This window comes from Salminus brasiliensis, chromosome 20 (assembly GCF_030463535.1).
Source record: "Salminus brasiliensis chromosome 20, fSalBra1.hap2, whole genome shotgun sequence".
NCBI lineage: Eukaryota > Metazoa > Chordata > Actinopteri > Characiformes > Bryconidae > Salminus > Salminus brasiliensis.
In genome coordinates, this window is record NC_132897.1 from 31,752,715 (window position 1) to 31,866,746 (window position 114,032).

Sequence of the window (114,032 nt, forward strand, 5' to 3'; positions counted from 1 at the left end):
AGATGCTTGTCGTCCGTGACTGACCGAACCACTTGCTTGACCTTCGGCAAGCCCTCTTTCTCCTCTCCTTGCAGGGTTATGAGGCCTTAGTGTAAAGCAGTGTTGTCTTAAGCCTGTTCCTGGAGTTCCTCCCTACCCTGAATATTTTAGCCTTTAAGCTACTATAAAAATAACTTAATTCAATGTATTCTGATCAAAGGATAATCAAATTAACATGGAGTTTAATGAGTAAGCTGATAGCTAACTATTAGCATCCTAAATCATACTATAGCGTATGAGTACGTTTATAGCTAACTATTAGCATCCTAAATCATACTATAGCGAATGAGTAAGTTTATAGCTAACTATTAGCATCCTAAATCATACTATAGCGAATGAGTACGTTTATAGCTAACTATTAGCATCCTAAATCATACTATAGCATATGAGTACGTTTATAGCTAACTATTACCATCCTAAATCATACTATAGCGAATGAGTAAGTTTATAGCTAACTATTAGCATCCTAAATCATACTATAGCATATGAGTACGTTTATAGCTAACTATTAGCATCCTAAATCATACTATAGCGAATGAGTAAGTTTATAGCTAACTATTAGCATCCTAAATCATACTATAGCGTATGAGTACGTTTATAGCTAACTATTAGCATCCTAAATCATACTATAGCGAATGAGTAAGTTTATAGCTAACTATTAGCATCCTAAATCATACTATAGCGAATGAGTACGTTTATAGCTAACTATTAGCATCCAAAATCATACTATAGCATATGAGTACGTTTATAGCTAACTATTAGCATCCTAAATCATACTATAGCGAATGAGTAAGTTTATAGCTAACTATTAGCATCCTAAATCATACTATAGCGAATGAGTAAGTTTATAGCTAACTATTAGCATCCTAAATCATACTATAGCGAATGAGTAAGTTTATAGCTAACTATTAGCATCCTAAATCATACTACAGCGTATGAGTACGTTTATAGCTAACTATTAGCATCCAAAATCATACTATAGCGTATGAGTAAGTTTATAGCTAACTATTAGCATCCTAAATCATACTATAGCGTATGAGTACGTTTATAGCTAACTATTAGCATCCTAAATCATACTATAGCGTATGAGTAAGTTTATAGCTAACTATTAGCATCCTAAATCATACTATAGCGTATGAGTAAGTTTATAGCTAACTATTAGCATCCTAAATCATACTATAGCGTATGAGTACGTTTATAGCTAACTATTAGCATCCTAAATCATACTATAGCGTATGAGTACGTTTATAGCTAACTATTAGCATCCTAAATCATACTATAGCGAATGAGTACGTTTATAGCTAACTATTAGCATCCTAAATCATACTATAGCGAATGAGTACGTTTATAGCTAACTATTAGCATCCTAAATCATACTATAGCATATGAGTACGTTTATAGCTAACTATTAGCATCCTAAATCATACTATAGCGAATGAGTACGTTTATAGCTAACTATTAGCATCCTAAATCATACTATAGCGAATGAGTAAGTTTATAGCTAACTATTAGCATCCTAAATCATACTATAGCGAATGACTAAGTTTATAGCTAACTATTAGCATCCTAAATCATACTATAGCGAATGAGTACGTTTATAGCTAACTATTAGCATCCTAAATCATACTATAGCGAATGAGTACGTTTATAGCTAACTATTAGCATCCTAAATCACACTATAGCGAATGAGTACGTTTATAGCTAACTATTAGCATCCTAAATCATACTATAGCGAATGAGTACGTTTATAGCTAACTATTAGCATCCTAAATCATACTATAGCGTATGAGTACGTTTATAGCTAACTATTAGCATCCTAAATCATACTATAGCGTATGAGTACGTTTATAGCTAACTATTAGCATCCTAAATCATACTATAGCGAATGAGTAAGTTTATAGCTAACTATTAGCATCCTAAATCATACTATAGCGAATGAGTAAGTTTATAGCTAACTATTAGCATCCTAAATCATACTACAGCGTATGAGTACGTTTATAGCTAACTATTAGCATCCTAAATCATACTACAGCGTATGAGTACGTTTATAGCTAACTATTAGCATCCTAAATCATACTATAGCGAATGAGTAAGTTTATAGCTAACTATTAGCATCCTAAATCATACTATAGCATATGAGTACGTTTATAGCTAACTATTAGCATCCTAAATCATACTATAGCGAATGAGTAAGTTTATAGCTAACTATTAGCATCCTAAATCATACTATAGCGAATGAGTAAGTTTATAGCTAACTATTAGCATCCTAAATCATACTATAGCATATGAGTACGTTTATAGCTAACTATTACCATCCTAAATCATACTATAGCGAATGAGTAAGTTTATAGCTAACTATTAGCATCCTAAATCATACTATAGCGAATGAGTAAGTTTATAGCTAACTATTAGCATCCTAAATCATACTATAGCGAATGAGTAAGTTTATAGCTAACTATTAGCATCCTAAATCATACTATAGCGAATGAGTAAGTTTATAGCTAACTATTAGCATCCTAAATCATACTATAGCGAATGAGTAAGTTTATAGCTAACTATTAGCATCCTAAATCATACTACAGCGTATGAGTACGTTTATAGCTAACTATTAGCATCCTAAATCATACTACAGCGTATGAGTACGTTTATAGCTAACTATTAGCATCCTAAATCATACTATAGCGTATGAGTACGTTTATAGCTAACTATTAGCATCCTAAATCATACTATAGCATATGAGTACGTTTATAGCTAACTATTAGCATCCTAAATCATACTATAGCGAATGAGTAAGTTTATAGCTAACTATTAGCATCCTAAATCATACTATAGCGAATGAGTAAGTTTATAGCTAACTATTAGCATCCTAAATCATACTATAGCATATGAGTACGTTTATAGCTAACTATTACCATCCTAAATCATACTATAGCGAATGAGTAAGTTTATAGCTAACTATTAGCATCCTAAATCATACTATAGCGAATGAGTAAGTTTATAGCTAACTATTAGCATCCTAAATCATACTATAGCGAATGAGTAAGTTTATAGCTAACTATTAGCATCCTAAATCATACTATAGCGAATGAGTAAGTTTATAGCTAACTATTAGCATCCTAAATCATACTATAGCGAATGAGTAAGTTTATAGCTAACTATTAGCATCCTAAATCATACTACAGCGTATGAGTACGTTTATAGCTAACTATTAGCATCCTAAATCATACTACAGCGTATGAGTACGTTTATAGCTAACTATTAGCATCCTAAATCATACTATAGCGTATGAGTACGTTTATAGCTAACTATTAGCATCCTAAATCATACTATAGCATATGAGTACGTTTATAGCTAACTATTAGCATCCTAAATCATACTATAGCATATGAGTACGTTTATAGCTAACTATTAGCATCCTAAATCATACTATAGCGAATGAGTAAGTTTATAGCTAACTATTAGCATCCTAAATCATACTACAGCGTATGAGTACGTTTATAGCTAACTATTAGCATCCTAAATCATACTATAGCGAATGAGTAAGTTTATAGCTAACTATTAGCATCCTAAATCATACTATAGCGAATGAGTAAGTTTATAGCTAACTATTAGCATCCTAAATCATACTATAGCATATGAGTACGTTTATAGCTAACTATTAGCATCCTAAATCATACTATAGCATATGAGTACGTTTATAGCTAACTATTAGCATCCTAAATCATACTATAGCGAATGAGTAAGTTTATAGCTAACTATTAGCATCCTAAATTAGCATACACTTATCCCAATCACCCTTACACTTTTAGAGTAATCTCAATTTTTAAGTTACCAAGTTAAGTAGCCAAATGTTAGCATCCTAAGTCATCACATACTTGCTTCTAACCCCCATAGTAATCTGAATTTTTAAGTTACCTCAGGTAAATTTGCATATGTGGATTTGCTGCAAGGCTACAAGGCAACTATCGCTAATGAGTAAGCTTATAGCTAACTATTAGCATCCAAAATCATAACACGCATGCTTTACAAGTTTAAAGTAATCTTGCTTTTAAGTCATTTTCAGTTATTAGTGGCTTAAAATGTATAGCCAAATGTTAGCATCCTATTTCACCACACCACACACTTTTTTAACGTAATCTCAAACGTTAAGTTACCTCGGGTAAATTCGGCCCGGAGTTTTGACAGTAATATCTGTTCTACGTCATCTCCAGTAGATGTGGTTTCTCACACTCTATGGCTAAAGTGCTAATGCTAATGAGGGGTTTAAGCTTATGGCCAACTGTTAGCATCCTAAATCATCACACACTTGAGTTTGCTTATAGCTAACCATTAACATTCAAAAACGTTTGGAGTTGAAAGGTTGTTGCAAGTTGCTTTCGTACTTTCTGACACGGTTTAACTACAATCAAACAGCTAGCAAGTTTTGGAAATTTGTAGCTAGCTGTTTAGCATCTCAAATCATAGTAAGTACCATCTTGCAACTGATTTTGTTTTGTAGTCTCCAACTGCTTCTGTGGTTTCCGATGCTGGACAACTACTCGGCTAATGTAGCTAATAAGTGCCGGATATTTAGCTAGCTAGCTAGCATCTCATGTGATACCACTACCCTCAGGATTCTCACTCATGGTAGCTGACTAGGTTGATTAAAGGGTCTCTGCTAGGACTGTTTTTAACTCTGCTATAAACTCTTGCCCTTTAGGATACAGTCGGTGCTCTTGTACACCAGATCCAGCTAATCCTTCCTGGGTAGAATTAGGAGGTGTGTTGGAGCAGGGATAACATGGAAATGATGCAGGGCAAGGGTACTCCAGGAGCGCTTGCTGTAAAGGATTTCAGAACACAGAAAAAGAAGCCAAGAAAAGAGGTTCGCTGGGGACATGGCACCCTCCCAGAATTCATAAGCTGATCTCTGAAAGCAAGAATTTGCAGCTAGTACGGATGAAAGGAACAATCTTTTAAGATGCTTGTTTCAGTGATGGTGCTGAAATCAGCCCAAAATGCCTTTTGCAACATTTGAAAGACTCTTCAAATCTTCAGCTAACCAGCTTTTACACATTTACACAACATTTGTGTAACAAATGTGGTGTTAAGCCACTCACCCAACCTTACACCTAGCTGGCCAACGTTCTTCACAGAAAGGGGTGGAAAGCGATTATGGGTTGTCATAATGAGTGAATAATCAGCAGTCACCGCTAGTCACACTGCACATATGGCTAAGCAATTTACAGTGATGGTTGAGGGAGTCGACTCAACAGACCGTGGCCTGTAAAATGAGTGCTTAACAAGCCTTTAAAAAGGCACTTGACTGTCAAGTACATGATGGGACGACGTTCGCCAAGGTTCGGGACGCCCCTATGCCTCGCGAGCGCAGCTTATAGGCCCACTATGTAGACGTACATGTACAGATCATTGACCATCTGTGGTCTTGACAAAGGAGTAGGGCTGTTCAGATACAGAACCTTTAGGAAATCTAAACTGTTATCCAATCCGTCCATCTTTTTTTTAAGCAGTCATCTACCGATACTGCATAATCTGGAATGAATGCTTACTATCAGAGCCCCATTATCAGAAGATCCAGTCACAGCCTAACAGAGCATATCTGGCCTCCCCAATCTGCTAACAGAATTATAAGGCAGTTAGTGTTCTCCTCTAAACATGTTAAGCTCCATTGACGAGGAGCGGAGTTAGCAGCAGTTTCAAAAAGATAAGATTGGCTGTTTTTTTGCGACTCTGGGGAAGCGTATGCAAGCCCACACCCTTCCAGCACTGATAACATTGAGTGATGGAGAGAGTTCTAGGTAGTAGAAGGAACTGGACATGGCTAAAGTTTGGTGGGAAACTAAGCAGTCCTGGGGTGCGTATCAGAAAGCTGGATTTTTCAGCTAGCCAAATAACGTAAACCCAAAGTTGAGGATTGTCCAATGAAGAAAAAAAAAAAAATGTTCCTCAGCTATGTTTGTACTGAACAGGCGTATCAGGCCCATTTTGTTAAGTTCCCCCCTCTGGTTTATTGGGTTTAGTGAAATTATGTTAATGCCACCCCTCCACAGAAAGTACAGCACTTACAGAACTACACGACACCGCACTTTCTTTCTGTACATTTTTTGTTTTATTTACAATACTATTTTGCTTTTAATGCCAGGTAAAAGGATTAAATGCAATACATAAATATGAACATGGTAAGGGTTTTTTTGTACAAATTTGCATATAACTAATGGCTGAAGTTAAAACTCAAACAGGTACATAGACTTTTCACTCCCAGACCCATCACAAGAAAAGGACAGAAAAACCAAACGCACACAGGCACGCGCGAGCACGCCTTCGCGCACAAACATAGGTTTGGTTATGGGTGCTTGCAGAAAAACAAACAAACAAACAAACAAACAAACAAAAAACCTAAGAAGACGCTGATACTACTACTGCAGTGTTTCAAATGTTAAACCATAACTGCTTCACTGTCTACGGAAGGTTAGCTTTTCTCTTCTGGTCCTAACACACGTGCTCACACACACACACACACACACACACACACACACACACACACACTCTTGTTCTCGGTCAGTCTCACGCACATGAATATCAAATAAATGCCTACATTTATTCCACTCAAATGACGAAATAAAAAAAAAAAAAAATTAAAATTAAAAAGCCGCATCCCCCACTGTAATAACGACAAGGCCAGCCAGCTGTGGCCGTGAACAGAAGTGTCTGAAGCTGAACTGCTGATGCTTACTGAGGAGCTTCCAGTGAGAAATAGAGGGGGGGGGAGAAGGTGGCGCGTCACAGTAGCATGTTCACATTAAGGAATAATAGTATAAAGAAAAGAATGAATATATATATATATATATATATATATATATATATATATATATATATATATATATATATATATATAAACTAAACAAAAAAAACAAATTGATCTGCGTGACCCTAACGCTGATGTTTAATAGCACACTTGAGTGGAACACCAAGAAAAAAGAAAAAAAAAAAGAAGATATATATCACCTATATATATATAAAAAAAAAACGCCTAGAACTCCAGATTGGAACAGAACTGATGCAGAATGTCCGGAACAAACAACCGACACAAAAACCAGACCGCCACAAATGACAAGAAGTCCAATTATGCGTTTTTGTGACAACTGCCTGCTCGCACCCACGCAAAACATCCTCAACACTACAATGCATGGCCACGTTTTGGCACAAAGCGTCCGCTGCGGAAAGGCAAGAGAGCAACAAAAAAGGAACGATTTCCTGAAAGGTGTCCTGATCTACGCTTTAGGAAAGGGGGAAACCAAACAAACAAACACAACTGAGGAGCTCAGCGAACACCACCACTCAATAGCAGATAAAGAGAGTGCAAAAGAAAGAAAATTAATACCTACAACGGATGGGAGAAAGAAAAAAAAAGAAGAAATAAAAAAAAGTTCATTCATGCATCATCCTCCTCCTCCTCCTCCTCTTACAGAACAGCTGTCTCCTCCTCCTTTCTCAAGGTTGTAATAGAAAAACGAAAGTCCGTTATTTCACCCTCCGCACTCTTCTCATGTTCTGAGCAGCTCTCATTCTTCATCCCTCCCTCCTATTCGCTCCCCCTCCTCCTTGTTCCTCTCGTTGTAATGATGACGGCCGTGCTTATATTCTCTGGATTTTGTCCGCCACCACCACAGGGTTTTCCTTGCGGATCTTGGCGGCCGCCTCCGCTTTGTAGTCGTACGTGCAGTTGTGTTTGTCCGAGTACCGGTGGATGCCACAGAAGAGGTTGCCGCATCTGCAGTCAAAACCTAAAGTAGATACACAGAAAAACCCCATATTTTAAAATCACAGCCGAACTTACCCCACATGCAGTTGATGCATCTAGCATTAGTTTACAATAAGCGATGCTAGGCCAACACTGTGAACAAATAGTGGGCTTAGACTGTCACCAAAAAACATCGCTTGACCAGTCTGTCTAAACCCAGTTCCAAATCTATGTAGTTTTAGGACACCGCATGACTTAATTTAGTCTACAAACACAATACAAAAACTTCTGGTGTTATTTCAGGTAACCGGAACCACTGAGGCAAAGTTTGAAAAAGCACCTCAAGGCGGGACAGTAGGTGGATGATGATGATTTTAGCTTAAACATCTGTATAAGGTCCACCCATGTAGTTTTACCAAATCATTTTTTTCTTTTTCAAAATGAAAGGCAAATTCTGGACTTTCATTTATTCGATTTTTTTTTTAATCCAGTGTCGGTTAGCGCAGTTAGCCCAGCATCTCCCGTTCTAAACTAAAGAGGCACATGTCAGGTATCAATCTCCCACCCACCATATCAACCGAAAGCTCACCTGTCAGTCCAACCCTCTTGCGGCAGGTGAAACAGCGGTTCTTTTTAGGCTTGGAGGCGTCTGGGCTCTTTCCTTCATCGCCGGCTTGAGCTCCGATCACTGGCGAGTAGGAGGAAGTGGGCTGGGTCACGACTGCGGAGACAGGAAATGCAGCACCAAAATAAATAAATAAATAAATAAATTTACTCCAGAATACAAACAACGTCAGAACCAATGGGCTAAGAGGTTGTCCCTCTGCGCTGTGTCTGTGTGTTTCGGATTGTCTGGGTCTGGGAGCTGTTAAGAGGCTGCTTAGCGTCTCCGGCTGAAGGCGAACCAACAGTATGGCTGCAATTTTGCAGGGCTGAGCCCGAAACCACACGCCACCACAAACTTCTCACACCCACACACTCAGACAGATGACAGAGGAAGGAAAACACAGAGAGAAAGAACACAGACATACGGACTGAAAGACAAGCCGACAAAGAAAAAAAAAGAAAGAAACCTTTTCAACAAGAGATTGTAATAAAAGGATCTTTTAAAACTTTCCAGAATTCGAGTCTACACCTAGGACCGATTCTGGGCTCATTACCGCTGATTTGCTTTCACACAGAAGAATTCCAATCAAGGATCAATTACACAATTTCCAGTGTCATTTTTCTGGGGTCATTTTTGCAAAATAGTAGGATCTAGGTTCATCCGTGTTCCATACCGAACTCTCAGAGCAAGCGGACCAAGCAGAGCAATGCTCTGGCGTGAAAACACCCTCAGTCTTCTCTTCAGCTTTAAGTACCATTTGGAGCTGTCCGCAGACTTGAAAACCAGAGCCGTGAAATGGGTCACAAGTTCAGAAAGTAACTCCCTGTAATGACTTTTGGGGAAGCTCTATGGCTGAACTACAGGGAGAATTACTGTGGAATTACAAATGAGCCCCTCCCCCCCATTCTCATCTATAATCCAAGTCCAAAAACACTGCCCATTATTTGTGCTCTACAGGCTTCATAATGGCACAAAGTGCTTGGACCCATGAAGGCGGACAATCATTTCTCATAGCCGTCACATAGATATCAATGTGTTCGGGCACCAACTTCAGAAGAAAGCTAAATATTACCTTGTTGTCTTGGTTACTAACAGTGTTCCTTTACCCATGTTAAGCTTGTTTTATCAAGTTTTTGAAGCCCTTGAGGAAAATTGAACCAACTTCAATGCTCACAAAACAGGGTTTTCTTTTCATGTTTGGATATGTAGGGTGGAGGATAATGAGTCTGATCTAAACATAGCCAGAAACAGCACACACTCACACAGTATGATGTCATGTCAGCTGTGTGCTTCTTCATGTGGTGTAGTAGTGTAGTACAACACGATTGCCCATTTTCATCAGATTTACTGAGATGAAAGTCCAGTGCTCGTTAGCAGTTTTTAATGAATTAATTTATGTTTACTCTGCTTGGTCTATTCCGAAGGTTCCTGGAAGTGCCGAAGACCCAGTTTAAACTAGGGTAATAACATGGCAATCAGTCCTACCATGACCATGTCTGTTGAGAAGTGAACTGAAGTGTAATTACCTGGTTCCGCAGTGTCCGGTTTGGGAGACGGGCTTTTCTCCTCTCTGGAGATGCTCATCTCTGTCATCTGTTGCGTTACAGGCAAGGATGCCGCCGGCATGCTTCTGCAGAAATGGCAGAAGGTGTTGTGCTGAGTTACGTTTTCGACACACGCAAACATACACACCTACACAGCTGCCAAAGGCTCAACGCCCCTGATTATAACATGGATTTTTACAAATGCTGAAATTTCCTGCGTCAGTGCTCCTACATCACAGCTATCTGAGTGACACTACACTGCAATTTTTTCCCCCAGGACTGTTGACGGAGCGACTCCACATAGTGGCCGGGACGTTTCCTGGGCTGGGATGTCTCTACATAGCAGCAAGGGAGCCCTCAATATGCCAGTATCTGGTGCACACTTCACGGATCTGAGGCCTCTTGGGCATTTTAAGGACTCTATCTGTGCCAGCGAAATGACCTCCATAGCCTGGTCTGGGGAGTGTTCACCTGTGCCTTCTGGGGAACTGTGCACGTGTCTCTGTTTCTGCCGCTATTGTAAAGTGTCCTTGAGTTTGAGAAGTCACTATATGAACTAACTGTTATTTAAGGCAGACACCCACTTATCCACCCACACACTTGGCACTAGCCATTTTAAATACTCCAGAGTCAGCCGCACTAAAAATCTGCCCAATCCCGGCTTGAAATCTGATATATTGTGTCACGTCCGGTTGGCTTGGGGTTTGGAGCAGACACCTAATTCCCATTACAGCACGAAAAGTTCCTGTGTATTTACCATATTTTACAAAATAATCCTGAACAGAGATGGCATATCAGTATCAATTGATACGGATATCTAGCCAATATGAGAAGATAATGCTGGGCGAGACAGAAAGGGGGGAGGGGAGAGGGTGTGTATCCGATCTTGTAACAAATCTAGCCTAAAATAGCACGCACACGCACACACATACTGTGCGATGTGATGTTGTTAGCTGTGTGTTTCTTCCTGTGAGGACAGTGGAGCGTTTGAACATGGGTCCTCTTACAGCTTCTCGTTTTAAGTTAAAAACTTCAAATAGAAAGAGCTCAGTATTTTTAAAGAAGCACAATCAGACCATGAATCAGTTGACACTCCAGGTTTGAGGATCGGCGTCAGATAAGAAAACCTGACACTGTGCCATTGCGTCTCTCCAATTCTGAATCAAACCAAAATAATCATAATGTAACATAACCCAATTGCTGCAAGGTTCAAAGAGATTCAAAGGGAACACAAATAGAAGAGCGAAACTCACTCTCTCATGGACTCTGTGTTGGCTGCAGGTGACGGCTCTGTTTTGCTTAGGCTGGCCTCTAGTCTCTGCATCGCCGAGGCCTCCGACGAGGGACTGCCTGCTGCTCCGGAAAGAGAAACATACAAGCGATCCATTCAAAAACAGCGCCACGGTAAAAGCCGGACAGCATCACAAACAGCTGGACTCGGTTACGCTCACAAACCATAACAGTGAGTCTTCTCCATAACAAATAAAACTGGCTATTACTGTGTAGTTACAAAACAGGGCAGCTTAGGACACAGATGAACTAGCCTGTGCGTAGCTGCAGCCTAGAGGTTACACGTATCCGTGGCTGAAATGAGCAGACTCCTCTAAATTGAGTAGCTCTTATACAAAATAGCTGGCTGGAAAGAAGAAACATCGGATTGGCATCTGATTTTGCTGAAAAAGTGGCACCGGTAAAGAACAAGTGGTATTAATTGCTGCTAGCATGTCAGGGACTTTTTTTGTGCAAAAGTAAGTGCAGCAAGGAAGCTGAATGAGCCAGTGTTTCCTTTTCCAGTACCCAGTCCTATGCCCACTTGTAATGCACTGCAGCTTTGTAATGCTCTTAAGAATTACACAATGTGCTTAGAAACCATAACAATCATCTGAAACCTTTTCAAAGCTAACAAAAAACAAGCACCCGTGCAAAAATAAATAAATAAATAAATAAATTGAAAAATAGAAAAGGGCAGTCCTTTTATGGCAGTCCAAAGCTGAGCTGACCCGGAAGGTTGCACGACTTACCCAGAGGGCTCACTGGACTGCGGTCACTGCTCTGCTGTCTGCTCAGGTGCTCCTTGTAGCAGACGGAGCACATCCCGTTTGTCCTGGGGTTGCCGTAGAAACCGCAGCCCGTGGTGCACAGGATGGGAACTGGACTCTGATTGGTCTCCTGGGCCATCGCTGCTGATATGACATGTCAGGATGGGAAAGGGTTCAGAAAGTTCTGGTTATGGTCAGACGGTTTGAAGGTAACTGACTTGATAAAAATCTGCAAAGCCTCAGTTCAACCGGTTTCTTACTTGGTGTCAGCCTGAGGTGTTTAAGACCTCAGACGAGAGCGTTCAAAGCACTGTTGGCTACCAACGCGTAATTAGGGCACATTTGTTTTACTTCAGGCATACAAAAGAGACAGTCTGGACACTCTACACCGCATCCTTAAGCTTACAGCCAACTATCTAGGTCAACCACCCCACCAAATTAAGGCAAGTTTAACAGGTCGGTTTAGGCCCACCGATTCCAGAGTGTTCCAGACGGCTGCTTTGTTGCTGGTTTTGAGAAGATCTTTGACCCCAATTATAACTTGAGTAGGGTGGTAACTGATTAGAACGGCTATAGAGTATTAATTTTAAAGCTTCAGCAGCTCGCAAAAGCTCCTCACATTGTTAGAACCATTCTATCGCAGGCTGCCCAACAAAGCTATGCACAAAACGTTAGACAGACGTTCTGACAGCTTTATGAATGGCCACTATATGTTTTCAACATACATGTCTTTACTTAAAAAAAAAAAGGGAATGTCCTGTAAACCATTACTAAAACAGCATGGAGATGTCTGGAACATCCCAAGGACATGAAACAACGTCTTTCCTGTGGGAGCCTCGAAAAATACAACCTTATAGCCTTAAAAGTCATACTGAGAAAATCACAAGTATGTCACGTTGTTTACTGGGTTCCTCTGCAGAATAATCTAAGCACAAATAACGATCCCACAGTATGTGTGCTTGTTTTCTTTTTTAGTCTGAACACACTGGGCCACATATCAGCTGATTGATTGCTGTTTAGCTCATTTGCATAGAGCTCGTCCTTCTTGCCTTTTGTCCCATTACAACATGCGAGGACATGTCCTGTTTAAGGTAAACTACCCTCTACAGAGGGTTTACTCCAATTCTACAAGAAAATCGTTGGGTGCAATTTTGGATCCAGTGCTGGGAGATAAGATATGACAATATCTTCCCATATTAATGCTCATACTGATCAAGTTAATGACATCATGCTTCCTGAGGAAGGATACTCAATGCTAAAAGTGCCTGGACCTGGATCCTACTTCTTATTGTCACTGCTAAAATCAAACGTTAACTGGTAAATCCAGGATATTATGGGTTCACATCATCCAGTCATAATCTTAAAAAAACAACAACAACAACAACAACAACAAAAACAAAAAAACAAAAACATGGGACGTTTTTGGACCAAGCGCTGGATGATACCACTAAGGTTCAGCATCACAAGATATCCATGATTTCACATCACCAGAGAATGATTGTTGAAGTCTGCATTAAGGACCAAAAGAGTGCTGGGATTTTGTGACAAGGGGGTCAGCAAAAACTGTCCGAAATGACCAACTGCTTCACGTTCTTATGCAGAAATCATCTGTCAAAGGTCAACATCTAGCAGACCCACAGATTCAAGGTTTTAATTATTTATTATTATTATTAATTATTAAATATTACTGAACTATTATCTACTTGGCTCATTGTTTCCTTTGGGGTTTTTCACAGAGGGTGGTCTTAGGGTCCTCTACCCTCTTGCTTCACAGCTGAGGTAGCTAACATGAGGGGGTGTTTGGAGCACGAGTCTGATATGGGTTAGTTTCGGTGACCTTCTGGTGCGCGCGCGTGTGTGTGTGTGTGTGTGTGTGTGTGTGTGTGTGTGTGTTTCCACCGTGCTTTTAACGGCGAGAGGGGGGACCGTTATACTGTGCTGAACAACGGCACGCGCTGTCTCGCGCACGCCACGTTCACAAAGAAACTTCACGCTCGAGACCAGCGGCGTTTCTAACGGTCCCCTCTGACGAACCGACCGCTTCTGTACCCCGGGGCAGCGCTAGCCCCTGAAATCCCACCCGAGTACCCTGACCCGGCACAAAACAAGCTCACCATTCAGAAAATGAGCTAAACTACACACATTTTTTTTAGAACAACAACAAACACGAACGACATGGTGGCGGGAGGCTGTATTTACAGGACAAACTGGTCGATGGTGGGCAGCGTTAGCCAGCTAGCACTAGCTAGCTAGTTAGTTAGCCAGCCAGCCGCTAGCTGCTTACTCATCCAGCTGACTGATGAAAGCCCTTCCTGCTTGGTTTGGCTTGGCTTGGCCAGAAAGACCCCCTGAGCTAACCAGAAGCTCTCAGGTAAGGTAGCTAGCTAGCTAGAGGACTGAAAAAAACTAGCCAGCTAGCTACACCCCCAAAGTATCTAGCTACTATCTAGGATATCTAGCTAAAGCAAAAATCCTCGCCTGTTACCCAAAACAGGGCTGATCGAAATGACAGAAAGTGATTATAGCTAGCTAGGAAGGATGGCAGGTTGTATGTGTGTTCTCTGTTTTCTTTGTTTAAGCCGTAATGGCTATTAGCTACTTCCTCTTTTACCCCAGACAAACACCAGCTAGCTATCTCTAGCTCCAGCCCCTACACTAGCTATCCTAGCTATACCGCGGACAGGCTAATGCCCGTGTTGTCTTCGAACAAAAAGCTAGCCTGGCCAGCTCGCTCGCTCGCTCTTGTGTGAAACTGTGAAACCTCTCTTCCAACGAAAACCCAACACCACACACACAAACAACCAGCCTGGCTCCATGGCGAACCAGCCAGCCAGCCCGATGAAACCACAGGCAATCGACGATGTGAAGGAGGCGAGGGAGCTATCGCGAGCTAGCTCGCTAACATGTTTATTAGCTAGCTGGCTATCTAGATACCTGGCCAGGGTACAGCACACAGTCCCTAAAACCAACTGGGGACGGGTTTTAACGACGACCAGTTGAACCAACTGGATGTTTTCTGAACTGCCTATCGATAAGAAAGAGGTGATCCAACTGGATTAAATTAACGGCGGAGCTGAGACCAGATAAACGGATGCCGAGCAGCTGCCTGCGCTGCCTGCCCTTTCTAGGGGTCTTCATCCAGCCAAGTCACGTTCTGGGGCTTGTGATTGAGGAGGAGGAGGAGGAGGAGGAGGTGGTGGTGGAGGTGTTGTTAGTGGTGCTGACAAGTTGGAAAGACTTTGTTTACCAAGACCCACCCGTTGTTGAAAAATGGCAAGCGGCTGAACATTGGCCCCAGATCTGCTCAGTCGAGCTAACTACAGCTACATTCGCTGCCTCCTTTGGGTGTATAGTATAACACACGTCAGCAAAGCTCTTGTCTTGAACATTACCAGCCATTCTTGGGTTTAAACCCACATTTCAGGCGTCGACACTCACCTCAGTGGGTTCTTCACTCCTAAACGAGTCGATCAGGGTGTGTTAGAGCCGCTGGGTTTCGTTGGGTGCTGTGCGCTGGTCCTGTTGTGTTTTTTCCGAGGGCTTTGTGTCGCTGATCGCGATAAATTAATTCCCTCTCGCCCTTTCCCGAGCTATCTCCTCTCCTCTCCTCTCTTCTCCTCTCCTCTCTTCTCTTCTTTCACTCTGTTTGTTTCCTTCTTTAGTAAGAGGAGGGGCCTATGATGTCACTCTGCAGAGGAGGTGCCCTATTGGCCACACGACGTCCGGGGGCGTGGCGGGGATGTGAGCAATGCAAACAAAAAAACAGCACACTGTACCACCTATGATGAGTAATGCCACAGTAATACCCCAGTGGCGTTTAACTTTGGGTAAGCAAAGTACATTCATCCTGTCTGCATTGTGAAAGAATATGCACACTAGTTTCATGTCATATACTCGAGATACAGGCCTTTTAAAACGTGAACTAACGGTATGTCCACTGTATTCAGCAGCTTTACAGAGATCCAGGTCCGAGCCTCTTTTGAGTAAGCCATTAAGGAGGAACCAAGACTCAAACGGGGGACCTGTCCTCCTTGGGCGACACCAGGTAGCAAAACAGCAATAGAATTACAGATAGGTCAGATGGCATAAAATAATGTAGAACTATGGTCAATGTGTAAGCAAGTCACAAGTAATAGAGGTATGAGTGTATGCTGGGTGTTTTTGTGTAGTACCTGCACATATATGAGGCCTTCACGTGCCTTATATGTCATGTTGATGCACTTTCATTCGCAGAATTCATACCGGATTCTGTTCAGTCCTCTCACATCCCCGGGATGTCGTCTGTCTTCACACAGCCACCTTTTCACACGTATCGCAATGCCCAAAGGGCTACAGCACTTACTGTGTGCGGGATTCCTCTGAGGTGGCGTAACCTGAGAGGTGCACGCTGGGATCCTCTACACTTTGGCAGGCGGGGAAGTGTGTGTGTGTGTGTGTGTGTGTGTAGGCGTGTGTGAGTAAAAGAGAGAAGGTAGGAAGTAGAGAGAGAGTTAAAAAAAAATGTGGTGGAACTAGTTTCAGACTATTCCTGTGCTGGTGGATTATGTGTTTTGCTTTTAGACACAGATCCTCGTTGGGGTATATTGACTCAACTGCAAGGAGGGCCAGGGCCTACGTAGGCTAGATGTCTCATGAGAGCTCTAGAGCAATTAATCCATGTTGGTAGTTTTGCAATTGAACAGAACTACTCAGAGATACCAATAGCCTTTGAACACATGTACCTGTCTTACTCATAAGGTAGGCTATTTTAGGCACACGGTTAGGCTAACGTACACCGCATAGCCGCTTCCTTGAATACCTTTTTGTTTTTTGTTTTTTTGCCGGCTCTGAAGATCATGGCCACTGTGAGCTTATTTGCATGTCGGGGTCAGGTTCCTCAAATAGCTCCCTCCAAATGTGCAACTTTGAGCTTCCCTTCAGAGCTGCTTTGCATGCTATTTGGATAGCATTTCCATTCTTTCTGTGGGAAACAGGCCGCTGTGATATGCAACGTTATTAACACTGTTGTTTATGTGCATCATGCTACTCACATATAGATACAGCAACAAGTCAGTGAGTGGAAAAGTTCATTTTGTTTTGAATATGATTGACAGTTTCAGCAGCAAGGTCAGCGCTCAGATGATCCATCTAGGTCTTTTTTTGTTTGCAGTGCTGACCAGAATTATTCGGTATTTACCTCATATTTGTTTTCCTCATGGTGTCTGTTGAGCAATTCTTCACACAGCACCACATACACAGACACACAAAAACACCTGGCAAGCCCAGGGAAGGCAACTGTATTTCATTGTTGGTAATTGCTGCTAATTAGGCTGATCATTTAAAAAAAAAAAGACTTGACGTTTTGTTGGATTATTGTCAAAGGAATTCACTGACATGACCCCCTTCAACTCAATGCCAACGTAATAGTGTTGATTCCATATCACATTGCATGTATAAGTGTAAAATTATAAGCAGCTATAAGCAGCTGGTCTCTAAGGGAAGTGGCGTTCTTTGCTTTTTTTTATGTTGACTTAAGTGCCTGGATGTTTTCTTTACATGCAGTGTGTCGCAATTGCACGTGCACTGTTTAACTCCACATGTTCTCACAGGTACTGCAGTCTCTGTACTGACACCTCCACCCAAACACACACACACACACACATATCTCTTTGGTTCCCCCAATTTATTTTGACTACCTCTCCACCCCTCACTATGTCTCTCTGTCTCTTTCTCTCTCTCTCTCTCTCACTCTCACTCTCTCTCTCTTTCTTACTTGTGTCAGCTCCCACCCTCTCTGCACCCTCACTCCACCTCTTTTCCTTTAAAAAACGTGAATCTCTGTGCAACAACAGTCTAGGCGTCTCTGGAGACCGGCAGTCTTGTTTTCAGAGGTTTGAAACAGGAATGACAGTCATTTCTCCCAAACTCTTCTAGTCACTTTGTTTATTTGTCCAGATTGCTGCTACATTTTTGAGCGTACTTGGAGGATTGTTTCAATGCGAAGAATTTCAGGATGAAAACTTTCTTTTCGTGGAGATACTGTTATGTATAGACTGGCCAAGAGCGTCAGAGCTTACTACAAACATGCTCTATGGCCCAGTTCTGAATACGCTTCTGGTTTCTGCCCCTTCCCCCCTTCTCTTTTACTTACTCACTCACTCACTCACTCACACACTCAGACACACTCAAGTTCCCTATAATAACTTGACACTGCCTTCAGGCCCCTGGCAAACATAGCCCCAGCGCACATGCACTCGCACTTCAGCATAGTCAGGCAAAATATGTGTGTGAAGTGTAAGTAGTCATATAAAGTTTATGATGACTGTACTGCTTATGTCTGTCCTGTATGAGTAAAAACTAATAACTGTCCGATTCTGGCTTAGAAGGGTCATTGTACATACGTTTGAGAGTTTGCCTTCCTCCGTCATACCTGATATAACTCATCAGCTAATCACCAAGCCTTTGATTAGTTAAGTGATGATTGTTAGAACAGGAAGAACGCTCAATTGCACAATGCTGTGACTGGCAACAAAAAACACTGGTATACCTCCTCACATATTCAGGACTCATTTTTCCCCGACATAAATGGTAATTTTATGTTATTAAAAGTTATGCTATGTTGTCACCAAGATCATCATGGCCACCGTTTCACCCACTAGAAGCTTGAGATGTCTGAACCTGACAACATCTGACTACACCTGTCAGGTTTGGTTGGGTTTAGATTTCGTGTTTGGGTTTCTCATAGCCTGTTTTCTATCTTCAGTAGAGGTCCCCCTTGGTCCACAAGGCCAGCATTTTACCCAGAGTAAAACACCTTTGTGACATTGGTATTATTGAACGGCACTGATTAATGAATGTATTTAAACAACTGATCATTTATTTGAAGGGGGACAAGTGGGGGAGGAAACAGGGTTCAGCAGAGCACTGGAACACAACCGTCCAGATCTTGTCATCAGCTCACAGCACAGCCGGAGGAGCTTTCTGACACATGTGCACAGATGAGACCTTGTCGAAATGCGAGTCCCAACCTATCGTTTTTATGACAGACGTTTCAGCAGATTACTCCTGTCTGTCAGCCGTCGAGGGTCGTTTCGTGGAATCTGTGTTTAAGCGTGCCAGGCCTTGCCTGTTTTGAAACAACAGTGGTTTCACATCTTTGGAAGTACTGAGTCATTTGTGCTGGTACAGGACGCAGTACCAGAATAGGGCCTGAAGAGTGCTGATTAATACGGTGGGATTGTGACACGGTTTTGTTTAGCTGTTTTCAGCGCTTTTGTTGAACTGACGTTGAATTTTCTCGCCTTCACATGGTGTGGTGGCAGAGCTGAATACAGATCTCGCAGTAGTTGTGTGAATGGAAGAATGGGGGGTGGGGGGAGTGAAGATAAATATTCCAAGGACACTACAAGCATAGTGGACGGAGAGAGGGAGAAAGAGGGGAACATAAGGGAGAGGCTCTTTTGGCCTATAGTTGTAATTTGAAAGTAGGGTCCCTAAACAGTACACCTTAGTTCAGGAAACCAATCTAGCGGCAGGTAGGGCTGAAATGCTTTTCAGACAACAAACACACAAGTAGTACTCAAGGCCTTGTTGCTTTGTGAGGTGCACTGTGGCATAGCGTGACTTGCTGGGACTGTTCAGTAATTACAGAGTATACATGGAATTAGCTGCCACTCTACAGCTCCACGAGACAGACCTTGCCTGGCTGAGAACACAAAGCAGGATTGTTAGTGCTATGTGTGTGTGTGTGTGTGAGAGAGAGAGCGAGAGAGAGCATGGACAAAAGTATTCCAAACAATAAAGGTGTTCTGTGTGATTACATTTGAACCGTCGCCTCAGCCTCAGAGAAGAGAAGCCCAGCGCACAAACCGCAGACAAAAAGATAAAAATAAACATGTGTCTTTTTCCACAGTTTGTGCCAAAAATAGCCCACCCTCCTAAGGTTAGCTCCATGTAAGTAAAGCTGCCGCCCCAGCGTTTACAGTGCCTGGTTTAGAATTACTCAGCACTGCAGTCAGTCAGCCTTTGATAAACAGGACACTAGCTCCACCTATTGGTGGTTCTGTGACTTACTCCAAATAGAAACGGTGGATGTGATGGGAAGCTCAGCTCTGTTGTGAAATGCCTGAAGGTGAACCACCTGCACATGGCAGTCTGGTCCTTTAAAAGGCTGAGAAAAGCATCCCACTGGATGCTTGTCACACACAGCATGAGCAGGTGAAACGGACAGTTATTGGAGGCCACAGGCTCTGTGTGTGTGTGTGTGTGTGTGTGGACATTGACATTGAATAAAGCAAACTTGCATCTATTGTGGATGCATTCGGCAATATTTTATATGTGGGGTCCTGCAAATAAGTAGATATTTAGAAAGCTATTTTGGCCCATTTTATCCTAGACACTTTTTCAGTGCAGTATTTGCTATTAAGTGTTATATTTATGTAATGCAGGCCACTGGTTGTCTAAGAGTTAAAGTGGTTTGTGTATTTTTGTTCATATAGGGTACCAGTCAAAATGTTGGACACCCCTGTCTGAATGTGTGCTGGCCATCATCATCTCGAAATGCTAGGGTGACCATATTAATGTTGGCAAGAAAGAGGACACTGAGGAGACACAGGTATTTACCGTAGTTAGGATGTCGTCGCTGGGTTTCAAGTAGGCCTAAGTTGTAGGTTAAACTGAAAGGAGATGATATAGATCTCATATAGGCTGTTAAGATAATGTATTGGTCTTTATTGGCTAAATGAGTAAGTGCGTATGTATTAATATACATTAACATATTTGAGAGGCATTTCCACACTCACACATACGCACTACTACTGTCCTACAGCTAAGGCCTTCCTAACCCCCCCAGTACAAACTCAACCAAGTGTGTCCAAACCAGACTGGCACTGTGTTTAAATAAGCCCTGAGCTTAAACTTGTTTTGTGTGCTTTTATTCTAGTGGTACAGACTTATGTTTTTGTTTCCTGTTGAGGTGGTCCTGATTTCAGGACATGCAGGCTGTACCTTATAGGAGACCTTGGTGCTGCAGTATATTGGCTGTAGCCTGAATGCCCATCAGTGTGTGGGTCACTTGTTTCTAGATTTTCTATTTAGTTTTTGTTTCAACAGAAGAATGTCTTAGCTATTGTTCTTAGATTAAGGTGTTTCTTACTTTCTTGGTTCTTCTGTATTTATGGACACACTGAACACTGAAGTTCGAGCGAATGGCTCTTCCAAATAATAAAGCAGTGTTTTTCAACAGAAAGAATAAAGATCTGAGAACCCCCAAAAAATAAAATTTGTATTCCTTCTTAGTAGTTATAACAGTTTAGCACAAGTAAAGCTGCATTAATGTAAAATAATGTTTTATTACAACAAAGCTGCGTTAGTCTCATAAAAAGAATTAAAAAACATTTCTGTCTTCACAAAATATGATATTTTATATTTTATTATATTATATATTATAACATACTGAAATGTTAAGTTATTAACAGTAAACCATTATAAAGTTATCTCCTGTACAGCACCATTCCTTGAACTCCCAGGTTAGTATCACTGTGGGCCTGTTTGCAGAGGGTTCTGGATAATTACTATATGTCTGGAAATGGCACCACTTTTCTTCCAGCCACAAACACCTCAACTATGTTCCGGTCATCACCTACAAAAATGCCACATAGACACAGATGTTGGTCAGTGGTACAATCTGAAGCATTGCGTTTATGTAAATGCTAAGAATAATAGCAGCAAAACGGTCAGATATCCGTTTAAAATGTGTAAATATAATAATAATGTGAAATAAACACATTTTATTAAGAATAATAAAATAAACATGCTAAAAAGCACCTATATGTCGTCAATTTGGAGAGTGGTTAGGACTGTTTGTTAGGACTATCAGTTTAGAAATGATAACCTAAATTTGTTCTAATGTTCTTATGGGTTAATCATTTTTACAGCAATAACAATTATGAAGGTCCTGTAATGGGTCATGTGTCTTATGTTGCCACTAGGCGGCAGCAAGGAAACTCAGATCTTCAGACAGGCCCATGGTACTGTACTGACTACACTGCACTACTATCAGAGACGTTATAAATGAGGAGACCAGTCATGGTCCCAGCTTTCAACAAAATAAGCCAATCAGCTTATTTGTGCACCTATTTGTGCTAGACATGAAGAGCAACAGAACGAACACATGATAGCTTACCCAGATTTAGAAATTTCTCCACAATGACCTGAAAACGTAGTAGAAAACAAATTGTAGCGGCAAGCATGTTGAAAAACACTGAAAATGTAAAACTAATAACTTAACACAGCTTAACCTTGCTTATCTCACACCTGTCTCATTGTTGAGACACAAATAATTCAGTGAACTGTAACAAAAGGGTCAAACCTTGGGCCCCTGTCCAGGAAACACATCGACCGGGCCTCCAGGAACACACATGTTCACTCGCAGAGCGTCAAAGTCCTTCCCCACTACAAAGTTTCCTGTCTGATCGTCCAGCGAGAGTGCTGCAAGCCCAAGGGAATCATGAAAAACAGTGATTGGATTTGCACAATGACATTATTTAGAAAAAAATCTGGTTCTCGGAAACGTATGTATTGCAATGTACTGTTGGTTTCTTTGGTTTAAGGCATGCAGTGAAATGGCGAGTTCAATTCATAGAAATGAGTTAGATTCATGTAAAACGCACCCTCGCTGCCCCCAAGCGTGGCTAACCGGAATGCTTCATCAAAGGTGAGAGTTTGCAGCTTAGCATCCTGCATGCTCAGGAACCTGGAGGTGTCCATAGCTCGACGAAGAGCATCCAGAATGGAGGGGGAATAGCCCCCTGCTACATCTACACCAAAGATAAAGCATCATTAGGGAAACAGCATGATTTCTAACATAACTATGATGCTAGATTTGTACAATATGGATAAATTAGGACTCACCTGTGCCCAAGCCCAACTTCACATTATGGTTTAAAACATTACGAACGTTAAGCATGCCACTGGCCAAGCTAGAGAGAGAGTGAGGGAGAGGAGACGATTCAAACTGTGGTTGCAATATCTATTATTATATCTATTAATAACATGCTGCCTATGGCTAGCACTGTTAAGCTGTATCTGTTGAGGAGTTTGCTGCACATACGAGGTGTTGCTGTTGGGACAGTGAGAGATTGCTGCTCCTCTTTCATGGAAAATCTTCAGTTCCTCGTCACTTAGGTAGCAGCCATGAGCCATCACGGTCTGCACATCAATAGAGCCCAAAAATAAAGTTAAAGTATGATTGTAATTTCTATGCTAACATTCATGGTATCCTAATTATGGTATGCAGTTATTAAATAGTTTACATTTAGGCATGCAGTTGTTCACTGTGAAGTTGAATTTTTAAAACGGTCATCTGCATTTCAGTTTCCTGTATTCTGGTCTGCCCCCATTCATAGAGGTAGAAGCCTGATCTCACCTGACTGGAAATCTGACAAAGATAGCCGCTGACATGCCTATAAAGACTAATATAATAAGGTAATATGTAGGAAAGGATCAGTACCTCTAGACATCTAAGAAATAAAAGCCCAATCCGGGGTGAAAGCATCCGTTGAGCCAGATGTACCGCAACAGCGCACATCTCATAAAATACTAACATCCCAGGTGTCCTGGCTGTAAATTTAGTAATTGGTTCAGGACGATCTTCAGATCAGTGATTTACATCTGCAGTGTGCTCCTTCTCGCCACAGGCTGCGTAATTACATGTAATGTTCAGACGTTAGCTAGGACACCAAGGATGTTGCAAGTATGTCGCAACACACCGCCTAAGAACAGGATATGCTCAGACAAGCTCTGAGGACTAAGATGAGTTTCATGTGTGTGACAAATTCGTACAATATGTATTCTTATGCTGGTGTAGCCGGGTCGACGTGCTATTGGGATAAACCCCAGTGGAAATTAAAGTGATGTTTAGACACATGTTTAGTCACCTTGTCTGTAAGCAGGTCGTGCTTGAGGTAGACATCTGTGTATGATCTGCAGTCTGGAAAAAGACGCTTCACCAGCTTCACCTCTTCTTTGTTTTCACTGATGTGGCTCTGGAAATGAAAAGGATCCAATAAGATAGACATAGACAGTAACAGACTACATACACCAGTCAACCATATCATTACAGCCAACCACTGACAGATGAAGTGAATATCTTTGATAATCTGGTTCCAGTGGCATCTGTTAGGGGGTGGGATCTACATATTTGGCAGCAAGTCAACAGTCAGTTCAAGTCAACAGTCAGTTCTTGAGGTTGATGTGTTGGCAGGAGGAAAAATGTTGATGTGTGGGCAAGCAGTGTTGGAGTACTCAAGTCAGGTCTCAGCCATGCTACCAGTCTTGATCTCGTCTCAGGCTCGACCTCATTTGGACTTGTTTCGGTTTCGGCCACTCCTAGTCTCTGTCTTGACTCGCCTACTAAAACTCATGGTCTTGACTCGGACTTGACTGTGTCCTGCCCTTTGTTTTGACTCAGACTCGGCTCTGGCGATCTTGGCTACTACTCTATGGGCAAGCATAGGAATCTGGTATACAGATTTAGGCAAGAGCCTAATTGTGATGGCTAGACGACTGGGTCAGAGCATCTCCAAAGCTTCAGGCAGGTCTTGTGGGGTGCTCCTGGCATGTGGTGGACAGTACCTACCATAGGGCTCCAAGGAAGGACAACCGGTGAACCAGCAACAGGGTCATGGGCACCCAATGCTCATTGATGCGATCCATAGAGGCCCAAACATACAGGACTTAAAGGATCTGCTGCTAACAGCTTCGTACCAGATACATTCAAGTATTTTGGTGACATGAGAGGGATTGCCACAATATTAGGCCCAGCCCAGGTTTAAAGTTTTAATGTTATAGCTGGTAAGGTGTATGTAGACATATAAAGTAGTTTATTGTTTGAGAGCCAGAGGCATAAACAAAGATGCTGCTATTGAGAACGTAGAGCGTAATTCTGTCCCACATCTTTGTTGACGTACAATTAACGTTAGAAAGCAAGTGTAAGGGTGTGGTTATGTTACTTGACTATAAACCTAAGGACAAAGAGGTTTTCGCACGTTTCATAGCATGGCAGTACCTCAGCTGAGCTTTTTTACTGATAAACAGTACAGATTATAGGCTTTTTAAATAACCGCTACTGTGAACAATTTGCCAGTTGTAAAGTAATGGTATGATTCCATGGCAGAATACGTCAGATTTGCTTACAGTCTGTTATTTGTCGCAGCATGTTTAGACAAGCCCACTGGAGCAGTGATTTTTTCTAAGCTGTTGAAGGGTTCAACCCCTTATAATGGCAGCAATGGCATGAGCTCAGGTGTGTCAGAACAAGAACTATTGTAAACGCTTTGCTGAACGAACCTAATGTCCGTTGAGAATAAGCGAGGTGTGTGGCTTACCTGAATGTGAAGGTCGTTGTTTTTGGCAATCTCTCCAAGGCTCTGAAGCAGGGAGGAGGAACAGGAAACGGCGAAGCGTGGGGTCACCACAGGCTTCACACGAGCATACTGTCTCACCCCATAAACACACACACACACACACACACACACAGAAAAAGGAGATATTAAGCATACAGGTGCCCTTATCTTAAACTCCTACCCAGCCAACATGCTAATGTGGGACTCACATGGGTGGAACATGGGCTACGTGGGTTCCAGATAGGCATGGGCTCTGAGTGGGTTTGTACATACCCTATGACCCAGTTGGGCTTCCCACATAGGCCACATCGTTACAGCCCACCTTAATCTCACATGGGTCCCATCTAGGCCCCATGTGCAGCGTACAACTCAGATGGGGCCATGTTTAACCCCTCCTGGTCCCATCACTGACCCTGGTGGGCATACATAATGTTCTGGTTCTCAGTTGGGCTACCCCTACTGGTAATGTGTAACCTAAGTATTGTTCAGTGTTTTTAAAATGTAATGTCATTCCACTGCATTTTTTTTTTCTATCATTATTTTTTATTATTTTGTAAAGAATTGTTGTCTTATCTTATTGTAATCTTATTAGGTATGATAGAATTATTACAGAAATGTTTGAGTTAACCTCAATGTTTGACCTAGAAACTGATTACAATCTCAGAAACTAGTGTATTTGCACTGCTATTGCTATATATGAGATTTGACTGTTCTGAGCTTTGACTGACTTGCTTCACGATACTAGCAGTAATATTCTGTAAGACACTTTATGGCAGCATATAAACCAGAAACTGAAAATAAATCTTTAATAAGGAAATTCTGGATGAGCAAAACAACAGCTGATAGCTGAACTACTCAATGAATACATTTATTAGGGCCCCTGTCAGTCACAGCCCCCCCACATGCAGCAGTAATGTAAGAGTCTAGTGTTTTACCTTTTTCTTGAGGAGCTCTTGTATAAAACTGAGAAATAAAAAAAAACAACAACATTAAAGCACTGTCAGCGAAATCTGATGGAAATATGTGTTTTTACTAAATACGGACTGGTAGTTGTGTGCTATATAAATGATATTCTAAACACAAATTAGTTATTATAGTGCTATCAAATGATAAACACATGCAAATGTGGCATCGCTAAATGCACCAGAGCCCTAAAATCACCTAGTTCAAGAAGACCAGAGATCGTTTCTCTTGGCCACTCAAGGGCTCGCAAACTGCTTTCACATTTGACTAAATGTGACTAAACTCTCAGAGCAAGTGCTCCTGAAAAAAGGGCCTTACTTGTCCAGCCAGTCAGTACACAATAAAACCATCCTGCTGATAAAACTAACCGAATTGTCTCATCTTTGCATTCCATCAGGGACTCTTTGTAGTGCGGCACCATGGTGTTGCAGTCCATGCACACCTTACCCACGAGAGCTCTTTGCCCAAATTCATCTGCAGGATGAGAATATACAAAAATCAACAAGCTCAGATCCTACTAACAAATGTAACAAAATACTAGCAAAATGTTAACATCAGTGGAAAGGTATGGAAGTCCATACTAATTCCAACGTGATTGGTAGTAGCTTTGATTTGCTGCTAGCTCTTTTAGCGCTATGGGTGGAGCTTGTTTAATATGTCAGTACAGCAGTTCTCTCAAGCTAACCTATCAATAAATATCACTCCGTGTTTGATAGTTTTGCTGCCTGGCTTTAGACACCCAGTAGGACCTATAATCGGCATGTAGTTCACTGTACAGTTACTTAGCGGTTTAAGGTTAAAGTTTACATACATCATACAGTATATGGACTTTAGCATGCTATCCTGTTATAACATAGTCCCCTAAATCCCTGCACAGCCTGAAATCAATGGCTGTTATCTCTGGTCTTCACTAAGACAGCAGTATAACCACTGACTCTTCTTACGTAACGAGCTAATCAAACACGAGCGCATGTTACACAATGGGTAGTCTCCAAAGGGTTAAAGGTTAAAGCGTGTTTGTGTGTTTGTCTTGAAGTTACCTGCAATTTGTCCAAGCAGTAGCGAGGCATCTGTGTGTATAGTGGCAAAGTAACACGCTGTCGTGGTACCATTGCGCAGAGTTCTTTTCTGTGACCAAACCAAACACGAGGGATAAGTCAAATAAAAACATCCTGTACCTGTAAATCACGTTCCTACGTACATCTACGCTTGACGTAGCTGTCATTGGTTCACTACACATGTGTATAACTATACATTGGGAGTAGCATCATCCAAACACATACAAACAGCTTTCTTACAGGCAATGGGGTTGAACATTGTCATCCACCCTCTAGCCCCTTATCATTGGTCAGTTTCTGACCACAGGACCACTGTTGAATGAATTTTGGATAGGAATTAGACACAGTGGGTTCGTTGGAGGGTTTACTAGATTGAGAGTGGTCTGCACCCCAAAAAAATATCCAGCCAAGAGCTCTGTGGTCAGAATTGTCCATTGTTGGGGGCTAGAGGATGGCTAAAAGATGGCGTCAAAAAAAGTGGCCGGTGCGTATGTATAAATATCAATATCACATCATATGGACAGAAGTATTGGGACACTTCTGAAATCAATGGTATTAAAAAAAGAGTTTATCCTGCTTTTGTTGGAGTAACTATCTCTACTGTCCATGGAGTAATTGGATCATATTGGATCATTTAAAAGAATACAGTTCCACTGCTCCACAGTTAAATGCTGGAGGCTTTATACCCCCCAGCCCATGTCTGACATTAGACATGGTGCCAATAAGTTGATGTTTATCTGCTCTAGAAAGTCCTATTCCATTGGCAACACTTCCCTACAGGGACCAGACAAGGTGTGTGTGACGTAATGTAGCAGAATGCATTTATTAGAAGGAGTGTCCACAAACATTTGGACATGTATTATGCGTATTATGCTTATTACTTATGACTGTCCTGACTCATTCATTCATTGGCTTTTATGTCACTGCAACCTACCAAAACTTTGGTGTAGACATCCTTGGCGAAGTCCATGTCCTTGTACTTTGACTCTACAGGAAAAGTGTAAGTATTGAGCCAGTCTAGGAGGGGCAGGTCCAGGGCAGTGCCCGAGTACGTGTACTGCGAGGCGTGAATGTGCGTGTCGACCAGTCCTGGCATTAGGAACTCGCTGCAGAGAAGCACATACATGTCATCACCATGTTTTAAAAAAACAGCCTAACCAGATCAGCTGGTTGGGCAGCTCAGCTCTTAATTAGCATATGGTATGTTTTGTTTTAGCGTGATGGTTTATCTGGTCTACCAAGCTAACCAGCATGACCAAGTGGGTCAAGCTCATGCTGGTGGCCCCACTTAGACAAGGCTTGTCCCTTATGATGGCGAGATGCCTTCGTCAGAGCATCTCCAAAACATCAATCAGGTCTTTTGGTGTGTTCCTAGTATGCAGTGGTCAGTACCCACCAAGTGCTCCAAGGCAGGACAGCGACAGGGTCATGGGTGCCCAAGCCTTTATTGATGCGATCCATGAAAGCCCCACCTCATAACTTACAGGACTGGGTGCCAGATACAACAGGACACCTTCTGAGGTCCTGTGGAATTTCTGCCTTAATGGTTTAGAGCTGTTTTGGGAGCATGAGTGGGACATAGGGGGACCTAGGCTATATTAGGCGGGTGGTTTTAATATTATGGTTGATCTGATCGGTGCATATTAAGCATTTAAAAAATTGTAAAAGTTCAAAAATACTCACTACTGCTCAAGCTGTATGATATCAGAGGTCTGGAAGCCCCATGTCTGTGAGAGACTTTCCACATTATGACCTTCCTCAATAAAGGCGATCTATCAGAGAGAAGAAACAGAATTTACAAGCGTTGCAGATGGGTGACGTATTGCTCAACCACACGTTCGTCCTGCACATACTGACACACCAATAAAGCCCTGAAGTCTCGTGCCAATGTGTGTTGAATTTAACACAGGACTGCTGGCGTTAAGAAACAGGCATTGGTCAAAAAAAGACTGTTTTGACTGCTATCTAAGGTCAAAGTCACTTAACTGTTGTTTTAGAGAGTTCAACTGCGAAGGTACTGTGACCACAGACTATATGCTCACTGTAAACTCTAAGCTAAAAGAGCTCTATATACCCTGTCCTTACAAATATACTGTACTGTGCAAAAGCCTTAGGCAGACCAGAAACACAAAATCTTTGGTCATAAAGTGTGTCTACCCATAAAACTTTATGTAACTTTAGAAATAACCCAAATAAACGGTGGTCAGTCAGTGTGTTTACCCATAAAACTCTATATAACATTAGAATAAACCCAAGTAAACATAAAGCCAGTGGTCAGTGAGAGTGTCTACCTGTAATTAACTCTATATAACATTAGAATAAACCCAAGTAAACATAAAGCCAGTGGTCAGTGAGAGTGTCTACCTGTAATTAACTCTATATAACATTAGAATAAACTCAAATAAACATAAAGTCAGTGGTCAGTGAAAGCGTCTACCTGTAGTTAACTCTATATAACATTAGAATAAACCCAAATAAACATAAAGCCAGTGGTCAGTGAGAGTGTCTACCTGTAGTTAACTCTATATAACATTAGAATAAACCCAAATAAACATAAAGTCAGTGGTCAGTGAGAGTGTCTACCTGTATTTAACTCTATATAACATTAGAATAAACTCAAATAAACATAAAGTCAGTGGTTAGTGAGAGTGTCTACCTGTAAAACTCTATATAACATTAGAATAAACCCAAATAAACATAAAGCCAGTGGTCAGTGAGAGTGTCTACCTGTAAAACTCTATATAACATTAGAATAAACCCAAATAAACATAAAGTCAGTGGTCAGTGAGAGTGTCTACCTGTAGTTAACTCTATATAACATTAGAATAAACCCAAATAAACATAAAGCCAGTGGTCAGTGAGAGTGTCTACCTGTAATTAACTCTATATAACATTAGAATAAACTCAAATAAACATAAAGCCAGTGGTCAGTGAGAGTGTCTACCTGTAATTAACTCTATATAACATTAGAATAAACTCAAATAAACATAAAGTCAGTGGTCAGTGAGAGTGTCTACCTGTAGTTAACTCTATATAACATTAGAATAAACCCACATAAACATAAAGTCAGTGGTCAGTGAAAGCGTCTACCTGTAATTAACTCTATATAACATTAGAATAAACCCAAATAAACATAAAGCCAGTGGTCAGTGAGAGTGTCTACCTGTAGTTAACTCTATATAACATTAGAATAAACTCAAATAAACATAAAGTCAGTGGTTAGTGAGAGTGTCTACCTGTAAAACTCTATATAACATTAGAATAAACCCAAATAAACATAAAGCCAGTGGTCAGTGAGAGTGTCTACCTGTAAAACTCTATATAACATTAGAATAAACCCAAATAAACATAAAGTCAGTGGTCAGTGAGAGTGTCTACCTGTAGTTAACTCTATATAACATTAGAATAAACCCAAATAAACATAAAGCCAGTGGTCAGTGAGAGTGTCTACCTGTAATTAACTCTATATAACATTAGAATAAACTCAAATAAACATAAAGCCAGTGGTCAGTGAGAGTGTCTACCTGTAATTAACTCTATATAACATTAGAATAAACTCAAATAAACATAAAGTCAGTGGTCAGTGAGAGTGTCTACCTGTAGTTAACTCTATATAACATTAGAATAAACCCAAATAAACATAAAGTCAGTGGTCAGTGAGAGTGTCTACCTGTAGTTAACTCTATATAACATTAGAATAAACTCAAATAAACATAAAGCCAGTGGTCAGTGAGAGTGTCTACCTGTAGTTAACTCTATATAACATTAGAATAAACCCAAATAAACATAAAGTCAGTGGTCAGTGAGAGTGTCTACCTGTAGTTAACTCTATATAACATTAGAATAAACCCAAATAAACATAAAGTCAGTGGTCAGTGAGAGTGTCTACCTGTAGTTAACTCTATATAACATTAGAATAAACCCAAATAAACATAAAGTCAGTGGTCAGTGAGAGTGTCTACCTGTAGTTAACTCTATATAACATTAGAATAAACTCAAATAAACATAAAGCCAGTGGTCAGTGAGAGTGTCTACCTGTAGTTAACTATATAACATTAGAATAAACCCAAATAAACATGATCAACACTGCGATCCCTCGCAAATGTATTGTGTCCAGTGTAACTTTTACTATGTGAAAGGCCGGTGCCATTTCAGCAGCTTCTGAAGGAATTCACTTTTCCAAACGCAGCATGGGAAGTCTGCTTACAATCTTTCCAGAACGTTTTCTAAATGTTACAACGTTTAACAGAACGTTTTGGGAATGTTGCGTTATTTTTCGTAACGTTACCGGCTAACCTCCCGAAACCCTTTGGAAACATTTCAGCAACAGCATGCTTATGTGGGACTCGCATTGGGTGGGACGTGGGCTAGGTGGATTTCAGGTGGGTTCCAGGTGGGCATGGGCCGGGCTCTGAGTGGGCTTAATTGGGTTTCACCCTAATCTCACATGGGTCCCAACTAGGACCATTGGTGTACTAGTGTACAGCCCGGATGGGGCCCATGTTTACCTCTCCTGGTCCCTGATCACTTCCACGTGTGGGGCCAACATGGAACCCATGGAGATCAGGTTCTGGTTCTCTGGGCACTTTCTGCTGTCAGATGCATAGTGGAGACTGAACACCCCCCCCCCAAGTCTACACCGCGGTAAGAATAGCTAAAGACATCTGCAGCTGACGGTCTGCAGGCGATGGAGCCAACGATCAAAATCCCAGGCGATACACAGTACAATACTTCACTACTTCAATCTGTGCCATGCCGCGCGTTTTTACGCACCTTGCCTTGGTGGTCCACCCCCAGCACGAAGTCCTCGAGGATCTGCAGCGCCGTGTCCCGCGTGGAGTGCGCGAGCGTCCCCCGGTACACAATGCTCACCGGCATGGCGTTGAGTTTCCCCAGCTAGCGTAAGCGCACGTTTGCCAGTCAGGTGCGCCTCCTCCTGCTCTTATACTCGCCAACGACTGACGTTACACCCGCGAGGGGAGGGAGGGCAGTGGCCAAGCTCGCTGCCCGCGCCCTCAGGAAAAGGTTCTTCAGTAAAAAAAAAAAATAAAACAGTGGTTCTATAAAGAACCATAACAACCCCAAAAAGACCCTGCGTAAATGCGTCTTAGCCTGGGTAAAGGCATATGGGTTCTATATAGCAAAGCTTCCATAAAGAAAGGTGACAGCCCAAAGAACCATATGGAGGTTCAAATAGGTCATGTACCTGCATTCGGGTTCTACATAGCACCAAAAAAAGGGTTCTTTAGTACAGGTGATGGTTCTGTAGAGAATGATGACAAATCAGAGAAGCATGTAAAGGCCTAAATGCTTCTTCCTTTGGGAATACAGCTCTGAGAAAGGTTCCACTATTAGGACACATTCGGGTTCTTGAGTAAAGGCGAATTGGTTCTCTACATAGAACCAAAACAACCCAAAGGAACATTTGAACACTTTGAAATGGCTCTTCTTCAAAATCAAGGACCTGTATATGGGTCCTTTTGTTTGGTCCAATGTTTGGTACACCTTCGAAAAGGGGGTCATCATAGGTTTTTGAGTAAAGGCTTTAGTTAAGAGAGTTATTTATGTATTTATTTATTTATTTATTTATTTTAAAGTGTATGCATTGTTCTCACAGCAGTAGAAATCTAAGAGATGCTTGGAGATCTTTATATATATATATATATATATATATATATATATATAGCGCTATATAAGCAGCGCAGTTCTGGGACGGGTGTTAGAAGAAGACTATTGAAGAAGTGCTGATCTTCTCTGTGAGCTCCAGACACTGTATGTATGGATTTGTTCAGCTCCACCAGCAGCTCACCTGACTTACTGCAATGAAGGACTGATTAGATAAGCTAGGCGCCGGATAGGAACTGGGAGGACTGGCCTTTTGCAAGGAGAGTGCTAGAAATAATGTATTTGTAGTAACTGTTTTTATCTATTTTAGTGATCTACACATGGCAGCAAGCAGCAAGTGAGCAGTCAGTTCTTGAAGGTGATTTGTTAAAGCATGGGAAAATGGCCAAGCGTAAGTATCTGAGACACTTTGACAAGAGGAACCCTATATAATGCTATATAGAACCATGTATGTATAGAGGTGAGGGTGAAAAATGTCTCCAACTGTTATGGTACTGTGCCAATTTCAGGGTTCTTTCTAGAACTTCTACATCATGTGAAGGTCCTTTAATCCTTAAAAATGTTCTAATTCACAAATAAACAACCACTCATTAAAAGGGTTTTAGGGAACCAACAGTGGTTCTATTACAGGAGGCAGAAATTCTTTCTGGATCAGGGTTCTTTGTGTTCAGCATGACTTAGCAAAGCTATAATCTTGTAGATCCTTCCAATAATTCAGACCTAGGTAATGGCAGGTACAATAAAAATGTTCACAGAGTGATGTAATAAACATGAACTTGTTGGTACATGACGGTTCTGGTACAGGGGCTCTCTCGGGGCTTGCTGTCATGGAGATGGAGACATCCCCCTCACATTAGCTTATATCCATCCCCCTGAGAGAGATGGAAGAAGACGCAAAACAAGGCCCTGGACTTTCTGTAGTTATCCCACATAAACATCTCCATTTCCAGACAGTGTTTCTTAGATCTCTTGTAAAATGCACTTCCAGACGTTCTAGATAACTTTGAGAAAAAAAAACATTAATCTGCTACTAACATTATGGGCTGCTTTCCCAGACATGGATTAGGTCTTTTCCTGGACTAAACTGCAATGCAAATGGTGACTCAGCATTGGAAAGTGTAAAACCGCCAGCTTTACCACTTGGGTTCTTCCTGTGTTGTTTTGACCCTGATCAGTGTATGCCGACCCTGTTCGTTTCAGAAAACCTCAAACAAATTGAAACTTATATGAAGGTTCTGGTACAGGGACTCTCTCAGGGCTTGCTGTCATGGAGATGGAGACCTCCCCCTCATGTTAGCTTATGTGCATCCCCCTAAGAGAGAGATGGAAGAAGAAACAAAGCAAGGCTTTGGACTTTCCTTAGTTATGGAACATTATATTAGCTCAATTTCCATACTGTGTTTTCTGGGTCTCTTATAAAATGCACTTCCAGACGTTCTAGATAACATAACACATAAACACATAAATGTAAAACATTATGGGCTGCTTTCCCATGTGGATTAGGTCTTTTCTTGGACTAAACTGCAGTGGAAATGGCGATTCAGCATTAGTTTCAAGGTAGGTGTTAGGTTCAAGCTTAATCTGTGAGTACAAAACTAGCTGGTTTACTAAACAGTTTTGCACAAATTGATATTTTACAGAAAAAATGAGAAAGATGGGCAAATGGCTCTAATGCGCTCCCACTAATGGGCCCCTAATGCTATGGCCCAGGGGTCGCGTGTTTGTATCCCAAGCCATGCCGCTTTGCCATATTAGGGGTCCAAGAACGGATTGTGTATATATATATATATATATATATATATATATATATATATATATATATATATATAGTTTCCTGAAATTAACATATGCTCACAATTAACACACAAGGTCAACAGTACACATACACCCACTTAGGTTATTAATTAGGTTCCAGAATCTCAACTCGCCAAGGCAAAGGCCAACTGACCATATACTAGGAAAAAGCCATCAGGAGGAAAGTTTTATGGTGAGAAAAGACAAAGATTGGGGCTGTTTTGCTGCCAGTGGTACATTGCATGGTGGATGGAATAGCAATGAAGAAGGAGTACTATCTGCAACTCTTCCCCAGAATAAGAACAGTTCAAAAAACTTACTGAAGGCCCAATTTGGCTTTGACTTTCCATGTAGAGTGTATGTGAACTTCCAACCCCAACTGTAGGTGTCATGGTTTATGGATGCTTCTATGCCATTTGAAGTACTTTCTTTCTTGGGCAGGACAATAGTACATACAGTGTATATAAAAAGTATTCACCCCCTTGGTTGTTTTTCCACTTGTACTGCATGTATAAATGGAACCATGGTTAATAGAATTTTTTTTTTTTTTTTTTTTACAACAATACTTGCATAAATAATTACCTAATTTAACAATTGGTGCTATTAGTCTCAGAATTAGTGAAATGGAGATCAGCTGAGTGCAGTGAATGTGTCTCCAGTTACAGGTTAATCAGTATTTCTGGCTACATAAATACACCAAGAAGTCAAAAAGACACTCGGAAAAAAAAGCGTACTGAAGAGTAGAAGTCAGGGGATGGATACAAAAAATACCCAAGTCTCTCAGCATCCCCAGCAGTGAAATCCATCATTAAGAAATGAAGAAGGAATATGGCACATGTGCAAATCTGCCTAGAACAGGCCGCCCTCACAAACTGAGCGACCATGCAAGGAGGAGACTGGTGAGAGAGGCTACCATGACTGCTCTGAAGGAGGAGTTGAAGCATATGATTGCAACTGTTGCCCGGGTTTTTCACCAGTCAGTTTACCCAAAGGCATGTGGAAGATGCCAAGCTCAACTGGAAGAAGACCAAAACTGAGCTTTTTGGCCATCAGACTAGACGCTATGGTTGGCAGACACCAAACACAGCATATCACCACAAACACACCATGCCCACAGTGAAGCATGGTGGTGGCAGCATGGATGTAACAATCTTCAGAGTAGTCAGAGTAGTACAGGTGCGTTAATGGCCTCCCTCACGAGTGTCCTTCAAAATGACACTCGTGAGGGACGAGATGACGAAATGACGACATCCTCAATAGTCAGCACAGAAATCAGCCACTGACGCAAATGAAAATTGGGAAGCCAGGACGATCAGACAGCTCTGGATATATCTGGATATCTCTCTTTTTGTCTCTTCTCACTTCCCTATTCCAGGAAAACAAAGCTAAAAGAGGCAAAAGCTGTGATCTGGTGAAAGCCAATCACCTGCATCATCACCAGATTTAAATAAAAGGGAAGGAAACCCTGAGTGTCCACCCAAAACACTGATGTGAGCATCTTAGTTTTGAAATACTGGACATGTGGTTTATAGTCACACATTGAAGTCAAAGATCCTCCTGCTTTGGGCTGTGATGAGGTAAGATCCTTAGGCATAGCAGCTCGCTAATTCATGTGCTTCAGGCAAGTCTGTTCACTTAACGCCCATCTGTAGAAAAGGTGGGAAAGCCACCTCAAATGCAACGTCATTGTACACGTTAGCGCATTTTGAGGAGAATGCTAACCTCCAATTCAGTTAGGAAGAATTGCTAATAGACACCCAGCTTCCATTGCTAGCATTTCGTTGAGCGATGGGGGTGGGGGAAGAGAGCCTTGTCGGCTGTGGCACTCCTGGGAATCAAACTCTCGTGTCGCTAAGGAGGACTTGGGAGAGCACATGCTTCCTGGAGCTAACTCGCTATCATTCTCGTAGGGAACTGCTAACTGGCTGTTACACTGGCTAACAGACACCCATGCTACCTAGCATTTGTCAAGCGATGAGGGAAAGCTGGGCCATCCAAGACCGCCTAGAGACAGGGAGGCCGATCATGCTTTCTTGGTCTCCTGGCCGTGGATACCTGTTAATTGACAGGGGTAAAACTGTCATCACATCTCCTGATGATTGGACTAACGCTTTGACAGTTACACCACCTGTGAGCCCTCATACATTGTGCTTTGAATACATGAATTAATCACTGGACAGGTTTTAACAAAGTAACTGTGACTGGTCAACTCTTAAGAGCAAGGTCAAGTGGGATAACTCTAGCAACCATTAGACATGGCATAGCAACTAGTTAGCAGCACCGTACTAACCACCTAGAAATCCCATATCAACTGCCTAATAGCATCCTAGGACCACCTGCCAATAAAAATCACCTAGAAAAACTTTATAGCAATCCCCTTGGACACCATTGCAACCCCATAGCAACCCATTTGAATACTATAATACCATAACAACAATGTAGCAATAAGGGATTACTAACATAGGAATTAGCGGCACAATCTGCAAAGATAATCAGTTGCAGATAATCAAGTCATCTGCGAACTTGATTATTGAGTTGAATTACAGGGAGTCCAGGAGGGGGCTCAGAACACAGCCCTGTGGCACGCCAGTGTTCAGAGTGACGGTAGAGGAGAAGAATTGTGTCTGTCATTCAGGAAATCCAGAATCTAAGTTTGGAGATCAGCTTGGAAGGGATCAGTGTTGAATGCTGAACTAAAGTCGATGAACACCATTCTGAACACCATATGAGTTTTGGCAGTCCAGGTGGGTCAGTACAGTCTGAACCTCCATAGAGATGGCATCTTCAGTTGACCTGTTCCGGCGGTGGAACCTTCAGACGGTTCAGGCCTACTATAGTACTGTATTACACAATCTATACCACTCAATGCCTCTTCTAGTGGTTGGGACGGTAGCATATCATTTTGGACGCAGCCACCTGTAAATGTAAAATATCAACATCTAGTGGTGCTTGGAGTAACTGCGACCCCTTTTACAGAGAATCAGGAGCCCAGCCTTGCATGGGGAAACCCACGATGACGTCACTGAGGGAGCAACAATAAGTCACATTGGGATGAATAATAAAAATAACACTGGACTTGATGATCTCGCAGAAAATGCCAGAAACCACGAGGCTGTCCACACATGGTGTAAAAACAGGGTGCCATTATTCTGATTGGGAAATAAGATAAACTGACGTCAGCAATCTCCAACATAGCTCTGCCCAAATCAGAATGAACCTGAATGAACCATCTGCCCAGCACTGTTGGAACCCTGTTGGAAAAAGACCATTAGAACCAATAAAACCTAATGGGTTTGCTCTCATGAGACCTGCCTTAATTATTACACATATTTTTTGTAGGATCACCAGCAAAAACAGGATAAAGCAGCTTTAGACCAGCATGGAATTCATGCATTTTTGCCTAATATTGTGTTGGTGCCCCTTGTGTCCCCAAAACAGGTCCGACCTGCCAAGGCATGGACTCTACAAGACCCCTCAAGATGTTGGCAGCAGATCCTTCCAAGCCCTGAGAGTTGGGAGGTGAGGCTTTCATGGATGGCATGTTTGAATCCCAGGACCGGTTGTACTTTCTTGGAGCACTTGTGGTATGTACTGCATTCCAGGAACACCTCACAAGACCTGCCTTATGTTTATGTTCTGACCGAGTCTGTAGTCTAGCCTTCACAGCTTTTTCCTATTTTCACCCATCACCTTCAAGAACTGACTGTTCACTTGCTGCCTAATGTATCTACCCCTTGACAGGGGCCTTTGGAACCAGATAATCAATGGTATTCATTTGGTTGCCCTCAGACTGGGCCAGGTGTTGGAACCCTTGGTCACGCAGAATAGGGCATTAAATATAAAAGGACATCACTTGGAATGATTTAAGCTATGAAGGTGCTCAAATAAAAAAAGAAAAACAGCTGTACAAACATTATATGGGCTCACAGGTACAGCATAGCTGTATCCCTTGAAACCAGAGCTGCCCAACGTCCATAAAAAATCTGGTGAAACTGCAACTCTGCACTGTTTACTCTTGCTAAGCTCACCAGTGCTTTCAAAATTCCTCTGATTTCCCAGCTTCATGGTGGACTGCTTCGCTGGCCTTAAGTCTTCAACTGGCTACAGATGTAAAGGCCACATCTGGAGTCAACTCTAGCCCCTCCATTAGCTCTTTAGTGCATATAACCCAAGACCATAAACAACAAAAACTATTATGGCCCCCTGAAGTCTACAAAAGGTCCTACATAGTTTATTCCATAGACATACCGTAAAACACTCAAATTAAAGCTGCTAAAAGTTGACAAAGATGAAAAAGTTAGAACGCCCTACACCCAGACAGCGGGAACCCCCTGCTTTGGCCAAAATAACCTCAATTAAACATTTCCTATAACAACCTACCAGTCTCAGACATCGATTGGGAGAACGTTTACCCTACTCCTCCATGCAGAATTCTTTCAGCTGTGATGTTTTTTTTTGAAAGCACAGCCTGTTTCAAATCACCCCACAGCATCTCAATAGGATTAAGATCCGGTCTTTGACCCCCAGAACTCTCGGTTTCTTTCTTTTGAAGCCTTCCTTCGTAGATTTACTGGAACGTTTTGGGTCATTGTCATAAGTCCACCTCCGCCTCAGCTTCACTACGTACACCGAGTTCAAAGTGGATTTTATGACAGAGAGCTTGCCAACCTCCATGATTTAGGTATGAGGTTCTTTGCTCAAATGCTATGATGCAGTTCATGTGGGCGCCCGATTTCTCACAAGAAATTTGTTTTTTTATAAATGACATTTTAAAAATAATTTCAAAAAGACATTTATTCCGTTTTATGTGCTTAGTTATATTCCCTCCATCTCTCAATATTGCTTAAATGAAGATCAAACATCTATAATGTGTGAATATGTTCAAAAAGACTTGATAGTGTCCTAAATCTTTCACAATTAACCCCCATGCTGTAGATGTGGTGAATGCCATTTGCCTTTCAGATGTCATGTTGTGCAGAAACCTGGGATGCTCCTATGGTGACTCCATGTCCAACTGTGATCTTCACCATGAAAAGCAGAGAACACAATACATGTATTCATTTTGAGTAACGATGCAGAACTCAGTCCCTTCATAAAAACACGGTAGCCATTGCTTTATTTCCCTGCAGCGTCTCAATCACAGTCACCGCAATCACTGTCCAGTTCACCGAGATCATCCTCATCATCAAAATCATCGTCGTCCTCATCTGCTCCCTGAGGGTCTCGCTTCTTCCGCCTGTTGCCTTGACGTTTCTGATTCGCTTCCTCTTTCACCTCCTCGTCTTCTTCCTCCTTCTTGTCCAATCTGCAACAGACAAACATTGCAACGTTCAGGATTATAGACAGTCAGGGCCTTCAGTGCTTAAATTGCTCACATAGACACTCCTGAAGATGTAGACAAAAATCCACAAGAAATATTTAAATATCTGAACTACTGTCAGACTTGTCAAAAAAAATAATAAAGCAGGCAGGGAATTATTTGCACTGCATGCAATGGACACGTACCGTTAGGGTTTGCAAACCTTTAAAGTTAAAATCCCATCTATAGACCACAGAGTTAAGTAAAAAAAAAAAAAAAAAAAAAGTGGGCAAATCTACCCTCTAGATGAGGATGCACCAACAAGGCGGCTTAAATAAAATTACAGATTAACATCTATAAATGGAGAGATTGCCCCAGGACCCCATGTACATTAATCATTCCATTTGACCTCCTTAATCGGTGAATCCCTCCACGCTTTCTCACACTTCGACACTTACGGAATGACAGCTTCTTCATTCTTGCCACATTTGGCGCACAGCTCCAGTCTCAGCGCACAGGGCTTACACATGATGTGATAGGCGTCTTTCACAGTCTTCTGCAGGCACTTGACACTAGAGGGAGACAGGACATCACAGAAGACGGGATCACGAGATGGGCATTACCTGCTTCTATTTACAGTTATATGCACGGAGGTACAATCTGATAGACAATAGTATACATATACAAGCACATTCACACATACGCTATTCCTCCCATCATTCATATTAAGTTCTTTATTTTCTTTTTCTCCTATTAATTTGTTCTGCTGTAGGCAACACTTCTCAATTTCTCTGCTGATACAGTGAAATGCAAATGTTTAGGCACCCTGGCCATCATTTCTGTTACTGTGAATAACTAAGCTTGTGGAAGATGAACTGATCTCCAAAATGCTTGAAGTTAAACATGAGCCATTCAAGATTTTAACGAGATTAATGATATATTAATTTAGTTTGAGTGTAGTAGCGAAATGGGAAAAGGAGCACCATGCAAAAGTTTCAGCACCACAAAGTCTGTCTTAATTAGCTTGTTGGGCCTTTTCAATATTTCTCATTTTCGACACTGTTAAGTATGGAAATAAACATGAAAAATGAAAACATGTCATCTTAACCTAATCATCTTAGCTATTTACAGTAGCAGAAACGTTCTGACCAAGCTGCCCAAACCTTTGCCTGCCACTGCAGATGCTGGATGTGCCAAGATCTTCCACTGTAGTTGTGTTTATGGACCTGATACCTATTTTTAGTACATACATGCATGTGAGTGTATGTTTAGGCCCTCTCTTAAGCATGCTTTTGGGCTCCTCTCCTCAAACCCAGTTAGGCATTTCTTTCAACTGTCCGTTCCACCTTAAATGGAGCTCCAGCTGCATCCCAGCGCTCCTACCGCCCAGTAGTGAAAGAGGCAACTGCTGCGCCATTTAAGGTGGAACGGAAAGTTGGAATACGCCCATTCCAGCCTTGTTTCTGAAAATGGGAACTAGTTTAATCAATCTGAGGGCAATCTCACCATTTGCGGGGCTGTGTGAGGAACTTGTATTTGTTGTACTTGACTTTCCACTCCAGTATGTCTTTGCAGCGCTGGCACAGACCGTCGTGGACCTTGGCGTTTGCTTTCTGGACGGAGCACAAGCTGGGAATTAGTGTCTGCGGGGCTTAATTAAACATTTTCTCCATTGCAGAGCCCGAAGCAAACGGCCGTGTCCGCCGTATAACCGCGGAACACCGTCTCCGTTAGCCGCGTTAGCCGCGTTAGCTCGCCTTACCTTCACCTGAGGAGTCGCTCCGTACTTGTCGTTTCTGAACGCGATCGCGTTCTGGTACTTCTGTCCCCGAGGACGAGCCGTGCTGCCTCTCTGCGCGCTCATTTCGAGGGATAGGTGTGTGTCAGGCGCCCTTGTCTAGTGTAGAAACGACAACACTGGATGGTTTACAGTTTCCTGAAGCCACATGGTGTCACCACGAAGGCAGCGGCATCGCTGGTGACGTAATGCAGCAATACCGGATGTAAACACTGAGCGGCCATTGGTTGCTGTGGGATCGTATTCCGAATAATAAATATTATTAAAAAAAGAAAGGCACCATACTGGTGGACTCTACATAGCCTCCAAAATGGTTGTTTTTTAATAAGATAATAATAATATATGGATGCATTAAATTAATATACCGAGGCCACGATATAATATATTGCTTTATGACCTCAATATATTAATTTTGGGGTCTCAAAACACGATCTTATGGCCACAATATATTATCTTGTGGCATCAATATGTAATTTTGTGGTTAATTATATTTATATGGTTATATTATATTGTGACCACGTCTTATTAAAAACGACATTTTGGGCTCTGTGTGGACCAATATAAAATGTATGAATTTACTCATTTAAATAAAACACTGAGAAATTCATATTTCTATTTTCTTATTATTAAAAGTCACGTTAATTTTGTTTGCGTGACTAATGAATGGCAAGTGTTTCCAGCGACCACTGATATTAATACCGTGTCACTCTACTTTCTATCTCACTCAACATCGAAATAATTCAATTGAACTTAATTAAATTAAATTAGATTTAATTTAATTTAATGTGAGAAAATGACAGAAACGGAAAGTGTGCGCAGTGTTTGTGTTTCTCACTGTTTATTTGCTCCCACTGGAGACGCGGCGCCGTCGTAGTAAACGCTGATTGGCTCCCCCATGCATCAATCAGCCCCGTTTGCGCTTTCCTCGCTCCTGATTGGTGGAAACGCGCTTCCAAAATTGTGACGTGAGACTTTGGTCCGTCCGTCCTCCGAGAAGCTAAGAAATCCGGTGAAGCGCGAGTTGCCCGGTTTCATTGCTCGCGCTCGACGCTTCAAGCCGGTGGGTTTCGAGGGGACGGCGGCGGAGACTTCTTCCGCGTCTAGTTTGAGCTGAAGTATCAGAGCCGTTGATGATTCTGACCACATGTGGACGCGGTTTATTGAGTCGGAGGACGGCGTTGGAAGAGTCTCAAGGAGGCGGCGTAACGTTAACGCTACATCTCCGCAGCTCACGCGAAGGCGGAGGGAGCAACCGGCGCACTGCTGCTGCTGCGGCTACGGATCCGTATCGGCCGATATCACCGACACCGCACGATAATTCACCGAACAAACCTCTCCGCGTTCCTGTCTGCGGACCAGAAGCCCCAAACGCCCCGCAACACAACCGCCTTCCTGTGTCTAACGGAAATCTCACCCCGGGATAACGACCCGGTAACCGGACAGGTCGTCGTTACTGACTGAGGGAGATTTCCGCCGCGTTTTCCACAGGTATCCGTTCAGCTGCGTTAGCCACTTAGCTAGCTAGCTAGCTTCCAGACACACGTTATTCTCATAAACATGAACGAATAACGGTCGTTTTTATGCCGTTTTTATTCAGGAGCTCCATAAATACCGGTTTAGCTCGTCTGTTGGTAAAGCTTGGATCTGTCTGGCTAATGTTTAGCCACGTTTATGGTTCAATACTCAGTCCTAATGTAACGTAGCTCATGTTTGGTATCTGAACTTGGCTGGCTAACTAACCAACTTGCCTCAAATGCTTAGCTCCTGAATGTATACAGGGCCTGGTGTAACCATCTCCACTCTAGCTTGTGCTGGGAGCTGGTTTGAGATGATCTAAGCTGGTCGAGATGGTTGGGCAGCTGGTCATGCCCTGTACTGGTAAGCCGTCTGGTAAAGTGCAGCATATGTCTTCATTGAAGGTTGATGGACCACCTTGAACCAGCTGGTCATTATGCTTGATTTATTTGGAGAGTCTTGGAGAAACTAGTCCACTGGTTGACCAGCGCAATGTGTATTTTCATAGACTCTGGTAGACCAGCTGGTTGACTAGTTTATTAAAGCCGGTCGGCCGTCTTGGTCATTCAAACTGGTTGACTAGCTTGGCCGAGCTGGTCTTGCTGGTAGACCAGCAAAGCCTTCAAACTCAAACAACCGATTGACCAACTTGGTGTTGGTAACTGTGGTTGACCTGTTTGACCATGCTGGTCTTTTGAACATCTTGGCCATGCTGGTCCAGCTTGGTTGTGGTTGCTGATGATGGTAGACCAGTTAACCCAAAAAACTCTGAAGAGCTAAGAAGGTCCACCAGCTTGGGCTGGCCAGGCTGTTTTTGTGTTTTTCAGCAGGATAAACTGAGGTCATTGAAATGGTGAAATGCTCTAACCTGAGGTCATTTCTCGTGATGCCATAAATGACCTGGTCTCCTCTTAAACAGGTTTCTCGTATGAATGAAGTCTAGTAGCTGTGCTGAAAAGTGTTATCTCTGTCACTCTACTGAATGTATTAGTCAGCAGCTGTGACTCACATGGATGATAAGCATGTAGAGTGTGTGTGTTTGTGTGTGTGTGTAATAGACCGATGAGGGTGTTTTACGCCAAGCAGGCTTCCTAAGCTGGATAATTGATGCCAAAACTGAAGCCTGTCTTGTATGACTGTTCCTTATCTTCGCTTCTGTTTGGAGGTCTCAGCATTTGACTAAAGATATCTGGCTAAAGTATTTCTTGGTAGTTCCTCTGCTTTTCCCTAAGAAAAATAGCTGGGTGGGTGGGATGTAAACACAGTCATTTAGGGTGAATTTTGGTGTGAAATAATTCTATAATGTTGATGGTGGTAAAATGGTGTTTGGCTGTTTTGCCTCACCATGTGTTTCGCAGGGCTGGACTCGAGCTGAAAATGAGGGCCGACCAGTAGGAAGGACCCGGAGCTCTTTTCCATAGCATAGTTTGGCTTTAGTTATCCAGGGGCCTGAATTTTAGTTAGATAATTTAAGCCCAAAGTTCAAGACTGTCCAACAGGAATGTTTCTCACAGGTTTGACTTCAAGCTTTTTGGCTAAACTGAGAAATCTTGCTTTGTGGAAATGCCTCCCCTTGTCACTCTCTCAAAGCCCACTTTCTCAGTACGCTGGATAACCTAAGCCAGAACTGAGGGTTGTACAGGGTTGTACAGGTTGTACAGCTCTTCTCCTTCCGGATGGGCTTGACGTTTGGTCTTAACTTGTCTTGACTGCCTGAAAAACTCTGAACTTCAGGGCCTTTAAGCATGACCTCTGGGACCCCTGCTGAATTTATAGCATTGTTTTATATTCAGGAAGGGACTCAAACATGGGAACTACTGGCAATCCCTAAGGTCCACATCATAGAGCTCTGATCTAGTCGGGTTGGGATTATTCTTTGGGTTCGCTCTGTGCTATTTGGGTTACACTTTCCCTGCCTGGAATGCTCACGCTCAAGTGAAGGAAGTGCCTGAATGGCTGAGAGCGCCTCAGGGAATGCTGTACTGCAGTGTGAGTCAGTCTAATTCCCGCGCTCCAGCTCTTAAACTGGTCACATATAATGTTGAACATTGAATTTTGCCTTGGAGGAATAGATGTCTGGTTCAGGCTGGCCTTGTGGTTGTATAGTGTAAAGTTGTGGCAGGTTTGAGGAGTGTCTAGAGTGTGAAAAGCTTTTTTTTTGGGATGTCATTTGACTAACGTAATCCTGAACTCTAGGCTGTGAAATGCTTTGTGAACCCTGAGGGCTTATATAATGGGACTATTTGAATGAATTTGTGAAATTACCTCACTAGTTTTTCTTATTAAAAGGCATCCAGAGGCATTTAAAACACCAAAGACTGCTTTCCAAGGCCAGGATTACCTGATGGTAAATTACCACTGATTTCATGGACAGCCCAAGGCTAAGCTAATCTCTGTCCAGGAAGCTGACTGTGGAGAGTTATTGTGTGCAAGGTGGCACCGAACTGTATTGTCAATGGGGATTTCCTTATGAGAGCGGATTTTACATTTTATCCCCTTCCCAGTTATGATATTTTTAGTCCATCGTTTGTTTGAATCACTGTGATGCCCAATATACAATGATTCATACTGACTATGACGAGCTAGATAATTGGTGGGGGTGGATCCCTGACTGGATTTATAGAATCTTAGTCTCTAGAAAATCAGTAAAACACTTTTCAGCAAGAGATGTGCAAGAAAAAGAGGTTTAATGTGTGTGTGCTAGTCTTGTGTTGAATGTCCTAATCTCACTTCTTGCCCCTCTTTGCCAGTGATTTTAGGATGAATCACCTGTCCCTGAGTGAGCTATGCTGTCTCTTCTGCTGCCCGCCGTGCCCGAGCAAGATCGCCTCCAAGCTGGCCTTCCTGCCCCCCGAGCCCACCTACACGCTAATGTGTGACGAGAGCGGTAGCCGCTGGACGCTGCACCTGTCCGAGCGCGCCGACTGGCAGTACTCTGCACGCGAGAAGGATGCCATTGAGTGCTTCATGACGCGGACATCTCGGGGGAACCGCATTGCCTGCATGTTCGTCCGCTGCTCGCCCAACGCCCGCTACACGCTGCTGTTCTCCCACGGCAATGCGGTAGACCTGGGCCAGATGAGCAGCTTCTACATCGGCCTCGGCTCGCGGATCAACTGCAACGTCTTCTCCTACGACTACTCGGGCTACGGGGCCAGCTCGGGCAAGCCCTCCGAGAAGAACCTGTACGCGGATGTGGACGCCGCCTGGCACGCTCTTCGAACAAGGTGAGGATTGCTCTCTTTAGAGCTTGACCCATTTGTCCAGTTTGTCTCGGTCAGGCTCAGGTCAGCCTTAGATTTCATGTTCTGGTATCACGTTTAATGTCAGGTTTGTACTACGGGACTGTCGGAGTCATCAGTTTGTTGCACTCTTCACATTACACAACCTCTTGTCTTGTAATCGGGAAGCTTTTAGTGGTTGTGGTTTGCACGCTACATAAAGGCAGTGACGCAGCATCATGAATTACACCTCTTTCACCATAAGGATCCTGGATGTATCTGCAGTCCAAAAACATGTTTTGTCACAAACACATGAGGACTGATGTGATGCCATGTGGTGTTTTTTATTTTTTTTCTTTCCTCTTCCCAAAAATGGACGTACGTAAGAGACCACATACAAGTTGCTGATTTGCAGCTAATTAAAAAATATTTGTGGAGAAGTGAACTAGACGCATCAACGGGATGTACTCAAAGTTCTTTCGTGCACTCACTAAAAAACGAATGTGTCAAATGTTACAATGTTACAGAAACGTGAACATTGGTGCTCATGTTAAAACCATCGTACTGTGTTTTCACCTGAGAACAGTGTCACTACAGATGCCACTACAGGAGACTGGTTTCTGAACGTCTCACCTTTTTCGCTTCTAAAAAAAAAAAGCTTATTCATTCATCTGTCTGTCAGTCTGCCTATTGACCAGCCGCCATTTCTTTCTTTCTTGTACCACAGATACAGTCTATTCCTCCTTTCTTTTTTTTTCACGCTGCTCCTCTTGTGACTGCCTTTCCCTTTTCTGTCAATTTGTGGCTGTCAGCTGATATATACTTCCCAGTTACTCCAGAACGATTGTTCACCATTCCCCGCACACACTAACACACAGACCGTAATTATTATTGACCCCCGGTCTCCCAGCCTGTCCCCCAGCCCTTCCCCCAACTTCCTTAGCTGTACACCCTATTGGATGACTGATGTTAACTTGAAGAGAGTGTGCTGCATAGGCCAGAGATGGGCTTCTGGACGGCAGAGAGACCCTGACTCGTGCTGCGTAGTGTTTGCATGTTTCTAAGGCCACGTACAGACCACATAATGTCACATGCACTGGCTTTGTGCATGCATGTGTATGTGCGCTAGGTATGCTTATGGGTCACGAGAACCTAATACTGCTGATTGCCTCTCTGATGTAGCTAAAGATTGCGCTTGTTCAGGCAAGAGAAACGCAAAATACAAAGAGGCTTTGTGTGTGAGAGCACATGAACGCTTCAGTAGGTCTACGCCACAGCAGCTTATGTGTGTCTATGCGTTTGTTGCGGGGTCTGCACTGTGTGTGTGTGTGTGTGTGTGTGTGTGTGTGTGTGTGTGTGTGAGAACAGCTGATGCTCTTGAACACAGTCTGTCCCTGTTTGACAAACCGTGTCCCAGAGGACCCTACCCTGTAACCCAACAACTCCCCAACAGCAGCTCTTCCTCCAGTCCAGACTCACAGAGCCAATCTAAGAATCTGTGTGTGTTAGGATTGGCACTATCATGGGCTATTGTCACATCCGTTTCTAGAGTTGTCTTGATTTATTTATTTATTTATTTATTTTTCTGCAGTATCATCATTAGTCAGTACTGAGGAAAATGGAAAGTGATACCTGGGACTAGTTTACATACAGACTGGTTTAAAAACAGAAAAGGCGAGCGATTCACTGGTTCTCCCGCTGGTAAAACAGAGCGTTTCAATTATGGTTTTATAAAGGGTCAGATATTAGGATCTGTTTTCATGATCCACTGTGAAATAGCTCCACACTGCAGACTCTCAGCTCTTTTATTTACCTTCTGAGAACGTCCGCACTTCTGCAACTGGCTGGACGCTAGTATCTCTTATAGTGCCTAGAAGTCGCTGGACGGCACTCTGAACATTGAGGTTAAAACAAAGACTCTGAACTGGATTGGGATTAGAATAGCCGATACCAGATCCATTAAAATAGGCCTGCATCGGCCCCAGTCTACAAGAGAAATACAGCCAGCATATGTGGCGGGGAGGAATCATACCCCCACCCCACCTGGGACTTTTAATCAGTATTATCCAAGTGTATAACGTTTCTACCGCTATACGTCATCTAAATGGGAGTCTCATCCTTGGTGTGTATCAAGCTCCTCAGTAAACAGTAGAACTGCTGATCTAGGGTCTTCCACCGCTGGCTCATATGATTGTAATCGCACAGACTGATCCTTAATCAGCTGTGTAACTCTGAGCAGTGAGATTAACACGAAAGCGGCGAGACACTCCAGGATCCTGATCAAAGCTCTGCTAAACTGCTCTGACTGCAGCTCATTCGGGTTTTAGCCATGGACTTGACATCCTCTTTTCACATGTATTCGGTAGTTTCTGCCTTATTGTGCATATTGTGTGTGTGTGTGTGTGTGTGTGTGTGTGTATGTGTGTATGTGTGTGTGTTTGGGGAGGGGGGTTGTCTGGATATTAAGCAGTAAGTCCACTTGTGGGAAGTTCAGAGTCAAACGTTCCGAAAAATAACAAACATGGCCGGCCGAGGGGGTCGCCTTCAGTCAGTCCGTCCATATGTCCATATGGCATATGAGGCCGTGTTTCGCTTGAACTACTGGCTACACTGCCCCCATGAATTCCAGTGGTACTGCTCTGTTCCCTCCGTAAGTGTTTAGAAAAGATCTATTTACGTATTTAGTGTGGAGTGTAAATGAGCCGGTTGGGGGGAGGGGGGGGTAGTATTTGTCTTTCTTAAACACTGTCTGTGTTTCAACATTCACACACAGTCCTTCTGTTTGGCAGAACAGCGCTAAGCTGCGCTAGCTGGCTTGTTCCCTTTTTGGCAGGGCACCATTTGTCTCAGCTCATTCTCATGCAGCTGCGTCGTCCACTCCTCCGGAGGGGTGGAGGAGTGGAAAGGAAAACTTGAGGGCTGGGGGGGGGGGCAAAAAATGGCATTCTAATCTCATTCCATCGAAGCAGGCCCACGTCGTCAGGATTGATCAAATTATACTGAGCTGGAAATTGCATGCTCTTGAGGACTTGAGGATAGAAGGGCGAGGGAGGAGGGATGCTCTTTCAGGCAGCAAGAAGAATGGCATTAGAATTGAATGGGACGTGACAGACCCCCACCAACCCCCCCCATCCTCCGTGCCAAATCATTTCATTTGTACACAAGGAGAGGAGAGGGCTTGGGCGTGGGAGCGAAAAAGCTTTCTTTTGGATGTCTTGTCCCAGACACTTTGCAAAGGAATGCTTCTCAATTGATTCTGTTGGATTGAAGTTCTGACTGGTTTGCTCAGTATCCCAGGCGCTGTGTTCAGTTTCATCCTCAGTTTTGCGTGTTCCCCTCTGATGTGTTTCAGCTTCCGACAGGATTAATTCGTCACTCCGACACGGCAGGCCTTAATCCACATGAGAAAAGCTTTCCCAGAGAAGCAGGAGGCTACAGGAGGCTTCAGGTGGCAGCATGGTTGTGGGCTTTTTGTGTGCATCACAGATTTGCCATCTGATTAAACGGGCAGTGGAGGCCGGAGTGTATCGGACTATGATGGAGAGGCCAATAAGACCTACTAAACCTTTGAGGACTCTCCCCAAGCTCACCAAACACTTATAGTATTCTTGGTTATTATTGAGGCCCTGTTCCCACCTGGCGTCATCATGCATCCTGGGTGAGCTGAACGGGCTACAATGCGTCTCGAGGACTCGATCAGTCTAACCACATCGGAGAGTGTTCAGTAGCGCATATGACCACATTACTCTTGTAGTGTGAAGGAAATCGCCAAAGTGTTAGTGTTCCCATGCAGATGCAGGTGGGTTTGGGGTTTGAGAAAGCCCCAGAGATGGCAGTTTGGACTGTGTAGCCTGTCTTCACTTACAAACTACAGAGCTCAGAAAAGGCTTCATTTTTCACCTGACAGTGACTTTTAGAAGGTGACCAAGTCATGAGAAGCAATAGGCTGGGCTGTAATAGAAAAGCAGTGAAAGTCTGGTGAAGGGACTTGGGGAAAACCTTGCTTTTCGTTGTAGATGATGGTGAGAAGGGAGAGTGAAAGTGAGGGCGGTCTTGGTGTGTTTTGCTCACCTGAAGCTGTTTGCTGAAGCCTGGTTCATTAAGATGCTGTTTGCTTTCGCTACGTCAGAGCTGGAACAGATAGTCGTAAAACAAGTTTAAGAAGTTTGACACATTTTTGGTGAAAGTGCTTCAGATCACGAAAACTGTTCCACATCAGTGGTTCTCGATTTGTGCTCCTGATTTCTATTTTGAGTGGTTTTCTGCTCTAACAAACCATATCCTACTTGTCCGGGCTGGGTTCCCTAAAAGCCTCTTAGCTAGCTAGAGCTGCAACAAATGATCATCAACGATAATAATAACTCTCTGGCAACGAATCTAGTGATCGATTTAAATGGCTTGATGACGCTTGAGCGTCCAGTCTGCATCGCATGTCTAAAAGGGGGAAAATGCAGACGGCAGTGTTGAACACTGCAAGATTATCCATCTCCAGGACTGTCCAAACCTCAAATGGTGGTAGTGGTGTCCTTTCAGCCATGTTTTAGTTGAGCTAATACGCCAAGACTTTCTGCCTTCTGGACCGAATGAAAACATATTTTAAGAGCTTTTAATAGATGCTCTCCAGGTTGGAGTTTTTTTTTATAAGAATATCTCTTTGATTTAACCATTAATCGTTGATTTGTAATATATTCCATTTCTGCGCTTGGGGTCGAAGTTTTGGGTTTCAGGTGGGTAGAAGTGGGCCAGGTATCAAATTGGTGGTTCTGGGTCCAGTCCAGGCTCCATTTTTGTGGCCCTATAGACCTCAGGTCTGAGGACCATTGCTTTAGCAGCTACGTCTTTGGTTTGTTGCACAAGCTTTGTTTAGTTGAACAAGTTACATCGTGATGTTTGTAGAAGATCCTGTCAGATGTTCCAGTCTGTTTTCACAGCCCGGGCTGTTGCCTTGGAGAACGGCACACCCTGTGTACGCCGTTCCACCGCGAGTAGTGGAAACACCCCACTACCTGACTGCCTGGTCAGGTGAGTCAGTGATGAGCAAGCAGGTGGGGCTGTTTAAAGTGAGCACACACTCTGGTACACAAACACATCCAGACAGTTTCAGGTCTAGCAGGCGTCCTCGGAGAACCCCTGGAGCGGTCTGCTGACTGTGTGTAAATGCAGCAAGCTGAGAGAGGACGGGAAGGAGGGGGCCCGGTTGCTCCGGAGGTGGAAGGGAAGGGAAGGGAAGAGAAGCGAAGAGAGGAAGGAGGAAGACTGCAACAGAGTGGAAGATGGAGATAGAGACGGAGGAGCATATGAAAGTCATGAGAACGGACTGCAGGAAGAGAAGGATAGAGGAAGGAGGAAAGGAAGCGGAACGTGTGGGCGATTCAATAGGAGACAATGAAGGAGAAGAAGGCAGTGATGTCACCGAGGAAGCTGCTCAGAATAACAACCCAGACTGGGAGACAATCACAGGGTTCGAAAATTGCTGTCTTCGGATTGCTAGCCCTTACATTGGAAAAATACCATATAGAATACCATACAGAATTGGTCCCAAGTCACTATTCTCTACATTGGATAATCAGAAATACTTTATAGAACATTATAAAGGATGGATTTGGTTCCTAATCAATATTCTCTCCTTCCGGAAATCCAGAAAACTGTATTAGAGCACTATTATAAAGTGGAAAGTTCAGAAATATTATCCAAAACGGTTCAGACAAGGTCCCTAATTACTGTTCCCTGCTTTAAAAAATCAGGAGTACTAAACAGAACACTATTAAAAGGAAAGCAAATTGGTCCCCAACTGCTATTCCCCTACATACAGTGGGGGGGGGGGGGGGGGGAGTATTTAGTCAGTGCAAGTTCTCCCACTTAAAAAGATGAGAGAGGCCTGTAATTGACATCAACTTGACATAATTGACATCAACTATGAGAGACAAAATTAGAAAAACAATTCTGAAAATCACATTGTCTGATTTTTAAAGAATTTATTTGCAAATAAAATTAATTTGAAAATAAGTATTTGGTCACCTACAAACAAGAAAGATTTCTGGCTGTCACAGACCTGTAACTTCTTCTTTAAGAGGCTTCCCTGTCCTCCACTCATTACCTGTATTAATGGCACCTGTTTGAAATCCCAGAACCACACGGGGGGACCTAGCGAATGACCTGCAGAAAGCTGGGATCAACGTTTACAAAGGCTACCGTCAGTAACACACTACGCCACCAGGGACTCAGATCTTGCAGTGCCAGACGTGTTCCCCTGCTTAAACCAGTACATATCCGGGCACGTCTGAAGTTTGCTAGAGAGCATTTGGATGTTCCGGAAGAGTATTGGGAGAATGTCTTATGGTCAGATGAAACCAAAGTAGAACTGTTTGGTACAAACACAACTCGTTGTGTTTGGAGGAGAGTGAATGCTGAGTTGCATCCAAAGAACACCATACCAACTGTGAAGCATGGGGGTGGCAACATCATGCTTTGGGGCTGTTTCTCTGCAAAGGGACTAGGACGACTGGTCCGTGTACATTAAAGAATGAATGGGGCCATGTATTGTGAGATTTTGCGTGCAAACCTCCTTCCATCAGCAAGGGCATTGAAGATGAAGCGTGGCTGGGTCTTTCAGCATGACAATGATCCCAAGCACACTGCCAGGGCAACAAAGGAGTGGCTTCGTAAGAAGCATTTCAAGGTCCTGGAGTGGCCTAGCCAGTCTCCAGATCTCAACCCCATAGAAAACCTTTGGAGGGAGTTGAAAGCCTGTGTTGCCCGCCGACAGCCCCAAAACATCACTGCTCTAGAGGAGATCTGCATGGAGGAATGGGCCAACATACCAGCAACGGTGTGTGCCAACCTTGTGAAGACTTACAGAAAACGTTTGACCTCGGTCATTGCCAACAAAGGATATATAACAAAGTATTGAGATTAACTTTTGTTATTGACCAAATACTTATTTTCCACCATTATTTGCAAATAAATTCTTTAAAATTCAGACAATGTGATTTTCAGATTTTTTTTTCTCATTTTGTCTCTCATAGTTGAGGTCTACCTATGATGTCAATTAAAGGCCTCTCTCATCTTTTTAAGTGGGAGAACTTGTACAATTGGGGACTGACTAAATACTTTTTTTCTTCCCTACATATGACAGTCAGGAATACTAGAGAACCCTCACTGCATCTCATGCATTCTGCTGCATATGAAAGTGCACTGTGGGTGTTTTTGTCCACCCGGGACGTCATTTGCACACTGTCTATTGTGATGCCTCATGGGACTGTAACAGTGGACTGGACGTTCTCCTCTGTGCTGCCATAGAGTTACAAAAAGGCAGACAGCCCAATGGAGTGCGCTACATAGAGAATAGCACAGACTTTGACAGACAGCCTATTTTAACCCCTACAGCTTACAATGGACCCTAAATTCCTCGCCTTTTTTTTTTCGTGATGGGGGAGGAGGATGGAGTTCCTGTCTGCTATCGAACACTGCTGTCTCGACGGGGGATGGGTGGCGGGTGTGCCGACCGCCAATCTTGCAAGTCAAATATTGACTGGTTGCTTGGCAACCAATTCCCAATGAGTCCTGTGAGGGCAGGCCCGTTTGCAGCCATAGCAACATCTTCTGCCCGGGAAGTAAAAAACAACTTCCTCATGGGGTCGCATTGCACGACAACTAGCATGTGTTATTCGAAAATTGATTGAGGGTTATTTATTTATTTATTTTTATTTTATTACTTGGACCAGTTCTTTCTCACCGTTTTCAGATCGAATATTTCAGTCTTATTTGATGGCTTTATAGTACACCATTATAAGGAATGTAATTAGTCACTTATCCTTATATTTTCTACAATAGCAAATCAGCAATGCTATATAGAATATCATTATAGATTCCAGAAGTGGTCCCCAATCACTATTCCCTACACTGGAAAAGCAAGACTGCTATTTAGAACAGAAGTGGTCCCTAATCAGTACATTGGAAAATCTGGAATACTATGGGGAAATGAGTTTGTCCCCAGACAGTAATCCCTACACTGGAATATCAGGACACTATGGAACGGAAGTGATTCATAATCGCCATTTTATCCATTGGAAAATCAGCCTTTGTATATAAAGCACTGTACAATTATACACTTTATGTATATAATGTAGAATTAAAAGGAATCGGTCCCCAATCACAATTCCCCATAGAAGTGATCCCTAATCACCGTTCCCTACATTGGAAAATCAGGAATACTGTGTTGTAAGTGCGACCCTTCGAGTGAAGAAGTAATCGTGCCGTGCGAGTGACTCTTGTAATCGGTGTGCTTCTACAAATGATTTCAGTCCCGTAGTGAAGCCGCAGCGAGAGAGTGAAAGCAAAGAAAAAGCAGAGCGGATGGCGAGAGAGTAATGCAGCACTGAGCGTGTCCCTCTGGACACAGTCGATGGAGGAGTCGACCCCGTTGACCTGGCGTAACCAGGGAGAGTTGCCTGTGAGGTCGTGTGAGTTTATAAAAGAGGGGTCGGCGAGAGATTCCAGCTAAATGTGAGGCGGGGGGGGGAAACAGCGATTACGTCATACTCTGGGGGTTTTGATTGATACTGTTTGTAGAGCTGGCATGTCCGTATTGATTGGGTGAGATGTGTATGTGTGTGTGTATGTATGTATGTGTGTGTGTGTGTATGTATGTATGTATGTATGTATGTATGTATATATATATATATATATATATATATATATATATATATATATATATATATATGTGTATGTGTATGTGTGTGTGAGAGAAACTCAGCAGTACAAGTGAGAAATTAGAATAAAACTGGCTGTGTTTCAGATCACCTGTTGGAGGTGAAAGTTGCTCCTGTGGCAATTTAACAACTCTCTTTACTCTGTTTTAAGGTTCAGTGCTTTTTCTCTGACATGTGGGAGAACAGTATTGGAGCAGAGAAAATGTTAATCTGACCAGCGTTGTGGCCTTCCAGGACCGTACTCTTAACATGAGTTCACGGCCATTTAAATGCCTGAAGAGTGTGAAGGTGATTATGTAGCTGGGGAAATATGTAGCGTCAGCCTGGCACACAAGTTCATCAGGTTGTTGGGTCCTGGGTATGTCATCGAAAGAAAACCATTTGCAGCAATTCATTCTTGGCTTTATCCGAACCGCCTTGTGACTGAATGATCCTCCCTGTGTGGAGCTGTAGCGCTTCTCCCTGAAAACAAGTTTGCCACCTTTTTACATGATTGCAAACACTTTCCTTTTTTTTCTTCATGCATACTAGCAGGGTTTTAAAATAGCAAATCTTTCCTCACACAAAGTAATAATAAATAAAATATATCCCTCTGTAGGTTCTCTAGAGACAAGAATATTAAGAAATCGTTTAGTGAAACGTCTTAGCTTGAGTGTTTAAATTTAAGAACAGAGGAATGGGTTTGAGCTGAAGGTTAACAGTGGACTATCCACATAATGTCCAAATAAATTATCCACAGGTATCATTTTCATTATAGATGTGTGTTGTAAATAATCATTCATAGGACAAAGTAGGACTGGGCAGTCAACTGATCAACTGAACGCTTCAATACCAACAGTGTAGTCTGGTTTATTTGGATGTAGATTTTGAAGAATCTGTCGCTACTGATGGGCTTTGTGGGTGATCGCATGTATCGTGATAAATATCATGCATCATACATTTTTTTTATGATCTCGCCCAGCCCTAGATCAATCACTGAAAGACTAATTTATTGCGTGTTGTAAATTGTTAGGTTTAGCATATTGAAGCCATATTTCAGATGAAGTTGAAACGAATGTAAGATTAAAACGTAAATCTTTTACTTTCACTTCGTCTCCAAGTGGGTTCAGCTGTTCAGTGACGTCAAAGATGCCGTCTTCATGTGACTTGAAAAAAAGCATATTCTAGCCTTCACCCTTCCAGCACTGGTAGCGTCGTGTGATGGGGAGTCCCAGCCTGTGAGCGGAATTTGAAATGACTAAAACTGGGTAGGGAAAATCTGGGGCAAAAATCCCAAATATCCAGTGTTATTCATTATTACCGTGGCCAAAGCTAGGAGCTAGCAGAAGATGGTCTATATTTGCATTCTTTAATTTCCTGAGGAACACAACCCATTCTCCGACAGACTAGGGCTTCTCTCTGTGCTGTTGGAGTGGTCAGCTGACTTGTCACGTTCTCACTAATCAGGGATGGAATGCGACCTCAGCGGCACCCCCTAGGGGACGAATGGCGTCTCTTCTTCTCTACAGTGTCCAATTCTACAGCTCACCCAGTTCAGCTCAACCATGCACCTTCCCTTCTCCAAATACTAATACTGGCAAGAAAACCTGGTCCCAGATCAACAGACTTACAAATGTGAACTTCTACTGACCATACTGCTCTTCAAGAGAGCTCTGCTCTTTAAGTGTCTTCTGACCTCTGATGTAGAGGTCAGGTTCTTGACCTCAGTTTTATTTACTATGGACCCTGACTGACAGGTTATCTATCAATTTGTAGGTTATTTATGGACAGAATAATGTTTTGACCTCTGTTGTGATCATGTGATAAGTTATTTGGACAAGAGTTTATCCTGCTTGTGTTTGAGTAACTGTCTCTGCTGTCCAGGGAAGACTTTCTGCTAGATTTTGGAGGAGCATTGCTGTGAGGATTTGATTGCATTCTGCAACAAGAGTGTTAGTGAGGTCACTACCCCACCTCATCGCCAGCTCATCCCGAATCTGTTGGATAAAGCACCAACCATCAGTCCAGAGAAGACCGATTCACTGCTCAATGCTGGGGGGCTTTATACCCCTGTAGCGCACACTTAGCATTAGGCATGGTGCCAATGGGTTTGTGTTTCTGCTGCAGAGAGTCCTATTCTATTGGCTGTATTTCTTTACAGGGACTACACAAGCTGTCAACAGTGGGTGCCACTTGGAGTAGCTGGAATTATTCATTTGAAGAGGTGTCCAAAACATTTGGACATGTAGTGCATTTCCATGTGGTGTGGCAGTGAGGCCTTATACTGTATGTGATGTAGATGACTCATTGAATCATTTGTAGAATGCTTAGTCATTAATGGATTCATTAAAACTCACTTGCTGACCCATCATAGCACTCCTACCATCACTTTCTGTTTCATTGCGTCCTTAGCACTCACTGGATCGCTTACTGATTGCTTACTGGTTCACCGAATCACTAGAACAGTCATGATCAGTTACTACATCCTTGTTTGAATAGGACACTGTTTGGATCACTTACGGTTTCATTGATTCATTAGGTCTCTCATTGGATCGCATACTATAATTCACTCATTAGAACACTCCTTGGATCATTTACTGGTTTACTGATTCATTACAACTCTCCTTGGATCACTTGTTTCACTGATTCATTAGAACCCTGATAGGGTCTGATTCAATAAGACACTCTTGATAATCCCTTAGTGATTCACTGATTCATTGGCTCATGGTGTTCATAGGACGCTCATGACTAATTTACTCATTAGAGAACACATAAGATCGCTTACTGATTTGTTGGAGCACTCATTGGATGACTCACTCTGAGGAGAAGGTCAGTTCGGTGTGCGAGTGCCAAGCAGAGACTCCTGTGATCTCTTCGAATGCTTGTTAGCAGAGGAGGACCAGTGGGTGTGTTTCTAAATGGGACAGAACATATATGGCCTTTATCACAGAGGCATGAGGTGAGGCTTAGGGAACACTGTTGGTCTTTGTTTGAGGTGGTGCTGGTACTCCTCCTGCTAACCCCAGGCTTCTGTTTCTCATGGCCTTCTCCGTTTATCATGATGCTTGGCTACTGTTTGCATATCTAGAACTGACGCTGAAATGTTTGCGTATCATGGCGTAACAGCTCTCCGTGACCGTTGGTCTGCTCACTCCACTAATAGTAATACAGGTTGGTGCAGTTAGAGCTTTTCTATTGGACGTTATATTTTACATCTAAGCGCTACCAACTCCTGTCCATTGCAGCTCTTGCAGTAGGTTAGAAATGGACTACAAACAGTCCGAAACAAACGTTTGGGCTTTCTCTAACATCTAATGTCCACCCAATCCCCCCCTGGTGAGCATCACAGCATGTGAACACTTTCTGCAGTAGTTTTTGTTCTTTTGGTTCTTGTCTGGACGATCTACGCTCATTTTTCTTTGAGGAACGCTTCTAGTTATGAGATTATTGGGCCGTCTTTCTGCTTTGCTCTTTTTTACCTTTAGCTTGCACCTCTTGAGGTAGCCTATAATGGATTTAAAGGTCTGTTTAGGATCATTATTCTGTTCATCATCATCTCATTGTCAGCTCTTTTTTTTTCAAAATTTTACAGATGGTGTAACTGTGGATTTTTTTTTGTGGTTAGTGTGGCGCAACAGAACACCACTACCTGCCAGTGAGCTACCACACCATGTGGGAGACTGGGGTTCGATTCCCGGTCTGGGTGGCTATGCTGCACTACACCAATAAGAGTCCTTGGGCAAAACTCCTAACACTACATTGGTCCATCCCTCTGTAATACCAGTAACCATGTAAGTCGCTCTGGATAAGAGCGTCAGCTAAATGCCGTAATGTAAATGTAATGATTAACGTGGTATCTTTACTAGTTGTACCTCTGCCATGCTGAATGTGTAGCAAAAGTACCGGCTTTTAATGGTCAGGAATATATTACTAAAAGCAAATGTTGAGAGTGTGTGTGTGTGTGTGTGTTTGTACAAGTATAAATGGGCTTAATGGTTTCTCTTGTTGCAGGTACGGCATTAGGCCGGAGAACGTCATTGTATATGGTCAGAGCATTGGCACGGTGCCGTCGGTGGATCTGGCCGCTCGGTACGAGAGCGCTGCAGTCATCCTTCACTCACCGCTGACCTCCGGCATGCGCGTGGCCTTCCCTGACACCAAAAAGACCTACTGCTTCGACGCCTTCCCCAAGTCAGTGTGCTCTTCTGTTGTCTCTCTTGCTTTATACACATTTGGCAGTGGCAGTGGTTCTATATAGAACTGGGAGCTAAAAAAAACATGGTTCTTGCCTGGTAGATCTTCTCTATGTCTGTCATCCACATTTTTTCCTTCCCATTTATGCTTGCACCACCAAAGCTGCCAACTACTCTCCAGTTTGCTTTGCTTTTTTTTTAGTAAACTTTTAGTAAAGTAGTTTTAACGTACCCCTAAGGGTGGTTTTTCACCTATAGCTGAGTATTTTTCCCTTTCTTTGGTTTGTTTTTAACACAGCTGTAAAATGGCTTTTTAATCAGCTGCCGTGTTTTGCATTGCTCTTACACCTGTGAATGGTTGCTCTTCTCCACAGCATTGACAAGATTTCCAAGGTCACGTCTCCGGTGCTGGTTATCCACGGGACTGAGGACGAGGTCATCGACTTTTCTCACGGCCTAGCGTTGTACGAACGCTGTCAGCGGCCCGTGGAGCCGCTGTGGGTGGAGGGCGCCGGACACAACGACGTGGAGCTGTACGGACAGTACCTGGAGCGCTTGAAACAGTTCGTGGCTCACGAGCTGGTCAACTTATAAAGCAAGCCGAGGGCTTGGCCCGCCCCAACTCGGCTGACGATCGTACCTCTAACGTCCCTTTCGACAACTGTGAACTTGACAGCAGCGATTAGCGATTTTCTGTTTTCGGTTCTTTTTCTTTTTGGTGGTGCAGAATGGCTTAGGTGGGGTAGGCCCAGCTGCCTTTTGAAGGGGTGTGTGTGGGATGCAGGGGTCTCTGTTCATGGCAGAACCCAACCCAATGAGGTCAATTCTGATTTCTTTTTGTTTAATTGTCAAGTCACCATGTACTAAACCTGTGTCTGCACAACGTGGACAAAATCCCATACTGCACCATCACTCTACTAAGATTGAAATATATGAAGAAACTTCTCACCCAATTGTTTTGTTTTTTTCCCTCCAAAAGGGATGCCTTTATAAGTCCAAACACCCACAAGCTAAAAGTCCTAAAAAGGTCCTTTGCTCAATTTCACAGAACAACCACTTTTGGTTTCCTAAAGCAATGATTCCCAGATCGTTTTCTTTGCTCAGTGTTGAGTGTAATTGGTGGTTTCTTAAACCTTTTTTGTTTTAAAAAAAAAAAAACAAAAAAAACAAAAAAAAAACTTGAAAGAACACCGTGTAGGGAGTCCAGTGAGCAGTTGGTGTCAGCTTTATATTTTGTGAAGGTTCCTCACACTCATAACCTTTTTTCAGACACTCTTTATAAACCAGTGGTTCTTGAATTGGTCCTCAGGAGCCTCTTGACTGTTCTGCTTTTAGAAAATGTGGTGTGTCTGAGGGCCAGTCAAATCTGGTTGTCTCAGAAGCTTTTCAAAGTTTAAAGAGCCTCCACATAGTTTAAAGGTTCTCGAAAGAACCCTTTAATTGATATTAAACCTTCACTAGAATCTATTTGCACGTCTCCTTTTTATTCATGATTCCTACAGACATATAGGTGACCATCTAGGGGGTCCGTAATGCCCGGTTTGAGAAGCACAGCTCTTAAAACCATTTAATAGGTGGGTCTTTACCACACCATTGTTATTAAGGAGATGTGTGGCCATGAAGAACCTTTTATATAGTTAAAAGGTTCTAGGAAGCACTGTGGTTCTCAAACTGGTCCCCAGGAAACTTTGGACAGTCAAGCTCCTTTTGGCTCCTTTTATATTATGTGAAGGCTTTCCACACACTCAAATCTGTTTCGGATGCAGTTCTTTAGCACAATGGTTCTCAGGTCCTTGGGGACCTCTGCTTTCCAAACTGCTGCCCTACAGAACATTTCTACCAAATCGTTTTTGTAGACAAGATGCGGGAGTGTGAGGGGGCGGAAAAAAGTTTAAGGAACCTACACATGGTGCTCAAACCAACTCACCATATAAGGATGGAGCAGTAATGTGGATTAGATAGGGGTCTCTGGGGACCATTTGAGACCAGTGCTTTAAAGAAGCAAAAAGGACTCCTTAATTTTATGATTTTCACAGTTGAAGAATTTAGACCCTGTTTAACCCTGGTCACTTTTTGAGGATCTATAAAATCCCATCACTCAAACCACTTCAGGAGGGTTATAGCTGTGCATCAGTCTCTCCAGGACCCAACCAAAACCCCTCCCAGTACGACCCAAACACCGGCCAGTAATAATAGCTGCGCGACGAGCCAATTTAGAATATTTCGCCTCGTACATCGATTGAGTTCAGTCCGACTAACCCGAGAAGCATGTGACTACAGAGTGTAAACGCATGTGACTAAAATCTGATCAGCATACAGTACAGATACTAGTCATGAAGTGAGCAGGTGCAAACAGGGTCTCAGCAACGCCTCCTGTATCAACAGTGTTATCAAGGCTGACGTTAAGGAAACTAGTTAAGGATCACTGTATTGTGCAGCCCCTGCGTGTGTGCGTGTTTACTACACCTGGACGGGAATACTGTACGAACTTAACAGTGCCGCCTAAACATGCCCACTCCCCCGTGTAAGCAATGCCAAATGCTCTGTGGCGGAGCTGTTTGTCCTCGACACCTTCCTGGAGCGTCTCTGGTCGGCCGTGAACAGTGTCCATTCGTGTTCTTACCAGATTTCAGTGTCCATAAGATCAAGCCCACCTGCAGTAGTGTCCTTGGGAGGTGGGGAGGTCATCACCTCGCTTTTGTGTCTGAGACCACACAGCTGGTCGCTACACCTGGTTTGAGCCATGGGATGATTGTCAAGTCCCTGATGAGCTCAGCCAGGTGTGCTGAAAGGAGGACACCTGGTCCACAGCCTGACCCTTCAGGCCTTTCCACACCCTTGGAGCGACTGTTGGGCAAAAGGTTTGCTTGGCCCCCTTCCCCACATGCCCAAAATGCTGTGATTTGCAGTAAACTGTAAAAGACTTGCTTATGTGGTTTCTTGCGCTGTACATCAGGAGCCACAAAAACCACAGCTGCACGATGTTTGAGCACCGCCACAGCCGCCACCACCGTGGTTCGAACGTGCGCCGGTAACTCCAGTTTAAGAGGGCTTAGTTTAGTCAGGTTCCTCCTGTGCTTCTTTTGCACTTTTACGTCTTCTCAACCACTTGCATGTGTGTCCTAACGTACGGTTCCACCGTACTGGACCTTCGCCTCGTCGTCTTGTGTCTCATTTCAGCTCGGTTTGCGAGGGTACGAGGCCCAGCCAAAAACCCTGTGTTCTGATTGGATGATTGGTTCATGCTGCCGTGTTTGCCATAGACCTAGAGTGCTGTATTCACTTTCTGTGGATGATGTTGCTGTTAATCCCAACCACTACCGCCAAAAACAGCCAAACGTGACCGTCCACCCTACGCGGTTGCGGACTGGTCCCGTGAGTTCGGGTGGACGTGCTTGAAGATAGATCTATAGATGAAGTATTGAAAGAGAGAGAGAGAGCGAGAGAATGAATACTCTGTATATCTCAGCTTATAACAGATGACTGTTGTCCTATTCCACTTTGTACATATTATTGTTTGTATGGTAATTTTTTTAAATTGCTGTATTCTTAATAATGGTAACAATGCAGGTTATTACTAATGTAACTTGATGGTGATGATCGATTTATTTTTTTCGTTATTATTAGGATGGTTCTGGTCAGGATGGAAATTTATTACAGGTGAGATGATTATCCTGACCCAATGTTGTTGTTTTTTTTGTTTTTTTTGTTTTTTTTCTAAGATTTAGCTTTTTGAAGGAAACTGTCATGGCGTTGTATGTTCTGATGCTTTTAATGATAGATATAATACAATACGACTAGATAAAATAAAGAGAAGAGCTTAAAGGATCTCTGGTACCTGATTTGTCCTTGAAGTCTTGAGGCAGATGGAAGGATTTCTAGAAAGGCAAATCGGAACCCCTGTTGGACTACAAAATACCTGTGCGCTGTTCTACTGCACAAATATCACCTTCATGGAAGGATCTTCTGAAGAAAATCTTTCCTGCATCCTCATCATACAATTTGGCATCAGAACTTGAAGAGGTGCAGAATTTCATGAAAAGAACACCTCTCCAACTGTTAAGCGCAAGGCTAGACTGATGATAGTTTAAGGTTGTGTTGCAGCCAGTGACTCATGGAACATTTAACTGGTAGAGGGAAGAATGGATTCTATTAAATACCTGCAAATTCTGGTAGCAAAAATCACACCATCTGTAAGGAAGCTGAAGATGAAAAGCGATGAGATTCTACAGCAGGATAACGATCCTAAACACACCTCAAAATCCACAATAAAGCGGTCACTCTTCGCTGACCTAAACCCCATCGAACATCTGTGGATAGACCTCAAAAGAGCAGAGCAGCAAGACAGCCCAAGAATCTCACAGAATTTGAAGCTTCTTCAGGAAGAATAGGGGGGGGGGGACTCGCAGCTGCTACAGAAAGCGTTTACAAGCTGTGATTCTTGACAAAAGTGGTGTTTCTACATACGGCACCATTCAGCATGCCCAAACTCTCGCCTTTGGGCCCTGAATCGATCTTCTGCTTGTAGGCATTGTTCTCTGCCGTTCCCATTAAACTTTGGGGTGTTAAAATCATGTCAACAAGTAGAGAGAGTGTCCAGTGCAATGCTCTCTCGATCATCAGGAATCTGATCTATCTAATGTGAAATGTGAAAAGATGTATTCTAGTGCCCTCTTGTGGTCAACCTCCAACGAGGCTACTGGAAGAAAATGTGGTCTGAATTTGAGCAAATGCTAAGATGAATCGAGAATACCTGCGGAACGCGAGTGTATGATTATTATGGGTGTTTTTTTTTGTGGGGGGTTGGGGGTGGGGGGTGGGGGGTGCTGTTCACACTAAAGCCAGTGCCTTCAGCGGTAATGGCTTCCACCTCACATCACTTAGCGTCTCTAGGGTTTACAAGCCAAAGGTCAAAGGGGTCATTTTAGCAGACTGGAGCCATTGACCTGTTCACTCTCAGTGTGTAGTCTGTCTCTGTGTTTATATGGGTGACAGTGGGTTGGGATAGGCCGGGGTTCCCAAACGTTATGTCTAGGAGGTCCGAGGGAAGGAAAAAAAACAAAACCGTGCACAAGTGAAGAGGATAGGTAGGCTGCAGATCCAGTACGCATGTTTTGAAAGTTACCAGGGTATAAAGATAATTGATCTCAGTGGGTGAAGAGGTTTGGTTTGGGTAACTTGTACCTTTCCTCCCTTTCCCCACCGAGGTCTGTCCTGTACACGCTCCTGCAGGTAAATTACTACCATTTATTTCTATTTAATCTGTTGCATGTTCATTGTGTCTGCATGTAAATTGTTCATTTTGTTCAAGCGAACAGCATCAGGCCTCAGGGAATAGAGCTGAAAATATGAAATTAGCCGGCTGACCAATACTGCTGACTTTTGCCTTATGCTGATTAGTGTGCACTGTTCCAGATACGCGGCTTAGTTTGTAGACGAATTCTAGTCAAAGATATTTGTATTGTTTTCATTCGGCATTATACTATTATTATTATTATTATTATTATTATTATCCATTTCAAAACATTTTAAAGAAAACAAATGTTAAGAATGTCAAATTAAAATGAGCAGTATTATATTGTTAGTGGTAGTAGTGTTGTTTATGCACGACTTATATAATCGTTTGTAAAAAAAAGTTTTGTTCATAAGAAAAATATTATAGACTTATTTTAAATAAATGTTTATAATACACACATACAGTCAAAAGTTTGGACAATAACATGTAAAAACAAAAACGTGTAATTTGACCATGGGTGCCCAAATATATACAAATATAGTTTTTTATTATAACGGACGACTATAATAAAAACAATAATAATTATAATAATTATATATTATTATTATTTGCAAAGAAAGTTTGTCACTGAAATAAAAAAATCGATCATATTTTTTTACGTCGTGCGTGATGACGTGATGACGTAGTGCGGAGGCCCCGCCTTTTCATCGCGCTCCCCCCGAACACTGCGCGCGCCGCCTATTTCACTTCCTCTCGGAGCGGAGCGGAGCGGGTTGAGCTCGAGGAGCCGCGTGCAGATAAACAAACCCAGCATGAGAGCCGCCGGAACCCGGGCGAAGTGAGGGGAGACCACCACAGAGACCAGCCGGCCCGGTCCAGTCCGGTTCACACAGCGCTGAACACACACACACACACACACACTGTCCTCCGGAGTGACGCCCCGCGAGCGGAGACGAGCGGCGCATGGAGAGAGAGGAGCAACGCTAGGACTGGGAGAGGTGAGGAAGCTGAGAGAGAGAGAGAGAGAGAGAGAGAGAGAGAGAGAGAGAGACAATGGCACACAGTTGTGAGAAACAGCTGTACAGTTAGCTAGCAGTTAGCTCTGAGAGAGAGAGAGAGAGAGAGAGAGAGAGAGAGGGGTGAGAGAGAGAGAGAGAGAGAGGGGTGAGAGAGGTTAAGCAGGAGCGGGGAAGCTCTGCGAGAGGAGGTGGACCAGAGAGGACCGCTGTTTTGCGAGAGCTGAGCTGAGCTGAGCTGAGCTGAGGTAGGTAGAGCAGCCCCAGCCTGTGCTGTTAGTGCTGAGGTGAAGAGTGGCTGAGGGAAAAGTTCTGCCTGGAGAAGAAGTTCAGGAGAAGGAGAACCCCCAGTTCACCCATCAGCTGCAGGACATCGTCCAACTTCTAAAAGCAGAGCTTTCCCCAAACAAACCGGCCAAAGGGCAAAACTACCTGAGAATGAAGGAGGTACTGTCATTTGAAAGCTCTCAGGAATCTGTCCAGATCTGTCAGCTGCTGTACTGTACTGTACGTCCTCCTGTCTGGAGGTAGGGTTGTGGAAGCTTTGTGTTTTTGCGAGAGCTGTGTGAGAGCAAACTCGAGCTCTCATGCTTTTCTCTTACTTGAAAGGTGATGGTTGTGTAAGTGGACTGTCTCTCACAAAGCTAGGGTTTGCCCTTAACTGTCACAAAACTGTGGCTCTGCTCTCGCGTACTGTCACAAAACTACGGTCATCTCTCACTTGGCTCTCGCAAAACTATGATTCTCACTTCACTGTCAAACTAAATTGTGCTTCTCGCTCACTGAACTGTCGCTTACTGTTTCATAGCTCTCCCAAAAGTACAATTTCTCTCACTTGGCTCTCGCAAAACTATCATTCTCACTTCACTGTCACAAAACTGTGGTTCTTGCTTACTGAACTGTCACCAAAATATGTTTACATGTATACATTTTCAAAACTGTTCTTTTTCATAGCTCTCGCAAAACTCATCATCAAAAACATCATTTTTTGAGAGGTCTCACTTAACGTAACTATAGCTCACATTAAACTGCTTTTCCCTCACTTGGCTCTCGCAAAAACGTATGGTAAATGCCTGATACTTCAAACTGAACATTTTCTAGACCTCCGCTGCGGCTGTAATTGTTAATCTCACACTGAAATGTTTAGAGGGGGTAAGTAGACTGTTTTGTGAGGCTACTTTCATGTGTTAGCTTTTAGTAGGTGGGCCCAGCACTTATCTTCAGAAACCCAGACCCTCTACTTAAAGTGTTAATGTGTGAATTTCAGGGTCCCCGGCAGGGTTTGCTGAGACCACCACCACAGATCACAGAAGTAGTGTGAGTTCGGGTAAAGTGGGACACTTTTAGCCAGCTGTCAGAATAGTCCGTCAAAGCCATTTATTTATGGTAAAATACACACACTAGAGAATGTATTCATATACACCACACTTACTGCAACATTTAGGTAATGTTTGTTCCTTTGCACCACACTTACTGCAACATTTAGGTAATGTTTGTTCCTTTACACCACACTTACTGCAACATTTAAGCAATGTTTGTTCCTTTACACCACACTTACTGCAACATTTAAGCAATGTTTGTTCCTTTACAACACACTTACTGCAACATTTAAGCAATGTTTGTTCCTTTACATCACACTTACTGCAACATTTAAGCAATGTTTGTTCCTTTACACCTCACTTACTGCAACATTTAAGCAATGTTTGTTCCTTTACACCGCACTTACTGCAACATTTAAGCAATGTCTGTTCCTTTACACCGCACTTACTGCAACATTTAAGCAATGTCTGTTCCTTTACACCATGCTTACTGCAACATTTAGGCAATGTTTGTTCCTTTACACCACGCTTACTGCAACATTTAGGCAATGTTTGTTCCTTTACACCACACTTACTGCAACATTTTAGGCAATGTTTGTTCCTTTACACCACACTTACTGCAACATTTAAGCAATGTTTGTTCCTTTACACCACACTTACTGCAACATTTAAGCAATGTTTGTTCCTTTACAACACACTTACTGCAACATTTAAGCAATGTTTGTTCCTTTACATCACACTTACTGCAACATTTAAGCAATGTTTGTTCCTTTACACCACACTTACTGCAACATTTAGGCAATGTTTGTTCCTTTACACCACACTTACTGCAACATTTTAGGCAATGTTTGTTCCTTTACACCACACTTACTGCAACATTTAAGCAATGTTTGTTCCTTTACACCACACTTACTGCAACATTTAAGCAATGTTTGTTCCTTTACACCACACTTACTGCAACATTTAAGCAATGTTTGTTCCTTTACATCACACTTACTGCAACATTTAAGCAATGTTTGTTCCTTTACACCTCACTTACTGCAACATTTAAGCAATGTTTGTTCCTTTACACCGCACTTACTGCAACATTTAAGCAATGTCTGTTCCTTTACACCGCACTTACTGCAACATTTAGGCAATGTTTGTTCCTTTACAACACACTTACTGCAACATTTAGGCAATGTTTGTTCCTCTGCACCACACTTACTGCAACATTTAAGCAATGTTTGTTCCTTTACACCACACTTACTGCAACATTTAAGCAATGTTTGTTCCTTTACACCACACTTACTGCAACATTTAGGCAATGTTTGTTCCTCTGCACCACACTTACTGCAACATTTAGGCAATGTTTGTTCCTCTGCACCACACTTACTGCAACATTTAGGCAATGTTTGTTCCTTTGCACCACACTTACTGCAACATTTAGGCAATGTTTGTTCCTTTGCACCACACTTACTGCAACATTTAGGCAATGTTTGTTCCTCTGCACCACACTTACTGCAACATTTAGGCAATGTTTGTTCTTTTGCACCACACTTACTGCAACATTTAGGCAATGTTTGTTCCTCTGCACCACACTTACTGCAACATTTAAGCAATGTTTGTTCCTTTACACCACACTTACTGCAACATTTAGGCAATGTTTGTTCCTTTACACCACACCTATTCTTATGACACAGTAACATTTAGGCAATGTTGTATTAAGGAATCGACACTTATGGCAACGTTTGCAATATGTGTAATTGCAATGTTTATTATTATCCACCACACGTAGAGCAACATTTAAGCAATGTTTGTTTCTTTACAGCACCTTTACGGCAACTTTTATGCAGTGATTCTTTCTATACACTACATTTACAGCAACATATAAGCAATGTTATATTTCTAAACCCCATACTTGCATAAACATTTAAGCAGTCATATACACCACACTCTCATACACAACTACACCATCCAGCAGCATCCTAGCAATGTGTATTTACTGTAGATTCAGCAGCGTCTGAGTGACACTGGAATTGATGTAAGGTTCTGGAGGTGGAAAAAAAGCTCTGAAAAAGTGGCTCTTTAAGGAACCATCCATTGAGGAATTCTTTAGAATACTGAAAGTGGTCAGAACAACTTTATCATTCTGAAAATCTCCTCAAAATCTCAATCTTTTGCAAATATGCACCATTATAATGGTTCTGTACCTTTTGGAGCCATTTTTGCCTAGAGCGCGGCATTGCTCCAAGAACCATTTGTCATACCTTTGGTTGGTTTGGAGAGCGTAGATCAATTTGCCTCACTTCGCCTCGTGTCCCACTTATTTTGAGCTCTGGGTTTGCTCAGAAGGAGCCTGGAACGTGTGCCAAAAAAATACACAAAGCTTGGCCACCATGTTGACGTTGCGGCCAGCTGTGTAGCCTGGTTGCAGACCACCCCTCTAAGCTTCGCTGGGCTTGGAAACTGAAATTGAATTGGCATCCAGTAGAAACCTCTCTCTCCGTTTCTGGTCTTCCCCACATTGTCGGCTTCTGAGAGCTATTTTGGTTTGAGATGACCCATAAGACAGAATTCCGATTGGATAACTGGCTGCGGATGGAAGCCCCTCGGGCTGTCGAGTGTGTGTTATATAGGCCCCGAGATGTCCCTTTTGCTGCCTGTCCGCCTGCCCGCCCGGCTCTCATTAAGCCACTTGTTGATTTGTGGAGAGAGGACGGAAATAGGGGCCACTACGGAATCTGCTGGTATTCATTTACCCCCAGCTGCTGTCTCCGCAATCGGAGCAGCCAAAGCTGAGCGTGACTCGGGATTACGCCTGTACGTGTTGTTTTCGAGCACGGTGGGTCGCAGTCAGCAGTCGGCGTTTCTCAGGCGTCGGTAGCCCTTCGTAAACGGTGGTTCTTTAAACAACCCCCTCTCTCCAGTACCTCTCCAGCGCTTCTTAAAGGAGACCTTAAATCCTTTCAGTTAACAGATCATGACAATGCAGGCTGCTGTGTAATGGGTATTGTGTTTGGATGCATTGTCAAAGACAATGGCTTTAGAGCCGCGGGGTTTGTGGGGGTTGTATGTGGAAGTTTTAAGGACATTAGAGTGTGTTCCTTTTGGCTCGAGGGGGTGGGCTCTTTCGCATTCTCTAATTGGTGCCATGTGTTTGTGTAAATACCTCGAAAATGTGCAAATCCACAAAAGAGCCCCCCAGCGTGACGCGAGTGCTGCAGAACTACAGCCTGAAATTCGAACCGCCGGACCAGAGCGCCGTAATAGTTTTGCAGAAGTCATGCTTGCATAACGCAGCTATCGTAGTGGAGGCGTGTGGTCGGCTGGTTTGTGAGGGATGGTCTTAATGTCTTTATGCTTTTCCAGGAAACTCATTAAGGCAACCCTTGTCCTTGGGCTAATGTTGAGGACACGCCTAATATTAAGTAGGCCCCCCCTGTATGGCCAAAATGGCTCTGCCCCATCAAGGTATGGGCTTCACTGGACTTCTGAAGGTGTCCTTAGGTATCTGGCACTCAAGACATTCACAGCAGATCCTTTAAGTCGTAAGACCCTGCAAGTTGTATGGTGGTGCTTTCATGGGGTGCATCAGAGATTGCCCCTCCTTGGAGCACTTTTGGTAGGTACTGACAACTGCATACTGGAAACACCCCACAAGACCTGCCTCATGTTTTGGAGACCAAGCGGTCTAGCCATCCCAATTATTTCCTTTGTCAATGTGGCTGCCCTGAGCGTTTCCCTCACATCTACAAAGTCACCTACGACAACTCACTAATCAGTTACTGACGAACATGCATCCAGACCAGCTTCATATTAAAATCCAATCTTAGCCTTTTGTGTTCTCTTTGTTTTCTCGTCCTCCAGACAGTGGCAGACGCTCGGACCATGCAGGTGAACAATGGCCCTGGCCGCCTCCCCGTTTTCATGGCTCCGTCCAACGGGTCTGCAGGCTACGCTCCGGGTAGGATTGTGCCCGTTCGGTCTCCGCCTCCTGCCAAAGCTCCACCACCGCCACCTCTGAAACCCCCTGTCCCACCCCCTGCAAATGCTGCTGCCCTTCACCTGTCCGAGGCCCGGAGTCGGAGGGAGCACGCTCAGAACCAGCAGAGGAAGAACACGTACATCTGCACTGGAGTCTTCCTCGGGGCTCTCCTCCTCACGCTCATCCTGGTCCTCAGCCTTACATCTGGAGATGTCCTAGATGGTGAGGAGCTGTGTGTGTCTATACCTTACTGTTAAACAAAAGATCTACAGAACGCCTCAAATGTCGAAAGTGAGCTTAACCAAACTAGTCAACCAGTATGACCAGCTTGATGAGCAGATTGGTCAAATTGGCTTGTCCAACAGACTCGAATGAAAACATGCTCTATGCTGGTTAACAGCATAGGGTGTGTGTTTGCCTGGATGACCTTTTTTGCGACCACCTTGACCATCAAAGACTAGCTTAGACCATCTGAAACCAAAAGCAAAAGCTGGTAATGCGAGTACAGCAGGATAACAGCTTAAAAAGACAGTCCTAGAGTTCATACAGGTATTGGCCTTCATGAATCCTGATCAACGAATCTCAACCGAACACCAAAGAGGAACGTGATGGTACGCTAGTCGTTAAAGCCTTTATTTTAATTGCTGTTTTCATTTCTGCAGTCTTGTTCTGGACCCCAGCCAAGCCCAGCGAGAGTAGAACCTCTCCCATTTCCCCACAGCACGAGAGCCAACGTTTAATCACTCTCTTCTCCTACGGTCACTCCTCAGCTCCGAATCCCTGTTGTGAGTTACTCAAAAACAAAGCTGCCAGTCTAGTCGCTTCAGGCATGTTTCTTTGTGTCTGTTGTAGAGAACTGTCCAGATCACGACCCAACTCTGAGGAACTGGAACCCGGGGCAGGTCCCGAAGAAGGCTGTGGTGGTCGGCAGCGGAGAGCGGTTTCGCCTGGTCTCCTCGGCCACCCTCCAGTCCCTTACTATTCAGTCAGGAGGTGAGGTTTGGGGACAGTGGAAATGGAGAACTGTATAAAAGTTCCATTGTTTTAAATATAATAAATCTTACTTGGTTTGGTTCATATATTTTAAGGTTGAAAAATATTACAGGTTTAATATATTTAGTGAGAAACAAAAGAAATGTTAGATATGTTCAGAGTAAAAATGAAAAGTTTATATAATATAAATCTTTTAAATAAGAAAATGGCAGTTAGAAAATATATATTTTATTAAGCAATTAACTTTTTTTTTGTAAAAATATTTTAATTGGTGAAGGCGTTTTTGTTTTTGTAAAGACATTTAAACTGTTCATAGGAAAAAAAACAAATATTCAATTAAAAGTACTATAGCTAATTAAAAATATATAAATATATATGTATTAAAATGTAGATAGATGATAGGTGATTTTGTTCCAAAAATGCTACGTATTAAATACATTTAAAATCTATTTGATGCTGTTTTTTTAAAAAAAAGTACATTTAAATAGACGTATTATTATTGAACATAAATTATCAGTACAACCAGTGATTCCAGGCTTTAAAATTGTAGTGTACACTCTGTCCTCTGTGTTTAGAGGGTTACTACAGATTGTATCAAGCTTTGTTTATTTCCACTTGAAGAAATTAGCTTCAGGGTTCCTAAGGGATCAAACAGCTAAGAGCAATAAAAGCTGCTGTTTACAAACACCAGCAACACCAGCATGCCTGATGAACACCACACAGGGACTACGATAACCATTATCACGTCAGTCACTGCTGTGCTGAGAATGCTCCACTACACCAGTTATATCTGCTCCACAGTGGGCTTATGGTCTGTAATTGTGCAGCTGTGTAAACTAGACAGTGAGTGTGTAAAGACAGGAAAGTTAGGAAAAACTGTTGTGAGACCAGATTTGTGCTACCTGGACTCATCATTATTTTGAGAAATTGGTGTAGCTGTTAGTCTCCTGGGCTAAGAGCATTCTTTCTGGGGATGTAAAATATCAGATTGTGTTCTAATGTATTTTCAGAGTTTAATTGTAATAAACACAATATTGAGAACTACGTTCTTATGGTCAGGGCAGAGCTAAAGTTACTATTCATAATTCATCTTAAAAAATGTAATACTCAGAGTTACATCCTAATAAAATGTATAAGTTGTAATCATACTAGCACGTGGGATGAGGTTGTAGTATTACTAATATTCAAAGTGAAATAAAAAAAATAACTAATTTCCAAAATTACTTATTAAGTAATAAAACTATGAAGTTCTAGTAATATTACTTTCAGAATAGAGTTTTAATAATATTAAAAAGTCCTAAGTGACAATGTAATAACAGCAATATCCAAAATTAAGCTAAAAATATAAATATCCAGAATGAATCTATATCCTAATATAGATATCCAACATAAATCTGGATTTTAGCATTGCTGAAAAACGTCAAGGTCTAATAATACCAATATCCAGCATGAACTTCTAATGTCAATATCCAGCATTAATATCTTGCAAAACTAATATCAGGTCTAATAATACTAATATCCAGAGTGACGCATTTTAAGATATTAATAAATTGAATATCTAGGAATGTCTAATAATAATAATTTCCAGCATGAATTCCTTCCAATGCTGCTATCAGAATTGGGTTCTAATACTACCAAGATTCAGAGTGACAATGTAATAAAAGCAATATCGAGAATAAAAAGTATAATAAATCAGATACCTAGAATGGATTTCTAATTATGCTAATATCCACCAATAAGTTCTAATAATAGTAATATTCAGAGCGACAATGTAACAAAAGCAGTATCCAGAATGAAATTATAACACTAATATCCAGTACAAAGTTGATTAGTGCGTTTAACATTATAGGGATACTTTTTTTTTTTTTTTTTTTTTTTTTTGAGATGTAAAAAAAAAATATATATTATAGATTAGCCATCCATATCCGAGAGTCAGGAACAGTTATTATAGCTTAGTACCTCTGTCTAACTGTCCAACTGCAGTGATACCAGACAGTGATAACATACCTGGTTGTTTTCCAGCTTCATTATACATGGAATTGGGCAGTTGGTGCTTGTGTCTAAATACCCTGAGCTGTCCTACAGCATCCAGAAAGACTTGGAGGCAGGTGTAATCTTTCTGTGCCTTTGCAGGGGTGGTGGTCTTTGCTGACAATAAGGAAGGCTCGAAGAACATAACCCTGCAGACCCGCCACGTTCTCATCGACGACGGGGGTTCCCTTCACATTGGTGGCCCCAAGTGCCGCTACCGCTCCCGGGCCACCATCACTCTGGTGGGCCGTTCAGATGACACCTCAGTCCCAGAAGTCCCTGGCTTCGGCCGGAAGTTTGTGGGCGTTCGAGCTGGGGGAACCCTGGAGCTCCACGGGGTTGAGCGGCCATCGTGGACCTTCCTCAGCCGCACGGTGCCCGCCTCAGGCCTGGCCACGGGTGGCTACGCCTTCCATAAGAACTTCAGCAGGGGCATCAACCTGCGCGTGCTGGACCAGGACAGTGGAGCTGTGCTATACTGTGAGCGCTTCGACACACATGACTCGGTCAACGACAGCCGGAGGCTTGGCCAGCAGCTGCGCTCCCTGCCGCCTGGGCGCATCGTTGCGCTGGCTGTAGGCGACTCTGCCGTCAAGAGCCTGCTGGACGAGACCAAAAGAGACATCCAGGACCTCCTGGGAAGCACCTACGTTAACGACCTCAAATACAGGTACACATGAACATACAGCGGTCCTGAAAACATTTGGTTGTACCACAGCTCTGACCACAGAGCTGCACCTGGCTCTGTATTTTCGGGTGGTAGACCCACTCCTAGCCTTGGTAGAGGGGGGCCGATGAACTGTGAAGGGACAGATGGGCTACAGTCTCTAAGTGTACACCCATATAGTATATCTGTAAGGTAGGTGAAGCACGTGAAGTGTCGTAAAGTGAACGGAAGTACATGCGAGGTGCTCTTTATTTTAGACCTTAGACGTCAGTAGACTACAGCAAAGTTACAGGGCTTTGATCAGTGGTCCTGGTGCTGAGAAATGTTTGTGTAGCTGTTTTATTAGTCCCTTGGTACCAGTAGCAAGGGAAATAAAGCCCACCCTTCCCAGAGTGTTTGCTTTGATAGCAGCGAACATTTGAAGCCCTGGGGCTTGTTGGAGCCAGGTTGCACTCCGTAATTAGCGGGTAAAAGGCTCATTTCTCTGTGTTGAGCCATTCTAGCTATGTTTGATCGTTCCATGGAAAATGTTTTAGAGATTTCCTCCACTTCGGTTTCCTGTATTCCGACAGGAAAAGCATCTCTGGAAGGTCAGGCAGGCTCGTTTCCAGGATTTGTGCAGGAAAAAAGCTGATGTACGCATTTCCGTGCCATCTCCAAGGTTCCACTGAGACATAAGGTTTACCACAATGTGCTAGCGATGAGTGTACAGGGTGATCTACTCGAAGGGTATAGTTTAAATCTATTTTATAAAGACGTGTTAAGCCCTTACCCTCCTAGTGTCGGGAGCTTTTCTAGGGCTAGGGGAAGCTATGAACGGGTGGGTTAAATGGCAGTACCATATCACAGAAACCACTTCAGCAAGTGTTTGAGATTACTAAACAACTTGGCATGGTTTGAGGTAAATGCATGGCACTGGCTAGCGCATGTTCACTTCAGTTACTTGTTAGCTACATGAGCCTTGTAGCTTCAGTGTAATAATAAAAAAATAATAATAATAATAATAATAATTATTATTATTATAATTTTATTATTATTATTTAATAGTATTATAAAATAGATTTTTTTTTTTAAAGTTCTTGCTTTACGTGCTTTACTTCAGAGACATCCGCTCACATCATAGACTAGACTTTAATCCAGCTTCAGTGTCTCCTCCTCTGCCCCAGAGATGTGGAAAGTCGTGATGTGGCTGTTTGTTTAAACCTCCTGTAGCCACAGTTTGGCCTGTAGGCAGCCGGCCAGGTGAGAGCAGAGAAGTGAGCTGATGGCAGGCTGCAGTGAGGCGGCTTCCTCTTAGTGTGTTAAGTGTCGTGCAGAAGATTGTGTGGCTTGTAATTTCTTGAAGAGATAGAAAGGAAGTGGCAGAAAGTACACACATACACACACACTCACAGTGAGGAGTGTGACCTTCAGGAAATCTGATTTTACACACACTGCAAAAAAATAAAGAAGTCTTTAATTTAGTCTGAATATCTGAGTTTTTATATTATAATATAATATAACTGATATTATGTACTTTATTTAATCTGTTGACGGCATATTTTACGTGTTGGAGATGAGGTGGGGTGGTGAGCATCCAACATCCTGACCTCACTGATGCTCTTGTTGCTGAATGCAATCAAGTCCTTACAGCAGTGCTCTAAAAAAATCAAAAATCTTTTTTTACTACCTTTGACTTTTTAAAACAAAAATCCTTCAAATACTCTAATATTTAGCGTATTTCCCTCTCTCGTGCACTCTCAATTGCTGTGTGTTTGCCTTTCACCCTCTTTCCCCTCACACACACACACAGGCTTTTCCTTCCACCTCTCCTCTGCCTTACTTCTCCTGTGCCGCTGCATTCGAAGGCTCTGTTGGCGCTCGCCAGTGCCAGTTCGCCCTGTGAAAACAGAAACATCTGGCAGCGTGTCTGCAAAGTTACGCAACAGGCATACCGGCAAGACTGAGGTCTCCCCCCACCAACCACTCCAACCCAGACCCCAAGCATGGTTTCCTCATGTGCTTTCCTGCACCGTTTGTACCACACGCTATGCCCTGGTACACAGTGAGCGATTAGCACGAGGTTCAAAAACAGGCCAGTGTCGGGCAGCTTCCGAACCGGAAGACGCTTTCGTGTATTATAAACTGTTCATCACTGTTAAAGGAGAAGTTCAGCAAAAAGGAGCACAGTGTCCACTTTTCTCAAACATTCATCAACTAACTGACATGTTGCAGTGAATAGAAGGTGAACTAATCTCCAGCAGGCGTGAGGTTAGAGGTGAAACCTTCTTTTCAACAATTTAATCTAAATGAATGTTTCTATTAATATCTTTGTGATTATACAGTTCAGAAATACGGTTCAGATGCTGTCGATTGCTACGAGGCTGCAAAGACGGGTCAAGATGCTTGTCGCAGTGTCTAACCTGTAGGTTTGTGTGTCCGTCAATTATTGCTGGATTCGTGTGTGTGTATGGTTTAATGTGAAACTGACCAGTGGACACTCTGAGACTCCTGCCATTTATATACTATTGTATTGGGACATTCCACTGCTTTTGTGAAGCTGAGACTCAGGTAAACCCGTTTCAAGCACAAGAACAATTCGTCCACATGAATAAAAGGATCTAGGGTGTTCTAGGTCATGTGGGGTCTCATTATAGAGAGAGCTGAGATTGTTCTTAACATTTGAATATAAAATGGTAGTATTATCTTATATGCAACTGCCTTTAAATGCGAATTTAAGAAGATATGCACAAATTGAGAAAATGCCCTTAATGCCCGTTATTACTCCTGTTTAATTGGATGGAGTGCAGCACATTTTTGAGTCATATTTTGTAACAGCAGTGTTTAAATTCTGCTGCCACTGGTGCACTTCGTCTGCATGATAATTTTACGATAAATATTGTGAATCGTTAAAATGCCTTTAAATATCTTAAAACAATTTGTGACCATTTTACCCTGTTTTACCATTTTTACCACATCACCCAGCCCTATATATTGGTCATAACTGCTTTTAGGATCGCTAGAAAAACAAATACAAAGTGTCATTTAGCAGACTCAGACTCAGTAATCAGAGGAAAACCTCTCCTATGTCCTCACCACAAAACTAAGCTTTAAATTAATAGTTTTTAATAACGCATTAAAAGAAAAAAGGGGGGTTTAGAATTTGATGCAAAGAACACCTTTCCAACTGTTTTGAGCTTGTGTGGCAGTCAGTGACACAATGAAAATTTCACATTCAGTTAAATACCAGCAAATTATGGAAGTACAAAAAATTGCTAATGATGAAAGGAATGAGCTTCTACAGCAGAATGATGACCCTAAACAACCCTCAGAACCCACAAAGACCTCAACAGAACTGAAAGCCTTCTGTAGGACGAACAGGTGAAAATGCCCCATCCAAGAACTAAAAGACTCTTAGCTGCTACAGAAAGCGCTTACAAGCTGTGATACTTGCCAAAGGGTAGGTTACCATGCAGGGTGCCCAAACTTTTGCCTTGATATGTTGAGTAAAGCTGGAACCTGACCTGGAATGGGTCGCCACTTTGGTTGTCTAGAATGCAAACAAAGGGTCTTCATGGTGTAGTAGGAGCTGCAGTATCGTTATTGGAAGCTAATATGCAAGCTAATCATTTTAATAACTTCCAAAGACAGTTGTTTGGAGGACAGGCATGCAGACTGACTTTGACCTCTGACCCGGAACGTTGTTATTTGGGTCACACCACTCCTTCAAAACACCCACCAGAAACCCTTATATCCCTCAGTATAATCCAACCCTGCTTTCAAGTCTGTTTTTGCGGATGCGGTTTGCGCAGCTGCCGCAGCGGAACCCGTGGCCATCCTCTGTCCGGTCCTCTAATGAGGCACTTGAGCCAAGTTCCGCTTATCCGCCCGAATACCCAGGTGACCCTTCTTACTGTCCTGCAGGAAACAGCCGTCATTGCTGTGCTTTGATGTGACTAAAGCTTTGCTGGGAAAATGGGCCGAACTCCCCGAGCTTTGGGCAGATAAGGCCATCGTTGGAACGTCAAAGCTTGTTATTTTAGATGGGGAATAAAGTGCTCTGATTGGCAGACTGAGGCGTTTGATGTTTTACGGCCGAGGGCCAGGGGTCAGGTATCATCTGCAGGGAGATGCATTCGAAGCTTGGCCTGCTGTTTAAGACAGTTCGGGAGTGGTACCTTAGATTTCTTTATAGTGGTGGTGAATGGGACCAGCAGTCGCCTAACCACATCTCAGATACAGCCGTTTTATTAACTGTCCAAACCCACCAGTCAAAATGTCTTGTTGATCATGGAAAAAATGGTTTAATGCACCGTTTAATGCAGATATTTTACACGTTTGAAATAGTCGTCAAATGGGCTTTCCTGTGTGGTACAGCAGTATCTCAGTATGCTACACTAGTAGTCTGCAAAACCGTACAGACAGTATGTTGGCATTGCTAAAAACACTATCAGCGGCTGTTTTGAGGCCTAAATGTTAGTAGTTCTCCTACCCATGTCTTCACAAGTCAACTGCGGTCGGAGCAAGGTGAACGTAGGAAGGTGAACTGAGCTTAAAAGATAAAGTAGTGCTGGAGGACGGAGGAGTCCGCCCCGATCCCTGTGCTTTTTGCTCGCTTCTGCCTTGAGGCCTAATTAGAAGCTGAGCTTGCTTTATTGGTTTCATTGGGAGTTACTTGTTTGTTAAGCCAAAGATTTTGTTCTTCAGCTGATTTATTTCGTGTACCCCTTTCAGAAACCGCAGTTAAAGTTAATGAGGTACTGTACGTCTTAACCAGACTTGCTAATAAAGTTCGAGTGTGGAGTTTGTAAAGCTGTGACCGAGAAACCGACACCAGTCGGAGTGCTTTAAATGTGTAGCTACAGCAGCAGCGCTAATACCAGAAGCCCCGGGACGCTTAACTAGCCTGTAAAACTCTTACATCAGGGATTATTATTTTCCTCTTAACCTCAAACTTCACAGGAAAGCGCCACGTCATCGTTCATTGCACAGTTTGAGCTTCCTGCCTTGCCAAAGACTGAACGTCACCCTTTGGTATGTAGCAGAGACCGGTTGAGAGAAAGGGAGAGGGCTTGTTCTTACTGGTCCACAGTGAATCAGAGCTGAATCACTTTAGCATTTGGGCACAAGGCTGTATATTTTACACAGTTTGGAAGGCCATTTGCCCAATCTCCGTTCATGTGAACTCCCCCTATTACTAACCATGCCCCCAACACTAGGAGAGTGAAGACTAGCATGTCTTCTTTGACACATGAAGCCAGCCACCGCCTCTTTTCGAAGTGCCGCCAGTGCATCATCACTCGGTGGCCCAGTATGGCTTTCTAGCTCTGATACAACAGCTAACAGGCGGCTGTGTTGACTAACGTCACACTGCGAGTAATGTGGGAGGTCGTGCCTTCAACCCACCCTGGATGTGATTGGTCGATTCCTGTCAGTTACTGTGTATGTTGATGGTTAATCTGACATGATGCGTTACTATTCTACCAGTTATAAAAGCTAAATTTACTGTATTATTTCCATTCCCTGAAATCGTCTTTCTCTGAAGGCCTCTGAGAGTCAGGGGGTTCCCCACTGCTAAAATTGCAGATTTTTGGTGAACTGTACTTTGCTCATGTTTCTTTTTTTGTGCTGCCATTTTTGAAGCCATTCATGAAGGAAGGAAGAGACCAATTAGTCGTCAGCCTTGTCCTTAGTCATATGTGATACTTGTGGTTTCCATTTCCTTACTGCTGACTCGTCTTAATATTTGATTTATGGTAGCATGGCTTTCTTTATCCCTTATACATAAGGACTTAACCTGAAGTTGGCTGTGTTTTCTGCTTCTCGCCATCCAAGTAATCCTAAACACTTTTGGTGATGACAGTCCGTTGTTCTGAGGACATCAGCAGCTTCTTTGATTGATTCATTTGGAAAGGTTCTTGTCTATTTGTTGGAGTTAGCTTAGTCTAGAATGCTAATATTCACATGCTTTGAGGCCTTAGGGACCACGGAAAAATCATACATTAATTTCGTAGCCCAGAGGCTTTAAGCACAATGCTGGGTCAGTGGGTTATGGGTAATATTGTTTGCTAAATGCTAAAAGTGATCAATGCGAACACTTGGGCAGGTCTTTGCTAATCAGTTCAATACAGTTCTGGTACAAAAGATTTCCCAAACCCAGTCTAGTTTCCTTAAACCCTGTCCCCAGTTCAGCAGTCCACTTTCAACACACAAACAGGCAGAGTTTGGAGACCCCTACTGCATATAGATGACCACTTATACACGTGGATCGTATTGGTGTAGCATAGTGGGTGTCAACACTGCTTTTCCTGGAGCAGACTAGGGTTTGGTTCTCTGGCCAGGCAACCACACCACGCTACACCAATAAGAGTCCTTCAGTAAGACACCTAACACTATAGGATATCCTTTGAATGATTAAGTTTTTTTTTAATTCTATTTCGATTCATTTAAATGAGAAAACCCTCTTTCTGTTTCTCTCTCCCAGGCAGGCATGGGCGCTGGTGTCTGTGGTGGGCGGAGGAAACGGCTCGTGTACCGAGGACACCCGAGAGCATGAGAACCACGACACAGGTGGTAAGGCACTGGCTCGGCGAGACTTTGTCACAGTGGACGGTGTGCGCTTCTCTGTTACAGCCTGCAGCGAGTGGAAGAACGGTGAGCTCTACTTCTCAAAGACAAGCTAAGAAACTGTAAAGCTCATGTAGCTGACATGGAATGGACTAGCTAATGCAAACCTATGCCCGCACCAGTGAGGGTTCTACAAACCTTCTTTTACCTGTAGTTCATTTCCAAACTGTTTTCCTTTTGCCATTGGAGCAAAAGATATATACATACACTTCATTTGACCTTTTTCCGATTATTGTGAAACCGTCCACAGAACTGTCTTAGCCATTCTGGCTAACCCACTAAGCTTCATTGATGCTTCCTGCGTCATAAAAAAACACAAAATTCAGCATTTTCTAAGGAACAGCAAAACAAGCCTGGCGAATAGACTTGCTTATGTGGTTCCTGACACTGTATAGCAAGAACACACAGTGTCGTTAATGTGAAACACCAGCGGCTGTTTGAGCATGTTTATGGCTACAGTAGCGGTGTGTCCGGAACCAAGAAATCTCTATCGAGAGTACGTAAATATCACATGACCCTCAACCTGTGTGGAGTTGTTAAGGCGGTGTTCGGACTTGACTGGCTTGTTTTGAATAAAACAAACCCTGGTCTGAATGTGGAATGGTCTGAATCCATGGTGAGGATTGGTTAAAATATGAGTGTAAAACATCCAGGCAAAGGATGAACCGTTGTTTCTGGCCTATAAACCTCCTTTGGAACGTTTCTAAGACGAATGTTTACTTCACAGCATAAACCCTTGAGTTTAGTTAGACTAGAGTACCATTAAACATGCAGTTGATTCTGTGCCAATAGGCCGCGTACCTCTACTGCAATACTAAAGAAGCAAATGCCAGTCTGTTCTTTTAAGCAGTCCTTTAAAAGAGCTTCTTACTCGCGCTAAACGCTTCGCCTGGTTTCCTCTGAGAGCAGTCCTACTGTCTCCGGAGTCTGAGAACAGTGACCTCTCGCAGGCTTTCCTGTGTAGCCTAGAAACAAAGGCAGCTCTATGTGTTAGGCCCTCTCTACTCGCCTACATTGTAGATGACCAAATGCGCAGCTATTATCAGCGAATGTCTAGCGTGACTCTGGACACTCTCCAAATAGCTCCGTTCTTGCTTGCGGTGACTGGATGAATGTTCACAAGGCCTGCATTGACCATAGTGACCCATTTCAGCTGAAAATTATAGCCATTTGGTCGGGGATTGTTGCTTATGCGTCACTTTACAGCCATTGTAGCTACTATTATGGGTTTGGATTGCTTCTGGGAGGTCTCGATAGCAGCCAGTTTAGACCTGTGGTTGTTCTTAATCTGCACACTGCATGGACAAAAGTATTGGGACACCTGCTCAAGCATTGTTTCTCCTGAGAGATTATCCTGCTTGTACTGTCCAGGGAAGAAGGCTTTCTACTCCCCTACTTCGTGCCCTGTGTTTTGACAGATGAGCTGCAGTCTGGGCTCCTTTTAATGTTGGGCAAGAAGAGGGGGGCGTCGTCGTGTATCGCTGTGCTACAGGCGGAGTGTATTGGACGTCTGTTTTGAGCCCCAGGGTCGTGTTTTGTGCTCGCCTGCTCTGAAAGAATTCTAATCTATTTATTGCACATATGAGCGGTTGAGCTGCTGGGGTGGTGGTGGAGGAATTCTCAGATGGGTGTGTGAAGGTGTATCAGCTAGCATTCCAAACCGCCTTCAGTTTTTCATTTCACACGCAAGTCTCAAGCCGCCTTTCTCAGTATTAATAATGCTTATCTGAGGTCATTTCACTAAAATGATGATACCGTTCTCTAGGGAGTCTCGAAATCATTCACTTGTTGTGTTTCTGTGTGTTTTCCTCCTCCCTAACTACCGTCAACGATCCATATCATTCACCTTAAGATAGTAAGGGTTATGCGTACGAGGTGCTTTAAGGACCTTCAAGAAGAGGTTTTTAGAAGAACTCAAGATTGCAAGGAGCTGAAGTTTATTTTAGTGAGACCATTTCAAGATTTCAATTCAGGTACCAGATTTCATGATGGAGGAGTTATTATAGGCACCTCTAAGAGCTTTGAGGAGCATATGAGTTCTTAAAGGACCCTAGATAGATAGCAACTTCCCATATTTACAGAGTTCTGTGCTTATACGGTCACAAATGACCACAGATGTCTAGCTGAGGTTTCTGTAGTTCTAGAACGGAAGATGCTAGGCTTGGTCTGCCTGTATGCCCTCTGTGTCTTATTATTATTATTATTATTATTATTTTTAAGTGACCATAAGTTTGTGTTACCTACTGCTAATTATTTAGAGCTCTTTGTGAAGAGTACTGGTCAGAAGTACTGGTACTTTTGTTGAACCTTCAGAAAATTACTAAATAAAAGGTAGTTACACGCACATCACGTTAGCTGCAGCTAGCTTACGATTAGTTTGCTATTTGTTAGTCACGACCAATTTACTAATCTAATTATAATCTGAATGCTCCTGGCATTCCTATCAGCACGTCCATCAACCTGAAAGATCATGACCGCACGAAGCAGAGTTAGCTTAGCTAGCTAGTCTCAGTTGCGGAGAAGTCATTGATTTTTGTCAGAAAAGCTGGAGAGTTGAGCCTGTAACTCCTTTCTATCGCTCGCCCCGCAGGTTTCCCGATATCGGGCTTCCAGGTGGACGCGGTGGACCAGGTGGTTCTCAACCTGCACGATGACGTCAGCAGCTGGAAAGCCGGAGAGCGGATCGTGGTGGCGAGCACCGACTACTCCATGCACCAGGCTGAGGAGTTCACACTGCTGCCCTGCCCCCTCTGCACAAAGAGACAGGTCCGAATACAAGGTGCGTGTGCTGACCCCACTGTTCCACAAATCTGGTCTGAACACAAAGGTATGGACACTAACTGGCCACTTTATTGGAAACCTTTCGCATGTAGCTCCTACTTGTTTCTGTCTAGGCTGGATGTTTGTGCTGGTGCACTCACGCTCAACCCCTGTAGCACTGCTGTGGCTCATACACTTGCACCAGCACCACACACACTACCATGAACACTCCCTTTACTCTATTCTGTTGTGTTTACGTGTGTTTGTGGGAGTTAATAAATGTGTGTCCGGTCAAGGAATTATGCTGTTTCTTTCCACCAAGCCTCACGGCGTTATGAGCTGGACTGTTTGAAATGTTCTCAGCTTTTCGACGCTCACGCCTCAGGGACAAAAGCAGGGGGCTCGTTATTCAGCTTATGAAAAAAAGAAAAAAGGCTATAATAAACGACAGCTGCTGATGGAGGAGATAAGACCCTGTTTCTCACCACATTGACTGTATTGACTCTTAACGACAGCATCTTCCTCTGGGACAGGAAAAGGGTGGAGGGCGTTTGCTGGTTTCTATGCGCTTATAAATCCGCTGGCTTGTGTGGATGCCGTCAGTAAAGAAAATGCCAGTGTTACTCATTGAGTTCCCTAATGCTAATCGACCGTATTTTCAGAGTTCTGTATTAAAAGAACTGATGCTTTTCATGACCCACAGAGCTTGAAGTAGAACACGGACAACTAACTACCTCTTATTTAGCAATCTGGAGATTTACAGAGATCGTCTAAGATTAACTAGCTAGCTTGGTGTTAGTTTGCATATAAACACACAGGTTTTGTGTTGTCTGTAAAAAATGTGACAGTAGCATTATTTTTTTTTTATCTGTTTATTAGCACGTCACTATGGAAACACGTCAATGGATGGAAGTTTCCCAGTACTGTGTGTGTGTGTATAGGACTGCTAATAAACTTATATTTAACACTACTACCTTTATCACTGCTGATGTACTGTGCGGCCTTCTTGGATTTTGAACTCTGGGTTGGTGAAGCTCTCCCAATTTTCAGACCAGGAAATCTGATTTGTTTAATCAAAGTTTAAAAGTAATGCAGCATTAGTCATTAGCTACACAAAGTGACGCAGAGGGCCGAGTTTTCCCATCTGCACGTTCACCGTTTACTCTCTTCTATTGTGTTTGTGTGTGCTTTGTGGGAGTCCATAAGTGTGTTCTCTCACGGTAGCGTCCAGTTTTGGCTGTTTTACTGCTAATTATCATTCCACCAAACCTCACAGCGTTTAGAGCTGGGTTGTTGTTTTCTCAGCCAGCTAACAGACAGCAAGCAAACCCCTAGTAAGGTAACGTTTAGCTAGCAGTAAAGTCTGTAGCTAATATTAACGTTATGTTAGACCGCTAACTAGCTATAAGTTAGTGAGCTGATTTACTGAGATTGCATGTGTTGTACTTTGACTTTTTTTTCCTTTTTTTTAAACAGTAAAAAGTCAAACAGTGGCTTTAGTACATAAATTAAAAGCTATCGGTGGGTACATTTTATTTATCTATTTATTTTTCTGTCTCAGGTAAGCCGCAGTTCACCCACATGGGTGAGATAGTGGATGGTGTGGACATGCGAGCGGAGGTGGCCCTGCTGTCCAGGAACATCCTGATCCAGGGGGAGATGGAGCGCTCCTGCTATGGCAACAACTGGTGCCAGTACTACAGCCACGACACCTTCGGTGGACACGTCAAGGTCCGATTGGGGTTTCAGTCTGTTTGCATGCGTAAGAAAGACAGAGTGCTTAGGGGGATGTGTGAAGGTGTGAAGACCACAAAAGCGTACAGGCACCATGTTCTCACGCAACTCTCACATCTCCTAGAATGCTCATAGATATTTATACACTCACCGAGCACTTTATTAGGAAGACAGCTACACCTTCTCAGCATCAGAATCGGGGGAAAATTGTGTGAAGACCACATCAGGGTCCAGTTCTGTCAGCCAAGCCAACAGAAAGGTGAGGCTGCAGTGGCTCAGCACAGGGTCACCACAACTGGACACTTGAATACTGGAAAAGCATAGCCTGATCTGATGAACCTCGGTTTCTGCTGAGTAACAAATTGGTGCAAACTACATGAATCCATGGACCCAACCAGCCTTGGGTCAACAGTCCAGGCTAGTGGAGGTGGTGGTGTAATGGTGGGGAAAAGGTTTTCTCTGCATACTTTTGACCTGGTAATACCAGTCAATCATTGTTTGAATGCTGCAGCCTTTCCAAACATGTGCATCCCTTCATAACCACAACTTCTAATGGCTACTTCCAGCATGATGATGCACCAGGTCACAAAGCAAAACACATCTCAGACTGGTTTCTTGATTATGACAATGAGTTCAGTGTTTTTCAGTGGTCTTTCCAGATCTCCGATGTGAATCTAACCGAACCCCTAACCAGAATCTCAAAAGGATGTGAAATCCATGCCACAAAGAAGGTGCCTGGTATGTGTATATGTATTTGTATATATGTGTAATATTATAATAACCTCTCTCTTTCACTCTCTCATCATGTAGATCCTGGGTAACTTCTCCTCGGTGCACCTGTCTCAGGTGGAGCTGAAGAACATGGGTCAGCAGGCAGTGAGAGGCAGTTACCCCATCCACTTCCACCTTTGTGGAGACGTTGACCAGCGAGGGGGCTACACCCAGCCGACCTACCTCGACTCCCTCTCAATACACCACTCCTTCTCCCGCTGTGTCACCGTCCACGCCACCAACGGCCTGCTGGTGCGTTTGTGATTACCTAGTACAGCTCATTGCAGTAGTATGTCTTTCTTTAAGGTGTGTGTTGGTTTAGTTGACCTTGTTAAGGCGTGATCTCTTTGAGAAATGAAGACCTAAGACTTAAGTGGCTTCTGATTGTTAGGACCAGGTGTGTTGTACCTCAGCTTTCCATGTTGGTTTAGTGGTTTCGTGAGTGTAGTTACTTGCAATGGTAAAGTTCAGTTAACTCTCTGATTAGGTCTGGTGGAAGCACCAGCTTAAAACTAGCCTTGTGTAATCATCTGCCTCATTACTTTTGAAGGAATTCGGGATTGTGTGTGTGAGAGAATTTCTGACGACCAGCCTAGCCGCTGGCGTACTGGCCAATAAACATGTGATGTTCAGCTTCTGAGAAGTACCTTCAGCCAGTAAAAAAAAAAAAAAAAGCTCTTCCATCCTTCCTGATACATCATCACAAGGGAGGGCGGTTCTTCTTTAAACCGTGACCTCTCACTCTAGAGCTTACTGTGGTACTGCTGAAGGAGGCCAATGGTCATGATCACGACAGATGGTGCTATGATCACATTTTTGCACTTGATCAGACTGCCCCTTTAAGCATGTGTCCATTGCCCACTATTGGAACCCCCTCCTACCTTGTGCTCACTGGCCATGTTGAGCTCTAGCTTCACTATACAGGTGTACAGTTACAGACTGTAGCCCAGTCCTTGCAGAGCTTCAGTCCACCTCTACCTCTTTCGTCATTGGTCCGTGTAGGTCAGCTGTTAATTTGTGATCGAAATTTTGCAAAAAATGACAAAACTGTCTCCTCGTTTTGCAGGTAAGGGACACTGTTGGCTACGACACACTGGGCCACTGTTTTTTCCTGGAGGACGGGATCGAGCAGAGAAACACGTTCTTTCACAACTTGGGCTTAGTGACCAAACCGGGCACCATTCTGCCCACCGACCGCAATGACACCATGTGCACAGAGATAAGGGATCGTGTGTACAAGGGCTACAATCCTTCACCAGCCACGGAGTGCAAGTATGAAATTGCGTACACACACACACACACACACACACACACACACACACATACACGTTCACAATTCTTACGAACAGCTTCTTGAGTTTAGAACGGGAGATGTTAGGCTAATGTTGCTAACAAGCACTGGACTTAGACTGTCACCAGCCTTGTCTTATGAAATGCAAATGGCTCAAAATGAGAATTTATTTGTAAACAAAGTAAAGCATAAACAAGACCTGATTTAAATATTTTAAAAAGGTAGTTATGGTTACTCAATTGTCTGGATGTGTTGTGTTGTATCAGTATTTGCCTAATTTGAAGTGATTAAGCAGTATTTCTTTAACTTTTCCGATCCTCAGGGCTGGTCAGGTCACATTGGCAGCTCCCACTCTGAGCTCCACTGAGCAGTTCTGCATGTACAGGAATTCAAAAACTCTCTGAGCTGGTTCTCGAGTTCCACCGAGTTTCTAATGTGGTTGATTCCAAAAAAGTATAGAACAATTTGGCCGATTAAGCTGAACGAAGATCGGCATCAACCCCAAAAATACTGAGCACTCCATCTCTGGGCGTGCGTTTACCGAGACGAGATTGGTGACAGTTAATCATTTGTTAGCAACATTAGCCTAGTATCTTCCATTGTAAACTAATGAAGCTGCCTTCAGATACCAAACATCTTGGCTGACCGACTGCATCTGGAGTGAGTGAGAAATCATCTTAATCTGATTTTGCCCTGAACTGTTCCTTTAAAGGTTAAAGCGATAGTTTGTAGACCTCGACTAAGTTGGCTTATTCGGTTTTTCGCTGGAGCTCTAAGGCTAATATAAGGAACAATTTGAGGACCGCTGACCAGTACAAATGGACAAAAGCACACCTGGCTAAGAGGGAGGCTTTTTTGGAGATATTTGATGGTATATGGGCATACATTACACCTTTTAGTAATTAGCTCCATCGTAAAGAAAACTAAAGAGGCAAGCTTCAGATGTCAAACTTGTCTTTGCTGATTGACCACATTTTAAGGAAGGAGGACAATTGTGTAAAAATGTATGAAAAACACAGTGATTGACCAAATACGGCCCTGCACTCTCATTCCAGTGAATCGTGTGTGTGTGTGTTTTGTGTTTTAGGGCCGTGTCAACGTTTTGGATTGCCAACCCGAACAATAACCTGATCAACAATGCAGCGGCAGGTTCACAGGTAAGTAAATGCTTAGAAGGGAAATTACCGTCTGGGAATCTCAGAAGATTCCCAGACTTATTGTAGACTTGAGCCAGTCTGGGTTCTTTTAATGAATTTTCTCATTGACTTATCTGTAATACAGACTAAAGGGCCACTTTGCACTTACGCTAGCATTCAGTGTGTTTTTTGCTGTGTTACGTTTTTATCTGTAGCGCAGCATTGCATCCAGCAGCCTCATCTGCTCATCCGAATTCTCAGTTCTGTATGATTTTTTTTTTTTGTGTTTTAATCCTTAATGTTCCATCATTGACCACATATCCCAGCATGCATCATGCAAAGAAAATCCTGTCTCCTATAGATACAGACTAGCTTCCTTCAGCATTCACCAGATTAAAAACAAGAAACGTGCTACCTTCAGGTGTCCTTCATAGAGGGCGTCTAGTTGTTCAGAGGTTTCTCCCACCTTCAAGATGCATCATCAGAGGGGTCCCTAGTCTTAAAACCAAGGAATCTTACTCTGCAGAGTCCTGTAGCACAACTTTAGGAGTTTTTCCGTTTGAGTACCCCTTTAATTAAAAAAGAAAACAAAAAGTTGAACTGTAATTTGGGCATCTTTCAAGATGCATCACTAGAAGGTTTCTAGCCTTTAAAACAACAAGATTTACTCTACTGGCTACTGTTGTGGCTATAAAAGGCGAGTGGGCATTCCTGGTTGTGTTTTTCACATTGACCCCCCCAAAGAATTATACATTTCCAATACATTGTTACCCATCAGATCAGTAGTCATAATTGGAAAAGGTTAGAAAGGTCTGTGCAACCATGGTGCCTTTATTACAGTGTGGTTACAGTGCAATTAACTGTGCAAATCCTGTGGCTGTAATATTCTATGATATGACTTGAGATGAATACGCTAATCTGCTAGTAATGAAACAACTCTGAGCAGTTAAATCTCCTTTTATTAAAGGCTGGTTCGGCAATAACAATCAGAATTTTTTTTGTGTTATGATGCCAGTTTTTTTTTTTTTTGCTGGGTTGGCGTTTTGTATGTAGCAGAAGGTTACATAAACACAGTGGTGTGCCAGCAGCTCATCCTGCACTTATTGAAGTTCATGAAAAAGCTGATTTTGTGTCAGAAGGAGGAAGAACAAGTTCATGGCCTTGTAACTTGGTGGAGGGGGTCAGATATTGTGTATCTTTTAACGGATATGCAAATGATCTATTTATTGGCGTTAATCGCAACAGTATTCTATTATTAATTAGGATTAATCACAAGATAAAATGCTAGCTAGCACGTTCTTGAATTTTTTGGGCAAGAGGACAAATAAATGTGAACTTTAGCCTTGAACATGACGAAGCTCGGACACAGAACCGTTATTGTTGTGTTTATACAAAATATATATAAAAAATATAAAATCCCCCCCATGTACAAGATATCGATTCAGTGAATGCAGCTCGTGTTAGTGCTTTAGCTAGCTAGTGCAGGTTTCGGTCTTATGTTGACTGAAGAGTTTAAAGAGCTGCATTCCAAAAGTATGGCTTAAATCTCTATAGTCCGAAGTGTCTCTATGTCCAATTCACCACCACTGTGAACAGTTCTGGCTCTCTAAAATTAGTTATTCTGTCGGCTCTTACATGGACGGTTCCCTTTTTCTCTGTATTTTTTTATTTATTCATTTTTTCTTCCTCCAGGATGCAGGGATTTGGTACATCTTCCACAGCTCCTCCACAGGAGACACTCACGGGCTGGTTCCCGAAACTAAAGCGGAACTCACTCCGCTGGGCATTTTCTACAACAACAGAGTCCACTCCAACTTCAAGGTAGCTCAGCACTCAACGACATGACCTTACTAAGACTGAAATATCTCACTGAATTAACTTGTAAATTAGACTCCATTAAAGCATTATTTCAAAGGGCACTTCAGTGTTTCACACTTATCTCTAATGACGTTATTTTCCTGTCGATTAATCTCGTGATTATTTTGCAGATTAGTCCATAAACCTAAATATATTTATTTGTCTCCAATGTAAAAATGTAAATTCATTTTTAGAGTAATTAGATATCCAGTCGAGCCCAAATCACAATGAACACACACACACTGGCTCCGTCAGTCAGCGTAAAAGCCCAGATTCTAGCCTTAACCTTTTCTCTAAGTCACAAATCTACTAGAAGTTCTAGGTCAGCGGAACATATCACTATAATAAAGAAAGCATTTAGCAGCTACAAGAACAACGGATTTACAAAGCTTTCCTACCAGCGATCAGTAAAGGCTGGTTCATAGCTACTGCGGACGCGAGGCCAAAGGCTGGGATCGTGGCCGAAACGGACATGTAACGGACAAGCCTACGTGTGTAGTCACATAACTGTGGCCTGCCCAGTCTGCCACATGGAAGCAACATGAAGGAGAAATCCAACACAGCCAACTGAGCAACTCTGGCATCTTATATATTCTTTTATTAGTCGGTAAAATGGTAAAATGTTCAATTAACCATGATGTTGATTTGCGGTTGTATCGCCCAGCACCACATTTTATCCCTCTTTTAAAAATGTTTACTAAAAAGGCTCATAGACAGACATGGAAAGCTGCTTTGTGTGGATTTCCAGTGTTCAACCCAGAGCCAAAATGAACTGTAGCATGGCCGGTTGAATGAACCCATTAATTCCATTCATTCCAGTGATCTAGAATAAGGTATTTAAGGTAATTTAATATGCTTACAGTCTACAGGACTGTATGCAGTAGGAATAAATGAGTGTCTTATGACTCCAGGCTCTTTTCATTGTAGTAATAGTTTAGCATAGCTACGCAACCCGCTGATGCTGGTGGAGAAGTGTATGGCCTCAATTACAGTGTTTTTATTTGTTGTGATGCATAAACCAATAATCTCCTTTGTTTCTCAGAAGCTTTCCGCTGTTTACACTGGCACACACATACTCATATTACTCATAATAGTCTTCTGTTTCAGTGACTGCATCAAAAACTCATGTGTGTGTGTGTGTAAAAGTATCATGTGCTTCTCACTCACTTGGTCTCCTGACCTGATTTTGCACTGACCACTGCTTTTCTTTCCCCAGGCGGGCCTTTTTATTGACAAAGGAGTGAAAACCACCAACGCCAGCGCCACAGACCCTCGGGAATACCTCTGCCTGGACAACAACGCCAGGTCAGTCCTTGAAAATGTTTAGTCAAGCCTCTAGCACGTCATCAGTGATGAGTCTCTGACCACAGAGCTGCTCTTGGCTGGGCATTCCTGGGTGGTGGACCCACCCTCGACCTAGCAGGGACGCTGACGTGTATGTAAAAGTTCCACACTACCATGATTGCTACCATGTCAGTGTCCTCCGGTCAGGAACTGTCCAGTGATTATGACATAAAGAGGTGCTCATAAACTGTGCAGCAGTAGACAGGTGCAGGGCTACAGTCTGCAACTATACGCCTATAAAGAGACCTATACATTTGGTAGGGGTTTCTAATGAAGTGTCCAGTAAGCAGGTGTTCTTTTAGATTGATTGTTTTGAACAGTTAATAGCTCTAGATGTCTACTTCTGGAGTTGGCCCTGGTTTTTCTGTGACCTGTGATGTTAGCATCTGGTGTTTAAAAGGATAAACCTGAATAAACATGAAGATCTGAGGGATTTCTATGGAAGAAGAGCAAAATTTTGAAGTTTTTTTTGAAGAAGAAAAAACAAAGGAAAATTGATCAGAGCTTTTGCACAAACATTGATCATAAAACAGTTTGGCATGTCCTGAAAAGGAAAGAAGCCACTGGTGTACAGCCAAGCAGACATTCAATAGGTCTGCCAGAGAAAAACCACAACCGTTGATCCAAGAAGCAGTTTGAGATCTGTGAAGAAAACTTCAGAAAACAACAGTCCGTGTTCTCACCAGCAGCTTCTACAAGACAGGGGTGAAGGGATCACAGTCCATCATTCAAAGGAGACTTTGAGGCTGCAAACCAAACAGCAGTAAGAATCAGAACCAGCTTAAAATTGCAGAAAAGATGCACAGGAATTGAGATGAGCTACAGATGTTTTATGGATTGAGACCAACAAAGGCCAACGAAAGGATATGCTGATGATCTAAAACAGCAGCAGCAGAAAGATTTCCGAAGTCTACAGAAATCTGTCTGTGTGTCTGTACACCCTAGAGAGTCTGATTTTGTTTACAGTGAAAACACATCAGTGGAGATGGAGTTTCCTCTCAGTTCGCTCACAGTGGAAGAAGTGTGTGTGTGTGTGTGTGTGTGTGTGTGTGTGTGTGTGTGTGTGTGTGTGTGTGTGTGTGTGTGTGTGTGTGTGTGTGTGTGTGTGTGTGTGTGTGAGAGAGGTTTACATTACTTTAAGTCACATATTTTACATGGCATGAACTGATCCTGACAGCCAAGTCTGTCTGTATGGGGGGGGGGGGTGTATGTGAATTCTCAGTGTGCTAAGATTAGTCACGCATGCATAAACACTTTCAGATTGGACTCTGTGTAGACCTGTCTGTCTGTGTGTGTGTGTGAGTGAAAGATTGTTCACCTCACTGTATTTAGACACACATGTACGTCTCAAGTCTGTAATGCCCTTTGGATCCATTTGTTAGCAACTGCAGATTCCAGGATCATCAGTTTAAGCTATTATAAGCCCAAGTTATTGGGATGTGCCATTTTGCCAAGACCCAAACTGCCACTCTCAACTGAGATGAAATTGGCTCGGATGGACAGGAACAGCACAAAAAACACCAACACCGGGCCTGCTATGAACTGGAAGCTGCTGGAACACCAGTGCCACGATCTACTGTCAAGTAAATTTGATCTTGTCATGGATTGGCATGCCCTGCTCCAAAACTGGACTGATGTTTACAGCTGATTTCATCGACAAATACACTGCCTTCTGGTCAGATAAGACCAGGCATTTTGGAGGAGGAGTACACTGCACCAGCTGTTAACTAGGTGGTGGGAGTATCATACTTTGGGGTTGTTTTGCTGCCAGTAAAACTGCTACTTTGCATGAAGTGTTTGGAATAATGAAGGAGGACCTCAGGATCTCAGAATTCTTCTTCTGCATAACCTCATATCATCATCTGGACCATTGAAGCTGAAACAACTGAGACAAAAGTCAATTGTCCATTAAAAAAAAAAAAAACTCCAATCACCAATAACTTTTTATTTTATTTTGGAAATGGGTCAGTACTTGTTTTCTTTCAATGCTGGAAAAGGTGCATTTCTAAGAGTTACAGTGCAAAGGCTAAATGCTATCCCAGTCACTCCAGTCTCCAGTGATTCTCCAGTCTGGTATTACCACACGCTTGGTCACTTGCTGCTTCAGTGCATTAGCTGCCAATGTTCTCCATTTACTAAACTGGTAGGTAGAAGTCCTTTAGCCATTCACTCAAAACCCCACAGCCTAGTGTGATGTTTCTCACCATATCTCTGCTCTCTTACTGTGCCTCAGGTTCCGCCCCCACGAGAACTCTGACCCCACCAAACCGCGAGTGGCTGCCCTCATCGACACGCTCATCTCCTTTAAGAACAACGACCTGGGCGCCTGGATCCGTGGAGGTGACATCATCATACAGAATTCTGGGTATGGTAAAATAAAACATCACCGTCCAGAATTGACTCGTTCATGCTCCGCCCACAAAAGGTCAGAGAACTGGAAAAAATGCCAGTTCACATCCAATCCCCAGTTTATCAAATCAGACTTTAATAAAGTAAAGCATATGAATTGTTGGAAGTCTAACTGGATGTCATCTTCTGACCAACATAATACTAACTTTACATGTTCTGTAAAGTTTGTAGTAATTCTGTTCAATACCTACGTCCACTAAGCTGCCACCATTCATTCGCTGGGTCTTTTGGTGATTAACAGTGTCTGCTAAGCCGCCACTGTTAAGTCACAGGGTTTTTGGTTGAATGCCTGCGTTGGCTGATCTGCCACTGTTCAGTCACAGGGTTGTGGCTTCAGTACCCACGTTTGCCACTTGTCACTGCTGACCCCTGCTTTCTAAGCCTGGATATGCGAAGAGGAAATTTCATATGGATAATGGCAGTGAAGGCACATATCTAACCTAGCCTCAAAACGCTTGATCTGGCATTCCACAGACCCCTGCGGTATCCTACCAGTACTGTTATTGAAAAATAAGGTCAGGCTGCTTTGCTTACTGAGTACTCTGTGACTACATCAGACAAATAGAGGCTGCTGTGTGGCAGATATGTTAAGGAAAGTATTATCAGCCTTTTATTATCGTTATTATTCAGTCAGGTTACAGTGGCTAATGGTCTTAGCCTATGAGCTAACAATGTTGGAACAGATGAAATGACTGCTATTTGGCTGCTAAACAACGCCCGTACGTTATTTCAAGGCCCCATACGTCAATGCAGCAGCATTTGCTTGATAAAACACCATCTAATGGTTATATAGGGTTATATTGCGACGCCGGTGTTGTAAACTTTCTAATGCAGGTAGCCTTCATATAAAGTGATGCCTAACTCTAACTGTATGTCCTTTTTTTTTCTTCTCTTTCTACAGCTTTGCAGACAACGGCGTTGGACTGTCATTTGCAAGGTACTGCTTTGATGTTGGCGTGTGTGTCGTGAGCTCATTAAGCCGAACAACCAGCTCTTTATTTTGCTAACAGTAGCCTGGATCTAATTAGTGAATATACGGGAGCTTACAAACTTGGTTACATCCGCAAAAACCATCAGCTTCTCTATTCCTGCCCCCCCCAGCAGTGATTAATGAAGCAGCTGAACTGTTTCTCTCTCTCTCTTGCTCGCTCTCACTCTCTCTCTTGTAGTGATGGTAGTTACCCTAAAGACGTGGGCTCCAGTCAGGAGGTGTCAGAGTCTCTGTTTGTGGGGGAGAGCAAGAACCGCGGTTCCAGTGGAGGACAGAACAAATACTGGGGCGTCGGAGGGGTGGACGGCAAGATGAGGACTCTACCCAGAAATAAGTGAGTCATGCTGTAAAACGCTACGCGGCAGATGACGTGCGCAGCTGTGTAAACGTTGCCATGGCAGAAGTGGCCCACGAAGCCTAGAGAAACCTTATGGGTGTCAAAGAAAGCCTGTTTCAACTAACAGCAATTTTACCAGCATGTCCTCTAAGCATCTTTCAAGCTTGCTCACAGTTAATATAACTGATGCCCACAGAGCAGGAGTTCATAAGGTAATGAAGAAGGGGGCTCTGTGTGGTCCAGTGGACTAAGGCACTGCCACTATGATGTGAGGATCGCTGTTCGAATCCCTGGGTCATTCTGCTTGCCATCAGCAGCTGGACTCAGAGAGAGCGCAGTTGACCTTGCTCTCAACCGGGGTGTGTTGATGGCACTTCCTGCTTGAAAGACGTCCTGTGGTGGTTCACCTCGTTTGACTGCAGAAGATTTAGCAGACTCTGGAGGGGTGGTGCACTTTGACTGTGCAGCAACACCTGTACAAATATGACCTTCATGGGAAAGTCAGAACAAACCCTTTTTTTTTTTCAGGATCATCTAAACAAATCCTATTCTGAAAACAGGTTGTGTGTACTGCTTAAGTTACAGTGGAACATTTTGGGTAGAAAAGGTATGTTTGGAGAAAGAAAAGGGTGCAGAATTTCATGAACATAACACGTTTCCAATTGTTGAGCTTGATCAGGCTTTGCCGTGTGTTTGTCAGTGGCACAGGGAGCATTTCACTGATTGGGGGAAGAGTGGATTCAATTAAATGCTAGCAAGTTCTGAAAGCAGACCTCACATCATCTGTAAAAAAAAAAAAAAAAGCTATAGAGGAACAGAGGATGGCTTCTATAGCAGGACAATAATCCTATACACAACCTTAAAATCACCAGTGGACTACCTCGAGAAGTGCAAGCAGGTTTTACCATGGCCCTCATAGTCCTTCCCTGACCTTAACATCATTGAAAATCTGTGGATAGACCTCCCAAGAATCCCTGGGTCGTCTTTTACTCACTGAGCTATTCACGATAACAGCGACCAGGGATGCCCCCTAGTCTAGTCAGAGGCCCTTCAGCAACATCACAAAATTCACTAACCTTCCTCTCCAAATCAGATTACAGCATTCCCCATATTATTCAAAGTCTTAATGGTGAGGTCGTCCTGAGTGAAGAGATCTCTCAGCTGTCGCCACTGTTCCATAGAGTTTTTCTTCCATGTCGGGTGCTGACTGCTAGTTTCAACACGTTGGTCGTTTTTGCAGCTGTTTAGACATACACGCTCCACTTAACCCACTCTGCTGAAAGTTTTAGTGCCCCACTGGGATGCAGGGTGGAATGCCAAAGCCCACTTCCCCCACTGAAAGCATATCGCAACACAGTACGGTATTATAGTTCAATTAGTGTAATACAGTTAGTTACATGATGAATGTCTGAAACTGGCTGCTTTATTAGAAACACCCCACCACCACCACTTACTTCCACTCACTTCCGCTCACTGGCCACTTTATTAGAAACACCCACCTTGTGCTCCCACTCACTGGTCACTTTATTAGAATCCCTTACGTGGCACTGACCGTCCTCTAGCCCTTCATTACTGGTCAGTGTTTGGTACCAGTTTACTGGTTTATACTTTTTGTGTTTGTGTGTGTTTGTGTGTGTGTGTGTTGCTTGCAGGACATTCCCCATCCGTGGGTTTCAGATCTACGACGGGCCAGTGCGGCTGCTCCGGAGCACCTTCAAATCATACGTGCCGACCTCCGAGCGCTTCACCAGCGCGGTAGGCTTCAACCTGAAAAATGTCTGGCAGCTCACGCCAAGGAACAACCTGTCCAGCCTCTCCTTCCTGCCCAGTGTGAGTGTCTCTCACACAGCTGTGCTGTGAATCTACATACAGCCCCATTCACAACACACGCTTAACACTTAACAGCGTAGGAATCTTTGCATATCTCTCTGTTTCCAACCAGCCGTAATTCCAGTGGGAGTAACGCTATAACTTCCCAAATGGATCTCATGGATTAAAATATCTTTGCCGTTGCTCAGCTACAACCAAACTAGGTGGTTTTGGCAGCGTGGACAAACACGGCAGACCAACTCTGGAAGAGTGAAGAGTTCAAACCCTGGTGGTCGTATAGGTTGTGTTGACAAAACAGCGAGGACAGCAGTAGAAGTGACTAGCTCTGTTTTTTTCAATTGGGGCAAAAAAAAAAAGTAAGCTAACCAGCCAATTTGCTGTCCTTTACTGCACTGTAATGCAGGTTGATTGCATTACTAAATCCACTTCAATGATGGGTTTCGTAGCCAGTCATAAAAAGTCAAATCTTATCTTCTCAGCAGGAAAAAAGCCAACTGAAAAAGCCATGGAAATCTAGCCTAGCCAGGGTTTATCCTGGTGTTAGTGAGGACTTTGAGGAGAGCTAGCAAGCCAAAAGAGAGCAAGACTGAGTAATTCTGTGTTTTCTTTGGTTTGGTTTGGTTTGTGCAAGAATCAACAGATAAAGAAAGGGTTCGCCGTTCTGACATCTCCATGTTTGCAGTAGCGCTATGTCTGACTGTGTAACGTGGTCAGAAAACCTACCAGACAACACTGTTTCTTTGCAAGGATGGTCACGCAGCACACTGGCGCTATTCAAATGTTTTGTCCCTGGCTGCGTTTAGCGGCCAAATGCGCTTTCATTTTAGCCGAGGGTCGTGAGTTCGAATCCCAAGCCATGCTGCATTGGCATTGACGGCCAGAGTCAGAGAGAGCAACGGGCTGTGTTCCTTCCAGGAGGGTAGATGGCGCTTTCTCCCCTCATCACGCTTAAAGTGACATTGGCCAGCACAAGCATCTGTTGGCTGACGCGGTGGAGCTGGGGACCCAGGGCTTTCATCTGAGTGTGTCTGCTGCCGAAAAGGGGCGGGGCTGGCCTCACATGTATTGGAAGAGACGTGTTAATTACTGAAATACACATTTTTATGTGTCTTTTGTAAATACTCACAAAATAATGGACTATATTACCAGCAGAACAACACTATTTCAACTCTCTTGCGGCAGTCAGTTACCCTTTCTTTATTTTTGAGTGTTCAGGTGGGACAAGAAATTATAGAAAGTGTATTAAAAACTATTTCAAACTCAGACTCATTTTGCTAGAAGAGGTCCCATAATGTATGATATTTGATTGGTCAGTTCATACGTGTCATTTCACCAAGTGACCTCACATAGCTTATGTTGAAATGTAATAGCCTGGACATTCACACCAGTGTAAAGGCTGTAATTCACAGTCAAAAATATTCATACACCCACATATACGAGCAATTCCGCTGTACTGAGAGCTCCACAACGTCGTTGTTTAACTTGTCCAGGCATCGTGATGGACTACAGCTGGTAGCTTCTCTGTTTTCACATTAAAAGGGTTTGTTTGATGGCCCTCATTGAATTGACAAGTCATTGAACAGTGCAGCTGGAAAATGCATTCCTTCAGGAGGAATGTCTCCTGGAGCCATTTCTAAACAACTACAGATTTCATGTACATAGTAAAATTGGTCGTGATGGTCTGGAACAACCCAAGGACCACCAAGCCACGAGACTTTTTTCCTATTAAAGAGGTATGTTCTCACTCATTCTGACCCAGGAAAAAAGGGCAGTTAAAAGAAATCCCTGGAAGCCCAAAATCGCCATGACTTAAATGTCCATGATGAATATGTGTAAACTTTCGACCAGAACTGTGCATCTGGAATACCCAGAGAACATCTCCAGATGCACCACTTTGTCTTTTGTAAAGCATTTGCTTGTACGCTCTGGCCTCGGGGTATTTGGAGTTTGATCTCGTCCTTCACTGTTGACTTTGAAAGGAGTCGGATTTTCCACAAAACAGCCAACACATGGGCTGCGGAAAAGCCTTTTCTTCGGTTCTTCGGTCAGCGGTGGGTGGAATTGTTCCTCGAAAATGGTTCCAAGCACTCCAAGACTGCTGGCATTTCGGGTTCCTTTTCCTCATTACGTTTTGGACGCAGGCCGGAGACATTCATTGACAAGCGCGCACACACAGGACTTATAAATAGCTTCAGCTCTGGCTGTAGGGGGCCTGATGGAGGACGTACCCTTTCGTACAGTTTTACTAGCGTATGATTGGGAGGGGGAATTGGCACAACCCATAAAGCACTAGAAGTCACAGTTATTGCATACAGATGGTCCCCAGGGACCAGCGCAACAGTGACGCAAGGAACTTGCCAGGTCCAGATACTAAAGTTGAGCAGGAACCTTCAAAAACTATAGCGACGCTCTCCAACTGTTCAACATCAGGTTTACATTGGCGGAGATTTCTATAACAGACGTTTGCCCATATAAGCTTTGCAGAATTATTATTCATCTACGGGTTGGGTAGCCATCCAGCCAGCATGCTGATGTAGGGCTCACATGGATGGAACGTGGGCTAGGTGGGCTCCAGGTAGGCATTAGCTCTGAATAAGCTTCCCAAATGGGCCCCAATAGTGCGGTGAATGGATCATCAGCTAATCCAGCTAATTTTGTTAGTATCGGGACTGACCTCCAATTCTAGTATCGGATTAGCGCATCCATAGTTACAACCCACCTTAATCTTGCATGGGTCCCATCTTGGCCCTATATGCAGTATACAACCTAGATGCTGGTCCCAGGAGGGGTTAAGCCCCTGGTGTGCGGCCAAAGTGGAACCTGAGGACAAACGATCTGGTTCCCAGTTGGGCTATTCATACAGGCCCCACATGGACATGTTAGATGGGTAGATAACATTAGGCTAGGCTGATTACATCAGGAGACTTTCCTAATAAGGAATGATGATTGTCTTCTTGGATAAACAGCCCAGTTTTGGTTAGTTTTCAACCTCACAACTGGCTTGATGGGTTTGTCATTTCACATAGCAAGTTGAGTTTGATGAAGCAGGTCACATTTGTGCTGTCTTGAATCCTGGCTAAATGCGTTGCCAAGCATTCCAAGCAATTCCAAGTGGGTTTGTACAAAGCTTTTTTTTTTGGACACATTGGTTTCTGTGTAGCTACAGATTTTTGTAGAGATTATTTAGATTTTATTTTTTTTGATTTATGGGGTTTAAACCAATCCAATTTTTTTTCTTCTCTCCCTTGCTGTCTAGCTCTCCCTGTGTATGGAGGAGCTTTTAGGCATCTCACATTTTTAAACAATTGTTTATAGACACAGGTCTGTTAGCCAAACATATTGGTTGAGCTTTTGGGTAAATGTTTTAGTACCCCACATTTTCCAAAAGTTTGTGGACACAGCTCTGTTAGACCAACCATCTTTTGAGCAAAAGTTTAGGCACCCCACATTTTACCACCTACGTATACCAGAGTAACACCTTAGCAACCACTAAGCTACACCATAGTGATTGCTCAGCAATCAACAGCTATTCTATCACAACACCACACCAACTACCTGGGGGATACCTTAGCCACCAGTGAGAACCACTGTAGCTGTACAACCATCCTGGATCCTTCTGGAAACAGTGCATGCTTATAGATGTTTCCTCTCCTAAATGTGTTGTAAAATGAATATTTATATATTTGTAGTCTTGCAATATACACCGATCAGCCACTTCATTAATAGCACCTCCTTCTTTCTACATTCATTGTTCATTAGATCAGCTCCACTTCCTATTTAGGAAAACTGTTCTTCAGTGATCAGGACCCCACAGGACTGACCACCACAGGGCTGGTAGTATTTGGGTGGCGAGTCATTCTCAGCACTGCAGTGACACTGGCAGTGGTGTGTGTTGCGCTGGTTGCAATGGATCCTCGTACTGGTCCTGTTCTGTTTCTAACCTGATTTTTATTGTCCCTGTATATCCCTAGGTCAACCTACGTGCATTTTTTGGGCGGCCGGGTCAGTGGTTTGAAGACAACGATCTGGACGGCGATAAGAACTCCATATTTCACGACCTGGACGGTTCGGTGAGCGGTTACCCCGACACGTATGTGGCCAGAGCTGACAACTTCCTTATCCGCCACCCAGAATGCGTGATCATGCCACAGTGGAACGGTTGTGTGTGCAGCGGTCGCTACGCTCAGGTAAGGAGATGCACCTGGACTTTTTGATTATAGAAAAATCTATGATTAGTACTGATACGTCAAAATATGCATTTCTTAAAAGGCAGTTAAGAGTTATTATTGTCAATTTCCTGTCCATGCTTTTAAACTACTAATGCCTATTTGCTTAAATTAGAGGATATCACCTGTATTTAAATTTTTAAGGAGTTTACATAAATCTGAAAAGATTGTTGCCAAATATGATATTACTAAGCTTTCTCTTCATGCTCTGTTCTTAACAGGTTTATATAAAGACTGCGGGTGTGCCCAACCTCAGCCTGACGATCACCAGGGATGAGTACCCTGACAGGCCAATGGTACTAAGAGGCATCAACAGCCAGGCGGCGTCCTCACAGCAGTACCAGCCTGTCCTGATGATGAGCAAGAGCTACACACTACACTGGAATGGCCAGGCCCCCAGAGAGATCGTCCTTTCACTCGTCAACTTCGACGTGTAAGCGCTGTGTTTTCTTTCTTTCTTTTTTATTTAAGAAAATAAGAATTGTTAGGGTTTTGCATATGCCATTTACTCTACAGTTTTTCTCAACATGGAAATTTGCTGCAAAAAACACCTTATTTTATTTCATTAGGGGTACACAATTAGAATCGAACAACATCGAAATCAGCTAATGTTTGGAGCAAACAACTAATCAGTAGTGTATTTTGTTTATGTAGCACTTTTGTTCCCCAAAGTGCTTTATATTACAAAAGTAACATAGAAAATAAATACATTTTTAAAAGTGTAGAATATTAATAATATTAATTTACACAGACTTGAAACGTGTTAGGCCAACCCTCAGATCATCATTTTATTATCAGATATCATTTAATTTGAATGAGCCAATCAAAACTATGCTAATATTATGCAAACGTGAAAGAGGGCCCTGTTTTTTCTTTTATTCCAGTTTGTTGTCTAAATTATTATTATGTGACCAGAACAGTCTACTCTTGTTTAGTTTAGGAAACTATTTTTTAAAAGTAGAAAAGGACAACCCTGAGTATGAGTAAGTTTTTAGAGTGGTCTTATTTATGGCAGATGTAAGGCCTCACAACAGACTTTTAGCAAATAAGCGATGCCTAATGCTTAGACTGAAAGGGAGTGCTTTATTGTTAAGCACTGCCTGCAGTGCTGAATTCATTTCGGCAGTGATAATTGTGGTGATTTTGGCTGTGGCTTTGAAAAACAAAGCAGTTAAAAAGTAATTATCGAGCACAGAAATGACAAAAATGTGTTTGTGTTAATTTGCTGCTGTTGCAGAGGAGACTGGGCTCTGTTAGGCCTCTGCTACCCGCCAGACACGGTGTTCCAGGTGATATCTGACATCTACAACCGGCAGAGCAACGTGTTTGACGGAATGGAGGACTACGGCTCCGTCTCCTCCCTGTCTGATCTGGAAAAACGAGCAATGGAGAGAAAGTACTTTTTCGACAAGTCCACTGGGTAAGAGTGCTTTGCAGTTACAGGACACGCTACATTGTTTACTTGTACAATACCCATTTGAAATCCTGAGTGTTGACCACTAATGATAAGCTATTAATTGTGTAAAACTACTGAGCTTTAAGCCTTAAATTAGCATGGATGTCACACACAGCATTACATAATATACCCCATTTTCCACCATGGCATCTGAGTATGGATAACAACCATAATGACACTCTGACACTCAAATTTGGTCAGAATCTGCCACCAGGGGGTGCTAAAACTCAGATTCAGATATAAATGAAGTCTAATTAATATTTATTTATTTCTGTTTACATGACATCCCCTAGGAATTGCCACTTGGATTTTTTTCCATTAATCATCAATTTTTTTGTCTGTATATTTGTCAGTTTCTTTGGTTGGTTGGTTGGTTTTCTTTTCTTTCAATCAAATATGTCAAAAAGTACATATTTGGTTATCTGAGTTTTAGAGAATATCACTAACTCCCCCTCTTGCGCTCTCACTCTCTGTCTGTCTCCAGGCTGTTGTGGCTCTATGCTCGTGCTCGACATGGCCGCAGCGGTCACAGCTACTGCTCTGTTCGTGGGTGTGAACGGGTGAAGATCACGGCAACCACCAGCACCAAACAAACCTGCAACTGCACAGCTGCAGCTTACCCTAAATACAGCCGAACCCCCAGCACCCCCCTGCCCATGCCCAGACTGGTCCAGTCCTGCAGCCGCTGTGGAGCCCCCCAGGTCAGACATGACTAGAGTTTCTCAAAACACTGGAGATCCATTCTCCTGCTGATTCTAAACTGTTTGCTCTTGTATATTTCAGGGGTGGGGTAGGATGGGGGCAGTAATTGGAGGTTTTTAAGAAAGATGCTGGTTAATGCTTAGTGTTTTTCCCTCTTACAGCTGGCCTTCTCAAGTGACCCATCAATCAGCTACCTCCAGACCCAAGTCAAGTCCCTCAGCATCACAGAGGAGCAGAAAAACGACACCCGAGCCTTCATCACTGTGAGTGGCACCACTTAAACCACTCACCACACCGCACTGAAGTTGTGCTCAGCATATAAGACATGTGTCTAACAAGTCACTGAATTCCCCTCTCCTGCAGGTGAACAACGAGCAGTTTGACCTCACCAAGGCCGGCTTCCTTGTGGTATCCGCAGACGCCTGCACTGGCAAGGTCACAAAGCATTCATTTTTCCCCAAACTGGACTCGCAAATGGAGCAACATTTCAAAGCTGGGATCCCAGTGCGGTAAGAGGGAAAGGGGAAGATGCAGAAGATAGCGGGGTGATCCTAAAGGGATACGGAATTGGGATAATCTGCTCTTTCAAGGAGATTTTAGTTTTATCAGTTACTCAGTCATATACTTAACAATCCATCACAGGATTAGCTAGGACTTTTTACATCACATCCACAAGTAAATGCCAGGAACACCAGCAAGCCATAGGCTGCATCCAATAACAACAAACCTTTACACACTTTTTAGCAGGTTACAGTGTGGTTTTGGGCCCAGCAATAGACTAACTGTTTAATGTATAAGCTAAGCTGCCGAAGCTGAAAAAATAGGCTTTCTGAAACTTTGAACCAACTGAAACTGTTTCAGAAAACGATTTAAACCTCTGATCACTGGTGTCCCCTGCTGGTCCTGCTGGGTTAATAAGCACATCTATACACTAGAATAGGAGATATTAGTCCATAACCACCTCAATAAACATTCCTATACACTAGAATAGGAGATATTAGTCCATAACCACCTCAATACACACTCCTATACACTAGAATAGGAGATATTAGTCCATAAACACCTCAATACACACTCCTATACACTAGAATAGGAGATATTAGTCCATAAACACCCTCAATAAACACTCCTATACACTAGAATAGGAGATATTAGTCCATAAACACCCTCAATAAACACTCCTATACACTAGAATAGGATATATTAGTCCATAAACACCCTCAATAAACACTCCTATACACTAGAATAGGAGATATTAGTCCATAAACATCCTCAGTAAACACTCCTATACACTAGAATGAGATACTCGTCCATAAACACCCTCAATAAACACTCCTATACACTAGAATAGGAGATATTAGTCCATAAACATCCTCAGTAAACACTCTTTCAAGCAGCGAGAAGCTGGTAAAAGAAGCAGTCTGAAAATTCCGCACTATGTACAGTGGACACACATCGTTTCAGTATGTTTTGGGGGTGCGAGATAATGTTGGTTTTACTTAAAGAATTTGTTCACTGGCACGTCTCTCTCTCTCTCTTGCCCACCAGTCTTTACTGCTCACTTTTATCCGGTTTTGTGTATTCAGTGATGGGACTCAGTAACTCTGAATGTTGCAGGACATGGCCTCATCCTCTCGCCCCATCTTTAATAAGTTTATGTGAAGTACATTGTTCAGAGTCTGCCATAATTTTTACATCACCAGTCTTACTCTGACTGGACTCACGTGGCACTAATGGTAACAGTAAACTAAACGATACGCCATTTAATGAGTACCGTTAAAAGCCTGAATGGATAGTTTGCTCTGTGTTATGTCCAGGTCTATCGTTCTGCTAGCTTCGAGAGGTCAGCCTGATGGATTTGCCAGCATCGCACAGTATCTGGTCCCACTGGGAGCAGCCAAGGTGGCAGATCTGCAGGGGAGAGGTTTGTTGTGTACACCCAGTGATGGTTCCCAGCTTGTCTTGGTTTATTCTCTTAGACTGAGAGCAAATTATGGATGTTTAACCAGCTGATGTTTGTAAGTTAGACACTGTTCTCTCAATCTCCAGGAAGTCTCGCCTTCTTTGGCTTCCGGGGCTCTTCGTCGCCCCAACCCTGGGCATCCCTCCTGCTCAGTCAGGGCGAGGAAGTGGTGGGCATGCAGGAGAAGTACATCCCCCTTTCCCTGCTGGAGTATGCCTGCCCTCCTCCCCCGGAGCCGCCAGCACGGAAAGATCTGGACCTGCTCAGGAGAGCCCGGAGTTGAAAAAGTGAACCTTTCCTCGAATGTGAACAAGCAATGAACGTAACGGACAACAGACTGAATGTGAATTTATGAACTTAATTTATTTATGGCCAAAAGAGAAAAAAGAAATGCGTTCAGGGGTGGGGTATTTTATACAGTGTGCAGGTGTGTGTTTGTGTGTGTATGTGAAAAAGAGAAAGAGAGCGCGAGAGCGAGCTAGAGAATGTGTATGTTTTGTCTCTCTGTTTGTATTTTGTCTGAGTCCACGGCACCATGTGCAGCACTTTCACAAAAACCCCTCACTGAACTGTTCACAGGAAGGATCTGAGCAAGTGGAAGAATTAAACGGCAAGGATCCTCAAAGGAATAGTTTGGCAAAAATCTCATGTACACCGTTTTCCAGTTAGCCCTTACCCTCTAGTCGATCAGCCAAGACATGTTTACGTTTAGCATGTTAGACAGTGAAGAGTTAATGAGATCAAACTTGGGTGGCTATTAACTTTGTGTTTGTTAGACTTGTAGCTCCAATTTTAATCTAAAGAAGCAAAATTTGGGCATCTCGGATGTCTTAGCTAGTCAACTTCATCTGAGGTCAGTGGAGAACTGTGCACTGAAACCCAGTCCTTTAAGGCTGACAAACAATCATTTCACCATCTAAAACAAGTAAGGAAACCAAGAGCTGATGAGATGCTGCACCAGTGGCGGTATGCTTTAGCAAGCAGCCAGGTTCAGTTTCAGATAACGTTTGAACCTTTTGAAAGCTGCAGTTAGTGCTACCTTAAAGGAATAGTTTGGCAAGATCTTCACCGACAATAAAACATCTAGGTGAATTGTTAGTGCAGCCATGTTTACATCATTTTTATGGAAAACAGGGTGTCAGCCGGCCTCAGAAATGTAGGCGCTGATGTCCCCAGTGCTGATTGCGGATATTAGCTTCCATTACTCCCAGCTATATTAGCCGTGTAGCTTAAATTCTGACGTTAGGCGCATTATTCGCACACATGTGTTCTGGCTGTGGGACTCCATCAGGACGAAATTCTGAAAGTTTGACTTTTTATAGTTTTGACTATTTCTCTAAGCTGACCCCAAAGTTAGCTCGCTAATGCTAGCTTTTCTGTTCTTCTCTCAGGAGTGTGTGAAGCCATTACTGGACTTAATACCTCGACAGCTTTCAAGTATTAAGGCTAAATGAGACAGCTCTCCTGTTTTACATATTTATTACTTTGTGTGCCATTTGGTGGCGGAGATCTAGCAATACTGTCCTTTATCAAACCAGTGCTGCTCACACTCATTTATACACAGGTAGTGTACAGTTTCATAGTGTTATGCATATGTTTCACTCTGCTGGATTTTCAGTGAATAAGGGGGAGCAGGTCACAAACCTGGCACAGGGTAAAATGTACCGTGTGTATTTTTTTGTAGGTAAACAGCTTCATGATCTCATAGTTTCCACCATCTTACAATTGGACAGATTTCTGTACCTGAAGGCTCTTTTTGTAGCGGTTTTTGTAGAAGTCATAGGATCTCCTTCTTGGTGGTTGTAATAAAAAGCACCTTCTTGACGTGAACAGTTCTTAGTGAGAGCCTCCACATGGCGAGGTTAGTTATGACTGAGCCACCAAAGACAAATAATGAGAGCTAATGGTATTTATTTTGATGCATATGTTTTTTTTCATTTGATGCAAAGCACCCCATGGACCTAGACCACATATTTTTAGCAGACTTAATTATCTGCACAGGGACACAATTAGTACTTCAGTGGTGCTTCACATCAGTAACACTGCGTGCCTTTCTTATGCGTTTAGGTCGGAAAGCTGAATTGTTCGTAAACACTAGGTGCCTAAAGTGATTTCCACTTATCTGTAGTGTTATTAATCTTGTTTTTTTTCCATAAAATAAATCAACAAATGCTAAAATGCACAGGTTGTGCCCCGCTCCCCCATACTGTTCATGCTAAGTCAGCTGTATGGGTTTTTTGGTTTGTTTGTTTGGGTGTTTTCTTTTTGTTTTTTTTACATTCTGCGTTGCAGACCTCTTTGTAGCTGTTTGGCAGTGTAGGTATTTCACTAAAATGCTACTTAAAACCAAACTTCAGGATCCACCAAGCCTATTTTGCTGTGTATATGGATCATGTACAACAGTGTCGTCACACCAAAGGTAAAAGTCCTTTCCTTTTTTCCATAGATCTTTACAGGTTTGTAGCCAAAACAAACAAGTATTTCTGAGGTTCATTATGGATAAAAAGAAAAATGCTAACGTGTGCATTTTTGTAGGACTTAGTGAATGATGGTAAATTGCCTATTTGTTAACCACTGTGTTGTTAAAAAGAGAGAGAGACAGAATTATCATAGGTGTTGATTGTGAAGTAAGTAATTGTGCTGACTGTATGGCGGAGTGTTGAAAGTTGTAAAAGGGGCTTGATACCAGTATACAAGTGCCTTCTTTTGCTTTTGTATGGATTTTTTTTTATATATATATATATAATTTGTTTAATTACTAATTTTCTGATTTCTGCAGTAAAACGTTTTCTGCTGAGGTTTGATATTCTGTGTTGATAAAGCATTGTACGTTGGGATAAAGTGGGGACCTTGTACTGATTTAGATTTACACAGTGGAATTTTTTAAATGCATGAATATATAGTAAAATGTACAGTAAAAATAAAATTCAGTGGGGAAAAAAACAAGAAATCTGAAAATACACAGTAAGAGAAATATTTTTTTTATGCAAAATGAAATAAATCTATAATCTAGTGGAATTTAACAAAAAACTACAAATATACAGTAAAAAGCTGTAAAAAATATAATACAGTATGAACAAATGCTAAGTGCTGTTTGAAAAAATGGATTAAAAGTATATATGTAATTATACAGTAAATGAGGTGACAAATATAATAGTGAACACTTTTATTAAGAAACTATAACAATACAACTAAAATACAGTAAAATGTTTAAACATGTACAATTAGAGCAATATGTTATTATTTGGAAAAAAAATGCACAGTAAAAATACACTACAGTAGCACCTAAGAAGCAAAAGTATAATACTGTAGAATTTGTGGGGAAAGACTCAGTAAAAGTGTAATACAGTGAAATTTAATACATTAATGTATCATTTGGATTTGTGAATAATACAAAGTAAAAGTGCTGGACAATAAGATTTGGGGGAAAAAATGAACAGTAAATGTATTGTACAGTAAGTATTAAACATTTGTCTTTTTGGCCCTCAGTTCACCCCAAAACATTTTAGCACCCTTTCTTTAATCAGAGAGGATCTGAAAGGGGCCGGGGCTGGTGTAGAGTTGATCCAGTGTAGTCTCAAAGGGACTGCAGTGTTTTCCCTGCTCCACTACACCTGATGCAACTTGCCAGCTTGTTATCAGGCTGTTCTTGCGGTGTTTAAGCAGGGAAAATGCCAAACAGGGGGGTTTCCATGGCCATCTGGATGTGAGGGAACCTGCAGGAGACAAACATTGCCACTTGGCAGCAGCTGGCACAGTGTAGGCCTTGGCACAAGCTACCACCAGAGGGCAGGGCTGTGTTTGTGCGTGTGTTTTTATTTATTTATATTTTTTCCCTTCATTTTTTTTGGGTAAATATTATGTTCTCTGTTTTCCCTCTATCTTACCTTTCTGCTCTTATTTAGCTCTCTCCATCTATCCCCTGCCCTGCTGCTCTCTCCCACTACATGACACTTGTAGATTCCCTGTGAATACAGGCTCGCAATTTTGACCAAATTACCTCCCGTATTACCTGCCAGCAGCGCGGAGGCCGCTGAGGGGTTTTTGATCTATTAAATCCAGTATGAATTCTGGCAGCCACTCTGTTACGCCTCTGTCAAAGCTTGTTCCTCTCATTCTGTGTGAGGGAAAAAGGCTCATGATGGCAGCTGCTTGATTTTCTACTTACATTCCTGTACGCACAGGCCAGAGCCGAATCAAGGTGGTTGGTTGCACCCTCTGTGTTCGATTATGTGCTATAAAGGAACGTGTTGATTTTAGTACATCTGAACAGAGTGGACTAGATCTGTGGGTGTCACATTATATCAAGTGTTGAGTGAATGTGTCCTTACCCTCTAGTTCTAGGGGGAAGCTGTGTGTGGGTGTGTGTATATGTATGTATGTATGTATGTATACACAAAAAATCTCCCCAACCCTTCCAGAAATCATTAGGCCACCTCCGAAGGCCTTGAGGGTTCCCCACTGGGGTCGTGCAGCTTTATGAATGCCACCCTACAGTAAAGCGCCAATGACCGAATTTTCTACCTTCTGTTTTATTCAAATGGGTGATTATATTGATGTGGCATAACAGATAAGCGCCACAGTCAGTGGCTTCTTTATGCTAATGTAGACCACAAGCTGTTTTTGCTCTTTGAGAGGAATTCTCAAAGAATTTTAATTTCCCTCAGAAACAGTCTAGTAGATAAGATTTGCAAGCATGAGGCTTTTCCTGGCTATAATTAAGGCCTCAAATCCAACAGTACAAAGCTCCACTAGAAGCTATTAAAGCAGAGGCACGCAGTGCGTCTTTCACGGATTACGGCCAAAATTGACTTCATTGTCAAGCAATTGGTTTAAGTCAGGCTGCTGCATTTTAAACATGACCAAGCGCTGTGGTCGTGTCTCAAACTGTGTATTTACTGACTTGCTCTCTGTGGAATGGTACTTTCAGGGCCCACATAATTGATAACTCTATTTTTTTTGGTTTATTGTAGTATGTCATTATTGTTAACACGTTCACCAGTCAGCCCCTAGTCTATATATGGAAACTAAGCTATTGCGATGTCACCAAGAACACCTCATTTACATATATCTGCTTATTCGTCTAGACGTTCATGAACTGCTGGAGTGCTAGACGGAACAATAAAAGGCAGCCAATCAGTACCGGTCAGAAAGGTTCATATGCCAATGACCGCTTCAGACCACTCTAGGCGTTCTCTGCCAACGTTCTCTTGGCATGGTTTTCCAACACTCCCAAGGAAGTTCCCAGAGGTGCTGAGCACTTGTTGGCCTGCTTTTCCTTCCCATGCTTAACCCCTCCTGGTCCCATCACTGACCCTGGTGGGCCTCCATATGTGGGGCCAACATGGACCCATGGACTTTCTGATTCCCAGTTGGACTGAACATAAAGGCCCCACATTGGGATGTTATCTGGGATTGTTCAAACCCCTATCCATACCTGGAGCCCTTCGAGCTTTAAGTATGTCTCGGCTTGAGAGGGGGGGAGCATCATCTGGATGTCCCCTGGGAGTCCCTCACTTTATGTAAAATGCCATGAATGGAAATATCACATGGCTCCCAGCCCCCTAAAGAGTGCACTACAAAGGTCATGCAATGATTGCAAAGGACGAATACCGAATGGCTCTCAAATGGTTGTGGTGCAGATGCAAACAAACTACACAGGCGAATGGTAGTTTGCTACTGTCAATTAAAACACCTCAACAAAATGACTAGCGCACTAAACAGTGCCCTATTTCTCCGAAAGGGAACCATTTCAAGTAGCAATGTGCGGGAACATCGAGGAGCAGTTGCTAAAATCCCACTCAAACACTGCTTGTAAAGCCTCATTAGGTATGTGGCCTTGCATAACAGCATTTCTCCGGAGAAGCGCAAGAGTATTATAACTCGTTTAAGACCAGCTAATGAGCTGTCTGTGGATAACCTCAAATGACTTTGAATTCAAGCGTGAATATGAGGTGAGGTGGGATACAGTATTATCTTTGCTTATGCGGCCTGGTCCCACACAATTAGTGGCTTTCTATGTGCAAACCCACGCTCTGGCGCATAGATAAGGAGCCTGATTAGCTTCCAGAGCTGGGTTTTAAGTTGGTGAAAGAAATAGTTGAGTCTTTTTGAGCTTTTTTGGACCAGCCCAAACAGAGTCCATCAGTTCTGCACTGGAGCGAGGAAGCTAAAGCAGCTAACAGGCGAACAACGCTCATGCTAACCATTAAATCATGACACACCTCAAACTCTGTCATGTGTTTATTTATTTATTTTTTATACATAGTCTTAAATAGGTTTAAGACGGATGGTTAGCCCAGTTTCAGCTGTTTTAGAGATGAAAGTAAAAATAAAATCATAACTGATTAATAACTGATCATCCGAAGCACTGGTACATGTTTCATCATTGTGATATTATAAAAAGGTAAAGGTGCATGTATTTGTCACTGTACAGCGAAATGTGTCCTCCGCATTTAACCCATCTGGTAGTGAACACACACACACACACACACACACACAGCAGTGGGCAGCCAACTCCAGCGCCCGGGGAGCAGAGAGGATAAAGGGCCTTGCTCAAGGGCCCAACAGTGGCAGCTTGCCGAGCCCGGGAATCGAACCCACAACCCTGTTGAGCCACCACTGCCCCCTATTATACTAATATTTTCCAAAACAATGAATAGAATATATAAAATATATTTTGTGAATTTACACTGATAGTAAAAATAATTATTTTAAATGAATTATTATTATTATTATTATTAAATAAATTTTCTACAGTCGTTGAATCCTAATATCATGACGTCATCTAATTTGAGCGGGAACGATGGAGGATAGTCGGCGGTTAGCTCTAGCTAACCCTAATTTGAGCGGGAAGACGTTCAGCGGACAGCCTTCAGAGCTAAGGTGGGTCATGTTTGCCTCAAATAATTCAGCTTCTTCTAAAAAAAGGAGTCTGTTTTCAGATATTGGAAATGACAGGACTTCTGCCGAAGCTTGAGAGACATTAAAGAAAACGTTTGAGGGGAGCATTAGCTTGGCTAGCGCTAGTTAGCTAGCGAGCTATAGCTAGGTTAGCGCCTGACTGGTGTTGACTCTCCATCGCTTTGAATAGATAATTATTAAAATATGTTTCTAGTGAATGATTTAAGGCGTTTTAGGAATGAGTTTCTATAGTTTCTGTGTGTTTAAGGCCAGTAGTTTTAGCTAGCTAGCTAGCTAGCTCCGTAAGCTAGCTATATAGCTATATGCTAGCATTTGGCTCTGTGGAAGAGCAGCTCCTCCCTCCCTCCCTCCCTCCCGTGCGCTCTCAGGCCGGAGCTCGTGAGGGTAACCGAGTAAACAACAGGTAATGCGGGCAGAAAGCTAGCTAGCTATCTACAGAGGTAAAGGCAAGGCTTATTTTACTGTCGTTAAATGAGTGAAATGAGCCTCAGTGTCTGTTCACACTGAGTCCGGAGCGGACGGCGACCGGCTCTGATGGGAAGCGCTGTCAGACTCCCGCCTGCTGCGGCTAACTCCGCACTGAGCTGGGTTTAACCGGCCTCGGAAATCTGCCACCTGCCACCTGCCTCCTGCCACCAGCAGGACGAAACAGTCCTCCTGTAAGGGGTTTAGCTGTTCCCCTACATCACCTCTCTGACTGGACTAAAGACCAGAGACCAGCCCTTACTGAGAGCTTCATTCTGGAGGAGCTCTGCTGTGTAGAACACACACACGTCTAAAACACACAGAAATATATATAAATATATATATATATATATATACACAAGCATCCACACACCCTGTTTTTCATTGATACCATCACAGTGAAACACTCACCACGCTAGAGATTGCCCTAGAGATTGCTGCAGCACCCAGGTATCGAACCCACAACCCTGTCATCTATAGCCCGAAGCTTTAA

General features: G+C 42.9%; 5 protein-coding genes across 7 annotated transcripts; 2 read left to right on the top strand and 3 right to left on the bottom strand.

Moving 5' to 3' along the window:
* Window positions 1-6,125: 6,125 nt before the first annotated feature.
* Window positions 6,126-15,616, bottom strand: zfand5a (zinc finger, AN1-type domain 5a). Of its 3 annotated transcripts, none has more exons than XM_072664857.1 (6): window positions 15,409-15,616; window positions 11,953-12,111; window positions 11,185-11,284; window positions 9,914-10,017; window positions 8,370-8,501; window positions 6,126-7,823 (listed from the first exon to the last, which is right to left on the bottom strand). In XM_072664857.1, exons 2-6 carry the CDS (start codon window positions 12,107-12,109, stop codon window positions 7,675-7,677), a joined length of 642 nt encoding a protein of 213 aa, XP_072520958.1. In that variant the 5' UTR covers window positions 12,110-12,111; window positions 15,409-15,616; the 3' UTR covers window positions 6,126-7,674. The 3 variants fall into 3 exon arrangements, with proteins under 3 accessions (XP_072520958.1, XP_072520956.1, XP_072520957.1); XM_072664855.1 differs by having other exon boundaries at window positions 11,185-11,287; XM_072664856.1 differs by having other exon boundaries at window positions 11,185-11,287; window positions 11,953-12,114.
* Window positions 15,617-21,315: 5,699 nt separating this feature from the next.
* Window positions 21,316-32,319, bottom strand: gda (guanine deaminase). Its single transcript, XM_072664790.1, has 14 exons — window positions 32,147-32,319; window positions 29,057-29,145; window positions 28,308-28,479; window positions 27,356-27,443; window positions 26,684-26,789; window positions 26,288-26,315; window positions 25,335-25,442; window positions 23,886-23,993; window positions 23,060-23,157; window positions 22,861-22,928; window positions 22,620-22,766; window positions 22,319-22,437; window positions 22,133-22,160; window positions 21,316-21,589 (listed from the first exon to the last, which is right to left on the bottom strand). The coding sequence occupies exons 1-14, from the start codon at window positions 32,249-32,251 to the stop codon at window positions 21,522-21,524; spliced, it is 1,332 nt and encodes a 443-aa protein (XP_072520891.1). The 5' UTR covers window positions 32,252-32,319; the 3' UTR covers window positions 21,316-21,521.
* A 7,252-nt stretch (window positions 32,320-39,571) lies between these two features.
* On the bottom strand, window positions 39,572-42,069 carry c20h9orf85 (chromosome 20 C9orf85 homolog). The gene is made up of 4 exons (XM_072664776.1): window positions 41,854-42,069; window positions 41,598-41,704; window positions 40,550-40,663; window positions 39,572-40,097 (listed from the first exon to the last, which is right to left on the bottom strand). The coding sequence occupies exons 1-4, from the start codon at window positions 41,953-41,955 to the stop codon at window positions 39,926-39,928; spliced, it is 495 nt and encodes a 164-aa protein (XP_072520877.1). The 5' UTR covers window positions 41,956-42,069; the 3' UTR covers window positions 39,572-39,925.
* Window positions 42,070-42,866: 797 nt separating this feature from the next.
* On the top strand, window positions 42,867-63,321 carry abhd17b (abhydrolase domain containing 17B, depalmitoylase). The gene is made up of 4 exons (XM_072664994.1): window positions 42,867-43,377; window positions 46,155-46,631; window positions 59,327-59,506; window positions 59,883-63,321. Exons 2-4 carry the CDS (start codon window positions 46,165-46,167, stop codon window positions 60,100-60,102), a joined length of 867 nt encoding a protein of 288 aa, XP_072521095.1. The 5' UTR covers window positions 42,867-43,377; window positions 46,155-46,164; the 3' UTR covers window positions 60,103-63,321.
* Window positions 63,322-65,470: 2,149 nt separating this feature from the next.
* Window positions 65,471-109,123, top strand: cemip2 (cell migration inducing hyaluronidase 2). The gene is made up of 24 exons (XM_072664727.1): window positions 65,471-65,742; window positions 70,929-71,268; window positions 71,899-72,039; window positions 74,173-74,740; window positions 81,201-81,370; window positions 83,934-84,122; window positions 85,665-85,834; window positions 86,648-86,860; window positions 87,675-87,880; window positions 88,987-89,056; window positions 90,728-90,856; window positions 92,109-92,197; window positions 94,470-94,601; window positions 95,547-95,582; window positions 95,815-95,970; window positions 97,626-97,803; window positions 101,775-101,990; window positions 102,251-102,462; window positions 103,267-103,449; window positions 103,970-104,186; window positions 104,349-104,450; window positions 104,551-104,696; window positions 106,005-106,111; window positions 106,237-109,123. Exons 2-24 carry the CDS (start codon window positions 70,950-70,952, stop codon window positions 106,431-106,433), a joined length of 4,146 nt encoding a protein of 1,381 aa, XP_072520828.1. The 5' UTR covers window positions 65,471-65,742; window positions 70,929-70,949; the 3' UTR covers window positions 106,434-109,123.
* The last annotated feature ends 4,909 nt before the right edge of the window (window positions 109,124-114,032 follow it).

Excerpts from the sequence above, each read along its gene's own strand:
- zfand5a (XM_072664855.1), bottom strand. The coding sequence starts at position 12,109 with ATGGCCCAGGAGACCAATCAGAGTCCAGTTCCCATCCTGTGCACCACG. Across the intron at positions 10,018-11,184 it reads AACACAGAGTCCATGAGAGA|AAGCATGCCGGCGGCATCCT; the intron begins GTGAGTTTCGCT and ends CCATTTCTGCAG. Across the intron at positions 7,824-8,369 it reads CAAGAGGGTTGGACTGACAG|GTTTTGACTGCAGATGCGGC; the intron begins GTGAGCTTTCGG and ends TATCTACTTTAG.
- c20h9orf85 (XM_072664776.1), bottom strand. The coding sequence starts at position 41,955 with ATGAGCGCGCAGAGAGGCAGCACGGCTCGTCCTCGGGGACAGAAGTAC. Across the intron at positions 41,705-41,853 it reads GAGCGACTCCTCAGGTGAAG|AAAGCAAACGCCAAGGTCCA; the intron begins GTAAGGCGAGCT and ends TGCTCCGTCCAG. Across the intron at positions 40,664-41,597 it reads CTCACACAGCCCCGCAAATG|TGTCAAGTGCCTGCAGAAGA; the intron begins GTGAGATTGCCC and ends GTCTCCCTCTAG.
- abhd17b (XM_072664994.1), top strand. The coding sequence starts at position 46,165 with ATGAATCACCTGTCCCTGAGTGAGCTATGCTGTCTCTTCTGCTGCCCG. Across the intron at positions 46,632-59,326 it reads TGGCACGCTCTTCGAACAAG|GTACGGCATTAGGCCGGAGA; the intron begins GTGAGGATTGCT and ends CTCTTGTTGCAG. Across the intron at positions 59,507-59,882 it reads TGCTTCGACGCCTTCCCCAA|CATTGACAAGATTTCCAAGG; the intron begins GTCAGTGTGCTC and ends TCTTCTCCACAG.
- cemip2 (XM_072664727.1), top strand. The coding sequence starts at position 70,950 with ATGCAGGTGAACAATGGCCCTGGCCGCCTCCCCGTTTTCATGGCTCCG. Across the intron at positions 71,269-71,898 it reads ATCTGGAGATGTCCTAGATG|AGAACTGTCCAGATCACGAC; the intron begins GTGAGGAGCTGT and ends TGTCTGTTGTAG. Across the intron at positions 74,741-81,200 it reads GTTAACGACCTCAAATACAG|GCAGGCATGGGCGCTGGTGT; the intron begins GTACACATGAAC and ends TCTCTCTCCCAG.
- gda (XM_072664790.1), bottom strand. The coding sequence starts at position 32,251 with ATGCCGGTGAGCATTGTGTACCGGGGGACGCTCGCGCACTCCACGCGG. Across the intron at positions 27,444-28,307 it reads ATGTCTACACCAAAGTTTTG|AAAAGAACTCTGCGCAATGG; the intron begins GTAGGTTGCAGT and ends GTTTGGTCACAG. Across the intron at positions 25,443-26,287 it reads AAGAGCTCCTCAAGAAAAAG|TATGCTCGTGTGAAGCCTGT; the intron begins GTAAAACACTAG and ends GGGGTGAGACAG.